Genomic DNA, 144,179 nt, shown 5'->3' on the forward strand with positions numbered 1-144,179 from the left:
TTGTGTGTGTGTGAGTTTTTGAAATTTCCTTTAAATTGACTAAGTGTTGAAAATGTGAGTAAAAGAGAATAAAAGCCATTTATCACATTCTATTTTCAGCCAACATATAAATAAAATAAACACTTAACATTTATTTTCCATATCATAAATCACATAAGACAAAAATACTAATGGGGCAAAAAGACCATTTTGCCCCTCCACCATAAAATCATGAAAATCATACTAAAGGGGTATTTTTGGGACATTCTAAATTCCCGGCCATTCCCGACATTCCCAATGTCTAAACCCGTCCCCAAAATACTAACATACTAAGTTGTGATCTCTACTGAGCCAAACGCCGCGTTCCAAAATACCGGACACCGGAAATGCGAAATATAAAAACCGCTGATGACATAAATATGCATATCTGAATTCCGTAAATAACAATGATAAATTATTTAAATAGCTATAAATAATTTCCTGATTAACATAAATAACTGCTAATTTCCAAATTAACTAAGCGGGCTTTACAACTATCCCCCCCTTAAAAAGGATTTCGTCCCCGAAATCTAACCTGAATAACTCTGGATATTGAGCTCGCATATCTGATTCTAGCTCCCAAGTGGCTTCTTCCACCTTACTGTTTCTCCAGAGAACCTTGACCAACGCTATGGTCTTATTCCGAAGGACTTTATCCTTTCTATCCAGGATCTGCACTGGCTGTTCCTCATAGGACATATCCGATCGAAGCCGAAGGCTCTCATAACCGATTATATGAGAGGGGTACGAAACGTATTTTCTCAACATTGAGACATGAAATACGTTGTGCACGCGATAAAGCTGGAGGCAATGCTAACCGATATGCCACTTGACCTATCTTCTCGAGAATCTCGAAAGGTCCTGTAAATCTAGGGCATAACTTGCCTCTTTTCCCGAAACGTTTAATCCCCTTCATCGGAGATACTCGCAAAAACACATGGTCCCCTACTCGGAACTCAACATCTCGACGTTTCGGATCTGCATAACTCTTCATGCTGCGGGAGGCAAGCATGCTAGCTTTAATCTTCTCTATTGCCTCATTGGTCCGCTGAACTGACTCCGGACCTAGATATTTCCTCTCCCCTGTCTCATCCCAGTGGATAGGGGATCTACATTTCCTACCGTACAACAGTTCATAGGGTGCCATCCCTATCGTACTCTGATAACTGTTGTTATATGAGAACTCTACTAACGGTAGGTATTTATTCCATGAACCCTCAAAGTCCATAACACAGGCTCTCAGCATGTCCTCCAATATCTGAATTGTCCTTTCGGACTGACCATCTGTCTGAGGATGGAATGCTGTACTGAATTTTAGCTTTGTACCCATTGCCCGTTGCAAACTTTGCCAAAATTTGGAGGTGAATTTCGGATCCTGTCCGAAACTATAGACTTCGGTACCCGTGAAGTCTCACTATTTCCACGACATATAACTCGCCAACCGATCCACTTTGTAAACGTCGTTCGGCCGTGAGAAAATGAGCAGATTTCGTAAATCGGTCCACCACTACCCGAGATGGAATCATACATACCCGTGGTCCTAGGTAACCCGACCACAAAATCCATAGTAATATCCTCCCATTTCCATTACGGTAGGGTTAGAGGCTGCAACAACCTGTGGTCTCGATGTTCAGCCTTGATCTGCTGACACGTGAGGCATCTCGAAACGAATTCTACCAAATTCTTCTTCATACCGCTCCACCAGAAGTACGGTTTCAAATCTTGGTACATCTTGGTGGTGCCGGGATGTAGAGAATATGGAGTAGAATGAGCCTCCTCAAAGATCTCATTCCTCAAGTCCATACTGTTCGGGACGCAAACCCTGGCTTTATACAAAAGCATCCCACTATCTGACACTGAAAAGTCCTTGGCTTGACCAGCCAATACCTCATCTCGGATCTTCACTAACTCCGGATCTGTCGTCTGAGCAACCTTTATTCTTTCTAACAGATCAGATTGCAGCGTTAAGTTGTGTAGCTGACCTACCACAAACTCAATGCTGGACCTGACCATATCCTCTGCTAGCTGAGGTGAGATCTGAACCATGCTAGCTACCTGCCCGGGCCCCTTTCTACTCAGGGCATCGGCCACAACATTGGCTTTTCCGGGATGATAGAGGATCTCGCAATCATAATCCTTCACTAACTCCAACCAACGCCTCTGTCTCATGTTCAAATCTTTCTGAGTAAAGAAATACTTGAGACTTTTATGGTCGGTATAGATCTCGCACTTCTCACCATACAAGTAATGCCGCCAAATCTTCAGTGCAAAAACCACTGCGGCCAATTCTAAATCATGAGTCGGGTATCGCTGTTCATAATCCTTTAGCTGACGGGAGGCGTAAGCGATAACCCGATCGGCTTGCATCAATACGCACCCCAAACCCTGTTTGGATGCGTCACAATAGACCACGAACTTCTCCTCGTCCGAAGGCAAAGCTAGTACCGGAGCAGTAATCAACCTCTGCTTCAGCTCCTGAAAACTAGCTTCGCATTTATCTGACCAGATAAATCGCTGATTCTTCTTTGTAAGCTCGGTTAGGGGCATTGAAATTTTGGAGAACCCCTCCACGAACCTACGATAATACCCAGCTAATCCCAAGAAGCTTCTGATTTCTGTCGCTGTCTTCGGTCTCGGCCAATCCACGACGGATTCAATCTTCCCGGGATCCACCTTGATCCCATCTTTACTCACAATGTGCCCTAGGAAGGACACACGAGACAACCGAACTCACATTTCTTGAACTTGGCGTAGAGTCTATGTTCTCGAAGTCGTTGCGGTACCATCCGAAGATGTAACTCATGCTCCTCTTCGGCGAGAGTACACGAGGATGTCGTCGATAAACACAATTACACGGATATCGAGGAAATCCTTAAATACTCTATTCATCGTGTCCATGAATGCTGCAGGAGCGTTGGTTAGTCCGAATGACATAACCAGGAACTCGTAGTGTCCATACCTAGTGCGGAAAGCCGTCTTTGGAATGTCCTCCTCTCGGATCCTCAACTGATGATAACCCGAACGGAGATCAATCTTAGAAAAGACCGTCTTCCCCTGAAGCTGATCGAACAAGTCATCGATCCTAGGTAATGGATATTTATTCTTCACCGTCAGCTTGTTCAACTCTCTGTAGTCGATGCACATCCTCATAGAGCCATCCTTCTTCTTCACGAACAAAACCGGGGCTCCCCAAGGTGACACACTGGGCCGAATGAACCCTATGTCAAGCAACCCCTGGAGCTGAATCTTTAACTCCTTAAGTTCAAATGGAGCCATCCTATACGGGGCTTTAGAAACCGGATCCACCCACAGTGCCAAGTCAATCACGAAGTCAATCTCCCGTGAGGTGGTAACCACGGAAGTTCTTCGGGAAAAACGTCCAAAATTCCCGAACCACGCCGATGTCCTCTCGGCCGAGATGGTGTACGGCCGAGTGGTGTCCACCACCACGGCCGTAAACCCTAAGCACCCACCGTGCAATAATTCTCTCGGCGACATAGCCGAGATCACGGGATCCGAGATCCACGAACCGAACCCACAAATACGAACGGTTCTTCACTTTCCGGTTGGAAGACCACCATCTTCCTCTTGCAATCAATGCTCGCCGAATATTTAGATAGGAAATCCATTCCTAAAATAATATCAAATTCGACTAAGCTCATCTCTATCAGATCAGCGCTCAACTCTCTACCATCTATCCACGATCGGCATAGACCTAATCCACCTATTGGAGATAACCAATTCTCCGCTGTGTAACGGGGTTCCAAACCACGACTCATATCTATCAAAGGGTCTACCCAACTTACTAGAGACTCTGGCCGCCACATAAGAACGTGTAGCCCCAGAATAAAACAGCACTGAATAAAACGAGTCGTTAATAAGAATCTGACCTGTAACAACTGATGGGCTGGCATCTGCATCAGCCTGCGTGATCGCGAATACCCCGGGCCGGGAGTGGGCATCGGCGGAGCTCTCGGTGCCTCCGGCGAGCTGGGGACATTCCCTCTTGAAGTGCCCGGGCATGCCACAAGGAAAGCATCCCTGCCCGCACTCTCCCCGATGATGCCTCTTGCGAGATAGGGCACTCGGGATAGGAGAAGCGAGTCTCATTACCACCCGGGACGACTCCTGCGTTGCGGTTCCCCGGAACCTCTTGTTCGGCTCGAGCCGCCGGAAGCGATGGGTGCCCTCTTCCTCGATCAATGGCCGAACCACTACTCCCCTGCTGAAACCCGATGCGGGGAGGGGTAGGAGCTCCGCCACCAACCGAGTACTAGGCGGACTGCGACATGCACCCCACCGCGCCCTCGGCTCGCGGTGCCTTCTCCACCATGCGAGCGTAGGTGGTGCTGTCGTCGGTGGTAATCATCAGGTCATGCCTGATCTTGGGATTCAACCCGTCCAGATACTTCTCCTTTCTGCTGAAGTCGGTCGGCACGATACCCGAGGCTAACCTCGCCAACCGGTCAAACTGAGTTGTATACTCAGTGACACTCATGTTCTCCCGCTGGGTCAGGTGAACGAATTCCTTTCTCTTGGCGCTTCTAACCGCCTCGTTGTAGTACTTCGCGTTGAAAAGTTCCTGGAACCTCTCCCAAGTCATGGTGGTGACATCGTGAATTTGAGACACCATGTCCCACCATACCAGGGCATCCTTCTGGAACTGAAATGTGGCGCACACCACTCTGTCGTTGCCGGTGACACCCATAAAGTTCAAGATTCTGGTGATCACCGTAAGCCACTGCTCGGCTTTCGACACATCCGGACCTCCCGGGAATACGGAGGTGCTTGCTTCCGAACCGCTCATATAAAGGTTCCAATACGTGGGCCGCCACTACCATCTCGGCACAGGCGGCGGGGGCAGGTGCCGGCGGAACTGCGGCACCGGGCTGCGGGAGCACCCTGCTGTCTCAACCTACGAATCTCGAGGTCTTGCTCTTCGATCCGGGCTTGCATCTCCGCAAACCGTAACTCCCACTTCGGGGCTCCACGATCGGGTAGGGGAGCTGGGCAGCTGTGGCGGGTTCTCATCACCCCAGACCACGAGCCACCCCGCCTCGGGGACCTCTACCTCGGCCCCTAGCAGGTGGGGGAAATCGAGCTCCCTCTCCCTGATTCGACCCCACTGAGTTGCCTCGACTCCTGGTAGTCCGCCTGGCGTCCATCTAGTTAGAACCGCCTGCGAAACCAAGAGTTGGCATATCAGGTCGTATTCAAGGCGAGCTTACTAATGCCGCTTAATTTGGAAATTAGAAACGAAACATGCGCCTATTCTACTATCAGGCTACTAACATGCTTCCTAACAGGCTTTTCTTTTTCATAACTCAATAAAATAAACTACTAAAGCAATAAAGGCTTACTGAACCGTGAACCGAGCTAACTGCTGATGATGATTGTACATGTCGTGACGATCTTCGGAAGACAACCAGCGGCTACGATACCAAATTGTAACACCCTAACTAACTTAGGCGTATTACGTGATTTTTAAACGTACTGTGCAGCTCGTTGCTAATCAACGAGGTTTATGGAAAAACGTGATTAATTAAAATTTTGCTTTTTCATTAAACTTATAAACCATTTTACCAAAAAGTCTCGGGATCCCGATTTATAAAAATATTTACAAACGTTTTCACTATTCAACTTTTACATCAAAATGAGGTCATCTAACGACCGTTACAAAATCTCGGCCTGGTCGTCCCGAGGATCGTACGCTCCGTGCCTAACCGCCCCGACATGTACAATCCCATAAGCTCGCTCACGGTCCATCAGCAACTGCCTTGCCTTTACCTACACAAGCAACGCAAACTGTGAGTCGACAGACTCAGTAAGAAAAGCATAATAATATCATACATAAAACTGACTGCCGTGTCCAACACGATACTGAGTCCCGCTACTGCCATGTCCAACATGGTGCTGAGCACTTCTTGCCATGTCCAACATGGTGCGAGTTTTGAACGTTCGGGGGACGGCACTATTGACAAGTATCCTCTGATCGGTCGAGCCGGTCATACTCCGTGCCGGTCATACTCCGGCCCGTACCGACGGGATAGGTCAATAGCACCGAACCACCAACCGGTGTCGGCTGATCGGTCGAGCCGGTCATACTCCGATTCTTGGTCATACTCCGGCTGTACCGACGTGACGGGGTTGGGTGGTTCGAAGCCTAAATACATATCTAATGTAAACTAACGGGCTTCCTACATGCACGCTAAACATGTAAACTACATATGCATCTTGTTATACTAATCTTACACGGATTCCGATTTCGGGTGTGCTTACAACTCGATCGGAACCGAAGCCGAACGGCGGATTACGGCTCCTAAACCATAAAAACCACAACACTATAAGTGACACGCTAAATCACTTCCGGGGACTAAAACTCGAAACTAAAAGTTTCCCTATCGATGAAAAGCATGGCAATACCCCTACGAACCCAAAAACGAGGAAAACTTGGGTTCTGAAAAATCCCCCATCCGGAAGTCCGGTTGCCCAACCGGAATTCCGGTTCTGAAAAATGCGAACCCCCATCCGAATTCGGATGCTCAACCGAATTCCGGTTCCTCGCGAGCGACAAGCAAAAATTCACATATCTTGACCAATTCGAACCCAATTGATCCCAAACTTTCCGGACCTCCTCAATAGGTCCCAAATAACAATTCTAGAGCATCAAACCTACCCAGAAATCCCACATGCAAAATTCACCATTAAAGCTCAAGCTTTGAGTTTCAAACTCAAGCTTGAGCAAAACCAACTAACTAAGCAATCCACTAGCTTAATTCACCTTAAACTAGCCTAGAATTACCTCAGAAAACAAACAACAACATCCAGTGATTACACAGAAACAAAACATGCAATTTCTCACAAAAATCATCAATTTTCACATATAAATTAAAAGCTTGAACAACCTAGCTACTCATGCTTCAAACAACTCATTTAACATCAAAAATCATGCTTTGAACAACTTAAATCAACAACTAAACACAGCAGAAACATCTCTCAAAAAAATCACATGCATTACCATCCAATTTCATCATTTTTCTTCAAGAATTTAAGGAGAAAGGGACAAGGAAACACATACCACACAAGAGATCAATAAAGATTGCAAACCCAAGCTTGAATCACCACAAAATCCAGCTCTTGAACCCCAAAGTTCTCAGCCGAAAAAAGAGAGAGAGTTGTGTGTGTGTGAGTTTTTGAAATTTCCTTTAAATTGACTAAGTGTTGAAAATGTGAGTAAAAGAGAATAAAAGCCATTTATCACATTCTATTTTCAGCCAACATATAAATAAAATAAACACTTAACATTTATTTTCCATATCATAAATCACATAAGACAAAAATACTAATGGGGCAAAAAGACCATTTTGCCCCTCCACCATAAAATCATGAAAATCATACTAAAGGGGTATTTTTGGGACATTCTAAATTCCCGGCCATTCCCGACATTCCCAATGTCTAAACCCGTCCCCAAAATACTAACATACTAAGTTGTGATCTCTACTGAGCCAAACGCCGCGTTCCAAAATACCGGACACCGGAAATGCGAAATATAAAAACCGCTGATGACATAAATATGCATATCTGAATTCCGTAAATAACAATGATAAATTATTTAAATAGCTATAAATAATTTCCTGATTAACATAAATAACTGCTAATTTCCAAATTAACTAAGCGGGCTTTACATGAATAAAGTTTCCTAGATTTATCAGACATAGGGTTTTATTGATATGATAATCTACAACAGAGTTTACTTGCATTTGGAGAAGTGCTATGTTCTTTCCAGAGCATTGGTTAAAGTAAAGCTCAGGTTGGATGCATGGAGTATGCATCGGAAGGGACCGATATTGAACTTTGACTTAGATTTATTAAACTTACCGTAATATCTATTCAAGTCAATATCGCCTAGTTGATCCTAGATCAAATGTTCTTAATCCTGTTATGATTAGGCTCAATCTTGAAAGGCTATTCGTGTTCTTTGATTTGTTAGTTAAGCCTACTTTTAGGTCAGGGTGATACGTACATTTTGGGAACACGGTAGTGCAATTGAGTGGGAGTGCTAGCATAAACATGGAATCTATAGCTTCTATCTAGCGAATAGTAAGCAAAGGATGATCTCCTTCGAGCTTGACCAAACGAACTTAAATGGTGGAGTACTCATTTCACATAAGCTGAAATATCATTTATACGGGGTCAAGTGTTTTAAGGATAAAATACATTGTAGGGTGTAACGGTAATTTAATCCCTTTACAGTGTAGATCATTCATATAGAGGATCAGTGATCACAATAGGATTATAACAATGGATAACTAATGATGTGTCTATATGGTGGAACATATAGAGCATTCTATATAACTGAGAGTGCAATTGTAAGTTCTATGCGTGGATTTAACGAAGAATTAATAAGTTAGTGAATTTTAGTAATAAATTCTTGATCTACTTATTGGAAGCTCGGTTATATAGACCCATGGTCCCCACACTAGTTGAGATAATATTGCTTGTAAGACTCATATAATTGGTTTTGATTAATCAATTATAATTCTCAAATTAGACTATGTCTATTTGTGAATTTTTTCACTAAGTAAGGGTGAAATTGTAAAGAAAGAGTTTTAGGGGCATATTTGTTAATTATGATACTTTGTATGGTTCAATTAATAAATATGATAAATGATAATATTATTTAATAATTATTTATAGTTATTAAATAGTTAGAATTGGCATTTAAATGGTTGAATTAGAAAATTGGCGTTTTTGAGAAAATTAGATGCAGAAAAGATAAAACTGCAAAATTGCAAAAAGTGAGGCCCAAATCCACTATGTAGGACTGGCCACTTTTATAGGAATTTACCTCTGATATTTCCATTATTTTAATGCCAAATAATTCAAACCTAACCCTAGTGGAATGCTATAAATAGATAGTGAAGGCTTCAAGAAAATTACACTTTTTTTTCTGACACTTTCTGAATCAGAAAAACCTGAGCCTTCTCTCTCCCTATCTGGCTGACCACTCCCTCTCTTCTTTTCTTCTTCAATATTTCGAAATCCTTAGTGTATGAGTAGTGCCCACACACAGCAAGTGATACCTCAATCATAGTGAGGAAGATCGTGAAGAAAGACTTTCAGCAAGAAGGAGTTTCAGCATCAAAGATTCAGAGAAAGAGATCCAGGTTCAGATATTGATAATGCTCTGCTACAGAAAGGAATCAAGGGCTAGATATCTGAACGGAAGGAGTCATTATATTCCGCTGCACCCAATGTAAGGTTTCCTGAACTTTATATGTGTTTATTTCATCGTTTTAGAAAGTTCATATTTAGGGTGTTAATCAACATACTTGTGAGTAGATCTAAGATCTTGGTAAAATAACTTCCAACAATTGGCACTTCAACAATCCGAGAAAGAGGTTAATAGTCCTCGGGGGTGCGAAACTATTGTAAGAGGTTTGGAAATACCTTGGTGAAAATTTCCCGGTTGTAAGGGTTAGTCAAGCCCGTTAACTTGGCTCTATATTGGAACTCAAAGCTAGGTCCATAGCTTTGAAGACAAAGGACGTAGGTGGCATAGCTCTACCGAACCTTGTAAAAATCGAGAGTTTTCATTTTCTAATCCTTAAACTCTTTACTTTACAAGTTTAATTATTTGTCTTAATATATTCCTTGCCATACTACTTGCTTTTACTTGATTAATTGACTAATTGCATAATTTTGTGTTAAAAGTTTTAATTTTTCGAAATTAGTTTAAATTTCCAATTCACCCCCCCTCTTGGAAACATATCTTGGGCTAACATAGCAGCCTTTTTCTTTTTAACTGTTTTCACAGCTTGAACAGGCTTCTTGCTATTTTTCCACTTCTTCTTTGTCTTAGGTTTGGAAGTAGAGGCTAGGTCATGTGCCTCAGCTTTAAACATCCCAATTACCATTTCCAGAATTATGAGGTTTATTCCTTTTCTTCTTGGGTCCTCCAATCAAATTTTTATATGTCTGAAGGTCATTGACTAACGTGTTAAAATCTTGTTCCTTCTTATTGATGACATAATTTGATGTATATGGCAAAAAAGTTGGAGTGAGACTATTCAAGATAAGACTCACTTGAGTTGTCTGATCCATTTCAGCTTCATGATTCTGGGCTTCTTAGAAATAACTTGCCATTTGGAGAAGGTGATCACGTACATTCTGATGGGGTTCCATCCGTGCATTGATAAATTTCTTTGTCGCATCAAAGCGAGACTGAATCGATGTCATTCCGAATAGCTCAGTTAACTTCGTCATGATTTCTGCAGCCGTGACAGTGTTTGCAAACCTTGTTTTTAACGTGTCAATCATGATGGAAAGCATGAAGTATCGAGCTTTGTTGTTAGCATTGTGCCAATGCTCGTACTTCTCTCTAACAGCTTTAGTTTCATTGTCACCCGGCTGTTCAGGAGACGGCTCATTTGACACAAATAGGGCACTTTCACCTATGAGAGCAATGTTAATGTTCTCTTTCCATTTTGGGAAGTTAGATCCATTCAACTTATTATCAGTCAACAGTGCTAACATGGGATTGGCCATGGTCATATAGGAAACTACAAAAAACAATAAATAGAAATCAATTATGGTTTAACACAAAATCTCATTCAGAAATTATTAGCACATAGCAAGTAGGGATGACAAGTGAAATACTAAAACATACAATCCTAAATAATTTCCAAGGTTTTCAACAAACTGATATCAGCGTCCCGTTTAGGCAAGAGTCAAAGCTACCATCCATTGAATAGAGTTGTCAGCTCATCTAAAATGATAAACATTCTAGCAACCTTTTATTTGATCGAAAAGAGAATCTGACGTTGTCCCGTTTAGGCGTGAGTCAAGGTCATTCCTATTTCATGAGCTCCCACCATTGTTTCATACTTTTGTAAGTCTTATAAAGTCGCCACCATCAGGGTGATCTATACTAATATAAAACACTTACAAATAATACTTATCTTTCGAGATTCTACGGCACTAACTTGCTAATGAACGTTCCTCCATTAGGGAGGATTACTCACTAAAACAATAGCTATGTAAAACCAACAATGGAGATCGAATATCCTAATAATAATAAAGCTCATTATTTAAAATGTATTTTCTTCTATTATTTATTTAAATATATTTATATTAAATATATATATTTATTTAATTAAAATTTCCAATTTAGAATAAAATTCTAAATAAAATTTAATTTAATATTTATAAAATTATACTTAGATGGATATGAAAATAAAATGAATTATTTCCATCTTAGTAATAATTTTTCAATAAATATTAAGAAAATTATTTAATTTAACTTGTATTAATTTAAATTAATTTGCAACTAAAATTTAATTTTCTATAAATATATATTGCATTTCGAAAAATTAAAGTATATAATTATACAATATTCGAAATGCTTTAAATTAAAAAAAAAATAAATTATACACTACTAGAAAGAATACTTCCAGCAAAAAAATAATATATATCTAGATTTTTTTTGACTAATTAATTCAATTTCTAATTATAATATATTTTAGTTCATTAATAAATAAATAAAAATTACTGATTTAAGTTGGTTCAAAATTAATTAAAAAAATTAATTTACAACTTTAATCTATTTGCAAGAAAAAATTCAAAAATATCTTGCATAATTAAATGCAATTTCGAAAATTGATTAATAAAAATAAAAAATATATTTTGAAAATTATTCAAATTTAAGTTGTTATGAAATTTTAAAGAAAATTTCCAACTTACAATAATTCTCTATTTTAATTAAATAACATGAAAATAATAATATTTAAGTATCATGATGAAAATCAACTTAGATATTGAAATTTTCAATTTACTTAAATGTATTAAATTCAAGAAATAAATAATTAAGTATAGAGGAGACTTAATTATTAATTCTAGTTTAATACTAGGAAAATATACTTAACTTAAATTGTACCAAAATTAATTATTAAACAATTAATTTTACAATCTAAAATATTTTCCTTATTTAATATTAGAAAAAAAATAACTAACTAGTTTTAGAAATAACTATCTAGAATATATTTCAATTTAACTAAGTGTTTTTCTAAAATTTGAAAAAAAAAAAACTAATTTAAGTTGTTATAGAGAAAATCTAAAATATCAAACTTAAGTATTTTTCAAATAAAATTTAATTAAATATCAAAATTATGTTGTAACCACCTAATTTAAAAATATTCCATTTTAAGTTGATCAAAAAAAATATCAACTTAAAAAATATCTCAAGAATCTTCAATAACTAATTCCTAGAATTCCTCAACTTAGTTTTAAATTCAAAAGATATTCAAATTTAAGTTGATATGAAAATTAGTTATAAATAACTAATTTGTAACTTAAATAGGAATATTTAATGAAATAATTAAAATAAGCTTCAGAAAGAATCTAGTTAGTTATAGTTCTTTATTTAATAAAATACAAGAAAAATATAGATAGTTTATCTAGAAATAATTTCATTAAACTAAGAGTGTTTTTCTTAAAATTAACTTTAAAATATTAAAATGAAAAAAATTTCATATATTTTAAAAGTTAATTATGTTGCTAATCAATTTTATTAGGTTAAACTAATCTAATTAACCTAGCACAGTTATCCAAATTAGGCGAATGGGCCTTAACAGTTGGGGTTATTCATGTGACGGGGAGCTAGGTTCAGTATGTCGTACCCACTTCTACTGGCGCCCAACTCTCACAGAAGGCCTAAAAGAGAGGAATTTAACCTTAAAATGAACAACTGTTATTAATTGAATAGGCCCAAAAACTAAATGGGCCTAAATAAAATCTATCAAGGTGTGACATTTTATTTAGCAACAACCTATATGCATCTAAACATAAAGTAAACATATAGGCTCACACAGGCACACAGATTTGGATGGATCCAATCATGTTACTAGGTCATAAACAGTTGAAAGAAGAATGTAAAATTTACCTGTTACAAATTATTTACTTGACCTATTGACAATTGAACCATGGGTTAAAATCAGATCATTGGATCTGTCAACAAGTTAACCATGGCAATTTTGATCAAGCAATAATAGGTTTTAGAAAACTTACAAACAAGCTAAAATACATATTCCTGCAACAAGTTGAATTTGGATAGTTGGTTGTAGGATTTATTTAATTTTAAATTAATTAAAAAAAATTCAAAAAAAAAATATATTTTCGGTTAAAAAAAAATTAAAAATAAACCTACAATTTTGAAAAATTAGGTTTCAACTAACCTAAAAGTCATTTCAAAAAAATTTGCTAACCACCTTTTAAATTTATTGTTATTTAATAAATTAAATATTCAATAAAATAAAATGATAAATACATAACCTTTTCTGATTTAATAATTTAATTTAAGTAAAAATAACAAAATTTAAAAGTTAGCAAAAATATCTTATTTCTATTTAAAATACCATGATTATAGTAATCTTATTTTAAATCTAAATAAGGTTAAATTACTTAAAATAGAATATTTTATAAAAGGAATTTAATATCTCACCTTAGATTTAAAAATAAGATAAAATAATCAAATTTTAAAAAAATAATAAAAGAAGTAAGCAAAAATAGATTTTTACCTATTTTCAAATTCAAATTGCACTAATATCTAAAATTAATTTTTTAAAAAAATTAATTTATTTTTGATAATTATATTTGAAATATGAAAAGTAAAAATGAAAATACAAAACTACACAAAAAATCGAAAGTTAATTCCATGAAGTAGCATGAAAAATCGAAGAAAAACGAAAAAATTTTGAGCTGTACGAACGGTATGCAAAGCACACCATCCAGGTGCACATCCTTGAGCGCAAGGGGCTGCTTGGGCGCACAAAGGGTGCTGCCAGCAGCCACCCACGCGCACAAGGGTGTGTCACCACCCTTGATTTTTTCAAAACTTCAAAAAATCATAACTAATTCAAATAAAATCGAAATTGAGCTCTATAAAATAGTGAATTGCTTAATATTTTCCAAACTATCCAATAAAAATAATTCCAGAAACGAAAATTCAATTATTTTCATAAAATTTCACAAGCATCAATCAATCATCATATAACACACAGATCAACATGAAACCATCCAAATCAACATATATCATCGATTTAATTCATATTTCATGAAAGTAAATCATTACAATGGCTCTGGTACCAGTTGTTGGAAATATTTTACCAGGATCTAGATTTACTACCATGTATGTTTCATTAATATCCTAATATGAATTTTCAAACAATGAAATAAACACATAAGGGTTCAAGAAAACCTTACGTTGGGTGCAGCGGAATATAATGACTCCTTCCATTTAAATCTCTAGCCCTTGATTCCTTTCTGTAGCAGAGCATTATCAAGATCTGAACCTGGATCTCTTTCTCTCCTTCCTTTGATGCTGATTCTCCTTCTTGATTGGATTCTACACAATCTTCCACACTATGATTGAGATACCACTTGATGTGTGTGGGCACTACTCTATCACTAGGGTTCGAAATTGAAGAGGAATAGAGAAGGGAAGTGGTTGCTAGAAAGTTTTCTCTGAAAGGAATGAGATGCTTCTCCTACTTTCCTGAAGCCATTACTTTCTATTTATGGAATACCACATAGGGTTAGGGTTGAATTACTTGACATTAAAATAATGAAAACATTAAATGATAAAAGCTACGCATGTGGCCGGCCATAGCATATGGAAATGGGCCTCAGTTTTGTAACTTTCCTGTTTTATCATTTATGTATCCCATTTTCTCAAAATTGCCAATTTTCACATTCAACCATTGAAATGTCAATTTTAACTATTTAATAACTATAAATAATTATTAAATAATATTGTCATTTATTATATTTATTAATTAGACTAACCAAAGTCTGTTAATTAACAAATATATCCTATAAACTCTTCCTTTACAGTTTCGCCCGTAATAAGTGATAAATTCATAAAGTAGACATAGTCTAACTTTAGAATTATAATTGATTAATCAAAATCAATTAACTGAGTCTTACAAGCAGTATAGTCTCAACTAGTATGGGGACCATGGGCCTATATAACCGAGCTTCCAATAAGTCGAACCGAATTTACCAAGTAAATTTCCTAACTTATTAATTCCTTATTGAATCCACACTTAGAACTTGGAATTGCACTCTCAATCATATAGAACGCTCTATATGTTCCACGATATAGATACGCTATTAGTTATCCATTGTTATAATCCTACTTTGATCAATGACCCTCTAATAGATGATCTACATTGAATAGGCTCTAAATTACCGTTACATCTTCAATGTATTTTATCCTTAAAACACTTAGCTCCGTATAAATGATATTTCAGCAAAGTGAAATGAGATCTCAACCATTTATCTCTGTTTAGCCAAGCTCGAAGGATATCATCGTTTCACTTCTAAATTCCTATAGAAGTTATAGACTCCATATTTATGTTAGCGCTCCACTCAATTATACTATCATGTTCCCAAAATGTACGTATCACCCTAACAGTTCAAATGTAGGCTTAACTAACAAATATAGAACATGTATAATACTCTTGAGATCGAACCTAACTATATCAGGATTAAGATCATTTGATCTAGGATCAACAGGTGATATTGAATTGAATAGATATTACGGTAAATTTTAATATATCTAATCAAAGTTCAATATCGGTCCCTTCCGATGTATACTCCATACATCCGATGCTGGTAAACTTTTCCAATGCCCTGGAAAGGACATAACACTTATCCAGTGAACTGACAAATCAGGGAATAAACTTTGGAACATATAATTAAGATTATATTCCACTGTGCTGACAACACTATAATTATTAACAGATTCATATGTTCTGGACTTAAATAGAATTCATACATTATATATATAATCATGAAATAAATCATGTGAACCATGCAACATAAAATGTTTTTTCTGATCTTTATTAATAAGTAAATTTGATTATATTGAAATGAGTTTTATTTAGGACACAAAACCCAACACGACAAAGGTCTCCCATGTTGAGATAGATGCCTTGGGCAATTGGCTGAACCAATCGTGGGCATTCTCCTCTATAGTCGCCTCAAGAATGCGACACTTCGCAAGTTGGGGTACCTGATCTACTTCCATAATAGTATTAAATTTTTTTAAGTAATCTATAGGATTAGTGGTACCTTTATATTTTAGAGACTCGGATAACCGGAATCCATTTGTTAGCCGAGCTTGTCGCACTTTTTTGGTGAAAGGAGAAGTCCCATGCAACTTGTAAATGGGCTTTCTCTGCTACTCGAGCATCTTTAAAGCTTGTAGGAGCATACCTTGATCGATAACTCCAGTTAAGGCAGTATTTCCCTATGTCATCGTAGGTGTCGTTATGACCGCGACGATGTTTGCTGGGATATTGACTATAGTTATCTTTAAAGCTTATAGGAGCATACCTTGATCGATAACTCCAGTTAAGGCAGTATTTCCCTATGTCATCGTAGGTGTCGTTATGACCGCGACGATGTTTGCTGGGATATTGACTACAGTTATCGCAGTTGGTGCGATATGCGGGTTGGTATGATTGTTTAGACCCTGATCGCCCACCTGGGGATCACGAGGCTCTTCGACATTCTGAGGTGTCTGGGAGCGTGCCCTAAAAACAACGTTAAGATGATCGCGGCGATCACCACTATGCACCTGGTCTCGTCCTCCTTGCGGTGTTTCCACCAAGCCTGATCTGGTGTATCTGCTAGGCATGCGACCGTTCGAGGATGAGGAGGCAGATTCAATATTGTTGTCTTCGTCTCGCGGCTGGGGTCTGTTGCGAGGATTACGTCGCTCAGGATCCTTCTCTGTTTGCGCCTCCTCATTGAGGTTCCTCGCTGACTAGTCCCTCGATGTCGGTTGGTTCAAATCGATTCCTTCATGATTGGCCCTCCATTCTCTGCGAGTACGGTTATTACGACGTCTAGAATTGGTTACTTGAGGGTTATCCGTGCGAGTAGCGGGTACTCGGGGAGGACGTCGAGCCCTATTTCGTCCATTGACCTCGGCTTGCAGAGCACGTAGCTGATCTTGAATTACAGTGTATTGATCAGTAGTTAGTTGGATGATACCTTCGGATGGCACTGCCGGTGTGATAGGTGGAAAATGTCTTGTTGTGGCTGTCGGTGTGGACATTTCCCCAACGTGAGGGGCTGCAGTCTCAGGGAATAGATTAAGAGGTGTCACATTGCCCCGTCCTACCCCGCCGTTGATCACATCTACGGGAGGCACCTTGCCTCCTGACAATGGGACATTCATCATTCTGATGTTGATGAATTCGTTGTTAAGACCCCCGTTTGCTTGGTTTCCAGCCATTGTGATTCTCCTTCTAAATCAACAAGAAGTATTGTCGTTCCCACAGATGGCACCAAATGTTGTTGAAGGAATTTTAACCTAATGAACAAGTGCGAGTATTTAACCTAGAATGGCGAGTACTCGAATCGGGAACACAAATACTTAACAAAAAGGGCTGAAAAGAAAAATAAACACAAGAGAATTATAGTGGTTTAGTCAGATCACGGTCTGCTTAGTCAACTGTTGCAAAGATTCTATCTCCCTATTTCATGGTGGATCACTCCTTTATATACAAAGCAAGTGTCCTATAATTTACACAAGGATTGTATTCATTGTCAATTTGTTTATACATTGATTTACAATAATTAAGCTAAAACGTAAACATTATTAAATGAAGAAAATTTTCCAATTTCATTCACTAAATACAGCAACGTACGCGACTTCTATAGTCCAAGTTGGTTGTTCACATTCTTGCATAAGCTCCCAGGCTTAGAATGCATTCGAGACTAGTTGGGTCTAAGATGTCTGCGTTCTTGTACAGTCGCTTTTATGGACATCGTATAACGAGATGATAGAACCAAGACATGCGAGTCTACATCGGTTTATCGAGGCTGTTGGGTCATCGGGACCAGCTCACAACATAGAGAATCGTGGGAATACTCGCATATATCATGGTATATGCGGGTTAAATCCGTCCGTTGGTCCTACATAATGCGAGTCAGACGAATGTGATTAGACTTGGTCATATCCGCATCATCTCGCTGAGTCTAGTTTAGGCGAGGTTTGAACTCGAGGAGTCTCTCATTGACATCTCATCTTTCCTCAGGAAAATTGAGTACACGTGCCCTTCAAATAGGAGTCTGGTCTCGAGTTTCTAGGTGAGAAAAATCTCACTATAACAATTACTGGTTCATTAAATGAACACAACTTTTACTATAACATATTAATTCATTATGAACAGCTAGTATTGTGTAGGACTAATTAACTCTTGTTAAGTTTGGGATTTTCTAGTGGAGGATGTGTTTCGTCTCTGGTCAACAATAATATCCAAAGGTTGTCTAGTGTCTAGAGGCTTTATATCAGACATTATTACATTGTATGTATTATTTGTAAATGGACATGTGATGGGGTGCATGTAAATCCAAGCATTTAGTAGACTGATAAGCCAGGCTACGGGAATTTGTCTAAGGCTTTATACCAGTGTTTGTTTCTTTTGCAGTATTCATTCACAAATACACCACTACTACAATTAAAGCAAGTTTTGTGATATTTCTTTGGCAGTATATATATGTATTTGGGGTTCAATTCAATATAAGTCTTCAAACATCAATTATTGGCTCCATTTGATTTACTCTGTTTTATATTTTTTTATAGGCTTTGGCACTTGCAAGTGTTTGAAAAGAATTTGAGTCAAGTGGAAATTTCAATCTCGATTCATCGGAGGTATATATATATATTTTTTATAATTTTTTTATTATATTACATATAATTTTATAGAAGAGTTTGAATATCTTACATATTCATCCATACTGAAGTAGGTTCTGGGAAATTTATGTTCTGCGGTGATATAAGGATGATAAATTGTGTTATCTGATTATCTATAGTTAAAATTGATAGGTAGTTAGGTTAATAAAATAGGGAAAATGCTGCCCAATTTTTCGTAAATATGTTTATCATATTTTTAAAGCAATTGCCTGGATTAATTGATAGATATGAGTTTATGGTGTTAATGTAGGTTAAAATAGAATGTCTGGTCAAATCGATTCTAATTTTGAGGATGATGTTGATTTTGTGCCATCAACTACAAATGAAGTACAATCTGTTAGTAATACAGTAGATGAAACTCAGAATTAGAGAAAAAGAACTTCTGTGCATGGGATCATTTCACACGGAAAAAAATTGATGGAAAAATTAAAGCAGTTTGCAAGTATTGCGAGCATAAGCTGGTGGGAGAAAGTTCTAGTGGGACTAGGCATTTAAATTCTCACGTAGATAGATGTCCAGTAAGAAAGGCCCAACTTGCCGTTAATCGTAGTGTAACTGCAAGCCCTTCAGTTTCTTTTAATTTTGATCCTGATTTAGCAAGGATCAAACTGACTCAAATGATCGTTAAGCACGAATATCCCTTGTCTATGGTTGAGCATAGCGGGTTTATAGAATATTCAAGCACTTTATGTCCCATGTTTCAAATGGTGTCAAGGAATACAGTTAGGTCGGACTTATGAAAATGTATAAAACTGAGAAAGAAACGTGTAGGCAAAATTTGGAAAAAAGTAGGAGCAGAATAGCCATAACCAGGGACATGTGGACTGCAAATTATCAAAAGAGGGGATATATGGATGTAACAGCTCATTTTATTGATGATTCATGGAACTTACACAATCAGATATTGAGTTTTAAGTATGTTCCGCGTCCTCACGATGCTCCAGCACTACTTGAGGCCCTAAGATCTTGTCTTAATTATTGGAAAATAGAAGACAAGATCAATACAATGACTCTCGATAACTGTATTGCCAATGATGCCATGATTGATCTTTTGAAAGGACAATTTGAGCCTGACAGTTTTCTTTTGAAGGGAAAGTTGCTACATGTGTGTTGTTGAGCACATATTTTAAATCTAATTGTCAAAGAAGGCTTATCTGTCATTGGTGATAGTGTTGACAAAATTCGAGACAGTGTTGCTTATTGGTCGGGCACACCAAAAAGACATGAAAAAATTGAAGACACTGCTCGTCAACTTGGAGTACTATACACCAAAAAGATATCACTTGATTGTGTAACGAGGTGGAATTCAACTTTTCTGATACTTAGCACAACTTTATCGTACAAGACAGTATTTGAACGTGCAAGGCTGCGGGAGTAGCGTTTGAGGTGTGCCCCTTCGGAAATTGATTGTCAAAATGCTCAACAATTGTGTGATAGGTTAGTGTTGTTTCATGAAGTAACAGAATTAATTTCTGGAACAAAGTACCCTACCGCCAATATTTTTTTTCCCAAAAATATGTGAAATTAAGACAAACATTGAATCATGGATGTTATCAGTGTTGGGATTTTATGCACTAAATAAAACCCACTACAATCTAATCTTATTTGTTATCAACAAGAGAATAAAATTGATTTATGTTAACATGTAGTTTTCATGTTTATGGTTTAATGTATGTACAAAATCTGTTAAGTCCAGAACATATAGTGATTCAAAATTACAGTGATGTCAACACAGTGGAATGTGATTGTGATTATATGTTTCGAAAGACAAAGTCCCTGTTTCATCAGTGCATTGGATTTACACTGATGTGATAATCAGCGATGAAGTGTACTTACACTTTGCATAAGTGTTATGTTCTTTCCAGAACATTGGCAAAGTATACTAGCTTCGAATGTATGGAGTATTCATTGGACTGGACCGATATTGATCTTGGTTAAGATGTTATAATACTTGTCGTTGTATCTTTCCAAGTCAATATCACCAGTTGAGCTTAGATCAGAAGATCTTAATCCTGATATCCTTAGGCTCAATCTCAAGAGTGCTATTCATGTTCTTTGATTTGTTAGTTAAACCTACTTTTGGGTTAGGGTGATACGTACATTTTGGGAACATGATAGTATGATTTAGTGGGAGCGCTAAACATAAATATGGAATCTATAGCTTCTATAGGTAGAACTTAAATGATGATTTCCTTCGAGCTTTGCTAAATAGATGTAAATGGAAGAGCTCTTGTTTCAGTGATTATATTTTAGTTCCCTAAAACATCATTTATAGCTAGCTAAGCGTTTTAAGGATCAAAATACATTGAGGGGTGAAACAGTAAATTTGTCCCTACTCTGGGTAAATCATCTATATAGAGGATCTTTGATTATTGAGATTATAACGATGGTTAAATGTGATAGTGTATCTATATGGTGGAACATATAGAGCGTTCTATATGACTCTGAGTGCAATTCTAAGTTCTAAGAGTGGATGCAACAAGGAATTAATAAGTTAGTGAATTTACTTGGTAAATTCTAGTTCAACTTATTGGAAGCTCAGTAATATAGGCCCATGGTCCCCATTCTACTTGAGACCATACTGCTTGTAAGACTCAGATAATTGATTTTAATTAATCTATTATAATTCTAAAATTAGACTATGTCTAGTTTATGAATTTTCACTAAGCAAGGGCAAAATTGTGAAGAAAAGAGATTATAGGTTTTATTTATTAATTGGAAGACTTTATTATGTGTAATTAACAATTACATTAATTGACAATATTATTTAATAATTTATTTTAGTTATTAAATAATTATTTTTGGAATTTAAGTGGTTAGAATTGGAAAATTGGCATTTTCGAGAAAATAGAAATGAAAATTGTCAAAATTGCAAAATACCAAGTGGGGCCCATTAACACTATGGCCGGCCACTTGAGAGGCTTTTTCCAATTCTTATTTTTATTATTTTAATGCCAAGTAATTCCTAACCTAAACCTAGTGGTTACCTATAAATAGATAGTAATGACTCACACCTAATAAGAGATTGAAAATCAGGAAAAGTGAGCCTCCTATCCTATTGTCTATAGCTGAACCTCTCTCTCCCTCTTTTCTTCTTCAACTTTCAAACCTTGAGTGATAGAGTAGTGCCCACACACATGAAGTGGTATCTCAATCATAGTCTGGAAGATTGTGAAGAATCCAAACTAAAGAGAAAGAGATTCAGGCTTAGATCTTGGTGATAATCAGCGACAGAAAGGATACAAGGGTTAGAGATCTGAGTGGAAGGAGACATCATATTCCGCTGCAACCACTGTAAGGTTTCTCATACTTTATATGTGTTTATTTATTATCGTTTTAGAAGTTCATATTTAGGATGTTAAACAACATACTGTTGGAAATATTTTATCAGGATCTAGATTTACTACCAAGTATGTTTCATTAATATCCTAATATGAATTCTAAAACAATGAAATAAACATATATAAAGTTTAGTAAACCTTACATTGGGTGCAGCAAAATATTATGACTCTTTCCATTCAGATCTCTAGCCCTTGATTCCATTGTGTAGCAGAGCATTATCAAGATCTGAATCTGGATCTCTTTTTCTCCTTCCTTTGATGCTGATTTTCCTTCTTGTTGTTTGGATTGTCCTACAGTCTTACACACTATGCTTGAGATACCACTTGATGTGTGTGGGCACTACTCTATCACTCAAGGATTTCGAAATTCAAAGAGAAGAAAAGAGAGAGGAAAGTGGCGCATGGCTTTTTCTGAAAGGAACAATATGCAAAGTCATTAGTTTCCTGAAGCCAATACTTTCTATTTAGAGAATGCCTTCTAGGTTTAAGTTAGAATTGTATGGCATTAAAATAATGGAAAAATAAAATGGTAAAAGGCTTTGCATAGTGGGCGGCCATATAAGGAAATTGGGCCTCACTTTGCAACTTTCCCATTTTGTTATTTTTCATTCCCATTTTATCAAAAATGCCAATTTTCCAATTTAACCATTTAAATGTCAATTCTAATTATTTAATAAATAAAAAATAATTATCAAATAATATTGTCATTTAATATATTTATTAATTTAGACATATAAAGTTTCTTAATTAATAAATAAACCTAGAATCTCTTTTCTTTACAATTTCTCCCTTGCTTAGTGAAATTCATAAAGTCGTCATAGTCTAACTTTAGAATTATAATTGATTAATCAAAATCAATTAACTGAGTCTTACAAGCAGTATGGTCTTAACTAGTATGGGGATCATGGGCCTATATTTCCGAGCTTCCAATAAGTCGAACCGAATTTACCAAGTAAATTCCCTAACTTATTAATTTCTTATTGAATCCACACTTAGAACTTGGAATTGCACTCTCAGTCATATACAACGCTCTATATGTTCCACGATATAGATACGTCATTAATTATCCATTGTTATAATCCTAATGTGATTAATGACCCTCTAATAGATGATCTAGGCACTAAGTTACCGTAACACCTTCAATGTATTTTATCCTTAAAACACTTAGCTCCGTATAAATTATATTTCAGCGAAGTGAAATGAGATCTCCACCATTTATCTCTGTTTAGCCAAGCTCGAAGGATATCATCGTTTCACTTCTAAATTCCTATAGAAGTTATAGACTCCATATTTATGTTAGCGCGCCCACTAAATTATACTATCATGTTCCCAAAATGTACGTATCACCCTGACCCAAAAGTAGACTTAACTAACAAATCAAAGAACATGTTTAGTACTCTTGAGATCGAACCTAAACATATCAAGATTAAGATCATTTGAACAAGGATCAACGGGTGATATTGAATTGAATCGATATTACGGTAAATTTTAATATATCTAATCAAAGTTCAATATCGGTCTCTTCCGAGGTATACTCCATACATCCGATACTCGTAAACTTTGCCAATGCCCTAGAAAGGACATAACACTTTTCCAAGGTGTAAGAATACCTATCGCTGATTATCATGTCAGTCTAAATCCAGTGAACTGACAAATCAGGGAATAAACTGTGCTGACAACACTATAATCATTAACAAATTCATATGTTATGGACTTAAATAGAATTCATACATTATATATATATTATCATGAAATAAATCATGTGAACCATGTAAAATAAAATGTTATTTCTGATCTTTATAAATAAGTAAATCTGATTATATTGAAATGGGTGTTATTTAGGGCACAAAACCCAACAAACTCTCACTTGCACTAATATAAAACAAAATGTCCATTTCAAATAATCTCAACACCTTGATATACAAATCAGGTGTAGTAGTAGTAAACTCCTCGTAATAGGATCTGACAAGTTGAATTAAACACAACCTCTTCTCCACCATTACTCTTCCATAATCACAAAATCCTTGATATTGTGAAATTCCTCTCTATATGTCTACTCTTTTGGGATACTTGATTCTATACTTTTGGCAACTACTTTTTGGTTATTCAGGAAGTAACACTAGTAGTTAAGGTAATTCGGAATGGTGCCACGAATGTATAGAACTTTCCTTAGACTGAATAAGTACCTTTCCTGCTTCTTTAACATTCAGTCTCTCTCTGGTAGACTAAGAGACTTCAGATAGGTTTTTACACTTCTCTAAAATCACTACTCCACCCCCAGAGTAATCACCATCTTTTCAGCAAACTTTCTAGCACAAAGGCAAGTCTAGAAATCTTACGTGGTGTAGTCTAAGAGTTTTAAACACACCTTTATCGACTAACATATAGTTCCTCTTCTTAATCTTAAGATTTACTTGAATATCTTCCAATGTTCCTCTCCTGGATTAATCTGATACCTACTCATTACTCCCACTCAACAGCAGGTGTCTGGTCTAAGGCATACTAAAGAATATCTGAGACCTCTCACTGTTGATTTAAGAAATTCTTTCATGGCTTTATCTTTTCTGGAATAGTTGAGACTTTCCTTAGATAAATAAAATCTATGTCTAGAAGTCAAGAAGCTTATATAGATTGCCATTAAAAAGAAAATGCTTCTGCATCTTACTAAAGTAAGTTGCTTGCATTAGAGTAAGTAATTACCAGGTATACCGTAAGCCATAGGTTTAGATAAACTCAAACCTATTATACTAGGAACAAGAAGTTTTGTTAAGTCCATTGAATAGACTTATAAACTAAAATTTCCTTTTATGTCCTTGTAATAGAAAACTTTAGGTTACTCCATGTGAATGGATTAAACCATAGTTCTCTTGGATTTCTTCTTAGTTTCTTATCTTGACAATCCATTACTTGTTTAAACTCACAATGGATATTAAACACTAGTGTCTTCCAAGTCATAAGAAGAGTGAGTTCCTTGAAACTCTCCCACTAGGACAAGGTACCGTGAATTATGTTTTAGAAAACAAAATGGTATTGACCTCTTCGGTTGTGTTAAGACAACAGAGGCAGTGGGATCATCTTGTAACGAATAAGATGATAGAACACTTATGGAATCAAGAAAAAATATCTCCTTTATTTGCTACTTTATTTTCAGACTTAGTCATTTTCTTAGAAAAGTAGTATTTGTTTAAACAAACACTTTCTTATCTAATGACTATGGGATGGTCCACCCCTAATCAATTAAAATAGCTAACAAACATGCAAACCATAGTTCTTAAGATTTCGATTAGGACATCTATGAATCTAGTAATGATTTACATTAAGTAGACAACCATTGCATCATTCTAAAATTATATTAACATAAAAGGATTTAGGCAACGACTAGTAACTAATTATCAATATGCAAATCGAATTTCTGGGGAGGTAAGTTTGGATATAATTCAAAAATCAATTTAATGATCTTTGAACTGCATATCTACTAACTATTTCTCCACCCCTATCAGTTCGCAAGATCTTTAACCACTTACCATAATGGTTTTTCACCATTGCTAGAAATTCATGAAATTTGTCAAACATTTCAAATTTCTTTTGCATAAGGTAAAATCTAGAGTGATCGTTTTAAGAATATAACGATAAGCTCATATCCACCCCTGAAGGTACATCCATCTGCGAATGAGATGAACTTACTTTCAGTGGATATAGGCATATTAACTCTTTGCAGAGATTGATCTTGTCAAAACCACTATGAACAAGATACAAATGCCATAGATTTCAAAAATATGTGGTTGTATCTTTTGATGACTTAGGTTTAGTTACATCAAAGATTTCTTAGAATAGTGCAAGTAGATTCTGGTCACAGAATACTAAACTCATACAGTTTGAATCCATTGAAAGAAAATGGTTATTAAACACTTGGAAAAGTGTAACTATATAATGAGTAATTCTTTCTTAGACCACCACTACTAATTTAACTCTAAGTTTAATTGTCCATACAAGTAGGAGATTTTTAAGATTGAGGATTTATATCATTTTGGGATAGAATTTCGGGAATGTAATCATATGTGTCATTTAATTTTTTAAGAGAAAATATAGAATGACATGACATGATTTATAGACCATTCATCCAATGATATGGTATTGAGCTAATTCGAAATGAATAAGCTAAGAGGAATTAGGATAATTTCGTTTTAAATAAGAATCCAACGATGCTTCGAGAGTCAAGTAATCTTATTTATACAATCTTCTTGTTTCATATTGTAAATACTAGTCTAAGGTGTCATCAATTGATGAACAGCTAGATGTTGCATTTACAATATTTATCTTTCGAGATCTAACACTATTATGTTTGTCTAATGGTGACAATCCATTAGGGATTTATCCCATTAGAACAACAAACCAAGTTAGACCAACAATGAAGATTCAAAATTAAACTACAAATTAATAACAGAAAATAACATGGTTCAATATAAATTCATACACATTTCAGAAATTAATAATCACATAGTAAGTAGGAATGAGAAGTGAAAATACTAAAACATACAATCCTAAATAATTTCCAAGGTCTTCAACAAACTGATATCAGTGTCCCGTTTAGGCGAGAGTTAGTGATACCATCCACTGAATAAAGTTGTTAGCCCATCTAAAATGATAAACATTCTAGCAACCTTTTATTCGATCAAGATTGGAATCCAGCGTTGTCCCGTTTAGGCGAGAGTCAAGGCTATTCTATCGTATGAGCTTCCACCATTGTTTCATACTTTTGTAAGTCAAATACAGTTGCCACCATTAGGGTGACCAATACTATATAAAACACTTACAAATAATATTATCTTTCGAGATTCTACGACGTTAAATTGCTAATGAACGTTCCTCCATTAGGGAGGATTACTCACTAAAACAAGAACTATGTAAAACCAACAATGGAGATCGAATGTCCTAATAATAATTTTAATTCGATATTTATAAATTATACTAAGATGGATATGAAAATAAGATGAATTATTTCCATCTTAGTAATAATTTCCAATAAATATTTAGAAAATTATTCAATTTAAGTTGTTTCAAATTTAATTTAAATTAATTTACAACTCAAATTTAATTTTCTATAAATATATATATTGCATTTCAAAAAATTGAAGTGTATATAAGAATGCAATTTTTGAAAATGTCTGTTAAAATAAAATAAAAATAAATCCTGGAAAAATTATCTTAATTTTGTGTTGGCCCAAAATTAATAAAAATTAATTTACAACAAAAATATAATTTTCCTATTTAATTAAATATTCAAATATTTAAGTATCATGATTAAGAATCAACTTAAATATTAATTTTCTATTTAATTAAATATCACTAGAAAAATACTTTAAGCAAAACAGATAATATCTATCAAGATTTTCATTGACTAATTAATTCAATTTCTAATTATAATATATTTTAGTTCATTTATTTTAATTAATCATTAAATGAAAAAATCATTGATTTAAGTTGATCCAAAATTAAAATAAATAATTTTCAACTTTAATATATTTTTCAAATAAAATTCGAAATTTCTGCATTAAAGAAATGCAATTTTGAAATTGTGGGAAAAAGATTAATAAAATAAAATAAAATATATTAATTCTAGTTTAATACTAGGAAAATATACTAAACTTAGATTGTACCAAATTAATTATTAAACAATTAATTTCACAATCATTGATATTTTCCTATTTAATATTAGAAATAATAACTAGTATAGAAATAACTATCTAGAAAATATCTCAATTTAACTAAGTATCTTTTTAAGATTTTGAAAATATCTAATTTAAGTTGTTATAGAAAGAATCTATAATAACCAACTTAAAAAGATTCACAATGAAATTTAATTAAATATCAAAATTAAGTGGTAACTACTGAATTTAAGAATATTCCATTTTAAGTTTAAAATCAACTTAAAAAATATCTTAAGAATCTTCAATAACCAATTCCTAGAATTCCTCAACTTAATATTAAATTCAAAAGATATTCAAATTAAGTTAATAACGAAAATTAGTTAGAAATAACTAATTTATAACTTAAATATGAATATTTAATGAAATAATTAAAGTCAGTTTCAGAAAGAGTCTAGTTAGTTAAAATTCTTTATTTAATTAAATACAAGAAAAATACAAATAGTTTATCTAGAAATTAATTCATTAAACTAAGTGTGTTTTTCTTAAATTAATTTAAAAAAAACTTTGCAATTAATTATGTTGCTAATCAATTTTATTAGGTTAAACTTTGAAATACTAACTTATTTCATTTGCTCTAATACCAGTTGTTGGAAATATTTTACCAGGATTTAGATTTACTACCAAGTATGTTTCATTAACATCCTGATATGAATTCTAAAACAATGAAATAAACATATATAAAGTTTATTAAACCTTACATTGGGTGGAGCGAAATATTATGACTCCTTCCATTCAGATCTCTAGCCCTTGATTCCTTTGTGTAGCAGAGCATTATCAAGATCTGAATCTGGATCTCTTTTTCTCCTTCCTTTGATGTTGATTCTCCTTCTTGTTGTTTGGATTCTCCTACAGTCTTACACACTATGATTGAGATACGACTTGATGTGTGTGGGCACTACACTATCACTCAAGGGTTTCGAAATTCAAAGAGAAGAAAAGAGAGAGGAAAGTGGCGCATGGCTTTTTCAGAAAGGAACAACATGTGAAGTCATTAGTTTCCTGAAGCCAATACTTTCTATTTATAGAATGCATTCTAGGTTTAGGTTAGAATTGTATGGCATTAAAATAATGGAAAAATAAAATGGTAAAAGGCTTTGCATAGTGGGCGCCATATAAGGAAATTGGGCCTCACATTGTAACTTTCCCATTTTGTTATTTTTCATTCCCATTTTCTCAAAAATGCCAATTTTCCAATTTAACCATTTATATGCCAATTCTAATTATTTAATAACTAAAAAATAATTATCAAATAATATTGTCATTTAATATATTTATGAATTTAGACATATAAAGTCTCTTAATTAATAAATAAACGTAGAATCTATTTTCTTTACAATTTCGCCCTTGCTTAGTGAAAATTCATAAAGTAGTCACAGTCTAACTTTAGAATTATAATTGATTAATCAAAATCAATTAAGTGACTCTTACAAGCAGTATGGTCTACTCTAGTATGGGGAGCATGGGCCTATATTTTCGAGCTTCCAATAAGTCGAACCGAATTTACCAAGTAAATTCCCTAACTTATTAGTTCCTTATTGAATCCACACTTAGAACTTGGAATTGCAATCTCAGTCATATAGAACGCTCTATATGTTCCACGATATAGATACGTCATTAGTTATCCATTGTTATAATCCTAATGTGATCAATGGCCCTCTAAAAGATGATCTACATTGAATAGGCACTAAGTTACCGTAACACCTTCAATGTATTTTATCCTTAAAACACTTAGCTCCGTATAAATGATATTTCAGCGAAGTGAAATGAGATCTCCACCATTTATCTCTGTTTAGCCAAGCTCGATGGATATCATTATTTCACTTCTAAATTCCTATAGAAGTTATAGACTCCATATTTATGTTAGCGCTCCCACTCAATTATACTATCATGTTCCCAAAATATACGTATCACCCTGACCCAAAAGTAGGCTTAACTAACAAATCAAAGAACATGTATAGTATTCTTGAGATCGAACCTAAACATATCAGGATTAAGATCATTTGATCTAGGATCAACAGGTGATATTGAATTGAATAGATATTACGGTAAATTTTAATATATCTAATCAAAGTTTAATATCGGTCCCTTCCGATGTATACTCCATACATCCGATACTGGTAAACTTTGCCAATGCCCCGGAAAGGACATAACACTTTTCCAAGGTGTAAGAATACCTATCGCTGATTATACCATGTTAGTCTAAATCCAGTGTTCTGACAAATCAAGGAATAAACTTTCGAACATATAATTAAGATTAGATTCCACTATGCTGACAACACTATAATCATTAACAAATTCATATGTTCTGGACTTAAATAGAATTCATACATTATATATATAATCATGAAATAAATCATGTGAACCATGCAACATAAAAGGTTGCTAGAATGTTTATCATTTTAGTATGGATCACCCTAATGATGGCGACTTTAATAGAGCTTACAAAAGTATAAAACTATGGTGGAAGCTCATAAGATAGAATAGCCTTGACTCTCGCCTAAACAGGACAACGCTGGATTCTCATCCTTATTGAATAAAAGGTTGCTAGAATGTTTATCACTTTAGATGAGCTGACAACTCTATTCAATGGATGGTAGCTTTGACTCTCGCCTAAACGGGACGCTGATATTAGTTTGTTGAAAACCTTAGAAATTATTTAGGATTATATGTTTTAGTATTTTCACTTGTCATTCTATTTGCTATGTGCTAATAATTTCTGAATGAGATTTTGTGTTAAACCTTACTTGTTTCTATTTATTGTTATTTGTAGTATCCAATATTACAATGACCAATCCCATGTTGTCACTGTTGACTGATAATAAGCTGAGTGGATCTAACTTTCCTAAATGGAGAGAGAACATTAACATTTCTCTCATAGGTGAAAGTGCCCTGTTTGTGTTAACTAAACCGTCTCCTGAACAGCTGGGTGACAATGCAACCAAAGTTGTAAAAGAGAAGTACGAGCATTGGCAGAATGCTAACAACAAAGCTCGATACTTCATGCTTTCTAGCATGGTTGACACCTTGAAAACAAGGTTTGCAAACACTGTCACGGCTGCAGAAACCATGACACAGTTAACTGAACTATTTGGAATGGCATCAATTCAATCTCGCTTTGATGCGACAAAGAAATTTATCAATGCACGGATGGAACCTCATTAGAACGTGCATGATCACCTTCTCCAGATGGCAAGTTATTTCCAGGAAGCTCAGAATCATGGAGCTGAAATGGATCAGACAACTCAAGTAAGTCTTATCTTGAATAGTCTGACTCCAGTCTTTCTGCCCTACACTTCAAATTATGTCATGAATAAAAAGGAACAAGACTTTCACACGTTAGTCAATGACCTTCAGACATATGAAAATTTGATTGGAAGACCGAAGAAGAAAGGGAGTAAACCTCATAATTCTAGAAATTGTAATGGGACGACTAAAGTTGAGGCAAACTTTATCTCCACTTCAAAACCCAAGAACAAGAAGAAGTGGAAGAATAGCAAGAAGCATGTTCAAGCTGTGAAAACAATTAAAAAGAAAAAGGCTGCTACTCCTTGTGATACACCAAAAGGAAAATGTTTCTATTGCAATGAAAAAGGACACTAAAAACCCCAATGCCCTAAATTTCTAGCAAAGAAACCAGGTATTCTTTTCCTATAAACTGATGTGTTTTAGTGAATTATTATCCACTTGGATTATTAATTTTGGACCTACTAACCATGTTTAATTGTTTTTCTTCTTATTACAACTCCAGCTGCTTGAACTCGGATGCGATCTTAGCGAGATGAATCGGATGGTTGGACAAAAGGGGTGGAGTTCGTCCAAGATGAAGATGAATCTCGGAATTTTTAATTATTATTTTTGAATTAATTTTTTTAGTTTTAGAACAATTTGGATTTCAATTATTAGTTTGGGATTTTATTCCCTATTTTTCATATTGTTGCAGACAATTCCTTTCATTTTGGAGATTTTTATAATAAAGTTTTCTATTTTGGAAATAATTTGCATTTATGAATCGATTTTCATTTACTTTATCTTGTGTATGCCAGTACAAATTATATTTATATGTTTTAATGATTGTATGTGTATGTGTTTTTATTATTGATACAAATTCTATAGCATCTTAAACTCTTCAAAGAGTTAATACTACATAAACACTTAAAATATCTTTTATATGTTTATGAATAATTGTTAATTCTAAAACAATTATTAAGAATTTATTTAATAGAAAGATCTTTTGATCTGATAGGGGTGGAAAAAGTTAAGAATAATATGCAGTTCAACGATCTTTTATATCTTTTGAACTCTGGATTTTATTCATAACTCCACATGATCTCTATAACACTAAGAGATGGACCATGATCTCTATATCCCTTAGGGGTGGATCATAATCTCTATATATACTTAGGGGTGGACTATATTATTGAAATATGTAGTTCATTTTGAACTCTGGACTAAATTCAATACACCACAGTACTTTTTGTCACACATATTTTAAACATGCAAGTAATATAATGAATTAGCAATTATCAGAATAAATTCTTGATGTTGATTATATGTTCCATTTAATATATTACTATTGTAATAAAATTGATACCAATAAAGTTCTTTGACAATGTATCACACTACCTTAATTGAGTAAGAGAATTTTAAAATTCTTTACCCATCTTCATTTGGTTGACACTGGTGATAGGAACTTAAGAACACTACTGAGAAAGTAAATCTAACCATTCATATGGATAGAAATAACTTATAAAAATTATGAGAATAAGATACTAGAATTCTTGCATAGTCTATCCGAATGACTTGGGCAAAAATTCCTAATCCTCATAAAATTTTTATGGTATCTCTATTGATTACTTAATCTCTAGCAAGTATTTTACACTCAAGTGCTAATACTAGATTGCTATGTTGATGACTTAGTCTAGAACGAACTTACTGTTGGGTTTTGTGCCCTAAATAAAACCCATTACAATCTGATAGTTATCAATTTAAGAGATTAGAAGTGGTTTATGTTAACATGTATTTTTCATGTTTATTGTTTAATATATATGCACAAAATCAGTTAAGCTTAGAACATATATTCATTCACAATTACAGTATTGTCAACATAGTGGAATGTGATTGTGATTATATGATTCAAAAGACTAAGTCCCTGTTCATCAGTGTTTTGGATTTACACTGATGTGATAATCAGCAATGAAGTATACTTACACTTGGAGTAAGTGTTATGTTCTTTCGAGGACATTGGTAAAGTATACTAGTTTCGAATGTATGGAGTATACATTGGACTGGACCGATATTGAACTTGGTCAAGATATTATAAACTTACCGTTCTAACTTTCCAAGTCAATATCAGTAGTTGATCTTAGATTAAAAGAATCTAAATCCTGATATGCTTAGGCTCAATCTCAGGAGTGCTATTCATGTGCTTTGATTTATTAGTTAAGCCTACTTTTGGGTCAGGGTGATACGTATATTTTGAGAACATGATAGCATGACTGAGTGGGAGTGCTGAACATATATATGGAATCTATAGCTTCTACTGGTGTATGAAGTCAAGTGATGATTTCCTTCGAGCTTAATTAAATAGAAGTAAATGGATGAGGTTTTGTTTCAGTGACTATATCTTAGATCACTAAAACATCATTTACAGGTAGCTAAGTGTTTTAAGGGGCCAAATACATTGAGGGGTGAAAACGGTAAATTTATCCCATCTCCATGTAAATAATCTATATAGAGGATCTTTGATCACATTAAGATTATAACAATGGTTCAATGAGATAGCATATCTATATTGTGGAACATATAGAATGCTCTATATAAGTCTGAGACTGCGATTCCAAGTTCTAAGAGTTGATTCAACAAGGAATTAATAAGTTAGGGATTTACTTGGTAAATTCGGTTCAACTTATTGGAAGCTCAGCAATATAGATCCATGGTCCCCATTTTAGTTGAGACCATACTGTTTGTAAGACTCAATAATTGATTTATGATTAATCAATTATAATTCTAAAAGTTAGACTATGTCTAATTTGTGAATTCTTGCTAAGTAAGGATGAAATTGTAAAAGAAATGGGATTCTAGGTTTATTTATTAATTAAGAGACTCTTTATGTCTAATTAATAATTATATTAAATGACAATATTAGTTAATAATCTATTTTAGTTATTAAAATAATTAGTTTTGGCATTTAAATGGTTAGAATTCGAAAAATGGCATTTTTGGAGAAATAGAAATAAAATTGTGGAAACTGCAAAATTCATGTGAGGCCCAGTCACACCATGGCTGGCCACATGGTTGTGTGTTTCCCAATTATTATTTTCAATTTTTAAATGCAAAAATAATTACTAACCTAAACCTAGTAGTTATCTATAATTGGAAAGTGGTGGATCACACCAAATAAGGCAGTTAATCAATTACTCAGTAAATGAGGAAACTATTTATTTTGGAAAAGCTTTTCTTTTCCCTATATATATCAGCCCTCCTCTCTTCCTCTTGCATGCTACCATACATGATCAACACAATACATAAGAGAGAGAGAATTTCGAATTCCCTAGTGAGAGAGTAGTGCCCACAAATAGCAAACAGTACCTCAATCATAGATTGGAAGACTGTGAAGGATCACATCTAGCTGAAGGACATTCAGGCTCAGGTCTTGATTATACTCTGCAACAGAAAGGAATCAAGGGTTAGAGATCTGAGTGGAAGGAGACATATTATTCTGCGGCACCCACTGTAAGGTTTCTTAACTTTATATGTGTTTTATTTATTATCGTTTTAGAAGTTCATATTTAGGTTGTTAAATCAACATACATGTGAGTAGATCTAAGATCCTGGTAAAATAATTTCCAACACTTACAGTTTTAGACTAAGATAATATGTCACAACTAGATATCCCTCAAAACAATAGTAAGAGGTTAAATGTACTTTTATGTATAATTTAACCAGACACCTACTATTGAGTAGGAGCTATCTGAGATGTAATTTAACAAGGAACATTATGGGACAGTCAAGAAAGATTTGTGAATGTGACCTATGTGTTAGATAATAAGCATGTATATATGTATTATCTCTTTATCATTCTTTAAAAGAATGAGAGATAATCTTCTGATTATTCAGATGTACTTTATAAGTCATAAGAATTTCAGTATCCCTTGATGAGTAATGCCTATAGTAAAGGATGTTGCTTAATGTTTTATGAACATGGTTCTAGAAATTTGGGTTGAGTCAAATATACTACACTTGATCTAAAGATCAAGACAACAGATTGATTGGAATGCACAACTTGTTTTATGTTAGTGCAAGTGGGAGTTTGTTGGGATTTTGTGCCCTAAATAAAGCCCATTACAATCTAATATTGATCAATAAAAAATTAGAAGTCATTTAAGTTTACATGTTGTTTTCATGTTTATGGTTTAATATTGTTGGAAATATTTTACCAAGATCTAAATTTACTAACAAGTATGTTTCATTAACATCCTAATATGAATTCTAAAACAACGAAATAAACACATATAAAGTTTAGGAAACCTTACATTGGGTGTAGCGGAATATAATGACTCCTTCCGTTCAGATCTGTAGCCCTTGATTCCTTTCTGTAGCAGAGCATCACCAAGATCTGAACTTGGATCTCTTTCTCTCCTCCTTTAGTCTGGATCTCCTTCTTGTTGATTGGATTCTTCACAATCTTCCACACTATGATTGAGATACAACTTGATGTGTGTGGGCTGTTGGGTTTTATGCCCTAAATAAAACTCATTTCAATATAATCAGATTTACTTATTAATATAGATCATAAATAACATTTAATGTTGCATGGTTCACATGATTTATTTCATAATTATATGTACATAATGTATAAATTCATCTGAAACCCTTTTCACATACTTGATCCTGTTTATTGTGCCGTCAACACATTGGAAAGTAAACATGACTATGTGAATAAAGTTTCCTAGATTTATCAGACATGGGGTTTTACTGATATGATAATCTACAACAGAGTTTACTTGCATTTGGAGAAATGCTATGTTCTTTCCAGAGCATTGGTTAGAGTAAAGCTCAGGTTGGATGCATGGAGTATGCATCGGAAGGGACCGATATTGAACTTTGACTTAGATTTATTAAACTTACCGTAATATATATTCAAGTCAATATCGCCTAGTTGATCCTAGATCAAATGATCTTAATCCTGATATGATTATGCTCAATCTCGAGAGGCTATTCGTGTTCTTTGATTTGTTAGTTAAGCCTACTTTTAGGTCAGGGTGATACGTACATTTTGGGAACACGGTAGTACAATTGAGTGGGAGCGCTATCATAAACATGGAATCTATAGCTTCTATCTGGCGAATAGTAAGCAAATGATGATCTCCTTCGAGCTTGACCAAACGAACATAAATGGTGGAATACTCTTTTCACATAAGCTGAAATATCATTTATACGGGGTCAAGTGTTTTAAGGATAAAATACATAGTAGGGTGTAACGGTAATTTAATCCCTTTACAGTGTAGATCATTCATATAGAGGATCATTGATCACATTAGGATTATAACAATGGATAACTAATGATGTGTCTATATGGTGGAACATATAGAGCATTCTATATACTGAGAGTGCAATTCTAAGTTCTACGCGTGGATTCAACGAAGAATTAATAAGTTAGTGAATTTTAGTGCTGAATTCTTGATCTACTTATTGGAAGCTCGGTTATATAGACCCATGGTCCCCGCACTAGTTGAGATAATATTGCTTGTAAGACTCATATAATTGGTTTTGATTAATCAATTATAATTCTCAAATTAGACTATGTCTTTTTATGAATTTTTCACTAAGTAAGGGCGAAATTGTAAAGAAAGAGTTTTAGGGGCATATTTGTTAATTATGACACTTTGTATGGTTCAATTAATAAATATGATAAATGAAAATATTATTTAATAATTATTTATAGTTATTAAATAGTTAGAATTGGCATTTAAATGGTTGAATTAGAAAATTGGCGTTTTTGAGAAAATTAGATGCAGAAAAGATAAAACTGCAAAATTGCAAAAAGTGAGGCCCAAATCCACTAGTATAGGGCCAGCCACTTTTGTAGGAAATTTAAACTGATATTTTCATTATTTTAATGCCAAATAATTCAAACCTAACCCTAGTGGAATGCTATAAATAGATAGTGAAGGCTTCAGGAAATTTACACTTAAATTTCTACACTTCTGATTCAGAAAAAACTGAGCCTTCTCTCTCCCTATCTTTGGCTGACCCTTCTCTTTCTCCTTCCCTCTTCAATTTCAAAAATCTTAGTGTGAGAGTAGTGCCCACACACAGCAAGTGATACCTCAATCATAGTGAGGAAGATCGTGAAGAAAGACTTTCAACAAGAAGGAGTTTCGGCATCAAAGATTCAGAGAAAGAGATCCAGGTTTAGATATTGATAATTCTCTGCTACAGAAAGGAATCAAGGGCTAGATATCTGAACGGAAGCAGTCATTATATTCCGCTGCACCCAATGTAAGGTTTCTTAACTTTATATGTGTTTAATTTCATCGTTTTAAAAAGTTCATATTTAGGGTGTTAATAAACATACTTGTGAGTAGATCTAAGATCCTGGCAAAATAATTTCCAACAACTGGCCTCAGGGCCATGGTAATTGATTTACTTGCAAGAAATTTGGACTTTAAAACGATTGTTTGTTTGTTTTTGGATGGTATCATGTTGTATTGAGTGTTATTTGATGATTGATTGGTGTTTGTGAATTTTCGTTAAAAATAATTGAATATCTGTTTCTAGAACTATTTTTATTTGATAGTATGGAAAAAATTAAGCAAGTTACTTTTTTACAGAACTCAATTTCGATTTAATTTGAATTAGTTATGATTTTTTGAAGATTCGAAAAAATCGGAGTTGTGCTGAAATTTTCCTGCGATCGCGAAAACTGTCCGTACAGCTCAGAATTTTTTCGTTTTTCTTCGATTTTTCATGTTTTTTCATGGAATTAACTTCCGATTTTTTGTGTAGTTCTATATTTATACTATTACTATTCCTAATTCAATTCTAATTATCATTTTCAATTAATTTAATATTTTTTAAATTTAATCAAGATATTAGTGTAATTTGAATTTAAAAATAGTTAGTATCTATCTTATTTGCTTAATAATCTATCTTATTTTTAAATATTATTATATCTTATCTTATTTATAAATTTAAGGTCATATTTTAAATATTTTAAATTAAATCTTTTTTAAATAATTTGACCTTATTTAAATTTAAAATAAGATAATTATAATCATGTAATTTTAAATAGATGTAAGATATTTTGCTAACTTTTAAATTTTGTTATTTTATTTATTTAAATTACATTTAAAATCTGAAAAAGATATTCATTTATCTTTTTTAATTTTTTATTTAATTTTTATTTATAAAATAACATTTAAATTTTAAAAGTAGTTAGCAAATTTTGAAATGATATTTAGGTTGGTTGAAACCTAACTTTTCGAAATTGCAGGTTTAATTTTAATTTTTTTTAAAAAAAATTTCGAATATTTCAAATTTTATTTTAAATTTTTGAAAATAAATATTTTATTTATTTAATTAAAAATTTCAAAATTATTTATTTATTTAAAATTAAATAAATCCTACATCCAACTATCCAGCTAACCTTGTTGCAGGAGTATGTGTTTTAGCTTATTTGTAAGTTTTCAAAACCTATTATTACTTGATTGCAAATAGCCATGGTCACTTTTTGCCAGATCTAATGATCTGATGGCTCCCTTGGTCAAGTTAATAATTTGTAACAGGTATATTTAGAATCTTCTTTCATCTGTGTATGACCTAGCAACATGATAGGACCCATCCAAAGTGTGCCTGTGTGAGCCTATGTGTTTAATTTCATTACAGATGCACATAGGTTAATGTTGCTAAAATAAATTATCATAGTTCTTGATAGATTTTATTTAGGCCCATTTAGTTTTTTGGGCTTAGTCAATTAATAACAGTTGTTCTTATTAAAGTTAAATTCCTCTCTTTTGGGCTTTGTGTGAGAGTTGGGAGCCATAGAAGTGGGTACGACATACTGAACCCAGCACCCCCTCACATGAACCACCCCAATTGTGAAGGCTCATTTGCCTGATTTGAATAACTGTACTAGGTTAATTAAACTAGTTTAACCTAATAAAATTGATTAGCAACATAATTAATTTTATTTATTTTGAAATTAATTTAAGAAAATTATAGTTTAAAGAATTCTTTATTTTAAGCTAAACTATATGTATTTTCTTGTATTTAATTAAATATAGAATTATAACCATCTAGATTCTTTCTGGAGTTTAATTTAAATTTTTCATTAAATATTCCTATTTAAGTTGATATTTAGTTATCTACAACTAACCAACTTAAATCTGAATATCTTTTGAATTTCAAATTTCAAAATTAAGTTAAGGAATTTTAGGCATTGGTTATTAAGATTCTTTAGATATTTTATAAGTTAATATCTTTTCGAATATTAACTTAAAATAGAATATTTTCAAATTAAGTGATTACAACTTAATTTTTGATATTTAATTAAATTTAAATTTGAAAAATATTTAGGTTCTAGATTTTTTCTAATACAACCTAAATTAGATATTTTCTAGATAGTTATTTCTAGACCACTTATTATTTCTAATATTTAAAAGGAAAATATTATACATTGTGAAATTAATTATTTATATAATTAATTTTGGTACAATTTATTTTAAGTATATTTTTCCTAGTATTAAACTAGAGATTAATAATTAAGCCTTCTCTACACTTAATTATTTATTTCTTGAATTTAATTAACTTGAAAATTAAATATCTAAGTTGATTCTCATCATCATACTTAAATATTTCTTTTTCATGACATTTAATTAAATAGAAAATTATTTTTAGTTGAAATTTATTTTTTCAACTAAATTTAAATAACTTTCAAAATATATTTTTTCTTTATTTTATTAATCAAATTTCGAAATTGTATTTCTTAAACGCTGGAATTTCGAATTTTATTTGAAAAATAGATTAAGTTGTAAATTAATTATTTATTTTAATTAATTCTTGGATCAACTTAAATCAATGATTTTTTCATTTATTGATTAATTTAAAATAAATTGAATTAAAGTATATTATTAGAAATTGAATTAATTAGTCAAAGGAAAATCTAGATAGGTGATATTTTTTGCTTGAAGTATTTTTCTAGTGTATTTAATTTTAAATAGAAAATTAATATTTAAGTTGATTTTCATCATCATACTTAAATATTTGAAATTTTTCTTATATATTTAATTAAATAGGAAAATTATATTTTTTGTTGTAAATTAATTTTATTAATTAATTTTGAGCCAACATCAAATTAGAATAATTTTTCCAGGATTAATTTTTTATTTTAACATGCATTTTCGAAAATTGTATTCTTAAATACTTTAATTTTTCGAAATGCAATATATATTTATAGAAAATTAAATTGGAGTTGTAAATTAATTTAAATTAATTTTGTAACAACTTAAATTGAATATTTTTCTAAATATTTATTGGAAATTATTACTAAGATGTAAATAATTCATGTTATTTTCATATCCATCTAAGTAAAATTTATAAATATTAAATTAAAATTTATATTTAGAATTTTTCATTCTAAATTGGAAATTTAAAATAAATAAATTAAATAAAGAGAATCAAAGAAAATACAACTCACTTTAAATAATGAGCTTGATTATTATTAAGATATTCGATCTCCATTGTTGGTCTTACAAAAGTTAAATGTTTTCAATATAACCTCGAGACGCTAGACTTCGTCCCCCTATGGATGGTTATTCGTTGAACGCATTTAACACCGTAAGATTTCATTTGATAAGTGTTTTGTGAGTTTTCGTCTCTATTTAGACTCTCCCCTACGATGACTACTTAGAGATAAACTCATAAGACATGAAACAATGGTGGAAGCTCATAAAATAAGAATAACCTTGACTCTCGCCTACCGGGACAATGTTGGATTCTTATTTTGATCGAATCAAAGGTTGCTAGAATGGTTACTATTTTAGATGAGCTGACAACTCTATTCAATAAATGATACTTTAACTCTCGCCTACCGGGACACTGTATCAGTTTGTTGAAAACCTTGGAAATTATTTAGGATTGTATGTTTTAGTATTTTCACTAGTCATTCCTACTTGCTGTATGTTCATAATTTTTGAATTGTGTATGAATTTATATTGAACCATGTTATTTTCTGTTATTAAGTTGTAGTTTAATTTCGAATCTTCATTGTTGGTCTAACATGTTTGTTTTTCTAATGAGATAAATTCCTAATGGATTTTCACCATTAGACATACATATTAGTGTAAGATCTCTAAAGATAAATATTGTATACGCAACATCTAGCTGTTCATCAATTGATGACACCTTAGACTAGTATTTTTTACAATATGAAACAAGAAGATCACATAAATAAGATTACTTTGTCTTTCGCTAATCGAAGCATTGGATTCTTATTTATAAACGAAATTATCCTAATTCCTCTTAGCTTATTCATTTCGAATTAGCTCAATAATATATCATTGGATGAATGGTCTATAAATCATTTCATGTCATTATATTTTCTCTTAAGAAATTAAATGACGCATATGATTATAATCCCGAAATTCTATTCCCAATTGATATAAATCCTCAATCTTAGAAATCTCCTACTTGTATGGGCAAATCTGACTTAGAGTTTGTATTAGTAGTGGTGGTCCAAGATAGAATTACTCATTATATTTGGTATAAATTTAAGTCTTTGACTTTAATTTTAGATTCCAAATAGAAATTTTCTTATATTTCTAATTCCAGAATACAATACAGTTCCACTTTCTCAAGTGTTTAATATCCATCTTCTATTAATGGATTAAAACTGTATGGAATATGAGTTCGGTATTCTGTGACCAGGATCCACTTACAGTATTCTAAGAACTCTTTGATGTAACTAAACCTATGTCATCAAAAGACTAAACCACATTTTTCATTAATCTATGGCATTTGTATCTTGTTCATAGTAGATTTGACAAGATCAATCTCTGCAAAGAGTTAATATGCCTATATCCACTGAAAGTAGTTCATCTCATTCGCAGATGGATGTACATTCAGGGGTGGATATGAGTTTTTCGTTGTATTCTTAAAACGATAACTCTAGATTATACCTTTTAGCAAGAAATTTGAAATGTTTGTAAAATTTCATTAATTTCTAGCAATGGTTAAAACCATTAAGGTAAGTGGTTAAAGATCTTGCGAGCTGATAGGGGTGGAGAAATAGTTAGTAGATATGCAGTTCAAAGATCATTAAATTAATTTTTGAATTATATCCAAACTTACCTCCCCAGAAATTTCGAGTTGCATGTTGATGATTAGTTACTAGTCGTTGCCTAATTCCTTCTATGGTAATACAATTTCAGAATGATGTAATGGTTGTATACTTAATGTAAATCATTACTAGATTCATGGATGACCTAATCAAAATCTTAAGAAAAGCTAGAACTATTAACCATGGTTTGTTAGCTATTCTAAGTGATTAGGGGTGGACCATCCCATTGTCAATAGATAAGAAAGTGTTTGTTCAAACAAGTACTACTTTTCTAAGATAATGACTAAGTCTGAAAACAAGTAGCAAATAAAGGAGACATTTTTCTTGATTCCAAAAGTGTTCTATCATCTTATATAACATATGATGATCCCACTGCCTCTGTTGTCTTGTCACAACCAAAGAGATCAATACCATTTAGTTTTCTTCGACATAATTCACGGTACCTTGTTGTAGTGGGAGAGTTTCTAGGAATTCACCTTCTTATGACTTGGGAGACACTAGTGATTAAAATCCATTGTGAGTTTAAACAAGTAATGGATTGTCAAGATAAGAAACTAAGAAGAAAGCCAAAAGAACTATGGTTTAATCCAGTCACAAGGAATAACCTAAAGTTTTCTATTACAAGGACATAAAAGGAAATTTTCGTTTATAACTCCATTCAATGGACTTAACAAACTTCCTGTTCCTAGTATTATAGGTTTGAGTTTATCTAAACCTATGGCTTGTGGTATACCTGGTAATTACTTACTCTAATGCAAGCAACTTATATTATTGAGATGCTGAAGCATTTTCTTTCTAATGGCAATCTATAGAAGCTTCACAACTTCTTAGACATAGACTTTATTTATCTAAGGAAAAGTCTCAACTATTCCAGTAAAGATAAAGCCATGAAAGAATTTCTTATATCAACAGTGAGAGGTCTTAGATATGCTTTTGTATGCCTTAGACCAGACACCTGCTGTTGAGTGGGAGTAATGAGTAGGTATCAGATTAATCCAGGAGAAGAACATTGGAAGACAATCAAGCAAATCCTAAGATTAAGAAGAGGAACTATATGTTAGTGTATAAAGGTGTGTTTAAAACTCTTAGACTACACCATATCAGATTTCGAAATTTGCCTTTGTGCTAGTAAATCTTACTGATAAGATGGTGGTTACTCTGGGGGTGGAATAGTGATTTTGGAGAAGTGTAAAAACCTATATGAAGTCTCTAGGTCTACCAGAGAGGGACTGAATATTAAGGTTACAGGAAAGGTACTTATTCAGTCTAAGGAAAGTTCTATACATTTTTGGCATCATTCCAAATTGCCTTAAACTACTAGTGTTAATTTCCTGATTAACCAAAAGTAGTTGCCAAAGGTATAGAATCCAGTTGTTGGGTTTTATGCCCTAAATAAAACTCTGTTTCATTGTAATCCAGATTATTCTATATCAATAAAGTAACAGAAGTAATTTTTCATTCACTTGGGTATGTTTTGGTTCACTTAATCAATTGCTTGTCTATTCGATTTATAAATTCATCCAAACTCCTTTCACATACTTGAACATGTTTATTGTGTTGTCAACACAGTGGAAAATAAACATGACTATGTGAATAAAGTATTCCTAGATTTATCAGAACACTAGGTTTCACTGATATGACAATCTACAACAGAGTTTACTTACATTTGGAGAAATGTTATGTTCTTTCCAGAACATAGGTTAAAGTAAAGCTCAGGTTGGATGCATGGAGTATGCATTGGAATGGACCGATATTGAACTTTGAATTAGATTTTGAAACTTACCGTAAACATCTATTCAATTCAATATCAGAAGTTGATCCTAGATCACATGATCTAAATCCTGATATGGTTAGGCTTAATTTCAAGAGTGTTATTCGTGTTCTTTGATTTGTTAGTTAAGCCTAAAACTTTAGTCTGGGCAATACATACATTTTGGGAACACGGTAGTGCGATTGAGTGGGAGCGCTAACATAAATATGGAATCTATAGCTTCTATCTGGCGAATAGTAAGCAAAGGGTGATTTCCTTCGAGCTTAACCAAACGAGATAAATGATTGAGTACTCATTTCACTTAGTTGAAATATCATTTATACAGGGTTAAGTGTTTTAAGGATAAAATACATTGTAGGGTGTTACGGTAATTTAAGTCCCTTTACAGTGTAGATCATCCATATAGAGGATCATTGATCACATTAGGATTATAACAATGGATAACTAATAATGTGTCTATATGGTGGAACATATAGAGCATTCTATATACTGAGAGTGCAATTCTGAGTTCTATGTGTGGATTCAACGAAGAATTAATAAGTCAGTGAATTTAAGTGGTAAATTCTAGATCTGCTTATTGGAAGCTCGGATATATAGACCCATGGTCCCCTCACTAGTTGAGATGATATTACTTGTAAGACTCATTTAATTAATTTTAATTAATCAATTAAAAATTCTCAAGATGGACTTGTCAGTTTGAGAATTTAGCACTTATTAAGGGCAAAACAGTAAATAGAGATTTTGAAGGGCATATTTATTAATTAGGAAACTTTAATTAGTTTCATTATTAATAAAATAAATGATAATATATTATTTGATAATTATTTTTAATTATTAAATAATTAGATTTATCATTAATATGGTTGAACAATGGAATTGGCAATTTTTCACAAAAAGGGAAACTATCAAGTGTAGGAAAAGGAAAGTTGGAAAAGTGGCAAGCCTTGTTTCCACATTGCCTAGGCCGGCCACTTAGCTCCCTTTTCCCTTTGATTTTCTCAATTCAAAATGTCAATCATAGCCCTTGGTGGTCTTCTATAAATAGAAGGCAAAGGCTTCAGAGTTTCACACATCTGAACAACCTTTTCACAGCATCATTCTGAAAGAATTTTCTCTCAGAAAATTCTCTCTGAGCCGCCACCCTCTCTCTCTCTATTCCTTCACTGTTTCGAAATGTATGAGTGCTAGAGTAGTGCCCACACACATCAAGTAATTCCTCAATCATAGTGAGGAAGGCTGTGTAGATTTCAGAGACAACAAAGAAGGACTTTCGGGCTCAGATCTTCATTATACTCTGCTACAGAAAGGAATCAAGGGTTAGAGATCTGAGTGGGAGGAGACATATATATTCCGCTGCAATCACTGTAAGATTTCTGATACTCTTATGTGTTTAATTTCATATCGTTTTAGAAGTTCATATTTAGGTTGTTAAATCAACATACTTGTGAGTAGATCTAAGTTCCTGGTAAAATAACTTCCAACAACTGGCACCAGAGCCATGGTAATTGATTTGCTTGCAAGAAATTTGGACTTAAAACGATTTGCTTGTTTTTTGGATTGTATCATGTTGCTTTGAGTGTCATATTGATGTTTGAATGTTGTTTTTGAATTCTGGAAAAAATGGTTACTTTTTTTATTCTGTAATTATTTTTGTTGGATAGTTTGGAAAATTCTAAGCAATTTACTTTTTTACAGAACTCGATTTCGATTTAATTTGAATTAGTTATGATTTTTTGAAAATTGGAAAAATCGGGGCGACGAGCAACTCATCACGCGCACGGAATGGCTGCTTGCAGCCTCCCTGCGCCGTGATCTCTCGGTCATGCACCTTGGATCCGCGCGCGGATGGCCATGCACAGCATGCCATCCGTACAGTTCATCCAATTTTCCAATTTTTTCGATTTTTCATGCTATTTCATGGAATTAAATTCCGATTTTTTGTTGAGTTTTGTATGTTGATTTTTGTTTTCAAATTTCAAATCTAATTATCAAAAATAAATTAATTTTAATTTTTAAAATTAATTTTAGATATTAGTGTAATTTGAATTTGAAAATAGGAAAAAATCAAGTTTTGCTTACCTTTTTTAAAATAAGATCACAATAATCATGATAATTTTAAAAGAGGAAATAAGGTATTTTTCTTAACTTTTAAATTTTGTTATTTTTTAATTAAATTAAATTGTAAAACAAGAAAAGGGTATGTATTTACCATTTTCTATTTTATTATTTAATTTATTAAATAACATGAAATTTAAAAGGAAAGTTAGCAATTTATTTTGAAATGACATTTAGGTTACCCAAAACCTAATTTTTCAAAATGGTAGGTTTAATTTTATTTTATTTTTCGAAATAAATGATTAAAATTAAATAAATCCTACATCCAACTATCCAAATCTAACCTTGTTGCAGGAGTATGTGTTTTAGATTGTTTGTAAGTTTTCTAAAACCTATTATTGCTTGATCTAAATTGCCTTGATTAACTTGATGATAGATCCGATGATCTAATTTTAACCAAAGGTTCAATTGATGATAGATCAAGTAAATAATTTGTAACAGGTACTTTTTACAAACTTCTTTCATCTGTGTATGACCTAGCAGCATGATAGGATCCATCCAAATGTGTATGCCTGTGTGAGCCTATATGTTTAATTTCTATTATAGATACATATAGGTGGTTGTTGCTAAATAAAATATCATAACTGATAGATTTTATTTAGGCTCATTTAGTTGTGAGCCTATTCAATTAATAACAGTTATTCATTGTAAGGTTAAATTCCTCTCGTTTGGGCCTTGTGTGAGAGTTGGGAGCCTTAGAAGTGGGTGCGACATACTGGACCTAGCCCCCCCTCACATGAACAACCCCAATTGTGAAGGCCCATTTGCCTGATTTGGATAACTGTGCTAGGTTAATTATATTAGTTTGACCTAATAAAAGATTGATTAGCAACATAATTAATTTCATTCTTCCTTGAAATTAATTTAAGAAAAACATAGTTTGAATAGTCATATTCTGGAAAACTATATGTATTTTTCTTGTTTTAATTAAATATGGAATTATAACCATATAAATTCTTTCTGAATCTTAATTTTATAATTTCATTAAATATTCCTATTTAAGTTGAGATTTAGTTAATTCTATCAAATCAACTTGGATTTGAATATTTTTGAATTTCCTATTATAAATTAAGTTGAGGAATTTTGGCAATTGGTTATTAAGATTCCTTAGATATTTTTTAAGTTGATATTTTCTAAATATGGGAACTTAAAATGGAATATCTTCTAAATTAAGTGGTTACTACTTAATTGGTAATATTTAATTAAGTCATTGTTTGAAGAATATTTTAAGTTGGGTATTTAGATTTTCTAAACAACTTAAATAAGATATTTTTCAAAATTATTCCATTTTTGAAATTTAATTAAAGTTTTTACTTTAATTTGTAATATTTCATTATTGAGATATGGAATATGAATGATTAAACAAAATACATGTTTAAATAATGAGCTTTAATCAAGAGAAATTCGATCTCCATTGTTGGTTTTGCATAGCTATTGTTTTAGTGAGTAATCCTCCCTAATGGAGGAACGTTCATTAGCAAGTTAGCACCGTTTAGTCTCGAAAGATAAGTATTCTTATAGGTTTATTTATATGGTTCATGACCACCCTAATGGTGGCGACTATGTAAGACTTATAAGAATACGAAACAATGGTAGAAGCTCATAAGATAGAATTGCCTTGACTCTCGCCTAAACGGGACAACGCTGAATTCCAATCTTGATCGAATAAAAGGTTGCTAGAATGTTTGACATTTTAGATGAATTGACAACTCTATTCAATGGATGATGCTTTGACTCTCGCCTAAACGGGACACTGTATCAGTTCGTTGGAAACCTTGGAAAATAAACTATGTTAGATTTAGTATTTTTATAACATAAGTGATTATTTATTTTCTGAACCTGTGTATGAATTTGTAGAACTAAAACCTTACTTCTGTTTATTGATATGTTGTAGTGCCAATATGAATAACCCTCATCCCGATCCACTCCTAGTTAGTATCTTTGCGAAAGAACTCAATAGTGTGAAAATGCATCCTGGTAGTTGCATTAACTCGCACCTATTGTTGATGAATCTGAAATTCCAAAAGGCAAATCTACTAGGAATTGATTTATCAAAGGAACAATGGGTAAAACTCATACTTTATAGTCTTGCTCAGGAGTATAACAGCTTTGTTCTATATTATTTATTGAACAATCCTAACTCCTCCGACATGGACAAACTCGAGTCTGAGTTGAGGGCCCATGAGCAGGATCTGATTGCAATGAGACCTCCTAGCATTGCAAGCTTTAATCAGAGGAAGAAGATTAAGCATGAGGGCTCTAACAAAGCTGCTTCTTCAAGTACAAATATCAGACATCATGTTCTATGTGCGAATTGTAATGGAAAGGGACATAAAGAAGAACAATGTCCCAGGCTTCTAGACAATTCAAACGAAGGTGATGCTTTTGTATTTGAATCGTGTGTTTTAGAGAACGACAAATCCTCCTGGATTGTTGATTCTGGATCTACTAACCATGTATGTTCTTCATTGCAGCTGCTTGAAACTTGGGAGAATCTTCACCCAGATGAGTTAAAGCTTAAAGTTGGAAAGGGCGAGTTGGTATCAGTTAAAGCAAGAGGAACAGCCCGAATCAAGTTTAATTCTAAGAAGTTTTTACTTTTAGAGAATGTTTTATATATTCCTAATTTTAGTAGAAACTTGATTAGTGTTTCATGTTTACAGACACAATTTTATATATTGAATTTTTCAAGTTCAAATTGTTCAATTTCTCGTAATGGATTTCATATATGTGTTGCAAACATGGAACGAGGGCTTTATGTTTTAAGACCTGATACTCAAATCTCACTAAATACTGAACTTTTCAATGTAGCTAAACCTAGAAGCCTTAAGAGAAAAGAGATTGATAATGATGATAAAACTTATCTATGGCATTTACGTTTAGGTCATATAGGTTTTGATAGACTCAATAGGCTAACCAAAGACGGTCCATTGAAAAATGTCGTCTTAGGAGAACTGCCAGTCTGGGAGTCTTGCCTAGAAGGAAAAATGACCAAACGTTCTTTCTCTGCAAAGGGAGAGCGTGCCAAAGAACCCCTAGGGTTAGTACATTCAGATGTTTGCGGACCGCTGAATGTAAAAGCCAGAGGAGGTTATGAGTATTTCGTCACTTTCATTGACGATTTCTCTAGATATAGTTTTCTTTACCGAATGCAAAAGAAATTTGAAACGTTTGAAAAGTTTCAGGAATTTCATGCTTTGGCTCAAAACCAATTAGGTAAAACATTAAAGATCTTGCGAACTGATAGGGGTGGAGAATATATGGAGATGCTGTTCAAAGATCATTTAATTGAACTTGGAATTGAATCCTAATATACTGCCCCTAGCACTCCACAGCAGAATGGAGTTGCAGAAAGAAGAAATCGCACTCTCTTAGAAATGGTTAGGTCTATGCTCTGTCTACGTCCTTCTGGGGATATGCTATTCAAATGGCAAACGACATTTTAAATGTTGTTCCATCTAAAGCAGTCCCTAAGACACCCGTTGAACTATGGAATGGTCGCACACCTAGTTTGCGCCATTATAGGATTTGGGGGTGCCCTGCTCACGTCTTAAGAAAGAAAGAAGGCAAACTGGAATCGCGAACTGAAGTTTGCATGTTTGTCGGAAATTCTAAAGAGACTAGGGGTGGACTATTCTATAGTCACAAGGATAACAAAGTGTTTGTCTCTACAAATGCTACTTTCCTTGAAGAGAACTATATGAAAGACAACAAACCGAAAAGTGAAATTGTATTAGAGGAAATGCTCACAGATACTGTTCCTTCAAATGTACCATCTTCTTCTACTCAAGAAGAGGAACATCCCACTCCCTTAGTTGTAGCAACTGAGAAAACTACTACTAAAGCTCCTGTTCAGAAAGTCACCGCTCCTCGTCGTAGTGGGAGGGTTTCAACGAAACCATCTCGTTATGGCTTGGATGGTGAAATCAATATGGTCATTGGTGACGGTATTGATGACGACCCATTGACCTATAAACAGGCAATGGCAAGTCCGCAACCGAAGCGATGGTCAGCCGGTATAGATTCAGAAATGGATTCCATGAAAAAGAACAAAGTCTGGGAATATGTAGAACCACCTGAAGATTTTCGTCCAATTGGATGTAAATGGGTCTACAAGAAGAAAAGAGGTGCTGGAGGCGAAGTCGAAACATTGAAAGCTAGACTGGTCGCCAAGGGTTATACCCAAAGAGAAGGTGTGGACTATGAGGAAACTTTTAGTCCTGTTGCCATGCTCAAATCCATCCGAATTCTTCTCTCCATAGCTGCCGCTTTAGATTATGAAATCTAGCAAATGGATGTCAAGACAGCCTTTCTTAATGGGCTTCTTGAAGAAACCATCTATATGGAGCAACCAGAAGGTTATGTTCTTCCTGGGCAGGAGAATAAAGTTTGTAAATTAAATAGGTCAATATATGGGCTTAAGCAAGCTTCTCGCTCATGGAACAAAAGGTTTGATGAGATCATCAAGACCTACGGCTTTCATCAGAATGAAGATGAACCTTGTGTTTACCAACTAAAGGAAAACCAAGTAGTAGTATTCCTGGTCCTTTATGTTGATGACATTTTGATCATTGGAAACAATATCAAGAAAATGACTCACATCAAGGAATGGCTTGACACTCAATTCGACATGAAAGACTTGGGTGAGGCAGCCTATGTTCTTGGTATTCAGATTGTCAGAAACCGGAAGAACAGATCCCTTGCTGTAACGCCCTGTCCAATAGGGACGCCACGTGTGTGCACTTTATTTAAAATACCAATAATTATATAAGATGTAATTATACTAAAAGTGTGGGTAATTAAATTTTTGATAGTTAAAACTCAACCTTTAAATTGTTTAACAAAAGATAAGTAACATGATTTATGGGGTCCCCCTGTTTTCAAAATATTTATAAACTGGTTTCAAAGTATTGTACAACATAAGCTTTATATTTTCCAAAATACAATCAAAATAGAGCATCCTCAGAATCGGGTGCCTACGGCTGGTATGTACATTGCTGCTGCGACCATAAACTCATGGTTGCTCGACTTTAGCCTTTCCTTTACCTGCACCATAAAACACCAGTGAGTCACAGAGACTCAGCAAGAAAGTGATCAAAACAATAATTGAAAGAAAATGATTAACAACTTAATCTCATGCCATTATGCTTACTCACTATTTGATAATAAAAAGCATTCCCTTAAACATCTCACATTCCTGGTACTTAATAAAGTACCACATTTTACCACTCGTTACATACGAGCTGAATATGTCACTATCGTTGCCCGATAAAGCAAACGATAAGTAAGAAACCTAACCGCGGTTTCATGAGTAATTACTCATAACGGTAATAACCGTTTCCAACCCTAGGTAATAACCCAGGCTTAATAAGCTTTAATCAACATCATAATAATAATTAAGGTCACCTCCATTCATTCATCGATTTTTAACCACATACGGTGCTTACCACTTTTCTTACCTTAATTCAGGAGTCAAGAATATGGCCGACCTGGGTGGAAAAACAAGCTAGGCAATCCCGGTCCTATGTCACGACAATTGAAACACAATAAATACCTTAACATAATATTCCGGATTAAAACCCTAATTTAAAACCGACTAGACTTAGCCTTCACCATCTATATAATAATTCAAATAACTCAAAATTATTCAAAGGCAGGTACTAGGTTCAACCCCGAGCTAAACACGGTTCAGAGAAAAACCCGAGAATTTTTCCCCTGCTGTAACCGGTCGACCGGTTCTGATACAGCAGAACCAACCGGTCGACCGGTTGCTGTCAGACCAGAAAAATTCTAGTTTTTCTCCCTCAGCTCGAACCAAAACCAAATCAGACCTAAATTGAATTTCCAGAACAGTTCAATATACCAAATACAACATATTCAACACATCATTCAATCTCAATTCACCACTTAACTCAAAATCACCATCTCACATGAAAATCAAGCTCAAATTGCTTAATCAAATGCATTCAAACTAGACAGCCATTAATCTCACTTAATCTTCATTCAAACAAGTTTCAAATCAACCCTAAGAACCTACCCTAACCTCAGTTTATACCCCAGCTCTGGATTAAATGAAAACCTTCACCAAAACCTAAACTAAACTCATAAAAACCAATCAAGAGGAGAGTAGAAAATCATACCTCCACTTAGCTAGCTTCTAGGGTTAGGATTAGCTCAAGAAATTGAAGAAAAAGAAATGAGTTTTCCCCTGGTTCCAGCTGCTTCAAGGATCGGCAAGAGGAAGAAGAGAAGAAAGCTTGAAGTTGTGTGGTTTTTTCTTTGAAAAAGAATGGTTTCTTGCCTTGGAAGGAAGCTATTTAAATAAAGGTTTTCTTTTTTATTTTTTTTTTAACATTCAGCCCACTAGGATCAAAGGTCAAAAGTCAAGCATAAAAAAAAAATGACTAACTTACCCTTTAAAAAAAACTAAAATTATAACCTAGGGGCATTTTGGTAATTTTACTAATTCCCCAATCCGACATTCTAATAAAATTCTAACTTAATCCGGGATATTCTTAAAATAATTCTTTCATTTAATGTCGTGACATTGCTAACCACATAGCTAAATTTCCACAATTACCGGGCCCAAAATAACGTATTTCATTAAATAATTTCTCAACAATTCATCTAAGTAAGATCATAATCCTACTTCATTTTCCAAGTAATTACATATTTAATAAAATATGTCCATTTAAATATTATTTATTTTCTGGGATATTACAACTACCCCCCACTTATAGGAATTTCGTCCTCGAAATTTACCTGAAAAGCTCGGGATGCAACTCCCGCATCTGCGACTCTAATTCCCAAGTCGCTTCTTCAACTTTGCTATTCCGCCACAACACTTTGACTAGTGGAATAGTCTTGTTTTGCAACACCTTTTCTTTCCTGTCTAAGATCTGTACTGGTTGTTCTTCATACGACAGGTCGGTTTGAAGCTCAATGTCTTCATAACTTAAAATATGAGTTGTATCAGATACATATTTCCGAAGCATCGAGACATGAAACACGTTATGAACCCCAGATAAAGCAGGAGGTAGAGCCAACCGATAAGCTACCTGACCTACTTTCTCAAGAATCTCAAATGGACCAATAAATCTGGGACTCAACTTTCCTTTCTTCCCGAACCTTCGAATTCCCTTCATTGGGGACACCCGAAGAAAAACAAAATCCCCAACTTGGAATTCAACATCTCTATGCTTTGGATCTGCGTAGCTTTTCTGTCTACTTTGGGAAGCAAGCATACGAGCTCGAATCTTTTCAATAGCCTCGCTCGTTTTTTGGACAGCTTCAGGTCCAAGATACATACGTTCACCAGCCTCATCCCAGTGAATAGGTGATCGACATTTCCTTCCATAAAGCATCTCATACGGAGCCATGCCAATGGTACTCTGATAACTATTGTTATAAGAAAACTCAATCAGAGGTAGGTACTTGTTCCAAGAACCTTCAAAGTCCATTACACATGCTCTCAACATATCCTCAAGTATCTGGATAGTCCTTTCAGATTGACCATCGGTTTGAGGATGAAAAGCTGTACTGAATTTCAACTTAGTACCCATTGCTTGCTGTAAACTTTCCCAGAATTTGGATGTAAATTTTGGATCTCGATCTGAAACTATCGACTTTGGGGCACCATGAAGTCGAACTATCTCCTTAATATACAAATCAGCATATTGATCCACTGTATACGTTGTCCTCACCGGGAGAAAGTGAGCAGACTTCGTATATCGATCCACTATCACCCAAATAGAATCATAATACCCTACTGTTCTGGGCAATCCTACCACAAAATCCATGGTGATGTCTTCCCATTTCCATTCAGGAATCTTTAGAGGTTGAAGCAAACCTGCCGGCCTTTGATGTTCTGCTTTAATTTGTTGACAGGTTAAGCATTTTGATAGATATTCAACAATATCCCTCTTCATACCCGGCCACCAGTATAAAGCTTTCACATCATGATACATCTTGGTTGTTCCCGGGTGTAAGGAGTACGGTGTAGTATGAGATTCATCAAGAATCTCTTGTCTGATTTCTTTATCAACCTACATACGTATTCTGTTTTTGTATCGCAACAACCCATCAGATAAGCACGAAAAGTCTCTTGCGAATCCAGCCTCTAACTTCTCCTTATGTCCCTGTAGCTCAAGGTCACCTTGTTGGGCTACTCTAATTCTTTCCAATAAATTAGATTGTATGGTGATATTAGCAAGTTTTCCAATTACAAATTCAATTCCTGCTCTCGTCATATCCTCAGCCAACTTTGCTGAGATTTCTTTTAGTTCACAAACTTGCCCTGGTCCTTTCCGACTTAGAGCATCCGCTACAACATTTGCTTTACCAGGGTGGTAGAGAATCTCGCAGTCATAATCTTTGACCAGTTCTAACCATCGTCGTTGCCTCATATTTAAATCCTTCTGAGTGAAAAAGTACTTGAGGCTTTTGTGATCTGTATAAATTTCACACTTCTCACCGTATAGATAGTGACGCCAAACTTTTAGTGCAAAGACAACCGCTGCTAATTCAATATCATGGGTAGGATATCGTTGTTCATACTCCTTCAATTGCCTGGATGCATAAGCAATCACTTTCCCTGACTGCATAAGAACACAACCTAACCCTTGTTTGGATGCATCACAATAAATCACAAACTTTTCATCACTTTTTGGTAAAGTCAGCACAGGAGCGGTAATCAATCTTTGCTTCAATTCCTGGAAACTTCCTTCACACTTGTCAGTCCAAACAAACTTACAATTCTTTCGGGTCAATTCAGTTAAAGGCGTAGAAATCTTTGCAAAGCCCTCAACAAATCTTCGGTAATACCCTGATAACCCCGAAACTTCTAACTTCAGCTTGCCGACTTAGGTCGAGGCCGATCACGAATCGCTTCAATCTTTACTGGATCCACTAAAATACCATCTTTACTCACCACATGCCCCAAGAAACTCACCTGAGGTAACCAAAATTCACATTTCTTAAACTTGGCATACAACTTATGCTCCCTGAGACGTTGTAATACCATTCGAAGATGTCTTTCGTGAGTCTCTTCCGAGTCTGAATAAATTAGAATATCATCGATAAAGACAATAACAAAATCATCCAGAAAATCTTTGAACACTCGGTTCATCAAGTCCATAAATGCTGCGGGGCATTTGTTAATCCGAAGGACATTACCAGGAATTCATAATGACCATACCGGGTCCGAAAAGCTGTCTTGGGAATATCCTCCTCTCGAATCCTCAGTTGATGATAACCAGATCGAAGATCAATTTTAGAAAAGACAAGTTTTACCCTGCAACTGATCAAATAAATCATCTATTCTTGGCAGAGGGTACTTGTTCTTCACTGTTAATTTGTTTAACTCCCGATAATCTATACACATTCGTAAAGTTCCATCTTTCTTTTTCACAAACAAAACCGGTGCACCCCAAGGTGAAGTACTAGGTCTAGTAAATTTTAAATCCATCATCCCCTGTAATTGAACTTTTAACTCTTTCAGCTCCGCAGTGCCATCCCGTAGGGAGCTTTCGATACGTGCTCGGCTCACGGTATTAAATCAATCTCAAAATCAATTTCACGTTTTGGTGGCAACCCCGGTAACTCTTCCGGGAACACATCCGTAAATTCTCGAACCACTGGGACATGCTCCGGTCCGCTAGTGGTTCCCTGGAAATATCCACAACACTTGCCAAGAAACCAATGCACCCCTCACACAACAAATCCCTTGCCTTAAGGGCTGAAATTAAGGGAATCCGAGATCCTTGCATCTTACCCACAAATACAAAAGGGTCCTCGCCCTCAGGCTGAAAAGTTACCATCTTTCTTTTACAATCAATGGTGGCGTTGTATTTAGCAAGCCAATCCATCCCCAAAATAACATCAAAATCCTCCAGATTTAATTCTATCAGATCAACTGATAACTCTCTTCCTTCCACAAACACTGGAAGGGATCGAACCCACCTGCTGGAGATAACCAACTCCCCAGTAGGCAACAAGGTTCCAAAACCTCTAGAAACCACATCACTAGGTTTATTCAGCTGCTCAATTATTCTACTTGAAATATAAGAATGCGTCGCACCAGAATCAATTAACACGATCAATAAAGTACCAGCAATGTAAAGCGACTGTCACAGTAGAAGGACCAGCATCAGCCTCAGCTTGAGTCAGGGCAAACACTCGGGCAGGAGCGGGTGTATCATCCTTCTTTTGCTCTAACCGTAGCAATTGTGGACAATTTCTCTTCATATGACCCACCATTCCACAGTGGAAACATGCCCTAGCCTGACACTCGCCCAGGTGATGCCTTTTACACCTCGGACATTCAGGAAAAGTCCGCCAGTTTTCGTTTCCACTACGACGGAAACCTTGGTTACCCTGGAATCTTTTGTTTGGGCCTACCGCTGATAATTCACTAGGTCTTTTCTTGCGGTCACCAAGATCAGTACCCCTACCCGAACCAGCACCTGCTGTTTGCTTCCATGAATCTCTTCTGGCAATATTTTTCTTTCGTATCTGAGCCTCTGCACCCTCAGAAACTAAAGCCAACTCAACTATCTGGGCATAAGTTCGGGCAACCCCGGTTGTTTAGAAGCAACAATCACATCCCGGGCGATGTGTTCATCCAGCCCCCGTATAAACTTTGCTTTTCTAGCAGCTTCAGTAGCCACCTCATCTGAGGCAAACTTTGCCAGTCGATCAAACTTAGTAGCATACTCTGTCACAGTCATACTACCCTGAGTTAACCGTATAAACTCTTCTGCCTTTGCTGCCTTAATAGACTCATTATAATACTTCTCAAAAAATAAGGCCCGAAAAGTTTCCCAGGTCATATTATTCAGATCATGGCCCTGAGATACAATCTCCCACCAAATACGGGCATCATCTCGTAGCATATAGGTAGCACACCTGACCCGGTCATTATCTTCAAGTCGCATAAAATCGAAAATGGATGTTATCATACTCATCCATTGCTCCGCCTTGAGTGGATCAGCACCACCCTCAAACACTGGCGGATTCTGCTTCCTGAACCGCTCATATAATGATTCCAAACGATTCCCTGCATCCGGTGGCACTACTAGAGGTGCTGGAGGATCAGGATTAAGATTTAGAGCAGGCTGAGCTCGCTGCTCTCTTAATTCTCTGATTTGCTCACCCTGCTGCCGAATAGTTTCTTGCATAGCAGCATATAACTCTTCCCAATTAGGTGGTGGTAAAGGGTTCTCACCCTCACCGGCAGCCCCGAGCCCAGCTAGCTCGCGGGCACCCCTACCAGTCCGCCTTGGGTGCATAACTATACACCTGCGATCACATTCCAAGTATTAACAATACTGATAAGTATTAATCCTTCCCACAACATTCTGATATCAACATAATTCAAATAATCAGGTAATCAGAAAATTAACAAGCTATCTTTTAACTTAAAGCTTACTAAACCATGAGTCGATCAGGTCCTTGCAGCCAATGTACATATCAAACCAGTCTTCAGGATCTAAAAACCTTGGCGCTCTGATACCATGTTGTAACGCCCTGTCCAATAGGGACGCCACGTGTGTGCACTTTATTTAAAATACCAATAATTATATAAGATGTAATTATACTAAAAGTGTGGGTAATTAAATTTTTGATAGTTAAAACTCAACCTTTAAATTGTTTAACAAAAGATAAGTAACATGATTTATTGGGTCCCCCTGTTTTCAAAATATTTATAAACTGGTTTCAAAGTATTGTACAACATAAGCTTTATATTTTCCAAAATACAATCAAAATAGAGCATCCTGTAAACTAGGCTGCCTACGGCTGGTATGTACATTGCTGCTGCGACCATAAACTCATGGTTGCTCGACTTTAGCCTTTCCTTTACCTGCACCATAAAACACCAGTGAGTCACAGAGACTCAGCAAGAAAGTGATCAAAACAATAATTGAAAGAAAATGATTAACAACTTAATCTCATGCCATTATGCTTACTCACTATTTGATAATAAAAAGCATTCCCTTAAACATCTCACATTCCTGGTACTTAATAAAGTACCACATTTTAGCACTCGTTACATACGAGCTGGATATGTCACTATCGTTGCCCGATAAAGCAAACGATAAGTAAGAAACCTAACCGCGGTTTCATGAGTAATTACTCATAACGGTAATAACCGTTTCCAACCCTAGGTAATAACCCAGGCTTAATAAGCTTTAATCAACATCATAATAATAATTAAGGTCACCTCCATTCATTCATCGATTTTTAACCACATACGGTGCTTACCACTTTTCTTACCTTAATTCAGGAGTCAAGAATATGGCCGAACTGGGTGGAAAAACAAGCTAGGCAATCCCGGTCCTATGTCACGACAATTGAAACACAATAAATACCTTAACATAATATTCCGGATTAAAACCCTAAGTTAAAACCGACTAGACTTAGCCTTCACCATCTATATAATAATTCAAATAACTCAAAATTATTCAAAGGCAGGTACTAGGTTCAACCCCGAGCTAAACACGGTTCAGAGAAAAACCCGAGAATTTTTCCCCTCCTGTAGGTCGGCCGGTTTCCGATACGGCGAGAACCAACCGGCCGACCGCTGTCGTCGAACCGAGAAAAATTCTAGTTTTTCTCCCTCAGCTCGAACCAAAACCAAATCAGACCTAAATTGAATTTCCAGAACAGTTCAATATACCAAATACAACATATTCAACACATCATTCAATCTCAATTCACCACTTAACTCAAAATCACCATCTCACATGAAAATCAAGCTCAAATTGCTTAATCAAATGCATTCAAACTAGACAGCCATTAATCTCACTTAATCTTCATTCAAACAAGTTTCAAATCAACCCTAAGAACCTACCCTAACCTCAGTTTATACCCCAGCTCTGGATTAAATGAAAACCTTCACCAAAACCTAAACTAAACTCATAAAAACCAATCAAGAGGAGAGTAGAAAATCATACCTCCACTTAGCTAGCTTCTAGGGTTAGGATTAGCTCAAGAAATTGAAGAAAAAGAAATGAGTTTTCCCCTGGTTCCAGCTGCTTCAAGGATCGGCAAGAGGAAGAAGAGAAGAAAGCTTGAAGTTGTGTGGTTTTTTCTTTGAAAAAGAATGGTTTCTTGCCTTGGAAGGAAGCTATTTAAATAAAGGTTTTCTTTCTTTCTTTTTTTTTTTTAACATTCAGCCCACTAGGATCAAAGGTCAAAAGTCAAGCATAAAAAAAAATGACTAACTTACCCTTTAAAAAAAACTAAAATTATAACCTAGGGGCATTTTGGTAATTTTACTAATTCCCCAATCCGACATTCTAATAAAATTCTAACTTAATCCGGGATATTCTTAAAATAATTCTTTCATTTAATGTCGTGACATTGCTAACCACATAGCTAAATTTCCACAATTACCGGGCCCAAAATAACGTATTTCATTAAATAATTTCTCAACAATTCATCTAAGTAAGATCATAATCCTACTTCATTTTCCAAGTAATTACATATTTAATAAAATATGTCCATTTAAATATTATTTATTTTCTGGGATATTACACTTGCTCTCTCTCAAACAACTTACATTGACAAAGTTCTTGAGAGATTTTCCATGACCAATACCAAAGGGGCAAACATGCCCTCTAGACATGGTATCCGTCTATCTAATGAACAGTGTCCTACTGATCCTCAAGAGATAGAAGACATGGCAAAAATTCCTTATGATTCTGCAGTTGGAAGTCTAATGTATGTTATGATATGCACTAGACCTGACATCTGCTATGCAGTTGGAATCGTGAGCAGGTATCAGTCAAATCCAGGAAGGGTACATTGGAATGCTGTTAAGTATATTTTGAAATACTTAAAGAGTACGAGAGATTATGTATTAGTCGACAAGGGTGGTGCTTTGAATCCCTTAGGCTATACAGACTCAGATTTCCAGGGATGTCTTGAAGACAGGTAATCTACATCCGGGATGGTGTTTACTCTTGGGGGTGGAGAAGTGGTTTGGAGAAGTGCTAAACAAACTGCGATTTCGAATTCTACCATGGAGGCAGAATACATAGCTGCGGCTGAAGCAGCTAAAGAGGTTGTCTGGCTAAGGAAGTTCTTCACCAGTCTTAGTGTAGTTCCTGGAATGGAAAAGCGTCTAGTCCTGCTGTGTGACAGCACTGGAGCTATAGCCAACAGTAAGGAACCTCGGAGCAACAAGAGAAGTAAGCACATAGCAAGAAAGTATCATATTATCAGAGAATATGTGGCAAGAGGGGCTGTACTGGTGGAGAAAGTGGATACGCAGGATAACTTGGCTGATCCATTCACCAAAGTCTTGGCAGTAACTTCATTCGAAAAGCACCGTCAGAATTTAGGATTAATTGAAATGTACTGATTTGTTTTATATTAGTGCAAGTGGGAGTTTGTGGGGTTTTATGCCCTAAATAAAACTCTGTTTCAATGTAATCCAGATTATTCTATATCCATAAAGTAACAGAAGTAATTTTTCATTCACTTGTGTATGTTTTGGTTCACTTAATCAATTGCTTGTCTATTTGATTTATAAATTCATCCAAACCCCTTTCACATACTTGAACATGTTTATTGTGTTGTCAACACAGTGGAAAATAAACATGACTATGTGAATAAAGTATTCCTAGATTTATCAGAACACTAGGTTTCACTGATATGACAATCTACAACAGAGTTTACTTACATTTGGAGAAATGTTATGTTCTTTCCAGAACATAGGTTAAAGTAAAGCTCAGGTTGGATGCATGGAGTATGCATTGGAATGGACCGATATTGAACTTTGAATTAGATTTTGAAACTTACCGTAAACTTGTATTCAATTCAATATCATAAGTTGATCCTAGATCACATGATCTAAATCCTGATATGGTTAGGCTTAATTTCAAGAGTGTTATTCGTGTTCTTTGATTTGTTAGTTAAGCCTAAAACTTTAGTCCGGGCAATACATACATTTTGGGAACACGGTAGTGCGATTGAGTGGGAGCGCTAACATAAATATGGAATCTGTAGCTTCTATCTGGCGAATAGTAAGCAAAGGGTGATTTCCTTCGAGCTTAACCAAACGAGATAAATGATTGAGTACTCATTTCACTTAGTTGAAATATCATTTATACAGGGTTAAGTGTTTTAAGGATAAAATACATTGTAGGGTGTTACGGTAATTTAAGTCCCTTTACAGTGTAGATCATCCATATAGAGGATCATTGATCACATTAGGATTATAACAATGGATAACTAATAATGTGTCTATATGGTGGAACATATAGAGCATTCTATATACTGAGAGTGCAATTCTGAGTTCTATGTGTGGATTCAACGAAGAATTAATAAGTCAGTGAATTTAAGTGGTAAATTCTAGATCTGCTTATTGGAAGCTCGGATATATAGACCCATGGTCCCCTCACTAGTTGAGATGATATTACTTGTAAGACTCATTTAATTGATTTTAATTAATCAATTAAAAATTCTCAAGATGGACTTGTCAGTTTGAGAATTTAGCACTTATTAAGGGCAAAACAAGAATAGAGATTTTGAAGGGCATATTTATTAATTAGGAAACTTTAATTAGTTTCATTATTAATAAAATAAATGATAATATATTATTTGATAATTATTTTTAATTATTAAATAATTAGATTTATCATTAATATGGTTGAACAATGGAATTGGCAATTTTTCACAAAAAGGGAAACTATCAAGTGTAGGAAAAGGAAAGTTGGAAAAGTGGCAAGGCTTGTTTCCACATTGCCTAGGCCGGCCACTTAGCTCCCTTTTCCCTTTGATTTTCTCAGTTCAAAATGTCAATCATAGCCCTTGGTGGTCTTCTATAAATAGAAGGCAAAGGCTTCAGAGTTTCACACATCTGTAAAACCTTTTCACAGCATCATTTTGAAAGAATTTTCTCTCAGAAAATTCTCTCTGAGCCGCCACCCTCTCTCTCTTTATTCCTTCACTGTTTCGAAATGTATGAGTGCTAGAGTAGTGCCCACACACATCAAGTAATACCTCAATCATAGTGAGGAAAGCTGTGTAGATTTCAGAGACAACAAAGAAGGACTTTCGGGCTCAGATCTTGATTATACTCTGCTACAGAAAGGAATCAAGGGTTAGAGATCACTGTAAGATTTCTGATACTCTTATGTGTTTAATTTCATATCGTTTTAGAAGTTCATATTTAGGTTGTTAAATCAACATACTTGTGAGTAGATCTAAGTTCCTGGTAAAATAACTTCCAACACCAGTATCCCAAGAGAGTAGACATATAGAGAGGAATTTCACATTATCAATGATTTTGTGATTAAGGAAGAGTAATGGTGGAGAAAAGGTTGTGTTTAATTCAACCTTTTAGATCCTATTACGAGGAGTTTACTACTACTACACTTGATTTGTATATCAAGATGTTGAGATTATTTTAAATGCACATTTTGTTTTATATTAGTGCAAGTGGGAGTTTGTTGGGTTTTATGCCCTAAATAACAATCATTTCAATATAATCAGATTTACTTATTAATATAGATCAGAAATAACATTTAATGTTGCATGGTTCGCATGATTTATTTCATAATTATATGTACATAATGTATAAATTCATCTGAAACCCTTTTCACATACTTGATCCCGTTTATTGTGTCGTCAACACATAGGAAAGTAAACATGACTATGTGAATAAAGTTTCCTAGATTTATCAGACATAGGGTTTTACTGATATGATAATCTACAACAGAGTTTACTTGCATCTGGAGAAATGCTATGTTCTTTCCAGAGCATTGGTTAAAGTAAAGCTCAGGTTGGATGCATGGAGTATGCATCGGAAGGGACCGATATTGAACTTTGACTTAGATTTATTAAACTTACCGTAATATCTATTCAAGTCAATATCGCCTAGTTGATCCTAGATCAAATGATCTTAATCCTGATATGATTAGGCTCAATCTCGAGAGGCTATTCGTGTTCTTTGATTTGTTAGTTAAGCCTACTTTTAGGTCAGGGTGATACGTACATTTTGGGAACACGGTAGTGCAATTGAGTGGGAGCGCTATCATAAACATGGAATCTATAGCTTCTATCTGGCGAATAGTAAGCAAAGGATGATCTCCTTCGTGCTTGACCAAACGAACATAAATGGTGGAGTACTCATTTCACATAAGCTGAAATATCATTTATACGGGGTCAAGTGTTTTAAGGATAAAATACATAGTAGGGTGTAACGGTAATTTAATCCCTTTACAGTGTAGATCATTCATATAGAGGATCATTGATCACATTAGGATTAGAACAATGGATAAATAATGATGTGTCTATATGGTGGAACATATAGAGCATTCTATATACTGAGAGTGCAATTCTAAGTTCTATGCGTGGATTCAACGAAGAATTAATAAGTTAGTGAATTTTAGTGCTAAATTCTTGATCTACTTATTGGAAGCTCGGTTATATAGACCCATGGTCCCTGCACTAGTTGAGATAATATTGCTTGTAAGACTCATATAATTCGTTTTGATTAATCAATTATAATTCTCAATTTAGACTATGTCTTTTTGTGAATTTTTCACTAAGTAAGGGCGAAATTGTAAAGAAAGAGTTTTAGGGGCATATTTGTTAATTATGATACTTTGTATGGTTCAATTAATAAATATGATAAATGAAAATATTATTTATAATTATTTATAGTTATTTAATAGTTAGAATTGGAATTTAAATGGTTGAATTAGAAAATTGGCGTTTTTGAGAAAATCAGATACAGAAAAGATAAAACTGCAAAATTGCAAAAAGTGAGGCCCAAATCCACTAGTATAGGGCCAGCCACTTTTGTAGGAAATTTAAACTGATATTTTCATTATTTTAATGCCAAATAATTCAAACCTAACCCTAGTGTAATGCTACAAATAGATAGTGAAGGCTTCAGGAAATTTACACTTAAATTTCTACACTTCTAATTCAGAAAAAACTGAGCCTTCTCTCTCCCTATCTTTGGCTGACCCTTCTCTTTCTCCTTCCCTCTTCAATTTCGAAAATCTTAGTGTGAGAGTAGTGCCCACACACAGCAAGTGATACCTCAATCATAGTGAGGAAGATCGTGAAGAAAGACTTTCAGCAAGAAGGAGTTTCAACATCAAAGATTCACAGAAAGAGATCCAGGTTCAGATATTGATAATGCTCTGCTACAGAAAGGAATCAAGGGCTAGATATCTGAACGGAAGGAGTCATTATATTCCGCTGCACCCAATGTAAGGTTTCTTAACTTTTGAGTAGATCTAAGATCCTGGCAAAATAATTTCCAACATGCGCACTCACTCAATCACTCAAGGTTTGAAAATTGAAGAAGAAAAGAGAGGAAGAGGGTGGCGGCTAGGGTATAAGTAGAAGGCTTAGAATTTTTCTCTGAAGGAATGAGATGCATCATCTTTTTCCTGAAGCCATCACTTCCTATTTATAGGTAACCACTTAGGTTTAGGTTAGAATTATTTGGCATTAAAATAATAGAAAAATAAATGGTAAATTGCATTAGTGTGGCTGGCCATGGATAGTGGATTGGGCCCACTTTGCAAATTTTGCCATTTTGTCATTTTTCCATCCCATTTTCTCAAAAACGCCAATTTTCTAATTTAACCACTTAAATGTCAGTTCTAATTATTTAATAACTAAAAATTAATTATTAAATAATATTGTCGTTTCATATATTTATTAATTAGACATATAAAGTCTCTTAATTAACAAATAAAACCTAAAATCTCTTTTCTTCACAATTTTGCCCTTGCTTAGTGAAAATTCATAAACTAGACATAGTCTAATTTTAGAATTATAATTGATTAATTAAAATCAATTAATTGAGTCTTACAAGCTGTATGGTCTCAACTAGTATGGGGACCATGGGCCTTTATAACCGAGCTTCCAATAAGCAGATCAAGAATTTACCAAGTAAATCCACTAACTTATTAATTCCTTGTTGAATCCACGCATAGAACTTAGAATTGCACTCTAAGTCATATAGAATGCTCTATATGTTCCACGATATAGATACGCTATTAATTATCCCTTGTTATAATCCTAATTTGATCAATGATCCTCTAGTAGGTGATCTACATTGTATAGGGACTAAATTAAAGTTACACCCTTCAATGTATGTTATCCTTAAAACACTTAGCTCCGTAAAAATGATATTTCAGCGAAGTGAAATGAGTACTCAACTATTTATCTCTGTTTAGCCAAGCTCAAAGGAAATCATCGTTTCACTTTTAAATACCTATAGAAGTTATAGATTCCATATCTATGTTTAGCGCTCCCACTCAATTGTACTATCATGATCCCAAAATGTACGTATCACCCTGACCCAAAAGTATGCTTAACTAACAAATCAAAGAACATGTATAATACTCTTGAGATCAAACCTAATCATCTCAGGATTAAGATCATTTGTGTTAGGATCAACTAGGTGTTATTGAATTGAATAGATATTACGGTAAATTTAACATATCTAATCAAAGTTCAATATCGGTCCCTTCCAATGTATACTCCATACATCCGATACTGGTAAAGCCAATGCCCTGGAAAGGACATAACACTTATCCCAGGTGTCAGCATACCTATCGCTGATTATCATGCAAGTCTAAATCCAGTGAGCTGACAAATCAGGGAATTAAACTTTCGAACATATACTCAAGATTATATTCCAATATGCTGACAACACTATAATCATTAACAAATACATATGTTCTGGACTTAATAGAATTTATACATTAAACAATAATCATGAAGTAAATCATGTGAACCATGCAACATAAAATTTTATTTCTAATCTTTATTAATAAGTAAATCTGATTATATTGAAATGGGATTTAATTAGGGCACAAAACCCAACAAACTTGTAATACCCGGTAAAAATATACATATATTTTAAATTTGATTTCCTATACAATTTGTGCGAGAATGAGTATTTTATCTATTTCTACTAATAGTGAATAGAGATAATTGCTTAGAATAGTATTGATAGATTTCTAAACATAGTTGAAATTATAGTAAGTGTCAAGGTAAAAGTATGGTATTTTTACGAATTAGGATAATTACTCAATTAAAGCCCAATATGAAAGTCTATTAGAGTTTTATAGATTATTTAGTGGTTTTAATTTATGGTACGAGTGCATTAAATAACATTATACTGGAATTATTGTTAAAAAAATTGTTGGTTTGGATAAATTCGCAAGATTAAAAACTATTTTAGTAAAATGATCATATGTAGAGTTTTAGAGCTCCGATTGAGGTGATTCAAGTGGCTTTGAAAAGATAATTCGAAAATCTATAAATTTTATTGAAATAGCTATATCATAATTCGGAAGTTTTCAAGGTGGAAAATGAGCCTAAAGTTACGAGATAGAGGGCTTATATTTAAAATTTAAAAATTAGATATTTGTTGATTTAATAATGTTTTAGCATTTTATTATATATTATTATTTTTAGTTAATCTAAACCTATTAGAATACGGTATCTCATAATCTTCGAGACATATTTTTTATCAAACCCTAAACTATCATAGTTTTAGTTTTTCTTTCCAAACCAATTAGTCAAAGCGTCATTCTTCTTCATGGTTGCTCCTCTCAAACATTCCACACTTCTTCTTATTTTTCTACCTTCATTCTTAATGTTTTGGATTTATAATCAAGGCTTGCAGGCTTGAGACATCCAATAGAAAGTTGTGAAGAGGTATGAAATATTTTCTTGCTCAATAATGCTAAATGTTATCTAAGGTTCGGACCTATTATATTTTTCGTTTTCAGAAAAAAAACAAGTTTCAGTAAAGTGATGATATCTCTCTCGATATTCATCAGTTTTTAGAGATTTTTATATTGTTGGAAATCTTATTCGATGATCTAAAATATGTATCAAGAAACTAATAACCAATTCGGTGTTCTTCTATGTCTAAAATTATCATCTTTTTGCTATTGTTGTAATTCGTTTTCTTCATATTTCCAGAAAAAGTACTTTCACTTAAAATACAATAACCCTCTCAATTATCTTCCATTTTTAATGATCTATATGTTGTTTTAAAGCTATTCAATTCCCATAAGTTTTATGAAGAAACTTTTTGTTAATTCAAAGTCATACTATGTCAAAAAGTTAGTTTTTTTCAATATGGTGTGATTGGTTTCTAGAATCTTGTTCTTGCAAAACTATTTTGGTAAAATTGTAATATCTCTTTGAATATAATTCCAATTTCAAAGATTTTGGTATCATTGGAAAGGGAACTTAATTTCTTAGAACTTTGATGAAGATGTTATCTTCTAGTTCTGAACCATTCAATGTCAAAAGTTTGTAATTTTACTAAGTCGTGTAATTCGTTGCTCCATATTCCTTCTCAGAAATAGTTTCAGTAAAATAATCATAACTCCCTCAATTTTAATCCATTTTTAATGATCTTTATATCATTGGAAAGATAATGAAATTTCCTATACTTTTTATGAAGACAACTTTCACTGAATTAGTACAGTTGTTGGTCAAAAATAGTGATCTTTCTGCTGTACTGTAAGAGTACGAATTTTAATATTATGGCCTTGAACCATGTGTTGTTATAGGTAGTAATGACGAGATAACAAGTCTTAAGCAGCAGAATTTGAGGATCTTGTCCTCAACAAGAAAATTCATTGAGGTGCTTAGAGTAGCAAGAAGGTGTTCTTAACAACTGAGGTAAGAAGAGTGGACATCTGTGCACAGGGTGTATGTTAAAACATACAACTGTATTATGGCTTTGTATTTACATGTTTTATTCTATAGTGGATTGTTGTTTTATGCTAATGTTATTAGTGTGTGATAGTGATAAAGCTTCTGACTGTTTGTGTGAGAATAACACTTATAGGATATGTTTTATGTTGTTGGTGTGAGCATAGCACTGAAGGATATGTTTTTGGCTGCTTGTATGGGTTTACTTGCAGGTTATTCTATCATGGGTGAGTACAACTTGTGATAAGGGATTGCCCTATTGGATGCCGAGTGTGAGAATAGCACAAGGCAGGGCAAGTTACACTTCATGTCTGATCAACATGAGTGGGAGTAGATTATCGTATGTGAGGACAATGTGCGATAAGATACTATGTGTTATGTGTGTGAGTGTAGCATGCATTAAGATTACACTGTGATATGATGTTGTATTATATGTGAGAATAATATGTGATATGACATGTTGTTATATGTATGCAAGTATGGTATGAATTGATTTAATGTTGTGATATTGTTATACTTATGACTATGTTATATAGTTGGGGGGGTTATGTCCTACATAGCTCTTCTCACTGGGCGTTAGCTCACAGGTACTCTATGTGCAGGTAAAGACAAAACTAAACAGTGTGGATGGCGAGCTCGAGGCGTGGATTACATGTTAAGGGATTATCACGATGTTTTGGTTTAAAAATATTTCATTGAAGATTATGATTCAAATAGTTTTTGTAAAGCTTTATATTTTAAGATTATGAATAAATAAATGTTTTGTTTTAAAAATAATAAGATCTCAGGCTTAGTTATTATTCATTAAAGAAGCCTTTTATTGTCTTTATCTTAAATGGTTTTAAACGGAGTAGCAAGTGTGACGTCATGGGAAATCGGGGCGTTACAATATGGTATCTGTGCAATACGGTCCTAAAGGATGTGGTTGACCCTAACATGTAAAGTTCATTGCCACGAGACGATCGACTCACTGTACCGTAAGTTTTAGTTAATCTGTTCATGTTACTTTTACATATTTTATGTTGCGTTACATCTTCAGTGTAACTAGAAGTTTTCTTTCTGTTTAGAAGAATATGTCTTAAAATTTTATGGGTAGGATTCGATCTATAAGATATTTTTGGAAAAAAAGAAAATTCAAGGTATTGCTATATTACGTAATTTAAGTTTGATTTTTGATAAGTTGTACATATTTTCATAAATAAGGAGCATAAGAAGAGTGTTTTTCAAAAGGAATTGTGTTATAAGCAGATTGGAAGGGAGTATGTTAGGAAAAAAAAAGAATTTAGTTGTTATATTAGTATTTCTAAAGAGAGTGTATGTTTCAGGTTTAATAAATTAGACATATATAACTATTGGTACGTTCTTAAGTTTGATTTTTTTAATTGTTAATGGATAGATAATTTTAAGCTCTACTCTACTTATTAGAAATAATTAAGTTGAATTTTGGTTATGGGTGAAATCTAATCATTAAGGTTATAATAGAAGAACAGATTTTGACAGTCAGTAGTCTCGTGATCCGTAAGGGGATATACCGGGTAAGCTGTGCAATCCCACACCGCTTGGGGAAGGTCAAGTGTGATGATTCTGAGGCTGTGTAGGTATGGGACTACATAGTTGAAGAGGGCTTAAATGGATTGATTGGTACTATCAGTAGCCAGAGTAGTGTACTCGTGTATAAGAGTCATTCATTCTGTGGGTGTAAGGGCCCAATGGAGACTTGAAGCGGGGGCGTTACAAATGGTATATGATTAAGCGAGTAAAAGAAAAATATATATGAGAATTGGATTAAGCGATTTTTGTTCTCGAGTTATTCTTAGAAAGAGTGATTTTGATAGTAAATTTTATTCCTATTTCATTAGTTGGATGGATTAGTAAATGTTTCTTTTATAGTGATATGCATGTAGCTCATTCGTGAGAGTATGTTAACTTGTGTGCTTCTAAGCCTATATATTGGCTAGCTCGCATGTGTAAGAAGACCTTACACAATCTTTAGCTTTTACATGTAGTTTATGTAATTTATAGAAGACATATGGTCTGTTTGAATGACATCGGTTTGTTGATGATATATTGGGTCGTTATGTGTAGGGAAACATTCTTAATAATTATGCTACAAAACTATAATAACTGAATTGTAGCTTTATGGAGGAAATTAAGTAAAAAAACAAATATTTAACATTCAATGAAAGAATGGGAACAATTAAAGAGAAGTTTGCATAAGTTCTTCTACCCTACTATTTGTTGTTTGTTATTTTTGTATTGTATAATGTGTTCTCAAGTGACATATAAGGATGTTCATAAGAGAAGAACTTTTTATAAAATTACGAGCATGTTATTGCAAAACTTATGTATTTAAAGCACGTATATATAAGTTATTGTGATGGAGTATGTTTTGTTATTTAAGTAATCTATGGAAGAATAACAATACTAAAATTAAGTCGTATATGTTATATGCGCTGTAGTTTGACCAATAAGATAAAAGTTAAGTACATATTTGTAGGGTCCATATGGTAGATAAGGAGGTCATGTAGTAAGTGGTGACAAACATGAAGTCTCTCGTGTATTTGGTAGTTAAATTTCGAGGACGAAATTTCTTTAAGAAGGGTAGAATGTAATACCCGGTAAAAATATACATATATTTTAAATTTTATTTGTTATACAATTTTTGCGAGAATAAGTATTTTATCTATCTCTACTAATAGTGAAATGAGATAATTGCTTAGAATAGTATTGATAGATTTCTAAACATAGTTGAAATTATAGTAAGTGTCAAGGTAAAATTATGGTATTTTTACGAATTAGGATAATTACTCAATTAAAGCCCAATTTGAAAGTCTATTAGAGTTTTATAGATTATTTAGTAGGTTTAATTTATTGTATGAGTGCATTAAATAACATTATAATAGAATTAATGTTAAAAAAATTCGTAGGTTTGGATAAATTCAAAGGATTAAAAATTGTTTTAGTAAAATGATCATATCTAGAGTTTTAGAGCTCCGATTGAGGTGATTCTAGTGGCGTTGAAAAGATAATTCAAAAATCTATAAATGTTATAGAAATAGCTATATCATAATTCGGAATTTTTCAAGGTGGAAAATGAGCCTAAAGTTACGAGATGGATGGCTTATTTTTAAAATTTAAAAATTAGATATTTGTTGATTTAATAATGTTTTAGCATTTTATTATATATTATTATTTTTAGTTAACCTAAACCTATTAGAATAGGGTATCTCATAATCTTCAGTACATATTTTTTATCAAACCCTAAACTATCATAGTTTTAGTTTTCCTTTCCAAACCAATTAGTCAAAGCCTCATTCTTCTTCATGGTTGCTCCTCTCAAACCTTCCGCCCTTCTTCTTATTTTTCTACCTCCATTCTTAAAGTTTTAGATTTATAATCAAGGCTTGCGGGCTTGAGACATCAAATAGAAAGTTGTGAAGAGGTAGGAAATATTTTCTTGCTCAATAATACTAAATGTTATCTAAGGCTCGGACCTATTATATTTTTCGTTTTAAAAAAAAAAACAAGTTTCTGTAAAGTGATGATATCTCTCTTGATATTCATCGGTTTTTAGAGATTTTTATATCGTTGGAAAGCTTATTTTATGATTTAAAATTTGTATCAAGAAACTAATAGCCAATTCGGTGTTCTTCTATGTCTAAAATTATCATCTTTTTGCTATTGTTGTAATTCGTTTTCTTCATATTTCCAGAAAAAGTACTTTCACTTAAAATACAATAACCCTCTCAATTCTCATCCATTTTTAATGATCTATATGTGGTTTAGCATAACTGAATGGGAGTGCTAAACATAAATATGGAAATCTATAGCTTCTACTGGTGCATAGAAGTAAAGTGATGATTCCTTATGAGCTTAGTTAAATAGAAGTAAATGGATGAGCTCTTGTTTCAGTGACTATATGTTAGATCACTAAAACATCATTTACAGGTAACTAAGTGTTCAAATGGGCAAAATACATTGAGGGGTGTAAACGGTAAATTGGTCCCGTCTCGATGTAAATCATCTATATAGAGGATCTCTAAATCACATTAAGATTATAACAATGGTTAAATGAGATAGCATATTGATATCGTGAAACATATGATATGCTCAATATAAGTCTGAGAGTGCAATTCCAAGTTCTAAGAGTGGATTCAACGAGAAATTAATAAGTTAGGGATTTACTTGGTAAATCGGTTCAACTTATTGGAAGCTCAGAATATAGATCCATGGTCCCCATTCTAGTTGAGACTATACTGTTTGTAAGACTCTATAATTGATTTATGATTAATCAATTATAATTCTAAAAGTTAGACTATGTCTAATTTGTGAATTCTCACAGTTTAGGAATGAAATTGTAAATAAGAGGGTTTCTAGGTTTAATTATTAATTATGAGACTTTGCATGTCTGAATTAATAATTAATTTTAAATGGCAATATTATTTAATAATCTATTTTAGTTATTAAATGATTAGTTTTGGCATTTAAATGATTAGAATTGGAAAAATGGCATTTTTGGAGAAATAGAAATAAAATTGAGGAAACTGCAAAATCCATGTGAGGCCCATTCACACCATGGCCGGCCACATCATTGCATTTTTCCCAATTATTATTTTCAATTTAATTTGTCATTTAATTGCTAATCAAAGCCTAGCCTAAATAGGAAAGTGGTGAATCACACTAAATAAGGCAGTTATTCAATTACACAGTAAAAGAGGAAACTGTTTATTTGGAAAGTTGTGATCTTCCCTTTTCCTATTTATAGCAGCCCCTCTCCTCTCTTTTTATGCATGTGTTTGCTTGAGAAAACTTTGCTTTGCAAAGTGTGTCACACGAAATCAAGAGAGAAAAACAAGAGAGAAATTTCGAAATCAGAGAAGTGCCCACACACATCATTCAGTATCTCATCATAGTTTGGAAGACTGTGAAGGATCACATCCAACTGAAGAACTTTCGGGCTCAGATCTTGATTATACTCTGCTACAGACAGGAATCAAGGGTTAGAGATCTGAGTGGAAGGAGACATTAATTCCGCTGCAATCACTGTAAGTTATTCTTAACTTTTATGTGTTTAGTTCATCGTTTTAGAAGTTCAATATTAGGTTGTTAAATCAACATACTTGCAAATAGATCTAAGATCCTGGGTAAATATAATACCAACAAGTATTATAACTAAAAAAAAAAACGGGCCGGGCCTAACCCGGCCCGATTATCTCGAGTCGGGCTTGACCCGCTAGGCCAAAAGAAGGAGTAGGGCCGGGTTAGGCCGGGTTTGTGGCGGGCCGGGCCTGGCCCAGCCCGACTGACATTCCTAACGGCACTCATTCACTCAATGTTCGAATATGGTGAAGAACAATGAAGGAGGTGAGAAATGACTAAGGAAGGAACTCTCTCATCTAGGTTGAAGAATAGTCAACATGACATTAATTTGACAAAGTGTCAAGTGGATGAGATAAGAGTATCATGTTTCTTTCATAGTGTTTCAACTAGGGCTAAGGGTTGAATTATATGAATTAAAAAAGAATAAAATATTGGGCAAAAATCCACATCACGGCCGTACACTATAAAGGACCAATTTCTAGTTAGATTTTTGCCACTTTATTTCAACCACTTATTCTTCTTTTCAATAATTTTATATTTTTCAATTCAATCCTATGAATGCCAAAACTATTTATTTAATAACTATAATTAATTACTAAATAAAATTGTCGTTTATGTAATTTATTAATTAGACCATACAAAGTCTCTTAATTAACAAATTGACCTCAAAACTTCTTTTATTCAAAATTAAGCCATTGCTTAGTGAAAATTCATAAATAAGGCATAGTCTAATTTTAGAATTATAATTAATTAATTAAAATCAATTTACTGATTCTGCAAGCAGTATTATCTCAATTAGTGAGTGAACCATGGGCCTATATAACCAAGCTTTCAATAAGTAGATCTAGAATTCACCAAGTAAATTCTCAACTTATTAATTCCACCTTGCGCCACTATAGATTTGGAATTGAATAGCACTCTCACTTATATAGAACGTTCTATATGTACCATGACATAGATACGTTATGATTATCCATTGTTACAATCCTAATAGTCAAGGATTCTCTATAGATGATTTACACTAAATAGGGACAAATTTACTATTCTACCCTTCAAAGTATTTTATCCTTATAACACTTAGCTACCTATAAATGATATTTCAATAAATTAATATAATTACTGAAATGAGATCTGAATCATTTATCTCTATTCAGCCAAGCTCAAAGGAAATCATTGTTTCACTTCTAAATACCTATAGAAGCTATAGATTCCATATCTATGATCAGCACTACCACTCAATTGAACTACCATGTTCTCAAGATGTAAGTATCCACCACAACCAAAAGTTAGCCTCTACGAACAACTCAAAGAACATAAATAATACAACTAAGCTGAACCTAACCATATCAGGATTAAGATGCATAGACCTAAGATCAACCATTAATATTGACTTAGAAAGATATAACGGTAAGTTTATGATATCTTATTCATGATCAATATCGGTCTCTTCCAATGTATACTCCATACATCCGATACTGGTAAACTTTGCCAATGCCCTGGAAAGGACATAACACTTATCCAAGGTGTAAGTATACCTTATCGCTGATTATCATGCCAGTCTAAATCAGTGAACTGATAAATCATGGGAATTAAACTTTTGAACATATATTCATGATTATACTCTACTGTGCTGACGACACTATAATCATGAACAAATATATACATATTTATATATATTCTAGACTTAATTGAATTTATACATTAAACATAATCATGAAATAAATCATGTGAACCATGCAACATAAAACGATTTCTGAATTTTATTAACTAATAATCTGATTATATTGAAATGAGTTTTATTTAGGACACAAAACCCAACACGCTAATCATAGATACTGAATCTATAGCTTCTATCTAGACATAGAAGTGAAATGATGATTTCCTTCGAGCTTCACTTAAGAGAGATAAATGGAAGAGCTCTTATTTTAGTAACTATATTAGTTTATTGAAATATCATTTATAGGAAGCTCAGTGTTTTAAGGATAAAATACATTGAGGAGTAGAACAATAAATTTATCCCTACTCGATGTAAATCATCTATAGAGGATATTTGATTATTTAGATTAGAACGATGGATAATTCATAGTGTATCTACATCTTGGAACATATAGAGCGTTTTATATAATTAAGAGTGCAATTCCTAATCTATAGTAGCATAAGAAGGAATTAATAAGTTAGATAATTTAATTGGTAAAATCTAGATCTAAGTATTGGAAGCTTGATAATATAAGCTCATGGTCCTCGTACTAGTTGAGAAAATTCTGCTTGTAGACTCGGTTAATTGGTTTTAATTAATAAAGTAAAATTCTAAAATTATACTATTTCTTATTTATGAATTTTCACTAAGCAAGGGCTTAATTGTGAAGAAAATACGTTTTAGGGTTTATTTGTTAATTAAGAGACTCTCTTAAGTCTAATTAATAAATAAGTTGAATAGAAATTATATTTAATAATTAACTTTGATTATTAAATAAATATTTTTGAAATTTAAAGGGTTGAAATTAAAAAATATGACATTAGTAAAAAAAAAAAAATTGTTGAATAGAATGAAAAAATTCTAACTAATGGGGCCCATTGTATGGCTGACCACTTAAGGAGTTTTTTTAGCCAATTTTTATCTTTCTTTAATTCCATATAATTTAAATCTTACCTTAGGTGAAATCCTATATAAGGAATAAGATGGCTCTCATTCCCATCCAACCTAATATTCTATTTTTCTAACTTTGTTAGACAATTAGAAACTTGAGAACCTCCTTCTATAGAATTCAAACCTCCCTCTATCTTTTTCTCCATAAATTTTGAGCCCTATAGTGAAAGAGTACATTCCCACCCATAGCAAGTGAAGTACTCAATCATAGTGTGAAACACTGTGAAGAATCCAACACCTGAAGCAGAACCAAACTCATATCTTAATAATACTCTGTGATTGAAAGGAACAAGTGTTAGAGATCTGAGTGGAAGGAGACATATTATTCAGCTGCAACCAATGTAAGGTTTCTTAAAATTTATATGTGTTTATTTCCACTATTTTGGAGAATTATATTTAGGGTGTTAAACAACATACGTGTTAGTAAATATAGATCCCAGTAAAATAATCCCTAACAATTGGTATCACAGTCAGATTATGATTTACTTTCATGAAATATGGATTTGAAACAATGAATTTGATAATTTGGATGTGTTCATGTTGGTTTATGTGCGTATTTGATGAACACTTATGAATTACGAATTTTCGATGAAATATATTTTTAGTTTCGTACTGGAAGTATTTTAAAAAATAAATGAATTTAGGCTTTTACAGAACTCAAATTTTTTATTGAATTTGTTATGATTTTTTGAAGTTTGAAAAAAAATATCGGGCTAGGGTTTCCCCATACACGCGGGGATCACCATTTCAGACATATTGTTTGAACACTCTGTGCACCCCATTTAGACCCTGCGTGAAGCCTCATTGCCAGCCTTTGCCCCCCATTCGCGCCCATGGGAGTATGCAATGCATACTCCCCTATATTGCCCTTTTTTGCATTTGTCAACTTTTAAAAATTGTTTTTTTAATGAAACAAAATTTAAATTATGGTAGAATTTTGTGTAGAATCTATTTTTTCAAATAAAAATCTAATCATAAGAATAAAATCAATTTTATTAGTTTTTTAATTAATTTAAATTAGTTTTAGATAATAGTGGGCTTTGAATTTGAAAAATAGATTTTTCCACAAACTTCCTTTTATGGTTATTTTTGAAATTAGATTATTTTTGGATTGTCTCGAGGGTCACAAGGGCATCTAGGCTTAAAAGCACTAGTGGCCTTCTGCATCCTCGAGGGTTGTCTGACCGGAGGTGCGTCTTTTTGGTGAGGTCTAGGAGCAGTTGTTGTTGGAGTATATTTTACCAAGATCTAGATTTACTACTATGTATGTTATCTACATCCTAAATATGAATTTCTAAAACAATGTAATTTAAACACATATAAAGTTTGAGAAACCTTACAGTGGTTGCAGCGGAATTAAATTGTTGGGTTTTGTGCCCTAAATAAAACCCATTTGAATATAATCAGATTTACTTATTAATAAAGATCAGAAATAACATTATATGTTGCATGGTTCACATGATTTATTTCATGATTATATGCAAATAATGTATGAATTTTATTTAAGTCCAGAACATATGAATTTGTTAATGATTATAGTATTGTCAGCACAGTGGAATATAATCTTAATTATATGTTCAAAAGATTATTCCCTGATTTGTCAGTTCACTGGATTTAGACTGGCATGATATAATCAGCGATAGGTATTCTTACTCCTTGGATAAGTGTTATGTCCTTTCCAGGGCATTGGCAAAGTTTACCAGTATCGGATGTATGGAGTATACATCGGAAGGGACCGATATTGAACTTTGATTAGATATATTAAAATTTATCGTAATATCTATTCAATTCAATATCACTTGTTGATCCTAGATCAAATGATCTTAATCCTAATATGGTTAGGTTCCATCTCAAGAGTTTTATACTTGTTCTTTGATTTGTTAGTTAAGCCTACTTTTGAACCGTCAGGGTGATACGTACATTTTCGGAACATGATAGTATAATTGAGTGGGAGCGCTAACATAAATATGGAGTCTATAACTTCTATAGGAATTTAGAAGTGAAACGATGATATCCTTCGAGCTTGGCTAAACAGAGATAAATGGTGGAGATCTCATTTCACTTCGCTGAAATATCATTTATACGGAGCTAAGTGTTTTAAGGATAAAATACATTGAAGGTGTAACAATAATTTAGTTCCTATTCAATGTAGATCATCTATTACAGGGTCATTGATCAATTAGGATTATAACAATGGATAACTAATAGCGTATCTATATCGTGGAACATATAGAGCGTTCTATATGACTGAGAGTGCAATTCCAAGTTCTAAGTGTGGATTCAATAATGAATTAATAAGTTAGGGAATTTACTTGGTAAATCCGGTTCGACTTATTGGAAGCTCGGTCATATAGGCCCATGGTCCCCATACTAGTTGAGACCATACTGCTTGTAAGACTCAGTTAATTGACTTTAATTAATCAATTATAATTCTAAAGTTAGACTATGTCTACCTTATGAATTTTCACTAAGTAAGTGCAAAATTTCAAAGAAAAGAGATTCTAGGTTTATTTATTAATTAAGAGACTTTATATGTCTAAATTAATAAATATATTAAATGACAATATTATTTAATAATTAATTTTTATTTATTAAATAATTAGAATTGCGATTTAAATGGTTAAATTTGAAAATTGGCATTTTTGAGAAAATGTTATTGAAAAATGACAAAATGGCAAAATTGCAAAGTGAGGCCCATTATCCTTGTCATGGCCGGCCACTATACAAGTAATTACCATTTATATTTTTATTATTTTAATGCCATACAATTCTAACCTAAACCTAGATGGCTTTCTATAAATAGAAAGTGATGGCTTCAGGAAACTATGACATGCATATTATTCCTTCAGAGAAAATAGCCTAGCCACAACTTTCCCTTCTCTTTTCTTCTTCATATGTTCAGCCTTGAGTGAATGAGTGAGTGCCCACACACATCAAGTGGTATCTCAATCATAGTGTGGAATATTGTGAAGAATCTAACCAACAAGAAGGATAATCAGCATCAAAGGAAGGAGAGAAAGAGATCCAGGTTCAGATCTTGATTATGTTCTGCTACAGAAAGGAGTCAAAGGCTAGAGATCTGAATGGAAGGAGTCATTATATTCCGCTGCACCCGATGTAAGGTTTACTAAACTTTATATGTGTTTATTGTTTTAGAATTCATATTAGGATGTTAATGAAACATACATGGTAGTAAATCTAGATCCTTGTAAAATATTTCCAACATAAATGACTCCTTCCGCTTAGATCTCTAACCCTTGTATCCTTTCTATAGCAGAGTAACACCAAGATCTGAGCCCGATTCTCCTTCTCTTGAATTTCGATTCTTCACAGTCTTACACACTATGATTGAGTATCACTTGACGTGTGTGGGAACTTACTCTATCAGTATAGGGTTCGAAATTGAAGAGAGAAAGAGAGATAGAAGGATTCAAAATTGGTAGAGAAGATGGCTCAAGTTTTTGACTAAAGGAAAGTGTTTGCATCATCTTTTCCTTTGAGGCCATCACTACCTATTTATAAGAATACACCTAGGGTTAGGTTAGAAATATTTGGCATTAAAATAATGAAAAAATAAATGGTAAATTGTCCATTAAGTGGTCGGCCATGGATATGGGCCTTACTTTGAAATTTTGCCATTTTTTTCAACTATTTATCTTATTTTCTCAAAAATGCCATTTTTCTAATTCAACAAGTTAAATGCCAAAACTAATTATTTAATAATTATAATTAATTATTAAATAAAATTACCATTTAATATATTTATAAATTAGACTTAATAAAGTCTCTTAATTAACAAATAAATCCTAGAATCTCTTTTCTTCCCAATTAAGCCCTGGCTTAGTGAAAATTCATAAACTAGACATAGTCTAATTTTAGAATTATAATTAATTAACTAAAATCAATTAACTCAGTCTTACAAGCAGTATTGTCTCAACTAGTAAGGGGACCATGGTCCTATACAACCGACCTTCCAATAAGCAGATTTAGAATTTACCAAGTAAATTCACTAACTTATTAATTATCCATTGTTATAATCCCAATAATCAATGATCCTCTATAGATGATCTACATTGCATAGGGACAAAATTACCGTTACACCCTTTCAATGTTTTTTATCCTTAAAACACTTGGCCACCTACAAATGATATTTTAGTGAACTAATACAACCTCTAAAATGAGCGCTCTATCATTTATTTCTATTCAGTCTAGCTGGAAAGAAATCATCGTTTCACCTCTATGTCTTGATAGAAGTTATAGATTCCATATCTAAAAATAGCACTCCCACTCAATTGTACTACCATGTTCCCAAAATTTACGTATCACCCAGACAAAAAGTAGGCTTAACTAACAAATGAAAGAACACAAATAAAACTCATGAGATCGAACCTAATCATGTACGGATTAAGATCATTTGATCTAGGATCAACTAGGTGATATTGAATTCAATAGATATTACAGTAAATTTATCATATCTAATCCAAGTTCAATATGGGTTCCTTCCAATGTATACTCCATACATCATATACTGGTAAACTTTGCCAATGCCCTGGAAAGGACATAACACTTATCCAAGGTGTAAGTATACCTATCGCTTATTATCATGCCTCTCTAAATCTAGTGAATTGAAAAATTAGGGAATTAAACTTTTGAACATATAATCATGATTATATTCCACTATGCTGACAATACTATAATCACGAACAAATACATATGCTTTGGACTTAATAGAATTTATATATTAAATATAATCATGAAATAAATCATGTGAACCATGCAACATAAAATGATTTCTGATTATATTAATTAATAAATCTGATTATATTGATATGGGTTTTATTTAGAGCACAAAACCCAACAAACTCCCACTTGCACTACTTTAAAACAAAAAGTGCATTTCAAATAATCTCAACACCTTGATATCCAAATCAAGTGTAGTATGAGTATTCTCTCCGTAATAGGATCTGACAGGTTGTATTCAATACAATCTTTCCTCCATCTTTACATTTCCTTAATCACAAAATCCTTGATATTGTGAAATTCCTCTCTATATGTCTACTCCTCTAGGGATACTGAATTCTTTACTTTTTGGCAACTACTTTTGTGACAGTCAGTAGTCCCGTGATCCGTAAGGGGAAATACTGGGTAAGTTGTGCAATCCCACACCGCCTGGCGAAGGTCAAGTGGGATGATTCGGAGACTGTGTAGGTATGGGACTACACAGAGGGCTTAAATGGATTGATTGGTACTACCTATATCAACAAGGTGCATCTTGTTTTTCGGTAGCCCATCACGAAAGAACTCCACAGTTAAGTGTGCTTGACCTGGGGCAATTTCAGGATGGGTGACCTCCTGGGAAGTTTTCCCAGGAAGCGTGTGAGTGAGGACAAAGCACGCTGGAAACACTCGTGTTGGTTTGTAGGGTCAGTCGTCATTCCAGGAAGCAGCCAGAGTGGCGTACCCGTGTATAAGAGCCATTAGTCTGTGGGTGCAAGGGCCCAATGGAGGCTTGAAGCGGGAACGTTACAAATGGTATCACAGCCTTGACCCAGCTGGAAGTGTGGTCGACGAGGACGTCGGACCCCGTAAGGGGGGGTGATTGTGACAGTCAGTAGTCCCGTGATCCGTAATGGGAAATACCGGGTAAGCTGTGCAATCCCACACCGCCTGGGGAAGGTCAAGTGGGATGATCGGAGACTGTGTAGGTATGGGACTACACAGTTAAAGACGGCTTAAATAGATTGATTGGTACTACCTATATCAACAAGGTGCATCTTGTTTTTCGGTAGCCCATCACGAAAGAACTCCACAGTTAAGCGTGCTTCACCTGGGGCAATTTCAGGATGGGTGACCTCCTGGGAAGTTTTCCCAGGAAGCGTGCGAGTGAGGACAAAGCACGCTGGAAACACTCGTGTTGGTTTGTAGGGTCAGTCGTCATTCCAAGAAGCAGCCAGAGTGGCGTACCCGTGTATAGGAGCCATTAGTCCGTGGGTGCAAGGGCCCAATGGAGGCTTGAAGCGGGGACGTTACAACTTCTGTGTTAGTCAAGAAGTGACACTAGTAGTTAATAAATGTTGGAACGATGCCAAAAATGTATAGAACTTTCCTTAGACTAAATAAGTATCTTTCCTACAACTTTAGCATTCAGAATTATGGTAGACTTAGAGACTTCAGATAGCTGTTTACACTTTTCCAAAATCACTACTCTACCCCTAGAGTAATCACCATCTTATCAGCAGACTTTGTAGCACTAAGGCAAGTCTAGAAATCTAATTTTGTGTAGTCTAAGAGTATTAAATACACCCTTATCTACTAACATATAGTTCCTCTTCTTGATCTTAAGATTCACTTGATTGTCTTCCAATGTTCCTTTCCTGGATTAATCTAATACCTAGTCATTAATCCAACTCAACAGCAGGTGTCTGGTCTAATGCATACTAAAGCATATCTGAGACCTCTTACTATTGACCCTAAGGAATTCTTTCATTGGCCTTTATCTTTTCTAGAATAGTTGAAACTTTTCCTTAGATAAATGAAATCTATATCTAGAATTCGAAAAGCTTCTACAGATTTAGCCACTAGAAAATGCTTCAGCATCTTACTAAAGTAAGTTGCTTGCACTAGAGTAAGTAAATATCCAGGCATACCACAAGCCATAGGTTTAGATAATCTCAAACCTATAGTACCAGGAACAAAAAGTTTTGTTAAGTCCATTGAATAGACTTACTAACAAAATTTCCTTTCTTGTCCTTGTAATAGAAAACTTTTGGTTCTTCCATATGAATGATTTTAACCATAGTTCTCTTCGCTATACTTCTTAGTTTCTTATTCTGACAATCCATTCCATGTTTAAACTAACAATGGATTTTCATCACAAGTGTCTTCCAACTCATAATAGGGTGAGTTCCTTTAAATCCTCCCACTACGACAAGGTACCATGACTTTATGTATAAGAACATAAGTGGAATTATCCTCTTTTTTGTGTCAAGACAACAGAGGTAGTGGGTGTTGGAATTATCCTCTAGTTGAGAACATTCTTCTTGTAAGACTCATTAATTGATTCGTGATTGATCAATTATAATTCTAAAGTTAGACTATGTCTAATTTATGAATTTTCCCTAAGTAGGGGTGAAATTGTAAAGAAAAGAGATTCTAGGTTTATTTATTTATTAATGGACTCTATATGTCTAGTTAATAATTAAATTAAAAGACAATATTATTTAATAATCTATTTTAGTTATTAAATAATTAGTTTTGGCATTTAAATGGTTAGAATTGGAAAATTGGCATTTTTGAGAAAATAGAAATAAAATTTGTTAAAACTGCAAAGTCAAGTGGGGCCCATTATCACACCATGGCCGGCCACTAATTGTGGAAATTCAAATTGATATTTTCATTATTTTAATGACAAATTATTCCTAACCTAAACCTAGTAGTTGCCTATAAATAGAAAGTGATGGCTCAGTCAAAACAACACATTCATTAGTTATCTGACAGAAATTTCTCTCTTCAGAAAAACTGAGCCTTCCCTTTTTCTATACCTTGGCCGAACCCCTCTCTGCTCTTTTCTTCTTCTATATTTCGACCCTAGTGAAAGAGTGAGTGCCCACACACAGCAAGCAATAACTTAATCATAGATTGGAAGACTGTGAAGGATCAAACTCAAAGAGAAGGACATTCGGGCTCAGATCTTGATTATACTCTGCGACAGAAAGGATACAAGGGTTAGAGATTTGAGTGGAAGGAGACATTAATTCCGCTGCATCAATGTAAGGTTTTCTTAACTTTATATGTGTTTATTTTATCGTTTTAGAAAGTTCATATTTAGGGTGTTAAACAACATACTTGTGAGTAGATCTAAGATCCTGGTAAAATAAGTTCCAACAGACACATCATTAGTTATCCATTGTTATAATCCTAATTTGATCAATGATCCTCTATATGAATGATCTACACTGTAAAGGGATTAGATTACCGTTACACCCTACAATGTATTTTATCCTTAAAACACTTAACCCCGTATAAATGATATTTCAGCTTATGTGAAATGAGTACTCAACCATTTATTTTCGTTTGGTCAAGCTCGAAGGAGATTATCCTTTACTTACTATTCGCCAGATAGAAGCTATAGATTCCATGTTTATGTTAGCGCTCCCACTCAATTGCACTACCGTGTTCCCAAAATGTAAACGTATCACCCTGACCTAAAAGTAGACTTAACTAACAAATCAAAGAACACGAATAGCCTCTTGAGATTGAGCCTAATAATAACAGATTTAAAATCATTTGATATAGGATCAACTAGGCGATATTGACTTGAATAGATATTACGGTAAGTTTAGTAAATCTAAGTCAAAGTTCAATATCGGTCCCTTCTGATGCATACTCCATGCATCCAACCTGAGCTTTACTTTAACCAATGCTCTGGAAAGAACATAGCATTTCTCCAAATGCAAGTAAACTATGTTGTAGATTATCATATCAGTAAAACCCTTTGTCTAATAAATCTAGGAAACTTTATTCACATAGTCATGTTTACTTTCCAGTGTGTTGACAACACAATAAACAGGATCAAGTATGTGAAAAGGGTTTCAGATGAATTTATAAATCAAATAGACAAGCAATTCATAAGGTGAACCAAAACATACACAAATGAATGAAAAATACTTCTGTTTCTTTATTGATGTTGAATAAAATGGATTACATTGAAATTGAGTTTTATTAAGGGCATAAAACCCAACAAACTCCCACTTGCACTAATATAAAACTAATCAACATATCAATTAATCCTAAATTCTGACGGTGCTTTTCAAATGCAGTCACGGCCAAGACTTTGGTGAATGGATCAGCTAGGTTGTCTTCTGTGTCCACTTTCTCAACTAGTACATCCCCTCTTGCCACATATTCTCTGATAATGTGATACTTCCTTTCTATGTGTTTGCTTCTCTTGTGGCTTCGAGGTTCCTTACTGTTGGCTATTGCTCCATTATTATCACAAAGTAGGACCAGAGGCTTTTCCATTCCAGGCACGACACCGATACTGGTGAAGAACTTTCTTAGCCAGACAAGCTCTTTAGCAGCTTCTGCTGCAACTATGTATTCAGCTTCCATCGTCGAGTCTGATATCGCGGTTTGTTTTGCACTTCTCCAAAGCACTGCTCCACCCCCAAGAGTAAACACCATCCCAGATGTAGATTTCCTGTCTTCAAGACTTGCCTGGAAATCTGAATCAGTATAGCCTATGGGATTTAAAGCACCACCCTTGTAGAATAATACTAGATCTCTTGTACTCTTTAAGTATTTCAGAATATACTTAACTGCATTCCAATGTTGTTGTCCTGGATTTGACTGATACCTGCTCACGATTCCAACTGCATAGCAGATGTCATGTCTAGTGCATAACATTGCATACATTAGACTTCCAACTGCAGAAGCATAAGGAATTTTTTCCATGTCCTCTATCTCTTGAGGATCAGTCAGAGACTATTCCTTAGATAGACGGATACCATATCTAGAAGGCATGTTTGCCCCGTTGGTGTTGTTCAGGGAGAATCTCTCTAAAACTTTGTCAATGTAGGTTGTTTGAGAGAGAGCAAGAGATCTGTTCTTCCAGTTTCTGATAATCTGAATACCAAGAACATAGGCTGCTTCACCCAAATCTTTCATATCGAATTGAGTGTTAAGTCATTCCTTGATGTGAGTCATTTTCTTGATATTGTTTCCAATAATCAACACATCATCAACATAAAGGACCAGGAATACTACTACTTTGTCTTCCTTGAGTTGGTAAACACAAGGTTCATCTTCATTCTGAAGAAAGCCGTAGGTCTTGATGATTTCATCAAACCTTTTATTCCATGAGCGAGAAGCTTGCTTAAGTTTATAGATAGACCTATTTAATTTGCAAACTTTCTTTTCCTGCCCTGGAAGAACATAGCCTTCTGGTTGCTCCATATAGATGGTTTCTTCAAGTACCCCATTAAGGAAAGCAGTCTTGACATCCATTTACCAAATTTCATAATCGAAAGCAGCAGCTATGGAGAGAAGAATTCGGATGGATTTGAGCGTGGCAACAGGACTAAAAGTTTCCTCATAGTCCACGCCTTCTCTTTGGGTATAACCCTTGGCTACAAGTCTAGCTTTAAAAGTCTCGACTTCGCCTCCAGCTCCTCTTTTCTTCTTGTAAACCCACTTGCATCCTATCGGATGATAGTCATCAGGTGGGTCTACATATTCCTAGACTTTGTTCGTTCTTTTTTTTTTTCATGGAATCCATTTCTGAATCCATGCCGGCTTACCATCGTTTCCGTTGCGGACTAGCCATTGCCTGTTTATAGGTTAATGGATCGTCTTCAATACCATCACCAACGACCATATTGATTTCACCATCCAAGCCATAACGAGCTGGTTTTGTTGAAACCCTCCCACTACGACGAGGAGCGGTGATCTTCTGATCAGGAACTTTTGTAGTAGTTTTCTCAGTTGGTTGGACTGAGGGAGTGGGATTGTCCTCTTCTCGAGTGGAAGAAGACGGAACATTGGAAGGACTTATATCTGAAAGCATTTCCTCCAACACTACTTTACTTTGTGGTTTGAAATTCTTAATATAGTCATCTTCAAGGAAAGTGGCGTTTGTGGAAACAAACACTTTATCATCCTTGCAACTATAAAATATTCCACCCCTAGTCTCTTTATAATTTCCGACAAACATGCAAACTTCAGTTCGTGACTCAAGTTTGCCGTCTTTCTTTCTTAAGACATGAGTAGGGCACCCCTAGATTCTGTAATGGCATAAACTAGGTGTACGACCATTCCATAGTTCTAAAGGTATCTTAGGGATTGATTTAGATGGAACAACATTTAAAATGTCGGTTGCCATCTGAATTGCAGTTCCCCAGAAGGACGTAGGTAGAGGTGAGTAACTAAGCATGGACCTAACCATTTCCAAAAGCGTGCGATTCCGTCTTTCTGCAACTCCATTTTGCTGGGGAGTGCTAGGGGCGGTTAATTGGGATTCAATTCCAAGTTCTATTAAATGATCTTTGAACTGCAAATCCATATATTCTCCACCCCTGTCAGTTCGCAAGATCTTTAATGTTTTACCCAATTGGTTTTGAGCCAATGCGTGAAATTCCTGAAACTTTGCAAATGTTTCAGATTTCTTATGCGTAAGGTAAATATGTCCATACCTAAAGTAATCGTCAATGAACGTGACAAAGTACTCATAACCACCTCGGGCTTTTATATTCAAAGGTCCGCAAACATCTGAATGCACTAACCCTAGGGGTTGCTTGGCACGCTCTCCCTTTGCAGAGAAAGAACGTTTGGTCATCTTTCCTTCTAGGAAAGACTCGCAAACAGGTAACTCACCTAAGACGACATTTTTCAATGGACCGTCTTTGGTTAGCCTATTTAGTCTGTCATAGCCTATGTGACCTAAACGTAAATGCCATAGATATGTTACATTATCATCATCGATCTTTTGCTTTTTGTGGTTTCTAGGTTTAGCTACTTTAAAAAGTTCGTTATGTAAGGCAAATGGTGTTTCTGGTCTAAGAACATAAAGCCCCTATTCCATCGATGCAACACAAATATGAATATCATTTCGTGAAATGGTAGAACCAGAACTCGAAAAATCTAATTTGTATTGTTGCAATTGTAAGCATTCTATTTTGAAACTTCAGTTTGGCTTTTCCTCTAGCTCTAACCAAAACCATTTCGCCATTACCAACCTTAAGTTTCAACTCTCCGGATTTCAAATAATTCCAATTCTTAAGAAATTGAAATGAACAACTTACATGGTTTTTAGACCCAGAATCAAGAATCCAAATGGATTTATCATTCTCTAAAACAGATGATTCGAAGACTAAAGCATCACTGCTTATTCGTTTGTGATTTGTTGTTCTTGCTGGTACAATTTGCTGTGAAGTATAACTTGAGGAAGTGGAATCACTTTCTCTTATCTTCTCAACTAAGCTTGAAATAGTAGGATTTATGGAGTTATGAACTATTTGATCTTCAGAGTGAACGAATCCCAGCTTACCTGCTTTCTGGAATTTTATGTTCATCATGAGCATATGGGAAGTATTACTCTGACAAGGAGTTTATAACTTCAAGTTCATTTGCTAAGATATTAACTAGGAGTGGATTGGGATGAGGGTTATTAGAACTACAACACATCAATAAAACAGAAGTAAGATTTTGGTTCAAATTCATACACAAGTTCAGAAAATAACAAATAATCACATATGTTATAAAAATACTAAATCTAACATAGTTTATTTTCCAAGGGTTCCAACATAATGAAATATAGTGTCCCGGTAGGCGAGAGTCAAAGATAACATTAGTTAAATAGAGTAGTCAGCTTATCTAAAATAAAACCATTTTAGCAACCTTTTATTCGATCAAAATGAGAATCCAACGTTGTCCCGGTAGGCGAGAGTCAAGGTTATTCGCATTTTATGAGCTTCCACCATTGTTTCATGTTTTATGAGTTTATCTCTAAGTAGTCACCGTAGGGGAGAGTCTAATAGAGACGAAAACTCACAAAACACTTATCAAATGAGATCTTACGGTGTTAAAAGTTTTCAACGAATAACCATCCATAGGGGGACAAAGTCTAGCGTCTCGAGGTTATATTGAAAAAAATTTAACTTTTGTAAAACAAACAATGGAGATCGAATATCTTTTTATTAAAGCTCAATATTTAAAAAAAAAAATATATGTATTTTATTTAATCATCAGTTCCATAATTTAATAATGAAAAATTACAAATTAAAGTTGGTTTAAATAAAAAATCAACTTTAATTAAATTTTAATTATTATTTAAATTCGAAAATAATGGAACAAATTTGAAAATATCTTATTTAGGTTGTTTAGAAGAATCTAAAAAATCAACTTAAATATCTTTCAAATTAGATTTAATTAAAAAAAACAAAATTAAGTTGTAACCACTTAATTTTGAAAAATATTCTATTTTAAGTCAATATTTGAAAAAATATCAACTTAAAAAATATCTAAAGAATCTTAATAACCAATTCCTAAAATTCCTCAAATTAATTTTGAAATTTGAAATTCAAAAGATATTCAGATTTAAGTTGATTAGTTAGAGATAACAAGATTTCAACTTAAATAGGAATATTTAATGAAAAATTTAAATTAAGCTTCAGAAAGAATCTAGTTGGTTATAATTCAATATTTAATTAAATACAAGAAAATACACATAGTTTAGCTTAGAATAAAATTCTTTAAACTATGGTTTTCTTAAATTAATTTCAAAATAAATGAAATTAATTATGTTGCTAATCAATTTTATTAGGTTAAACTAATTTAATTAACCTAGTACAGTTATTCAAATCAGGCAAATGGGCCTTCACAATTGGGGTAGTTCATGTGAGGGGGTGCTGGGTTCAGTATGTCATACCCACTTCTATGGCTCCCAACTCTCACACAAGGCCCAAAAGAGAGGAATTTAACCTTAAAATGAACAATTGTTATTAATTGAATAGGCCCAAAACTAAATGGGCCTAAATAAAATCTATCAAAAACTATGATATTTTATTTAGCAACAACAACCTATATGCATCTATAACAAAATTAAACATATAGGCTCACACAGGAACACAATTTGGATGGATCCTATCATGTTGGTAGGTCATACACAGATGAAAGAAGATTGCGAAAATTACCTGTTACAAATTATTTACTTGACCAAGGGAGCCATGATTTAAAATCAGATCATTGGATTTGTCAACAAGTTAACCATGGCTATTTGCAATCCAGCAATAATAGGTTTTAAAAACTTACAAACAAGCTAAAAAGACATACTCCTGCAACAAGGTTAGCTCGATAGTTGGATGTAGGATTTATTTAATTTTAAATAATTAAATTTCGAAAAAAAAATAATTAAATAAAATAAACAAAAAAATTTATTTTCGAAAAAAATAATAATAAAATAAAATATATATATATATTCGAAATTCATAAAATAATATTTAAAATTAAACCTACAATTTTGAAAAATTAGGTTTCAACTAACCTAAATATCATTTCAAAATTTGCTAACTACTTTTAAAAATTTAATGTTATTTTATAAATTAAATATTCAATAATAATAAAAAAAGATAAATAAATATCTTTTTTAGATTTATGATTTAATTTAAATAAATAAAATAACAAATTTAAAAAGTTAGCAAAATATCTTAGTTCTATTTAAAATTACATGATTATAGTTATCTTATTTTAAATTAAAATAAGGTCAAATTATTAGAAAAAATATTTAATTTAAAAATTTAAAATCTGACCTTAAATTTAACAATTAGATAAGATATAATCAAATTTAAAAATAAGGTAGATAATTAAGCAAAAAAGATAGATATTTACTATTTTTAAATTCAAATTACACTAATATCATGAATTAATTTTAAAAAAAATTAATTAATTTAATTATGATATTTAGAATTGAATTAGGAATAGTAAATGTCTAAATACAAAACTACACAAAAAATTGGAAGTTCAATCCATGAAATAGCATGAAAAATCGAAGAAAAACGAAAAAAAATGTGAGCTGTACGGACAGTATGCATTGCTTACTGTCCGCGCGCGCAACAGGGAGTGCATGGGCGAGGAAACTCGGCGCAGAAGGCTGCAAGCAGCCTCTCCACACGCGGAAGCTCAGTTTCAAACAAGAAACCGTGTCTGAACGCGTGTTGTCCGAAAGTTGCCCTTCGTCCGCGCGCGCGTGTGTTCATGCACGATTCTTGATATTTTTCGAAAATTCAAAAAATCATAACTAATACAAATTAAATCGAAATTGAGTTCTGTAAAAAAGTAAATTGCTTAATTTTTTCCATACTATCCAATAAAAATAATTCCAGAAATATATATTCAATTATTTTTCACGAAAATTCACAAACATCAATCAATCATCAAACAACACTCAAAACAACATGATACCATCCAAAACATCAAACAAATCATTTTAAGTCCAAATTTCTTTCAAGAAAATCAATTACCATGGCTCTGAGGCCAGTTGTTAGAAATTATTTTACCAAGATCTTAGATCTACTCACAAGTATGTTGATTAACACCCTAAATATGAACTTCTAAAACGATTATGAAATAAACACATACAAAGTATGAGAAACCTTACATTGGGTGCAGCGGAATAATATGAATCCTTCCGTTCAGATCTCTAACCCTTGTATCCTTTCTGTCGCAGAGTATTATCAAGATCTGAACCTGGATCTCTTTCTCTCCTTCTTTAGTACTGAAACTCCTTCTTGTTGAAAGTCTTTCTTCACGATCTTTCTCACTATGATTGAGGTATCACTTGCTGTGTGTGGGCACTACTCTAATCACTAAGTGGTTCGAAATCTCAAGGAAGAAGAGAGAGAGAGAAGTGGCGGCTAGGGTTTAGAAAGAGAAGGCTCAGGTTTTTCTCTGAATGAAAAGTGTGAAAGTTAAGTGTAAATTTCCTGAAGCCTTCACTATCTATTTATAGCATTCCACTAGGGTTAGGTTTGAATTATTTGGCATTAAAATAATGAAAATATCAGATGATAAAGCCAATTAAAGTGGCCGGCCATGGCTGTATGGATTTGGGCCTCACTTTTTGCAATTTTGCAGTTTTATCATTTCTGCATCTCATTTTCTCAAAAACGCCAATTTTCAAATTCAACCATTTAAATGCAATTCTAACTATTTAATAATTATAAATAATTATTAAATAATATTGTCATGTATCATATTTATTAATTGAACCATACAAAGTATCATAATTAACAAGTAGGCCCCTAAAACTCTTTCTTTACAATTTCGCCCTTACTTAGTGAAAAATTCACAAATAGACATAGTCTAATTTGAGAATTATAATTGATTAATCAAAACCAATTATATGAGTGTTACAAGAAATATTATCTCAACTAGTGGGGGGACCATGGATCTATATAACCGAGCTTCCAATAAGCAGATCAAGAATTTATAACCTAAATTCACTGACTTATTAATTCTTCGTTGAATCCACGCATAGAACTTAGAATTGCACTCTCAGTATATAGAATGCTCTATATGTTCCACCGTATAGACACATCATTAGGTATCCATTGTTATAATCATAATTTGATCAATGATCCTCTATATGAATTATTTACACTGTAAAGGGATTAGATCACCGTTACACCCTACAATGTATTTTATCTTTAAAACACTTAACCCCGTATAAATGATATTTCAGCTTATGTGAAATGAGTACTCCACCATTTATTTTTGTTTGGTCATGCTCGAAGGAGATCATCCTTTACTTACTATTCGCCAGATAGAAGCTATAGATTCCATGTTTATGTTAGCGCTCCCACTCAATTGCAGTACCGTGTTCCCAAAATGTACGTATCACCCTGACCAAAAAGTAGGCTTAACTAACAAATCAAAGAACATGAATAGCCTCTTGAGATTGAGCCTAATTATAACAGGATTAAGATCATTTGATCTAGGATCAACTAGGCGATATTGACTTGAATAGATATTACGGTAAGTTTAATAAATCTAAGTCAAAGTTCAATATCGGTCCCTTCCGATGCATACTCCATGCATCCAACCTGAGCTTTACTTTAACCAATGCTTTGGAAAGAACATAGCATTTCTCCAAATGCAAGTAAACTCTGTTGTAGATTATCATATCAGTAAAACCCTGTGTGTGATAAATCTAGGAAACTTTATTCACATAGTCATGTTTACTTTCCAGTGTGTTGACAACACAATAAACAGGATCAAGTATGTGAAAAGGGTTTCAGATGAATTTATAAATCAAATAGACAAGCAATGGATAAGGTGAACCAAAACATACACAAATGAATGAAAAATACTTCTGTTTCTTTATTGATGTTGAATAAAATGGATTACATTGAAATGGAGTTTTATATAGGGCATAAAACCCAACAGTGGTACCATCTTATACAGAATAAGATGATAGAACAATTTTGGAATCAAGAAAAAAAATATCTCCTCTATTTTGCTACTTTTTTGTCAGACTTAGTCATTTTCTTAGAAAAGTAGTATTTGTTAAAACAAACACTTTCTTATCTAATGACTATGGGATTGTCCACCCGTAATCACTTAGAATAGTTATCAAACATGCAAACCTTGGTTAATAGTTCTAGCTTTTCTTAAATCATGATTGGGTAATCCATGAATCTAGTAATGGTTTATACCAACAACCATTCCATCATTCTGAAATTTTCCTATCACTAGGATATTTCCTTAGAAGGACTTAGGCAACGACTAGTAGCTAATCATAGACCTTATACTATCATCAAAATGCAAATCAAATTTCTAAGGAGGTAAGTTTGGATATAATTCAAAAAATCAACTTAATGATCTTTGAACTGCATATCTACCAAATATTTCTCCACCCCTATTGCTAGAAATTCATGAAATTTTTCAAACATTTCAACTTTCTTTTGCATAAGGTGAAATCTAGAGTGATCGTCTTAAGAATATAACAAAAACTCATATCCACCTCTGAATGTACATCCATCATCGAATATAGATGATCTTACTTTCAGTGGATATAGGCATATTGACTCTTTGCAGAGACTGATCTTGTCAAAACCACTATGAACAAGATGCCAATTCAATAGATATACAAGAAAGTGGTTGTTGTCTTTTGATGACTTAGGTCTAGTTACAAGATAAAGTTCTTAGAATAGTCCAAGTGGATCCTTGTCTAAGAATATTAAACTCAGATCCACATAAAAACATACAGTTTGAATCCATTGATAGAAAAATGGATATTAAAAAAAACTTGTGAAAATCATACTTTAATGTGTAATGTGTTCTAGGAAATAGATATATAAAAATTCTATTTGGAATCTAATATTTAAAGTCAAAGATTTAAATTTAACCAAATATATATGAGTAATTATTCTCTCTTGGACCACCGCTACTAATCTAACTCTAAGTTTAAATTATCTATAGTAAACATATATACAATAGGAGATTCAAGATTGAGGGTTTAGATCATTTCAGGATACAATGTTGGGAATATAATCATATGCGCCATTCAATTTCTTAAGAGAAAATAGAATGACATCATAAGCAAATGATTTATAAATCACTCATCCAATCATATATTATTTAAGCTAATTGGAAATGAATAAGCTAAGAGGAAAAATTAAAGGATAATTTTGAATTTAAAATAAGAATCCAACGATGTCCCGATTGGCGAGAGTCGAAGTCATTCTTATTTTTATAAACTTCTTCGTTGTTTCATATTGTAAATACTTGTTTAAGGTGTCATCAATTGATGAACAGCTAGAGGTTACATTTACAAATATTTATCTATCGAGATCTAACACTATTATGTTTGCCTAATGGATGACAATTCATTAGGATTTGTCCCTTTCAAAACAACAAGCCAAGTTAGACCAACAATGAAGATGCGAAATTATACTACAATTAATAACAGAAAATAACATGCTTCAATATAAATTCACACACAATTCAGAAATTATTAAGCATTTAACAAATAGGAATGACTAGTGAAAATACTAAAACTTACAATCCTAAATAATTTCTAAGGTTTCCAACAAACTGATACCAGTGTCTTGTTTAGCTGAGAGTCAAAGATATCATCCATTGAATAGAGTAGTCAGCTCATCTAAAATGACAAACATTCTATCAACCTTTTATTCGATCAAGATTAGAATCAAGCGTTGTCCCGTTTAGGCAAGAGTCAAGGCCATTCTATCTTATGAGCTTCCACCATTGTTTCATACTTTTATAAGATTTACTAATAGTTGCCACCATTACGTGATCCATACTAAGAATAAAACACTTACAAATAATACTTATCTTTTGAGATTCTACGTTGTTAAATTGCTAATGAACGTTCATCCATAAGGGATGATTACTCATTAAAACAAGAACTATGTAGAACCAACAATGGAGATCGAATATCTTAATAATAAAGCTTTTTATTTAAAGTGTATTTTCATATAATATTTATTTTAAACATATATTTATTTAATTAAAATTACCAATTTAGAGGACTCTAAATATAAATTTTAATTTAGGCTAATTAGAATTTTTGCCGTCTAAACTTTGACATGTGCCAAATTATGCCCCCTGAACTTTTAAAGTCGTTAAAAATGCCCCCTGAAGTATTGATATTGTTGGATTTAAGGACTTTTTTCCAATTTTAGTAAAAAAGTCTAACATGGATGAATGTTCAGGGGCCATAAATTTAGTACATGTCAAAGTTTGAGAGGTATGATTTGGTTAATATCAAAGTTTTGGGAGCATGGTTTAGTACATAAACAATCATTGAATAGTAAAATTGAATGAAATTAGACTGTTGACTTCGCTTTTAGCCAACGACAATGAGTCTTTTTGATAAGCGATAAACGATATGTCGTAATGAGAATATATATAAGAAAGCAATAATAAGACACATGAATTTTAAAGAGGTTCAGCCCCGAGCAGTTCGGTAATAGCCTAATTCTAATTATTTGAATTGACTTAATAAGAAGGAAGAAGTTTCCTTTTCTTATAGCTCTTAAAACAGTATCTCTGAATATATAATTCTTAGATAATAGTATAGCCTTAGCTTAGCTGCGTATAAGCTTATAATTTCTCGGTCCCTTGCCGAGTGAACATTCCTCACTATTTATATGGCTGGGAAACTTGAGGAGGAAGAGTTTTTTCTCTCGTTACAATGCGCATAAATAGAAAGATCGTGTGATCAATGCTGAATGCAAGGATCGTGGGATTGAGGCTTAGTACACTGATAGTGGGATCGTGTATATCCCATATCCACGTAAGTTGATCCCTGAGTTGTAGGGATTGAGCTGATGACTCATGATGCGAAAGTTAAATTCACTAAGTGTTGATCGTCCTACACAGCTTGTTGAATATTTCATTTTGGATGTGCCAGCGAGGCGTCCTGCTCGGTCTATCATTCCGAGCAGATGCTCCAAGTGGACTCCACGTGTCACCATTCTTGTGATGCCACGTCAGAGTGCCAAATTTGGGATAACATTTACCCCCCAAGTTTGTACGGGAACTCTGAGGTTGCGTGTAGACTTATTCCGAGCTGGCTCTGCCTTTGGATGGGGACACATGTCGAGCATGACCATTCGAGACTCGATGTGAAGCAAACTGGGCATCGCTTCTGTTTTCGACTAATTAATGCTCTGACAATTAATATTTTGAAATTCGATTTTCTCTCTCCACGGCTGACGGTTGCACTTGATTACTTTTGATTTCCCATACTCGCTTTTGAGGTGGGAAGTCGAGGCGTCTAAGGTTCTTTTTGATACAGTTACCCCTTTGCCTATAAATACTCATCGTACTGGCACATAACCCATTTTATCACCCTTCGTTGTTAAGTAAACTCTAGAGCGAAAAGAGAGTTTTCTGGCTTCAAAGTTGCCGAAGTGCCTTCAGACGATTGCTGGTTTGCTTGAACTCAAACATTCGAATCTTTGAGTAAGTTTCTGATTTCCTTTATGCTTTTCCTTGCATGTTTACGCTTTGAATGCAACTATGCTGTAGAAAGAATGCTTAGGAAACCCTAGGGTTAGAAACTTCTGCGACTCTTCTTTACCATGTCTTCATATGGGCTTTCAGTCGTAGAGCTTATTTTTGAACCGCATTGTGTCTGTCTTCCATCTTGCTTATTCTAAGCTTCATGAACTTTTTTGCCCTAAGTCAAGAAAACTTTCTGACTTCTTGAGTTTTGACTTTTCTTTAAACATAGTCGTTCTTTAATCTGTTGAGTGCTCCTGGTGGGCATATTTCCTTGTTTCTCGTTTGACACTCCGTCCAAAACTCATCTTGTGTGTTGTCTTTTGCAGATGAACCCAAGTGAGTCTCCGGAACTCGGGCATCAGATTGACCAGGATTTGCTTTAGCTTCTGCACGAGGTTCATCCTCGACTTCGTGCTAGCCCTCCTTTTAGCGAAGAAAACTCTTCTGACCTTGTACCCAACCATAGGATGATGGCTCCTACAAAGTAAACCACGCGTTTGGCCGACGCTTCTGATCCTTAAGTGGCTCGGCTTGCCACTCTGCCCGACACCGAACAGGATTCGGCCGTCTCGATGGAAGAGGACCGTGAGGGGGACGCTGAGGTCTAGGAGGTTGAGGAGCTAGATGAGGTGCGTCCGGGCAGTCCTTCCGAGGCGGAGGGAGAGGAAGAGGTTGAACACCCTAACATCGGGGAGTATAATTAGGCTAGGCAGCCAGTTGATGCTGACGGAGACGTCCTAGTTGAGGGCGTGGACTACGTTAGTGAGGAGCTTGCTGAGGCAGTTCCTCATAGGAGACAGGGTGCCTTGGGCGCCAGGTGGGTAAGTCCTTCGTCCAAGATTTCGGAGGCACGCCTCTGAACTCTCGACCAGGACGGGTACTTGGGCGAGCCGGACTGCTACATTCCCACCCACGATAATCGCACCACAAATCTTGATAAGGGAATGTGCGCCTGGTCGGGGGCTCACGGCTAGCAAGGGACGTTGATGCCCTTGCACAAGTACTTCAAGGATGTGGCAGACTTTTTTGGCCTCTGCCCGGCCCAAATTACTCCAAAGGGCATTAAGTATTTGTCCGCTCTCTTCGTCGTCTATGCTTCCCAAGGATGGGATGCTCCTTCCCCCCACGAGGTCGCCTGGTTCTTTAACCTGAAGTATACCCCCAAGCAAGGCAGGTCGGGGTACTTCTACTTCTCTCAGCCAGGCTTCAAGTGGTTGAGCGGCACGGATGACAAGGCCATCAGCAAAATAGGGGTTTTTGTTGATAAGTACTTCATGGTGAAGGACTTGAGCATCACCTGGACTCAGTTTCAACAGATTTTGACATATCACCGTCCTCCCCTCACCCTTGCTCTTAGGGATAGAGCTCAAAAACTTGCCCTGTTGTCGGAGGAAGAGAGGAATATCATCAAGTTGACCTCCGATGATAATCTGGTAAAGTATGGGCTTTACCCTGTGGACTTTTCTCCTAAGTCCGTGGCGGGGAAGAAGAGGAAGTCCGGTGCTGGCCGGCCTAAACAAGCTCATCAGGAGGATGAGCTCATTCAACTTAAGCGTGAGGCTAAGTTGAAAGGAGGTGTCAGGGCCAAGCAATATGCTCAGGAGCCTTTTGATCCTGAGGATGAGGTTGAGGCTGAGCAGGTGACCCCATTGAAGAGGAAGAAGAAACTCTCGGCCACGCCCCGGCCTGTTGAACATGCTATTCGCATAAGGGAGCCCACTTCACCTCTTCAGCCATCTCCCCCCTTTGTCAGAAAAGGGAAGGCTGTCATGTCTGAAATAAAATCGATGTCAGGTGATGATGGACTTCTCAATCTCTGTGCGGGCGGTCACCTTGCATTTTACTTCTTTTTTTGAGCTTCTTAATTTTCATGCCTTCTGTTTTCTGATGGCTGTTTTCTAACCACACTGTTTTTGTTCTGTGCAAACATGTCTCGGTAGATGCTCGATACTCTAAGGAAGAGAATGGGCGGAAGCTCTAGCGCCTATCCTTTGGCCAAGAAGTCGAAGGGCGGTGAGGGGTCTTCGGAGAAGAGACCTTCTGGAGGGGTCATTGACCTTTACGAGGAGCTGACTGCTGCAAACCCTTCTACCCCCAAATATGCCAAGTCCACGGAGTCTGGACCACCAACGGCTGGGTCTGAATTGGTCAGGAGTACTCCTGAGCGGGTGCGGGCACCAACTCCTCCTTTGCCTGTGCTCCCTGAGGCCAAAAAGGACAAGGAGATGCTGGCCCACTACATGAACCGGCTGGTTCCCGAGGTCAGTGAGCAATTGCCTGGTGCTGATAGTGACTCATCTCTGGATGCGTTGGTGGGGGGAGTCCTGAAGGAGCTCACCAGGGTAAGTCTTTTTTGATACTTCCCTTTAACTTTCCATACTTAGCTCCATTTGCTGAATTTTTTCCTTTGTGCAGGCTGGTTTGAAGTTGGCTTACACTTACTCCCGGGCTAAGTCTATTGCTTCCAAGAGTGTGGCTCTGTCTGACAACTTGAGGGCGGAGGCGGACTTGGCCAAAAAGGAAGCGGAGGAAGCCAGGGCGGAAGCTAGAGCTGTTCGACTTGAGTTCGGCGAAGCCAACAAGAAGTTGTTCGCTGCCGAGAAGAAGATCTTCGTGCTGACAAAGGATCTCGAAGCTGCTGATCACTTTGAGGAGACCATCGAGATCTTATCTGCTGAAGTTAATAGTCTTCAAGATGAGAGGACCTCCCTACGGAAAATTCTGCTTCAGATGAAGGAGGAGAAGGACGCCAAGGTGACCGAGGCGGACAGGTTGAAGGAGAAGGTTAATGCCTTAGAGACAGCTGGCCTCGAGCTCTTCTTCAAAATCTGGAAAGCCATCCCCGGGCCAATTTTAACTACTTGAGCGAGGCTAAGGACATGTACCTTGAGTACTGCGTGGCCCAAGTTACTTATGGTGGGAACGAGGCGGCTGCTTCAACCTCCAGCCAAGCTGCTTCAACCTCCACCCAGGCTGCCGATGCTTCTCCTGTTCGAAAAACAGATCCTCTTGCTCCAGTTGGCCCAGAAGAACCGAACCAAGAGCCTGGAACTCCAACTGTTTAAACACTTCTCTTTTTATCTCCCCCTTTTTTGTATATATCATATTCTGCCTCAAGGCCTTTTTTAAGACATCATGACCGACCAAGCGGTCTTTAAACTTGGAATTATTTTTCATTTTTTGGACAACGGGGTGACCGGGCATCTTTTAATCCCAGTATTATGTGCTTTTGTCATCCTTAATGAATTTCATTCTCTATTTATAATTGTCGTGCAATTGTGATTGTTTTCTTTTTACCAAATGCTTTGTACAAGTATAGGTGCCCCCGAAGTGACCGAGCAGACGTATGACTCTTGGTCCCTTGTCTTTCGCAAATATATTGCTTATCTATTCGGTGTTTTGGGTTCGACTAAACCTTTTGTACGCACTTTAGGTAAATTATAATCATGCTGATTTTTTCGACTCAATATAATAGGAAATACTATCTTTATTCATTTATTGATCGAAAATGTATTTGTTACCGTAGTAACTTACATCAGAGCTAGTGATCTAATCTCATATTTTATCGTAACATGACATAAAACAAATTGCAGACATAAGAAACTGCACCTTAAAGTTTTCTTGCCGACCTGAGTACTTTGTTTCTGAAACCTTTGCGCGTTGTCCGCCTAGAAGGCCATTCACTTAGAAGCGAATGTTCATTTAGTAGTTTGAAATGGTCTAGCCGACCTGAGTACTTTGAAGTGGTCAACCCGACCTGAGTACTTTGAAGTGGTCAATCCGACCTGAGTACTTTGAAGTGGTCAATCCGACCTGAGTACTTTGAAGTGGTGAATCCGACCTGAGTACTTTGAAGTGGTTAGTCCGACCTGAGTACTTTCAAGTGGTCAATCTGACCTGAGTACTTTCAAGTGGTCAATCCGACCTAAGTACTTTATTTGTAGTATTTCCTTAAATGTTCTCCATTCCAATATCGTGGTACTAGAATGAGTTGCATTTTTTCGTCATACTTACCTTATTTGTATGCTCCGGAGTCGAGAACTTCAACCACCTGGTATGGTCCTTCCCAGTTAGGTCCTAGTACACCTGACATGCTGTCTTTGGTGTTTAGGAATACCCTTCTTAGGACCATATCTCCCACGAAGAATTTCCGAGCTTTCACTTGCTTGTTGAAATACTGAGCTACTTTTTGTTGATGTGTAAGTAGATGATTGAGCCATCAGCGGGCAGTCATCGAGTTGTGTAGTCATAAGTCAAGTGATTCTGGAAGGAGTATGTGATTGGTACCTTGATCATATGTCAATCTTCTGTGGGAAGGTGGCTTGAGTTCAACGGGCAGCATAGCTTCATAACCGTACGCCATTGCAAATGGTGTTTGACCGGTTGCTGTTTTTTCCGTTGTACGGTATGACCATAGAACTTCGGGGAGTTCTTCTGGCCAATTTCCTTCGGCATCTTCGAGTTTCTTTTTTAGTGTATCCTTCAAGGTTTTGTTGACTGCTTCAACTTGACCATTTGCTTGAGGATGTGCCACTGCGGAGAAACTTTTGATTATACCATGGTTCACACTGAAATCAGTGAAAGATTGGCTGTCGAACTGCTTGCCGTTGTCCGAGACTATTTTGTACGGTAGTCTGAACCGACATATGATGTTCTTCACTATAAAGTCTTGAACCTTCTTTGATGTGATGGATGCAAGTTGTTTGACTTCAGTCCACTTAGTAAAGTAGTCGACTGCTACCACTGCGTACTACACCCCGCCTTTACCTTTAGGTAACTGTCCGATTAGGTCAACTTCACAGATGGCAAAGGGCCACGGACTTTACATCTGTGTCAGCTCGTTGGGCGGAGCTCTTGGTATCTTTCAAAATCTCTGGCATTTGTCGAACTTCTTGACATAGGCTCTCAAATCTTCAATCATCGTAGGCCAGAAGTAGCCTTGCCTTAGAATTTTCTTCGATAAGCTCTGTCCGGCTGCATGATTTCCACAGAATCCGTCGGGAACTTCAAATAGAAGTCGTGCAGCTTCATATGGTGTGACACATCTGAGTAATGGCATCGAGAATCCTCTTCTGTTCATGACCCCTTCTACTATGATGTACCGTGCTACCTTTTTTCTCATTTTTTGAGCTTCATTTCGGTTATCTGGAAGTTCCCCAGAGTAGAGATAGGCTGCTATTGGCATCATCCAGTTTGGAGATGTGTCGATCATTTCGATTTCTTCCATGCCAGTGAGGTTAGGCTCTTCAAGGAACTGGATAGGGACCAGGTTTGCCTTGTCACTTATATTGCTGCTCGCCAATCAAGCTAACACATATGCTATCATTTTTTCTCCCCGAGCCTCGTATTCGCCGGATACATGATTTACCACCAGCTGTAAATCACTGCATATCTCAATGTGTTCGACCTTCATTTCCTTCGCTAGTTTAAGTCCAGCGATTAGGGCTTCATATTCAACTTCGTTGTTAGAGGCTTTGAATCCGAATTTGACTGCAGCGTGCAGGTGTTGCTCCCCAGGTGTGACAAGGGCAATTCCTGCACCAGATAGTTGATCTGTTGTCGACCCATCCATATGTAGCTTTCAGGTCGGTTTGTCTTCAATGTTACTTGCATGTGCATTGACTCGAGATTGCTTTCTAGTATGCTTTCTGTATTGCCTGTGCATTCCACCACAAAGTCGACCAAGGCTTGGCCTTTGATAGCTGTTCGGGGTTGGAAATTGATTTCGTACTGACCCAATTCTACCGCCCACTTGAGTAACCGTCCAGAGGCCTCTGGCTTCTGTAGTATTTGTCGTAGTGGTTAGTTGGTATACACCCAAACAGGATGAGCTTGAAAGTAAGGCCTCAGCTTCCTTGTTGCTAGAATGAGGCAGTAGGCGAGCTTTTCTATCAACAGATATCGGCGTTCGGCCTCGACGAGTCTTTTATTGATGTAATAGACTAGATGCTACACGCTTTCCTCTTCTCTGATCAGTACGACACTCACGGCATGCTCCTATTGGAAATTATTTTACCAGGATCTTAGATCTACTCACAAGTATGTTGATTAACACCCTAAATATGAACTTTCTAAAACGATGAAATAAACACATATAAAGTTTAGGAAACCTTACATTGGGTGCAGCGGAATAATATGACTCCTTCCGTTCAGATATCTAGCCCTTCATTCCTTTCTGCAGCAGAGCATTATCAATATCTGAACCTAGATCTCTTTCTCTGAATCTTTGATGCTGAAACTCCATCTTGCTGAAAGTCTTTCTTCACGATCTTCCTCAATATGGTTGAGGTATCACTTGCTGTGTGTGGGCCCTACTCATACACTAAGAATTTCAAAATTTGAGAGGGAAGAAAGAGAGAGGGAGTGGTCGGCAAGATAGGGAGAGAGAAGGCTCAGGTTTTTCTGAATCAGAAGTGTCAGAAGAAAAGTGTAACTTTCCTGAAGCCTTCACTATCTATTTATAGCATTCCACTAGGGTTACGTTTTAATTATTTGGCATTAAAATAACGAAAATATCAGTTTAAATTGCCTACAAAAGTGGCCAGCCATGCTTAGTGGATTTGGGCCTCACTTTTTGCAATTTTGCAGTTTTACCTTTTCTGCATCTGATTTTCTCAAAAATGCCAATTTTCTAATTCAACCATTTAAATGCCAATTCTAACTATTTAATAATTATAAATAATTATTAAATAATATTGTCATTTATCATATTTATTAATTGAACCATACAAAGTATCATAATTAAGAAATATGCCCCTAAAACTCTTTCTTTACAATTTCGCCCTTACTTAGTGAAAAATTCACAAATAGACATAGTCTAATTTGAGAATTATAATTGATTAATCAAAACCAATTATATGAGTCTTACAAGCAATATTATCTCAACTAGTGCGGGGACCATGGGTCTATATAACCGAGCTTCCAATAAGTAGATCAAGAATTTAGCACTAAAATTCACTAACTTATTTATTTTTCGTTGAATCCACGAATAGAACATAGAATTGCACTTTCAGTATATAGAGTGCTCTATATGTTCCACCATATAGATGCATCATTAGTTATCCATTGTTATAATCCTAATGTGATTAATGATCCTCTATATGAATGATCTACACTTTAAAGGGATTAGATTACCGTTACACCCTACAATGTATTTTATCCTTAAAACACTTCACCCCGTATAAATGATATTTCAGCTTATGTGAAATGAGTACTCCACCATTTATGTTCGTTTGGTCAAGCTTGAAGGAGATCATCCTTTGCTTACTATTCGCCAGATAGAAGCTATAGATTCCATGTTTATGCTAGCGCTCCCACTCAATTGCACTACCGTGTTCCCAAAATGTACGTATCACCCTGACCTAAAAGTAGGCTTAACTAACAAATCAAAGAACACGAATAGCCTCTTGAGATTGAGCCTAATCATAACAGGATTAAGATCATTTGATCTAGGATCAACTAGGCGATATTGACTTGAATAGATATTACGGTAAGTTTAATAAATCTAAGTCAAAGTTCAATATCGGTCCCTTCCGATGCATACTCCATGCATCCAACCTGAGCTTTACTTTAACCAATGCTCTGGAAAGAACATAGCACTTCTCCAAATGCAAGTAAACTCTGTTGTAGATTATCACATCAGTAAAACCTTATGTCTGATATATCTAGGAAACTTTATTCACATAGTCATGTTTACTTTTCAATGTGTTGACGGCACAATAAACAGGATCAAGTATGTGAAAAGGGTTTCAGATGAATTTATACATTGTGTACATATAATCATGAAATAAATCATGTGAACCATGCAACATTAAATGTTATTTCTGATCTATATTAATAAGTAAATCTGATTATATTGAAATGAGTTTTATTTAGGGCATAAAACCCAACAAACTCCCACTTACACTAATATAAAACAAAAAGTGCATTTCAAATAATCTCAACACCTCAATATACAAATCAAGTGTAGTAGTAGTAAACTCCTCGTAATAGGATCTGAAAGGTTGAATTAACCACAAACTTTTCTCCACCGTTACTCTTCCTTAATCACAAAATTATTGATAATGTGAAATTCCTCTCTATATGTCTACTCTCTTGGGATACTGGATTCTATGCTTTTGGCAACTACTTTTGGTGAATCAGAAAATTAACACTAGTAGTTAAGGCAATTTGGAATGGTGCCAAAAATGTATAGAACTTTCCTTAGACTGAATAAGTACCTTTCCTGCAACTTTAACATTCAGTCCCTTTCTGGTAGACCTAGAGACTTCAGATAGGTTTTTACACTTCTCCAAAATCACTATTCCACCCCCAGAGTAATCACCATCTTATCAGAAAGATTTTCTAGCACAAAGGCAAATTTCAAAATCTGATGTGGTGTAGTCTAAGAATTTTAAACACACTCTTATAGACTAACATATAGTTCCTCTTCTTAATCTTAAGATTTACTTGATTGTCTTCCAATGTTCTTCTCCTGGATTAATCTGATGCCTACTCATTACTCCCACTCAACAGCAGGTGTCTGGTCTATGGCATACAAAAGCATATCTAAGACCTCTCACTATTGATTTAAGAAATTCTTTCATGGCTTTATCTTTTCTGGAATAGTTGAGACTTTTCCTTAGATAAATAAAATCTATGCCTAAGAAGTTGTGAAGCTTCTATAGATTGCCATTAGAAAGAAAATGCTTCAGCATCTTACTAAAGTAAGTTGCTTGCATTAGGGTAAGTAATTACCAGGTATACCATAAGCCATAGGTTTAGATAAACTCAAACCTATAATACTAGGAACAGGAAGTTTTGTTAAGTCCATTGAATAGACTTATAAATGAAAATTTCCTTTTATGTCCTTGTATTAGAAAACTTTAGGTTATTCCATGTGAATGGATTAAACCATAGTTCTATTGGCTTTTCTTCTTAGTTTCTTATCTTGACAATCCATTACTTGTTTAAACTCACAATGGAATTTAATCACTAGTGTCTTCCAAGTCATAAGAAGTGAAGTTCCTAGGAACTCTCCCACTACGACAAGGTACCGTGAATTATGTCTAAGAAAACTAAATGGTATTAACCTCTTTGGTTGTAACAAGACAACAGAGGCAGTGGGATCATCATATGTCAAATAAGATGATAGAACACTTTTGGAATCAAGAAATAAATATCCCCTTTATTTGCTACTTTATTTTCAGACTTACTCGTTATCTCAGAAAAGTAGTATTTGTTTGAACAAACACTTTCTTATCTGTTGACTATGGGATGGTCCACCCCTAATCACTTAGAATAGCTAACAAACCATGGTTAACAGTTCTAGCTTTTCTTATGATTTTGATTAGGTCATCCATGAATCTAGTAATGATTTACATTAAGTATACAACCATTACATCATTCTGAAATTGTATTACCATAGAAGGATTTAGGCAACGACTAGTAACTAATCATCAACATGCAACTCGAAATTTCTGGGGAGGTAAGTTTGGATATAATTCAAAAATCAATTTAATGATCTTTGAACTGCATATCTACTAACGATTTCTCCGTCCCTATCAGTTCGCAAGATCTTTAACCACTTACCATAATGGTTTTAACCATTGCTAGAAATTAATGAAATTTTTCAAACATTTGAAATTTCTTGCCAAAAGGTATAATCTAGAGTTATCGTTTGAAGAATACAACGAAAAATTCATATCCACCCCTGAATTTACATCCATCTGCGACTGAGATGAACTACTTTCAGTTGATATAGGCATATTAACTCTTTGCGGAGATTGATCTTGTCAAATCCACTATGAACAAGATACAAATGCCATAGATTAAAAAAAATGTGGTAGTGTCTTTTGATGACATAGGTTTAGTTACATCAAAGAGTTCTTAAAATACTGCAAGTGGTTCGTGGTCACAGAATACCTAACTCATATTCCATACAGTTTTAATACATTAATAGAAGATGGATATTAAACACTTGAGAAAGTGTAACTGTATTGTATTCTGGAATTAGAAATATAAGAAAATTTCTATTTGGAATCTAAAATTAAAGTCAAAGACTTAAATTTATACCAAATATAATGAGTAATTCTATCTTGGACCACCACTACTAATACAAACTCTAAGTTAGATTTGCCCATACAAGTAGGAGATTTCTAAGATTGAGGATTTATATCAATTGGGAATAGAATTTCGGGATTATAATCATATGCGTCATTTAATTTCTTAAGAGAATATATAATGACATGAAATGATTTATAGACCATTCATCCAATGATATTTTATTAAGCTAATTCGAAATGAATAAGCTAAGAGGAATTAGGATAATTTCGTTTATAAATAAGAATCCAACGATGCTTCAATTAGCAAAAGTCAAAGTAATCTTATTTATACAATCTTCTTGTTTCATATCATAAAAATACTAGTCTAAGGTGTCATTTATTGATGAACAGCTAGATGTCGCATATACAATATTTATCTTTCGAGATCTAACACTATTATGTATGTCTAATAGTGAAAATCCATTAGGGATTTATCTCATTAGAAAAACAAACATGTTAGACCAACAATGAAGATTCGAAATTAAACTACAATTTAATAACAGAAAATAACATGGTTCAATATAAATTCATACACAATTCAAAAATTATTAAGCATATAGCAAGTAGGAATGACAAGTGAAAATACTAAAACTTACAATCCTAAATAATTTCCAAGGTTTTCAACAAACTGATATCAGTGTCCCGTTTAGGCGAGAGTCAAAGCTACCATCCATTGAATAGAGTTGTCAGCTCATCTAAAATGTTAAACATTCTAGCAACCTTTTATTCGATCAATATTGGAATTCAGTGTTGTCCCGTTTAGGCGAGAGTCAAGGCAATTCTATCCTATGAGCTTCCACCATTGTTTCGCAATTTGCAAGTCAAATATGGTCGCCACCATTAGGGTGATCCATACCATATAAAATACTTACAAACTACTTATCTTTCGAGATTAAACGGTGCGAAATTACTAATGAACGTTCCTCCATTAGGGAGGATTACTCACTAAAACAAACGCGATGTAAAACCAACAATGGAGATCGAATATCTTAATAATAAAGCTCATTATTTAAAGAGAGTTGTATTTTCTTTGATTCTCTTTATTTAATACATTTTATTTTAAATATATATTTATTTAATTAAAATTTCCAATTTAGAATGAAAAATTCTAAATATAAATTTTAATTTAATATTTATAAATTTTACTTAGATGGATATGAAAATAACATGAATTATTTCCATCTTAGTAATAATTTCCAATAAATATTTAGAAAAATATTCAATTTAAGTTGTTACAAAATTAATTTAAATTAATTTACAACTCAAATTTAATTTTCTATAAATATATATTGCATTTCGAAAAATTAAAGTATTCAAGGATACAATTTTCGAAAATGCATGTTAAAATAAATCCTCGAAAAATTATTCTAATTTAATGTTGGCAAAAAATTAATTAATAAAATTAATTTACAACAAAAAATACAATTTTACGATTTAATTAAATATATTTAAGAAAAATTTCAAATATTTAAGTATGAACTTAAATATTAATTTTCTATTTAATTAAATACACTAGAAAAATACTTCAAGCAAAAATATCACCTATCTAGATTTTCCTTTGACTAATTAATTCAATTTCTAATAATACATTTTAATTTATTTATTTTAAATTAATCCATTAATGAAAAAATCATTGATTTAATTTGGTCCAAAATTAAAATAAATAATTTACAACTTTAATCTATTTTTCCAATAAAATTCGAAATTCCAGCATTTAAGAAATGCAATTTCGAAATTTGATTAATATAATAAAGAAAACATATATTTTGAAAATTATTTAAATTTAATTGAAAAAATAAATTTCAACTAAAAATTATTTTCTTATTAATTAAGTGTCATGAAAAAGAAATATTTAAGTATCATGATGAAAATCAACTTAGATATTTAATTTTCAAATTAATTAAATGTATTAAAAACAAGAAATAAATAATTAAGTGTAGATAAGGCTTAATTATTAATCTCTAGTTTAATACTAGGAAAAATATACTTAAAATTAATTGTACCAAATTAATTATTTAAATAATTAATTTCACAATGTATAATATTTTCCTATTTAATATTAGAAATAATAAGTAGTCTCGAAATAACTATCTAGAAAATATCTTATTTGACTAAGTATCTTTCTACAAAATTTGAGGAGGTGCTGGGTTCAGTATGTCATACCCACTACTATGGCTCCCAACTCTCACACAAGGCCCAAAAGAGAGGAATTTAACCTTAAAATGAACAACTGTTATTAATTGAATAGGCCCAAAAAACTAAATAGGCCTAAATAAAATCTATGAAGAACTATGACATTTTATTTAGCAACAACAACCTATATGCATCTATAATGAAATTAAACACATACGCTCACACAGGCACACTTTGGATGGGTCCTATCATGTTGCTAGGTCATACACAGATGAAAGAAGATTGTAAATATACCTGTTACAAATAATTTACTTGACCAAGGGAGCCATCAGATCATTAGATCTGGCAAAAAGTAACCATGGCTATTTGCAATCAAGTAATAATAGGTTTTGAAAATTTACAAACAAGCTAAAACACATACTCTTGCAACAAGGTTAGCTGGATAGTTGGATGTAGGATTTATTTAATTTTAAATTAAATAATTAATTTCGAAATAATTAATTAAATAAATAAAACATTTATTTTCGAAAAAATTAAAATAAAATAAAAAAAATTTGAAAATTAAAATTTAAAATTAAACCTACAATTTTGAAAAAATTAGGTTTCAACCAACCTAAATATCATTTCAAAATTTGCTAACTACTTTTAAAAATTCAATGTTATTTTATAATAAAAATTAAAAAAGATAAATGAATATTTTTTTTCAGATTTTAAACGTAATTTAAATAAATAAAATAACAAAATTTAAAAGTTAGCAAAATATCTTACATCTTTTTAAAATTACATGATTAGTTATCTTATTTTAAATTTAAATAAGGTCAAATTATTTAAAAAAAAAATTTAATTTAAAAATATTTAAAATCTGACCTTAAATTTAAAAATAAGATAAGATATAATCAAATTTTAAAAAATAAGATAGATTATTAAGCAAATAAAATAGATACTAACTATTTTTAAATTCAAATTACACTAATATCTTGAATTAAATTAAAAAAATATTAAATTAATTTATAATGATAATTAGAATTGAATTAGGAATAGTAATAGTATAAATACAGAACTACACAAAAAATCGGAAGTTAATTCCATGAAAAAGCATGAAAAAACGAAGAAAAACAAAAAAATTGCGAACTCTACGGACGGGATGCTGTGCATACCCGTCCGCGCGCGCATGGGGAGTGCATGGGCCTGAAATCTCGGCGCTGGTGGGTTCTGGCAGGATTTCCACGCGCGCACGAGAATTTCAGCTCAACCCCAATTTTTTCGAAACTTCAAAAAATCATAACTAATTAAAATTAAATCGAAATTGAGTTCTGTAAAAAAGTTACTTGCTTAATTTTTTCCATACTATTTAATAAAAATAATTCCAGAAACAGATATTCAATTATTTTTCACGAAAATTCACAAACATCAATCAATCATCAAATAACACTCAATACAACATGATACCATCCAAAACATCAAACAATCGTTTTAAAGTCCAAATTTCTTGCAAGTAAATCAATTACCATGGCTCTGAGGCGAGTTGTTGGAAATTATTTTACCAGGATCTTAGATCTACTCACAAGTATGTTGATAAACACCCTAAATATGAACTTTCTAAAACGATGAAATAAACACATATAAAGTTTAGGAAACCTTACATTGGGTGCAGCGGAATAATATGAATCCTTCCGTTCAGATATCTAGCCCTTGATTCCTTTCTGTAGCAGAGAATTATCAATATCTGAACCTGGATCTCTTTCTCTGAAACTTTGATGCTGAAACTCCTTCTTGCTGAAAGTCTTTCTTCACGATCTTCCTCGGTATGGTTGAGGTATCACTTGCTGTGTGTGGGCACTACTCATACACTAAGAATTTCGAAATTTGAGAGGGAAGAAAGAGAGAGGGAGTGGTCGGCCAGATAGGGAGAGAGAAGGCTCAGGTTTTTCTGAATCAGAAGTGTTAGAAGAAAAGTGTAATTTTCCTGAAGCCTTCACTATCTATTTATAACATTCCATTAGGGTTAGGTTTGAATTATTTGGCATTAAAATAATGAAAATATCAGTTTCAATTGCCTACAAAAGTGGCCGGCCATGCTTAGTGGATTTGGGCCTCACTTTTTGCAATTTTGCAGTTTTACCTTTTCTGCATCTGATTTTCTCAAAAATGCCAATTTTCTAATTCAACCATTCAAATGCCAATTCTAACTATTTAATAACTATAAATAATTATTAAATAATATTGTCATTTATCATATTTATTAATTGAACCATACAAAGTATCATAATTAACAAATATTCCCCTAAAACTCTTTCTTTACAATTTCGCCCTTACTTAGTGAAAAATTCACAAATAGACATAGTCTAAATTGAGAATATAATTGATTAATCAAAACCAATTATATGAGTCTTACAAGCAATATTATCTCAACTAGTGCGGGGACCATGGGTCTATATAACTGAGCTTCCAATAAATAGATCAAGAATTTAGCACTAAAATTCACTAACTTATTAATTCATCGTTGAATCCACGCATAGAACTTAGAATTGCACTCTGAGTATATAGACTGTTGGGTTTTATGCCCTAAATAAAACTCATTTCAATATAATCAGATTTACTTATTAATATAGATCAGAAATAACATTTAATGTTGCATGGTTCACATGATTTATTTCATGATTATATGTACATAATGTATAAATTCATCTGAAACCCTTTTCACATACTTGATCCTGTTTATTGTGCCGTCAACACATTGGAAAGTAAACATGACTATGTGAATAAAGTTTTCCTAGATTTATCAGACATAGGGTTTTACTGATATGATAATCTACAATAGAGTTTACTTGCATTTGGAGAAGTGCTATGTTCTTTCCAGAGCATTGGTTAAAGTAAAGCTCAGGTTGGATGCATGGAGTATGCATCGGAAGGGACCGATATTGAACTTTGACTTAGATTTATTAAACTTACCCTAATATCTATTCAAGTCAATATCGCCTAGTTGATCCTAGATCAAATGATCTTAATCCTGTTATGATTAGGCTCAATCTTGAAAGGCTATTCGTGTTCTTTGATTTGTTAGTTAAGCCTACTTTTAGGTCAGGGTGATACGTACATTTTGGGAACACGGTAGTGCAATTGAGTGGGAGCGCTAGCATAAACATGGAATCTATAGCTTCTATCTGGCGAATAGTAAGCAAAGGATGATCTCCTTCGAGCTTGACCAAACAAAAATAAATGGTGGAGATCTCATTTCACATAAGCTGAAATATCATTTATACGGGGTCAAGTGTTTTAAGGATAAAATACATAGTAGGGTGTTACGGTAATTTAATCCCTTTACTGTGTAGATCATTCATATAGACGATCATTGATCACATTAGGATTATAACAATGGATAACTAATGATGTGTCTTTATGGTGGAACATATAGAGCATTCTATATACTGAGAGTGCAATTCTAGGTTCTATGCGTGGATTCAACGAAGAATTAATAAGTTAGTGAATTTTAGTGCTAAATTCTTGATCTACTTATTGGAAGCTCGGTTATATAGACCCATGGTCCCCCCACTAGTTGAGATAATATTTCTTCTAAGACTCATGTAATTGGTTTTGATTAATCAATTATAATTCTCAAATTAGACTATGTCTATTTGTGAATTTTTCACTAAGTAAGTGCGAAATTGTAAAGAAAGAGTTAATAGGGGCATATTTGTTAATTATGATACTTTGTATGGTTCAATTAATAAATATGATAAATGACAATATTATTTAATAGTTATTTATAGTTATTAAATAGTTAGAATTGGCATTTAAATGGTTGAATTAGGAAATTGGTATTTTTGAGAAAATCAGATACAAAAGGTGTTAAAATTGCAAAATTGCAAAACCCAAGGCCCAATCCACTAATGCTTGGCCGGCCACCTATTGTAGGTTTTTAAGTTGATTTTTTCATTATTTTAATGGCATATAATTCAAATCTAACCCTAGTGGAATGCTATAAATAGATAGTGAAGGCTTCAGGAAAATTACACTTTTCTTCAGACTTTCTGATTCAGAAAACCTGAGCCTTCTCTCTCCCTATCTTTAGCTGACCACTCTCTCTCTTCTTCTTGATAATTTCGAAATCCTTAGTGTATGAGTAGTGCCCACACACATCAAGTGATACCTCAATCATAGTGAGGAAGATCGTGAAGAAAGATCATCAGCAAAGGAGTTTCAGCATCAAAGATTCAGAGAAAGAGATCCAGGTTCAGATATTGATAATACTCTGCTACAGAAAGGAATCAAGGGCTAGATATCTGAACGGAAGGAGTCATATTATTCCGCTGCACCCAATGTAAAGTTTCCTAAACTTTATATGTGTTTAATTTATCGTTTTAGAAAGTTCTTATTTAGTATGTTAATAAACATACTTGTGAGTAGATCTAAGATCCTGGTAAAATAATTTCCAACAACTGGCCTCAGAGCCATGGTAATTGATTTACTTGCAAGAAATTTGGACTTTAAAACGATTGTTTGTATGTTCTTTGGATGGTATCATGTTGTATTGAGTGTTATTTGATATTTGATTGATGATTGTAAAATTTTCGTGAAAAATAATTGCGATTTTATCTTTGGAATTATTTTTATTGGATAGTATGGAAAAAAGTAAGAAAGTTAGCCTTTTACATAACTTAATTTGGATTTTATTTGAATTAGTTATTATTTTTTGAAGATTTGAAAAAATCGGGGCTATGCTGATATTTTCCTGCGATCGCAAATCTGTCCGTACAGTTCACAATTTTTTTGTTTTTCTTCAATTTTTCATGCTTTTTCATGGAATTAACTTCTAATTTTTTGTATAGTTTTGTATTTATACTATTACTATTCCTAATTCAATTCTAATTATCTTTTTGAATTAATTTAATATTTTTTAAATTTAATTCAAGATATTAGTGTAATTTGAATTTGAATAGAATTAATATCTATCTTCTTGCTTAAATATCTATCTTATTTTAAAATTTGATTATATCTTATCTTATTTTAAATTTAAAAATAAGATATTTATAATCATGTAATTTTTAAATGATATAAGATATTTTGCTAATTTTTTAAATTTTGTTATTTTATTTATTTAAATTACATTTAAAATTTGAAAAAGATATTTATTTATCTTTTCTAATTTTTTATTTAATTTTTATTTATAAAATAACATTTGAAATTTAAAAGTAGTTAGCAAATTTTTGAAATGATATTTAGGTTGGTTGAAACCTAATTTTTCAAAATTGTAGGTTTAATTTTAAATTTAAATTTTTTTTAAATTTTCGAATTTTTTTTTATTTTTTTTAAATTTTCAAAAAATAAATATTTTATTTATTTAATTAATTATTTCGAAATTAATAATTTAATTTAAAATTAAATAAATCCTACATCCAACTATCCAGCTAACCTTGTTGCAGGAGTATGTGTTTTAGCTTGTTTGTAAGTTTTCAAAACCTATTATTACTTGATTGCAAATAGCCATGGTTATTTTTTGTCAGATCTAATGATCTGATGGCTCCCTTGGTCAAGATAATAATTTGTAACAGGTATATTTACAATCTTCTTTCATCTGTGTATGACCTAGCAACATGATATGACCCATTCAAAGTGTGCCTGTGTGAGCCTGTGTGTTTAATTTTATTATAGATGCATATAGGTTGTTGTTGCTAAAATAAATTATCATAGTTCTTGATAAAATTTATTCAGGCCCATTTAGTTATTGGGCCTGTTCAATTAATAACAGTTGTTCTTATTAAGGATATATTCCTCTCTTTTGGGCCTTGTGTGAGAGTTGGGAGCCATAGAAGTGGGTACGACATACTTAACCCAGCACCCCCTCACATGAACCACGCCAATTGTGAAGGCCCATTTGCCTGATTTGAACAACTGTACTAGGTTAATTACACTAGTTTAACCTAATAAAATTGATTAGCAACATAATTAATTTCATTTATTTTGAAATTAATCTAAGAAAATTATAGTTTGAAGAATTCTTTATTCTAAGCTAAACTATATGTATTTTCATGTATTTAATTAAATATAGAATTATAACCATCTAGATTCTTTCTGGAACTTAATTTAAATTTTTCATTAAATATTCTTATTTAAGTTGATATTTAGTTATCTACAACTAACCAACTTAAATCTGAATATCTTTTGAATTTCAAATTTCAAAATTAAGTTGAGGAATTTTAGGCATTGGCTATTAAGATTCTTTAGATATTTTTTAAGTTAATATCTTTTCGAATATTAACTTAAAATGGAATATTTTCAAATTAAGTGGTTACAACTTAATTTTGGATATTTAATTAAATTTAAATTTGAAAAATATTTAAGTTCTAGATTTTTTCTAATACAACTTAAATTAGATATTTTTCTTTTTTTCAAATTTTGTGGAAAAGATACTTAGTCAAATAAGATATTTTCTAGATAGTTATTTCTAGAGTACTTATTATTTCTAATATTAAATAGGAAAATATTATACATTGTGAAATTAATTATTTATTAATTAATTTTGGTACAATTTATTGTAAGTATATTTTTCCTAGTATTAAACTAGAGATTAATAATTAAGCATTCTCTACACTTAATTATTTATTTCTTGAATTTAATACATTTAATTAATTTTAAAATTAAATATCTAAGTTGATTTTCATTATCATACTTAAATATTTCTTTTTCATGACATTTAATTAAATAGAAAATTATTTTTAGTTGAAATTTATTTTTTCAACTAAATTTGAATAATTTTCAAAATATATTTTTTCTTTATTTTATTAATCAATTTTCGAAATTGCATTTCTTAAATGCGAGAATTTCGAATTTTATCTTGAAAAATAGATTAAGCTGTAAATTAGTTATTTATTTTAATTAATTCTTGGATCAACTTAAATCAATGATTTTTTCATTTATTGATTAATTTAAAATAAATTGAATTAAAGTATATTATTAGAAATTGAATTAATTAGTCAAAGGAAAATCTAGATAGCTGATATTTTTGCTTAAAGTATTTTTCTAGTGTATTTAATTAAATAGAAAATTAATATTTAAGTTGATTTTCATCATCATACTTAAATATTTGAAATTTTTCTTATATATTTAATTAAATAGGAAAATTATATTTTTTGTTGTAAATTAATTTTGGGCCAACATTAAATTAGAATAATTTTTCCAGGATTAATTTTTTATTTTAACATGCATTTTCGAAAATTGTATTCTTAAATACTTTAATTTTTCGAAATGCAATATATATTTATAGAAAATTAAATTTGAGTTGTAAATTAATTTATATTAATTTTGTAACAACTTAAATTGAATATTTTTCTAAATATTTATTGGAAATTATTACTAAGATGAAAATAATTCATGTTATTTTTATATCCATCTAAGTAAAATTTATAAATATTAAATTAAAATTTATATTTAGAATTTTTCATTCTAAATTGGAAATTTTAAATAAATATATATTTAAAATAAATAAATTAAATAAAGAGAATCAAAGAAAATACAACTCACTTTAAATAATGAGCTTGATTATTATTAAGATATTCGATCTCCATTGTTGGTCTTACAAAAGTTAAATATTTTCAATATAACCTCGAGACGCTAGACTTCGTCCCCCTATGGATGGTTATTCGTTGAACGCATTTAACACCGTAAGATTTCATTTGATAAGTGTTTTGTAAGTTTTCGTCTCTATTAGACTCTCCCCTACGGTGACTACTTAGAGATAAACTTATGAAACATGAAACAATGGTGGAAGCTCATAAAATGAGAACAACCTTGACTCTCGCCTAACGGGACAACGTTGGATTCTTATTTTGATCGAATAAAAGGTTGCTAGAATGGTTTCTATTTTAGATGAGCTGACAACTCTATTCAATAAATGATGCTTTGACTCTCGCCTACTTAGGGACAACTTTGTATCGAGTTTGTTGAAAACCTTGGAAATTATTTAGGATTGTATGTTTTAGTATTTTCACTAGTCATTCCTACTTGCTATATGTTTATAATTTCTGAATTGTGTATGAATTTATATTGAACCATGTTATTTTCTGTTATTAAGTTGTAGTTTAATTTCGAATCTTCATTGTTGGTCTAACATGTTTGTTTTTCTAATGAGATAAATCCCTAATGGATTTTCACCATTAGACATACATAATAGTGTAAGATCTCGAAAGATAAGTATTGTATATGCGACATCTAACTGTTCATCAATTGATGACACCTTAGACTAGTATTTTTACGATATGAAACAAGAAGATTACATAAATAAGATTACTTTGTCTTTCGCTAATCGAAGCATCGTTGGATTCTTATTTATAAACGAAATTATCCTAATTCCTCTTAGCTTATTCATTTCGAATTAGCTCCATAATATATCATTGGATGAATGGTCTATAAATCATTTCATGTCATTATATTTTCTCTTAAGAAATTAAATGACGCATATGATTATAATCCTGAAATTCTATTCCCAATTGATATAAATCCTCAATCTTAGAAATCTCCTACTTGTATGGGCAAATCTGACTTAGAGTTTGTATTAGTAGTGCTGGTCCAAGATACAATACTCATAATATTTTGTATAAATTTAAGTCTTTGACTTTAATTTTAGATTCCAAATAGAAATTTTCTTCTATTTCTTATTCCAGAATACAATACAGTTACACTTTCTCAAGTGTTTAATATCCATCTTCTATTAATGGATTAAAACTGTATGGAATATGAGTTAGGTATTCTGTGACCAGGATCCATATGAGTATTCTAAGAACTCTTTGATGTAACTAAACCTATGTCATCATAGACACTACCACATTTTTTTTAATCTATGGCATTTGTATCTTGTTCATAGTGGATTTGACAAGATCAATCTCTGCAAAGAGTTAATATGCCTATATCCACAGAAAGTAGTTCATCTCATTCGTAGATGGATGTACATTCAGGGGTGGATATGAGTTTTTCGTTGTATTCTTAAAACGATAACTCAAGATAATACCTTTTAGCAAAGAAATTTGAAATGTTTGAAAAATTTCATTAATTTCTAGCAATGGTTAAAACCATTAAGGTAAGTGGTTAAAGATCTTGCGAACTGATAGGGGTGGAGAAATAGTTAGTAGATATGCAGTTCAAAGATCATTAAATTGATTTTTGAATTATATCCAAACTTACCTCCCCAGAAATTTCGAGTTGCATGTTAATGATTAGTTACTAGTCGTTGCCTAATTCCTTCTATGGTAATACAATTTCAGAATGATGTAATGGTTGTATACTTAATGTAAATCATTACTAGATTCATGGATGACCTAATAAAAATCTTAAGAAAAGCTAGAACTGTTAACCATGGTTTGTTAGCTATTCTAAGTGATTAGGGGTGGACCATCCCATTGTCAATAGATAAGAAAGTGTTTGTTCAAACAAATACTACTTTTCTAAGAAAATGACTAAGTCTGAAAACAAGTAGCAAATAAGGGAGATATTTAATTCTTGATTCCAAAAAGTGTTCTATCATCTTATATAACATATGATGATCCCACTGCCTCTGTTGTCTTGTCACAACCGAAGAGATCAATACCATTTAGTTTTCTTAGACATAATTCACTGTGCCTTGTCGTAGTGGGAGAGTTTCTAGGAACTCACCTTCTTATGACTTGGGAGACAATAGTGATTAAAATCCATTGTGAGTTTAAACAAGTAATGGATTGTCAAGATAAGAAACTAAGAAGAAAGCCAATAGAACTATGGTTTAATCCATTCACATGGAATAACCTAAAGTTTTCTATTACAAGGACATAAAAGGATATTTTAGTTAATAAGTCTATTCTATGGACCTAACAAACTTCCTATTCCTAGTATTATAGGTTTGAGTTTATCTAAACCTATGGCTTGTGGTATACCTGGTAATTACTTACTCTAATGCAAGCAACTTACTTTAGTAAGATGCTGAAGCATTTTCTTTCTAATGGAAATCTATAGAAGCTTCACAACTTCTTAGGTATAGATTTTATTTATCTAAGGAAAAGTCTTAACTATTCCAGAAAAGATAAAGCCATGAAAGAATTTCTTATATCAACAGTGAGAGGTCTTAGATATGCTTTTGTATGCCTTAGACCAGACACCTGCTGTTGAGTGGGAGTAATGAGTAGGTATCAGATTAATCCAGGAGAAGAACATTGGAAGACAATCAAGTAAATCCTAAGATTAAGAAGAGGAACTATATGTTAGTCTATAAGGGTGTGTTTAAAACTCTTAGACTACACCATATCAGATTTCGAAATTTGCCTTTGTGCTAGTGAATCTTTCTGATAAGATGGTGATTACTCTGGGGGTGGAATAGTGATTTTGGAGAAGTGTAAAAACCTATCTGAAGTCTCTAGGTCTACCAGAGAGACTGAATGTTAAAGGCTACGGGGAAAGGTACTTATTCAGTCTAAGGAAAGTTCTATACATTTTTGGCATCATTCCAAGTTGCCTTAAACTACTAGTGTTAATTTCCTGATTAACCAAAAGTAGTTGCCAAAGATATAGAATCCAATATCCCAAGAGAGAAGACATATAGAGAGGAATTTCACATTATCAATGATTTTGTGATTAAAGGAAGAGTAATAGTGGAGAAAAGGTTGTGGTTAATTCAACCTTTCAGATCCTATTACGAGGAGTTTTCTACTACTACACTTGATTTGTATATCAAGGTGTTGAGATTATTTGAAACGCACATTTTGTTTTATATTAGTGCAAGTGGGAGTTTGTTGGGTTTTATGCCCTAAATAAAACTCATTTCAATATAATCAGATTTACTTATTAATATAGATCAGAAATAACATTTAATGTTGCATGGTTCACATGATTTATTTCATGATTATATGTACATAATGTATAAATTCATCTGAAACCCTTTTCACATACTTGATCCTGTTTATTGTGCCGTCAACACATTGGAAAGTAAACATGACTATGTGAATAAAGTTTTCCTAGATTTATCAGACATAGGGTTTTACTGATATGATAATCTACAACAGAGTTTACTTGCATTTGGAGAAGTGCTATGCTCTTTCCAGAGCATTGGTTAAAGTAAAGCTCAGGTTGGATGCATGGAGTATGCATCGGAAGGGACCGATATTGAACTTTGACTTAAATTTATTGAACTTACCGTAATATCTATTCAAGTCAATATCGCCTAGTTGATCCTAGATCAAATTTTCTTAATCCTGTTATGATTAGGCTCAATCTTGAAAGGCTATTCGTGTTCTTTGATTTGTTAGTTAAGCCTACTTTTAGGTCAGGGTGATACGTACATTTTGGGAACACGGTAGTGCAATTGAGTGGGAGCGCTAGCATTAACATGGAATCTATAGCTTCTATCTAGCGAATAGTAAGCAAAGGATGATCTCCTTCGAGCTTGACCAAACGAAAATAAATGGTGGAGATCTCATTTCACATAAGCTGAAATATCATTTATACGGAGTCAAGTGTTTTAAGGATAAAATACATAGTAGGGTGTTACGGTAATTTAATCCCTTTACTGTGTAGATCATTCATATAGAGGATCATTGATCACATTAGGATTATAACAATGGATAACTAATGATGTGTCTATATGGTGGAACATATAGAGCATTCTATATACTGAGAGTGCAATTCTAAGTTCTATGCGTGGATTCAACGAAGAATTAATAAGTTAGTGAATTTTAGTGCTAAATTCTTGATCTACTTATTGGAAGCTCGGTTATATAGACCCATGGTCCCCCCACTAGTTGAGATAATATTGCTTGTAAGACTCATGTAATTGGTTTTGATTAATCAATTATAATTCTCAAATTAGACTATGTCTATTTCTGAATTTTTCACTAAGTAAGGGCGAAATTGTAAAGAAAGAGTTAATAAGGGCATATTTGTTAATTATGATACTTTGTATGGTTCAATTAATAAATATGATAAATGACAATATTATTTAATAATTATTTATAGTTATTAAATAGTTAGAATTGGCATTTAAATGGTTGAATTAGGAAATTGGTATTTTTGAGAAATCAGATACAAAAGGTGTTAAAATTACAAAATTGCAAAACCCAAGGCCCAATCCACTAATGCTTGGCCGGCCACATATTGTAGGATTTTAAGTTGATTTTTTCATTATTTTAATGCCATATAATTCAAATCTAACCCTAGTGGAATGCTATAAATAGATAGTGTAGGCTTCAGGAAAATTACACTTTTCTTCAGACTTTCTGATTCAGAAAACCTGAGCCTTCTCTCTCCCTATCTTTAGCTGACCACTCTCTCTCTTCTTCTTGATAATTTCGAAATCCTTAGTGTATGAGTAGTGCCCACACACATCAAGTGATACCTCAATCATAGTGAGGAAGATCGTGAAGAAAGATCATCAGCAAAGGAGTTTTAGCATCAAAGATTCAGAGAAAGAGATCCAGGTTCAGATATTGATAATGCTCTGCTACAGAAAGGAATCAAGGGCTAGACATCTCAACGGAAGGAGTCATATTATTCCGCTGCACCCAATGTAAGGTTTCCTAAACTTTATATGTGTTTAATTTATCGTTTTAGAAAGTTCTTATTTAGGATGTTAATAAACATACTTGTGAGTAGATCTAAGATCCTGGTAAAATATTTTCCAACATAGAATGCTCTATATGTTCCACTATATAGATGCATCATTAGTTATCCATTGTTATAATCCTAATTTGATCAATGATCCTTTATATGAATGATCTAGACTGTAAAGGGATTAGACTACCATTACACCCTACAATGTATTTTATCCTTAAAACACTTGACCCCGTATAAATGATATTTCAGCTTATGTGAAATGAGTACTCCACCATTTATGTTCGTTTGGTCAAGCTCAAAGGAGATCATCCTTTGCTTACTATTCGCCAGATAGAAGCTATAAATTCCATGTTTATGCTAGCGCTCCTACTCAATTGCACTACCTTGTTCCGAAAATGTACGTATCACCCTGACCTAAAAGTAGGCTTAACTAACAAATCAAAGAACACGAATAGCCTCCTGAGATTGAGCCTAATCATAACAGGATTAAGATCATTTGATCTAGGATCAACTAGGCGATATTGACTTGAATAGATATTACGGTAAGTTTAATAAATCTAAGTCAAAGTTCAATATCGCTCCCTTCCGATGCATACTCCATGCATCCAACCTGAGCTTTACTTTAACCAATGCTCTGGAAAGAACATAGCACTTCTCCAAATGCAAGTAAACTCTGTTGTAGATTATCATATCGGTAAAACCCTATGTCTGATAAATCTAGGAAACTTTATTCACATAGTCATGTTTACTTTCCAATGTGTTGACGGCACAATAAACAAGATCAAGTATGTGAAAAGGGTTTCAGATGAATTTATACATTATGTACATATAATCATGAAATAAATCATGTGAACCATGCAACATTAAATGTTATTTCTGATCTATATTAATAAGTAAATTTGATTATATGGAAATGAGTTTTATTTAGGGCATAAAACCCAACAGCTCCGTTACTGCTAGGTATATCCCCAGTTCCTCACCGTCCAGTGGTTTAGAAAGGACGGGAGGTTTTGCGAGCTTGCCTTTAGATCTTGAAAATCTTTTTCACATTCTTCTGTCCACTCGAACTTTTTGTTTCCTCGCAGGATGTTGAAGAATGGAACGCATTTATTCGTTGATTTCGACACAAATCTGCTAAGTGTGGCGATTCGACCAGTTAGGATTTACACCTCTTTTGTTTTTGTTGGCGAGTTCATATCCAGGAGGGCTTGGATTTTTTCTGGATTGGCTTCAATTCCTCGAGCATTGACGATGAAGCCTAGAAACTTTCCCGAGCTGACTCCAAAGGAGCATTTTAAGGGATTTAGTTTCATGTTGTATTTCCTGAGGACTTTCAAACATTCGTCCAGGTCGTGTATGTGCCCCCCATCCTTTCTAGATTTGACGAGCATGTCATCCACGTACACTTCCATATTTCTGCCGATCTGGTCTTTAAACATCTTGTTGACCAATCTTTGGTATGTAGCTCCGGTGTTTTTAAGACCGAACGACATGACTTTGTAGCAGTAGAGACCCATGTCTGTTCAGAAACTTGTATGTTCTTGGTTTGGCGGATGCATTTTGATCTGATTGTAGCCCGAATAAGCATCCATGAAGCTTAATATTTCGTGCCCAGCTGTTGCATCGAAGAGCTGATCAATTCTTGGAAGTGGAAAACACTCCTTAGGGCATGCTTTGTTGAGGTCTATGAAATCAATACAGACTCGCCACTTCTTGTTCGGCTTAGGTACGAGTACGGGGTTCGCGACCCAAGCCGGGTAAAAAGCTTCAATGATGAAGTTGTTGTTGCGCAGCTTTTCAACTTCATCTTTCAAGGCTACTGCTCGTTCTTTATCCAGCAATCTTCCTTTTTGCAAAACTGGCCGGATGTTAGGATCTATATTCAGGACGTGTGAAATAATACAAGGATCGATTCTGACCACATCCGCATGTGACTAGGAAAAAACATCTAGGTTTGCTCCCAGAAATTTTATCAACTCTAATTTTACTTCGAGCAACAAACCCTTTCCAATTTTTAGCTTTCTGGCCGGGATAGCTGGATCGATCTCAATCTCTTCTAACTCTTCCACAGGTCCAACATTGCTGCTTGGGTCCCCAAGTCGAGGATCCACATCTTCATCCTCGCCTTGGGAAGTTTCCTACTTGGTTATGTTTTTTCCCTTGTCTGGGCTCTGGCTGGAGGATATTTCCTTCTTAGCCTTAGCCACTGAGGTTATAACATTCCCGAGCAGATTGTTGATTCCCTCTATGACACACTACCCCATTTTTGGTTGGGAACTTCAGGCACGAGTGAAATATTGATGTGACAGCTTTTAAGTCATACAAGGCTGGTCGGCCAAGCATTACGTTAAAGGCTGAAGCAACATCCAATATTAGGAACTATGCCATGATAGTTATGCTCGTCGGAGCTTGTCCAACTGTGAGGGGTAACCGAATTTGCCCTAGAGGTGCAACTCCTTGATCGGAGAAACAATAGACAGGCTGGAGGCATGGAGTCAGATCCTTGAGCTGGAGTCCCATCTTTTTGTAAGCAGTCTTGAACAAAATGTTTGAAGAAGCTCCATTATCGATAATGGTTCTAGCAACCATTTTGTTTGCTATCTGGACTTCCACGACCAGAGGGTCGTTGTGCGGGAATCTGATCTGGACAGCATCTTCATCGTTGGAAGTTATGGTTGGCTCTCCTGCTCGTGGAACTTTGGGCTTCCTCTCTTCCACGACCAGGATGATTTCTTCTAGCTCGTACTGAGCTGTTCGAGCATATCTCTCTCAAGCTTTGCCCGTATCTCCAGCGATGTGTGGGCCTCCAATAATGACTTGCAAGTGTCCATCTATCGGTGGAGGTAACAGATCCTTGGTTGGCCTTGACATATTTCTGTAAGTGCCGGTTGTTTCTCTTGATCAGATATTCTATTTCCCGGTTCAGGTTGTAACATTCGTTGGTGTCATGGCCGTAGTCTCTGTGGAACCGAAAAAATTTCGTCATGTCCCTTTTGTTGGTATCTTTCTTCATGGGCCCGGGCTTCTTGTACAAAATTAACGACTGAGTTTCCATATACACAATCTCTATATCTTTAGTTAGAATAGTGAATGCAGTGTGTTTGGCATGATCACGGGGAGTCTGTCCGGATTTCTCAGTGAATTTTCCTTTCTTCCCGTTTCCTTGGTTGTGGTTGTTGCTTGAACGCTTGCCACTTGAATTAATTGTTGGAATAATTGGGAAGTTGGGAAGATGTTCCAGTGGAAGGAGCCTTCGTTTTTCCTGGCTTTTTCTCACCTTCTGCTCGTTGAATGGCTTATTCGAGCTTGATGAAACCTTTAGCTCAGTCCAAGAAATCACTCATTGAGTCGACCGGTCCATTCTTCCTTATATCCTTCCATAGTTCACCAAGGACTTCAATGCCCCCCAGTATCGCGGATAACTTTCCATCCTCGCTTACCCGTGACACCTTGGTCGCTTCCGTCATGAATCTGCTGATGTATGCCCGGAGTGGCTCGCCTGGTTGTTGTTTTACTTTGACCAAATCTCCCAGACGCAATGGGAGCTGACGGGAGGAAGAGAATTGTGCATGGAATTCCGAAGAGAAGGTTTTCCATGGACTAAACTTTCCAGGAGCCAACTTGACATACCATTGCTGTGCGGCTTCCGATGGAGTGGCGGGGAAGATTCCGCAACATACGTCCCCTCGCACTGCGTGTAAATCCATTTGCATCTCAAAATACTTGAGATGGGAGAGAGGATCTTCTCTCCCAGTATACATCTTCCATGTTGGCATTTTGAACTTGTTGGGCAGTGGCAGGAGATTGATCTCTGGTGAGAAGGGAGTTCCGTGTGTTGGGTTTTGTGCCCTAAGTAAAACTCATTTCAATATAATCAGATTTACTTAATAATAAAGATCAGAAATAATATTTTTATGTTGCATGGTTCACATGATTTATTTCATGATTATATGCATATAATGTATGAATTCTATTTAAGTCCAGAACATATGAATTTGTCAATGATTATAGTGTTGTCAGCACAGTGGAATATAATCTTAATTATATGTTCGAAAGTTTATTCCCTGATTTGTCAGTTTAGTGGATTTAGACTGGCATGATATAATCAGCGATGGTTATTCATACACCTTGGATAAGTGTTATGTCCTTTCCAGGGCATTGGCAAAGTTTACTAGTATCGGATGTATGGAGTATACATCGGAAGGGACCGATATTGAACTTTGATTAGATATATTAAAATTTACCGTAATATCTATTCAATTCAATATCACCTATTGATCCTAGATCAAATGATCTTAATCCTGATATGATTAGGTTCGATCTCAACAGTATTATACATGTTCTTTGATTTGTTAGTTAAGCCTACTTTTGGGTTAGGGTGATACGTACATTTTGGGAACATGATAGTATAATTGAGTGGGAGCACTAACATAAATATGGAGTCTATAACTTCTATAGGAATTTAGAAGTGAAACGATGATATCCTTCGAGCTTGGCTAAACAGAGATAAATGGTTGAGATCTCATTTCACTTCGCTGAAATATCATTTATAAGGAGCTAAGTGTTTTAAGGATAAAATACATTGAAGGTGTAACGGTAATTTAGTTCATATTTAATGTAGATCATCTATTAGATGGTCATTGATCAAATTAGAATTATAACAATGAATAATTAATAGCGTATCTATATCGTTGAACATATAGAGCGTTCTATATGACTGAGAGTGCAATTCCAAGTTCTAAGTGTGGATTCAATAAGGAATTAATAAGTTAGGGAATTTACTTGGTAAATTCGGTTCGAGTAATTGGAAGCTCAGTTATATAGGCCCATGGTCCCCATACTAGTTGAGACCATACTGCTTGTAAGACTCAGTTAATTGATTTTAATTAATCAATTATAATTCTAAAGTTACACTATGTCTAGTTTATGAATTTTCACTAAGCAAGGGCGAAATTGTAAAGAAAAGAGATTCTAGGTTTTATTTATTATTTAAGGGACTTTATATGTCCAATTAATAAATATTTATTAAATGAAAATATTATTTAATAATTAATTTTAGTTATTAAATAATTAGAATTGGCATTTTTGAGAAAATGAGATGCAGAAATGACAAAATGGCAAAATTGTAAAGTGAGGCCCATTATCCATGTCATGGCCGGTCACTATGCAAGCATTTTACCATTTATATTTTCATTATTTTAATGCCATACAATTCTAACCTAAACCTAGATGGCTTTCTATAAATAGAAAGTGATGGCTTCAGGAAACCAAAGCAATGCATCTTATTCTTTTTCAGAGAAAAACCTGAGCCGTAGCCGCCACCCTCTTCTTCTCTTTTCTTCTCTTCAATTTTGAAATACCCTAGTGATAGAGTAGTGCCTAAACACATCAAGTGGTATCTCAATCATAGTGTGGAAGATTGTGTAGAATCCAATCAAGAAGGAGAATCAACATCAAAGGAAGGAGAGAAAGAGATTCAGGTTCAGATCTTGATTATGTTCCGCTACAGAAAGGAATCAAGGGCTAGAGATCTTAACGGAAGGAGTCATTATATTCCGCTGCACCCAATGTAAGGTTTCCTAAACTTTATATGTGTTTATTTCATTATTTTAGAATTCATATTAGGATGTTAATGAAACATACATGGTAGTAAATATAGATCCTGGTAAAATATTTCTAGCACCGCGAGCACGGTCTAACTCAAGATCATTGTTACGCTGTCCGGCCATGCCATGAAACATATTCTTCAGCTCGTCAAGCTGGGCCTGTACGGCTGGGCTGACTTGATTGGCATTTTGGTCAGTTTGGATTACATCAGCGTCTTTCTGAGCGGGGATTTGAGTATGGGCTCCAGGCTGCACGATCGTTGTAGTATTCTGCTCGTCTATTCCCCTTCTTCTGTTTAGATCGTCCCTTACCTTAGGTCATGGGTCGTTCCCAGCCTATCGAAGACAGAAGAGCCCGGTTGCCTTAGCAATTGATTTGCTTAGTTGACAGGCGGAATGACTCCATTATTCTGATTTGATCCGTCAGGTATGGCTCCTCCTGATGAATTCTCGGACAATGTCTACCCGCCTACCTCTTCGCCCACGAGTGGAACTCGTGACCGGGGATTGGACGGCTGACCATTTGTTGTGAAGGAGGCATTTATCGTCGGGTCATCCTCCGTTTCTACAAGAAAAATGATGTTCAGCGTTTGCTGGCCTACAGTCTGGTAGGCTCTTCGTATCAGCACGGTAGCTTGCCGACTACGATCTTCGATCTTTGCATGGTTAGCCCTTAATGCCTCCATCTCTTTGTCTCTCCATTAAGCGAACATACGCCTCTGTTCATCAAACGCGAGATTTACTACAGCACGCAGTTCTTCCTGATCATGATGCAGAGTGTTGCTATGACCCTGCATGAGTCCGAGCGCAGCACGGAGGTTTGGCAATTGAGTTGCGTCTCTGATGGTTGATTGGGCGTTGATTCCTGGTGGAATAGTCTTGTTATGAACGCCCGGGCTGTGTGCAGAACTGTTATTCCCTGTCTCTTGCACACCAAGTGCAGTTTCAGTAACAGGAACTGTCCCACCATTCACCGCGCTTCCCGTCTGTCCATGATTGACAGCGGGGGGAACCCTTGAACTCCCTGAGTCCTGCAATGTCGGATCCAGCGTCTGTGAATTTGCTGGGTCAGACAGGCCTCTACAAGTTTGCACCATCGTGTTGAATGTCGAAAAGAGCGATCTGCGATTCTCCTCTCAATGAAACCACCAAAATGTTGACTTCGCTTTTAGCAAACGACAATGAGTCTTTTTGATAAGCGATAAACGATATGTCGTAATGAGAATATATATAAGAAAGCAATAATAAGACATAGGAATTTTATAGAGGTTCAGCCCCGAGCATTTCGATAATAGCCTAATCCTCGTTATTTGTATTGACTTAAGAACAAGGAAGAAGTTTCCTTTTCTTATAGCTCTTAAAACAGTATCTCTAAATATATAATTCTTAGATAATAGTATAGCCTTAGCTTAGCTGCATATCGGCTTATAATTTCTCGGTCCCTTGCCCAGTGAACGTTCCTCATTATTTATAGGGCTGGGATACTTGAGGAGGAAGAGTTTCCTCTCTCGTTACAATGCGCATAAACCGAAAGATCGTGTGATGAATGCTGAATGCAAGGATTGTGGGATTGAGGTTGAGTACACTAATAGTTGGATCGTGTATATGCCATATCCACGTAAGTTGATCCCTGAGTTGTAGGGATTCAGCTGATGACTCATGATGTGAAAGCTAAATTCGCTAAGTGTTGATCGTCCTGCACGACTGGTTGAATATTTCATTCTAGATGTGCCAGCAAGGCGTCCTGCTCGGTCTATCATTCCGAGCAGATGCTCCAAGTGGACTCCACGTGTCATCATTCTCGTGATGCCACGTCAGAGTGCCAAATTTGGGATAACATAGACAAAAGTCCTTAAATCCAATAATCTCAATAGTTCAGAGGGCATTTTTAACGACCTTAAAAGTTCAGGGACATGATTTGGTACATGTCAAAATTCAGGTGTTAAAAATCCTAATTAGCCTTTAATTTAATATTTATAAAATCATACTTAGATGGATCTGAAAATAAATAAAATTATTTTCCATCTTAGTAACAATTCTCAATAAATATTTCGAAAATTAATCAATTTAAGTTGATCCAAAATTAATTAAAATTAATTTTCAACTCAAATTTAATTTTCAATAAATATATATAGCAAAATTCGAAAATCCAATGTATTTAAAATTAAATACATCTTTCAAAATTTCTTAAAATAAAATATAATAAATCCTTAAAAATTATTCTAATTTATGTTGGTCCAAAATTAATTAATAAATTAATTTTCCTATTTAATTAAATATTAAGAAAATTATCAAATAATTAAGTATCATGAATAAAATAAACTTAAAATATTAATTTTCTATTTAATTAGATATAACTAGAAAAATACTTCAAGCAAACATAAAATAACTATCTAGATTTTCACTATCTAATTACTTTATTTTTTAATTAAAATGTGATTTATTTTAGTCTATTTATTTTAATTAATCATTAATAAAAAATTTATTTCATTTAAGTTGATCTAAAATTAATTATAAATTAATTTTCCACTTTAATCTATTTTTTAAAAAAAAAAATCAAAATTATCTACATTTAAATAACGCAATTTCGAAATTTTAGAAAAAATGATTAATAAAATAAGCTACATTATATTTTGAAAATTATTCATATTTAAGTTATTCTGAAATTAAAATTTCTAACTTAAAAATAATTTACTATTTAATTAAATATTCTGAAAATATCTAATATTTAAGTATTAAGAATAAAATCAACTTAAATATTTAATTTTGAATTTAATTAAATGTATTAAATATAAGAATTTAATAATTAAGAATAAAATCAACTTAATTATTAATTCTAATTTAATACTAGGAAAAATATTCTAATTTAAGTTGGTCCAAAATTAATTAATAAATAATTAATTTTCAACTTAAGAAATATTTTCCTAATTAATTAAATATTGGATTATATAATAAGTTACTAGAAATAACTATCTACAATATATCTCATTAACTAATTATTTTTCTAAAATTAACTTTAAAATATTCAATGAAAAATAAATTTCATATATTTTAAAGTTAATTATGTTGCTAATTCAATTTTAATTCTGTTAAACTAATATAATTAACCTTATACAATTATTTAAATAAGGCAAATGGCCTTCACAATTATGGCGGTTCATGTGAGGGAGGGCTAGGTTCTGTATGTCGTACCCACTACTATTGGCCCCCTAACTCTCACACAAGGCCCAAAGGAGATGAATTTTAACCTTTAAATAAATAATTGTTATTCATGGAATAGTATTGGGTCTAAATAAAATTACTTATGTTGATTTTGGATTCTTCACAGTCTTACACATTATGATTGAGATACCACTTGATGTGTGTGGGCACTCACTCTATCACTCAAGGTATGAAAATAATATGAAAAAGGAAGAGAGGGGCTGGTTTGAAAATAGAAGGAAGGATGGCTTAGGAAAATTTTACTGAAGGCAAGAAATTTCATCATCATTTAAGTGTGAGCCATCACTATCTATTTATAGGCAACCACCAAGGTTTAGGTTAAGATTTATTAGGCATTAAAATAATGGAAAAATTAAGTGGAAATTCCCATATAAGTGCCCGGCCATGGTAATGGGCCCCACTTTGGAATTTTTCCACTTTTGAAAAATTTTCCCTTATTTTCTCAAAAATACCATTTTTCCAATTCTAACCACTTAAATGCCACAACTATTTATTTAATAATTAAAATTAATCATCAAATGAATTTCCATTTAATATATTTATTAATTAGACATAATAAAATCTCTAAATTAATAAATAAGACCTAGAATCTCTTTTCTTCACAATTAAGCCCTTGCTTAGTAAAAAATTCACAAACTAGACATAGTCTAATTTTAGAATTATAATTGATTAATTAAAATCAATTATCTGAGTCTTACAAGAAGTATGGTCTCAACTAGTATGTTTGGAATTTTTTTATCAGGATCTAGATTTACTACCATGTATGTTATTTAACATCCTAATATGAATTTCTAAAACAATGAAATAAACACATATAAAGTTTAAGAAACCTTACAGTGGGTGCAGTGGAATTAAATGACTCCTTCCGCTCAGATCTCTAATCCTTGTATCCTTTCTGTAGCAGAGTATACCAAGATCTTAGCCCGATTCTCCTTCTTGTTGATTGGATTTTTCACAATCTTACATACTATGATTGAGGACCAACTTGATGTGTGTGGGCACTCACTCCATCACTAAAGGCTGAATAATATGAAGAGACAAAGAGACAGAGATAGGTTTCGGCTATGCTATAGGAAAGGAGGCTCAAAATTTTACTGTAGGAATGAGATGCATCATCATCTTTTCCCTTAAGCCATCACTACCTATTTATAGGAAAGCACTTAGGTTTAGGTTAGGATTTATTAGGCATTAAAATAATGAAGAAATTAAATGGAAAATACTTTCCCTAGTGGCCGGCCATAGGATGTATTGGGCCTCACTTGGAATTTTCCATTTTATCACAATCTTTCTTTATTTTCTCAAAAATGGCATTTTTCCAATTCTAACCATTTCAATGCCAAAACTAATAATTTAATAATTAAAATTAATTATCAAATAAAATTGTCATTTAATATATTTATTAATTAGACTTAATAAAATCTCTTAATTAATAAATAAGACCTAGAATCTCTTTTCTTCACATTTAAGCCCTTGCTTAGTGAAAATTCATAAACTAGACATAGTCTGATTTTAGAATTATAATTGATTAATTAAAATCAATTAACTGAGTCTTACAAGAAGTTTGTCTCAACTAGTATGGGGGACCATGGGCCTATATAATCGAGCTTCCAATAAGCAGACCTAGAATTTACAAAGTAAATCCACTAACTTATTAATTCCTCATTGCATCCACCGTAGAACTTGGAATTGCACTCTCAGTTACATTGAACGCTCTATATGTTCCACGATATAGATACGCTATTAATTATCCATTGTTATAATCCCAAAAATCAATGATCCTCTATAGATGATCTACATTGTATAGGGATAAAATTACCGTTACACCCTTTCAATGTATTTTATCCTTAAAACACTTGGCCACCTATAAATGATATTATAGTGAACTAACATGATTACTAAAATGAGCGCTCTATCATTTATCTCTATTTACCAAGCTCGAAGGAAATCATCGTTTCACTTCTAAATACCTATAGAAGTTATAGATTCCATATCTATGATTATTGGTCCCACTCAATTGCACTATCATGTTCCCAAAATGTACGTATCACCCTGACAAAAAAGTAGGCTTAACTAACAAATCAAAGAACACGAATAACAATCTTGAGATCGAACCTAACCATGTCAGGATTAAGATCATTTGATCTAGGATCGGCGATATTGAATTGAATAGATATTACGCTAAATTTATCATATCTATGTTGGAAATATTTTACCAGGATCTAGATTTACTAACATGTATGTTTCGTTACCAGGGTTTAAGAATTTACCAAGTAAATTCACTGACTTATTAATTCCTTGTTGCATCCACGCATAGAACTTGGAATTGCACTCTCAGTCATATAGATCGCTCTATATGTTCCACGATATAGATACGCTATTAATTATCCATTGTTATAATCCAAATAATCAATGATCCTCTATAGATGATCTACATTGCCCATGGATAAAACTACCGTTACACCCTTTCAACGTATTTTATCCTTAAAACACTTGCAACCTATAAATGATATTTTAGTGAATTAATATAGTCACTAAAATGAGCGTTCTATCATTTATCTCTATTTAGCAAGCTTGAAATAAATCATCGCTTCACTTCTAAATACCTATAGAAGCTATAGATTCCATATCTATGATTAGCATTCCCACTCAATTGCACTACCATGTTCCCAAAATGTACGTATCACCCTGACCGAAAAGTAGGCTTAACTAACAAATCAAAGAACATGTATAATACTCTTGAGATCGAACATAACCATATCAGGATTAAGATCATTTGATCTAAGATCAACTAGGTGATATTAAATTGAATAGATATTACGGTAAATTTATCATATCTAATCAAAGTTTAATATCGGTCCCTTCAAATGTATACTCCATACATCCGATACGGGTAAACTTTGCCAATGCCTTGGAAAGGACATAACACGTATCCAAGGTGTAAGCATACCTATCGCTGATTATCATGCCAGTCTAAATCGAGTGAACTGACAAATTAGGAAATTAAACTTTCGAACATATAATCATGATTATATTCCACTGTGCAGACAACACTATAACCATTAACAAATATATATGTTCTGGAGTTAATAAAATTTATACATTAAATATAATCATGAAATAAATCATGTGAACCACGCAACATAAAATGTTATATCTGTTCTTTATTAACTAGTAAATCTGATTATTTGAAATGGGTTTTATTTAGATAAAAAAATCCAACAATCTAATCCAAGTTCAATATCGGTCCCTTCCAATGTATACTCCATACATCCGATACTGGTAAACATTGCTAATGCCCTGGAAAGGACATAACACTTATCCAAGGTGTAAGTATACCTATCACTGATTATCATGCCAGTCTAAATCCAATGAACTGACAAATCAGGGAATTAAACTTTTTGAACATATAATCTTGATTATATTCCACTGTGCTTATAACACTATAATCATGAACAAATACATATGTTCTGGACTTAATAGAATTTATACATTAAATATAATCATGAAGCAAATCATGTGAACCATGCAACATAAAATGTGATTTTTGAACTTTATTAATTAGTAAATCTGATTATGTTAAAATGGGTTTTATTTATGGCACAAAACCCAACAGTATGGGGACCTTGGGCCTATACAACCGAGCTTCCAATAAGTAGAACTAGAATTTACCAAGTAAATTTCCTAACATATTAATTCCTTATTGCATCCCCCATAGAACTTGGAATTGCACTCTCAGTCATATAAAACGTTGTATATATTCCACGATATAGATACGCTATAAACATTTAATCATCGTTCTCATCTCAATAATCAAAGATCCTCTATAGACGATTTACACCGAGTAGGGATAAATTTATCGTTTCACCCCTCAATATATTTTATCCTTAAAACACTTAGCTTCCTATAAATGATATTTCAGTGAACTAATATATAATCATTGAAACAAGAGCTCTTCTATTTACCTCTATTAAGCCAAGCTCGAAGGAAATCATCGTTTCACTTATATGTCCTGATAGAAGCTATAGATTTCCGTATCTATGTTTAGCGCTCCAACTCAATTACACTATCATGTTCCCAAAATGTACGTATCACCCTGACCAAAAAGTTGGCTTAACTAAGAAATCAAAGAACATGAATAACACTCCTGAGATTGAACCTAAGCATGTCAGGATTAAGATCATTTGATCTAAAATAAACTAGTGATATTGACTTAGAAAGATACAACGGTAGGATTATAATATCTTTACCAAGATCAATATCGGTCCTAGTCCAATGTCTAGTGCACTGATGAATCAAGGACTTTGTCTTTTGAAGCATATAATCACAATCACATTCCATTGTGTTGACATCACTGTAATTGTGAATGACTATATGTTCTGGACTTACTAGATTTTGTATATATTAAATTATAAACATGAAAACTATATGTAAACATAAATGATTTCTAATCTTTCATTGATAACAAATCAGATTAGATTGAAATGGGTTTTATTTAGGACATAAAATCCCAACAAACTCCCACTTGCACTAACATAAAACAAGTAGTGCATTTCAATCAATCTATTGTCTTGATCTTCAGATCAAGTGTAGTATATTTGACTCAATCCAAATTTCTAGAACTGTAAGTCTGTGGTAAGCTACTGCTTTCTCCACCATTACTTCCCTTGTGTTCATAAAACATTATGCAGCATCATTTACTATATGCATTACTCATTTAGGAATACTGAATTCTTTACTACTTATAAAGTGCATCTGAGTAAACAGAAGACGTATCTCTAATTCTATCCTGAGTGGAATAGAGATAACACAGTGTAGAATTTTCTTTAGTTGATTGACTTTCCAGTAATTTCAAAATTACAAAGTTATGTATCTTCACTAATGGAGCTTAAATTATTATAGATGGGTTTTTACACTCTTCTAGAATAACTCCTCCACCCCCAGAGTAACCACCATCTCGGATCCTTTATGAGTTTGTGTAGATATAAGGACTTTTAATACATACATCCCTATCATCTAACATATAGGTCACTTTCAGAAATCTTTCTTGATTGTCTTTTAATGTTCCTTGTTTGATTACATCTTAGATGGCTCCCACTCAACAGTAGGAGTCTGGTTAAAATCATACATAGAAGTGTTGGGAATTATTTTACCAGGATCTTAGATCTACTCACAAGTATGTTTATTAACATCCTAAATATGAACTTTCTAAAACGATAAAATAAACACATATAAAGTTAAGAAAACCTTACATTGATGCAGCGGAATAAATGTCTCCTTCCACTCAGATCTCTAACCCTTGATTCCTTTACGTAGCGAGTATAATCAAGATCTGAGCCCGAATCTCCTTCTTCTTCAAGCTTTGATCCTTCACAGTCTTCCAATCTATGATTGAGTTACTGCTTACTGTGTGTGGGCACTTACTCTTTCACTAGGGTCACGAAAAAGATGAAGGAAAAGAGGGAGAGAGGTTTCGGCCAAGGTAGAGAGTGAGGGAAGGCTCAGTTTTTCTGAAGAGAGAAGTTTCTGTCAGAAAGCTTATTGAAAACTTGTTTTGTGAATGAGCCATCACTTTCTATTTATAGGCAACTTACTAGGTTTAGGTTAGGATTTATTTGGCATTAAAATAATGAAAATATTAATTTGAAAAATCATATTAAGTGGCCGGCCATAGGTGTTGTAATGGGCCCCACTTAATTTTGCAATTTTATCAAATTTTATCTCTATTTTCTCAAAAATGCCAATTTTCCAATTCTAACCTTTTAAATGCCAAAACTAATTATTTAATAATTAAAATACATTATTAAATAATATTGTCATTTAATTTAATTATTAATTAGACATATAAAGTCCATTAATAAATAAATAAACCTAGAAAACTCTTTTCCTTACAATTTCACCCCTGAATAGTGAAAATTCATAAAATCAGACATAGTCTAACTTTAGAATTATAATTGATCAATCACGAATCAATTAATGAGTCTTATAAGCAGAATGTTCTCAACTAGAATGGGGACCATGGATCTATATGCTGAGCTTCCAATAAGTGAACCAAATTTACCAAGTAAATTCCTACTTATTAATTCTTCGTTGAATCCACTCTTAGAACTTAGAATTGCACTCTCAGACTTATATAGAGCATATTGTATGTTTCACGATACCAATATACTATCTCATTTAACCATTGTTATAATCTTATTGTGATTTAAAGATCCTCTATATAGATGATTTACATCGAGATGGGATTTCTTTACCGTTCTCACCCCTCAATGTATTTTGCCCCTTAAAACACTTAGCTACTCGTAAATGGTGTTTAATGATCTAATAATTAGTCAGTTAAACAAGAGCTCATCCATTTACTTCTATTTGCTAAGCTCGAAGGGAATCATCACTTAACTTCTATACACCAGTAGAAGCTATAGATTCCATATTTATGTTCAACACTCCCACTCAATCATACTATCATGTTCCCAAAATATACGTATCACCCTGACCCAAAAGTAGGCTTAACTAATAAATCAAAGAACATGAATAGCACTCCTGAGTTGAGCCCAAGCATATCAGGATTTAGATTCTTTTCAATCTTAAGATCAACTACTGATATTGACTTGGAAAGATATGTATAACGGTAAGTTTGTAATATCTTAACTTAGTTGCAATATCGGTCCAGTCCAATGTATACTCCATACATTCGAAACTAGTATACTTTGCTAATGTCCTGGAAAGAACATAACACTTACTCCAAGTGTAAGTACACATCATCGCTGATTATCACATTAGTGTAAATCCAATAACACTGATGAAACAGGGACCAAAACTTTTGATTCATATGATCACAATCACATTCCACTGTGTTGACGATACTGCAATTGTGAATAAACATATGATCTGGATTTAACTGATTTTGTGTGTATGAATGTAATAAACATATTAAACATATTAAACCATTAGCATGTAAAATTCATGCAAACATCAATCACTTCAAATTTCTTATATTGATAACTAATCAGATTGTAAAGAGTTTTATTTAGGGCATAAAACCTAACAAACTCCCACTTGCACTAATATAAAACAAACTGCGCAAATTGGTCAATCTGATGTCTTGATCTTCAGATCAAGTGTAGTGTATTTTAATCCACCCAAACTTCTGGAAACTAGTTCATAAATACTCTTATGAAACATCCTTTACTATATGCTTTACTCATCAAGGGATACTGAAATCTTTACTGTTTTAAAAGTACATCTGAATTAACAGAGGGACATATCTCTCATATTGAAAAATATGTAATTGAGATAATACAGTGTAGACTTTTCTTCAGTGATATAACTTTCTGGTATTTTCGAATAGACCAAGTTATAGTTCTTCTCTGGTAGAGCTTGAATTATTATACAATAATTCCTCCACCCCCAAAGTAAACACCATCTTAAGAATTTCGAAATTAGATGGTGTGATACAAAGACAACTGATACACAGTTCCTTAATATCTGACATATAGATCACTTTCATAAATCTTTCTTGAATATCTTCTAATGTTCCCTATTTGATTACATCTCAGATAGCTCCCACTCAATAGCAGATGTCTGGTTAAATAATACTTTTAACCTCTGATTGTTTAGAGAGTTACCTAGTTGTGACTTTTGTATTAGTCTGAAACTTTAAGTTAAGACTAAGTCATCAACATAGCAGACTAGTATTTGAAGTGAAAAATACATGCCAGAGATAAAGTAATCAAAATTAAGATACCATCAAATTTTATGAGGATTAAGAATTCTATGTTCAAGTCATTTGAATGGACTGAACTAGAGTTCTTTATCTTATTCTCATAATTCTGATAAGCTATACCTATCCATGTGAATGGTTAGATTTGCTTTTCAGTAGTGTTCTTAAGTACCTATCACAATTATCAACCTAATGAAGATGGGTATAGAACTTTAAAATTCTCCCACTCAATTAAGGTAGTGTGAAACTTTAACAAAGAACTTTCAAAGGTATCAAACTCTTACTTACAACAGTAAAATTGAAATGGAACATACAATCAAGATCAAGAATTTATATTGACAATAGCTGACTCATTATATTACTTCTATGTTTAAACAAGATATGTGTTTCATAGGGAATTGTGGAATAGACTCCACCCCTAAGAATATACATATAGGGTACTATGGATAACCTCCACCCCTAAGTATATAGAGATTATGATCCACCCCTAAAGGTTGTAAAGATCATGATTCTCTAAGTGTGATAGAGTTTATGTGGAGTTGAATACTATCCAGAGTTCATTAGATATAAAAGATCGTTGAACTGCATAGTTTTCTTAACTTTTCTCCACCCCTATCAGATCATAAGATCCTTTTATTAAACAAATTCTTAATAATTGTATGAGAATGAACAATTATTGATAAACATAGAAATAATTTCTAGTGTTTATATAATATAACTCTATGAAGAGTTGTAAATATTATAGAATTTGTATCAATAATAAAAACACTTACACATACAAACATATAAATATAATGTGGTAATAATTGATGAAGATAGAATTAAATGAAGCTCAATCTCATAAATTGCAATAGGGAATTTCGAAAAAAAATAAAACTTTATTAAAAATAAAAAAATATTGCAACAATATGAGAGAAACAGGGATAAATATCCCTAACTAAAATTTGAAATCCAAATTGTCTTTAAACTAAAACAATTAATTCAAAAAATAAATTGAAGAGCTTCATCTTCATCTGGACGATTTCACCCTTGGTCCAGCTTGCTGATCCAACTCAATTGAGTTCAAGTAGCTTGGCCTATAAGAAGAAGAAAACAAATAAACAAAGTTAGTCCAGAATTATAAATCCAATTGGATAATAATTCACTAAAACTCTTAAAGTTTATGAAAGGAAATACCTTGTTTCTTTGCAAGAAGTTTAGGACATTGGGGTTTCCAATGGCCTTTTTCATTGCAGTGGAAACACTTTCCTTTAAGTGTAGCATCACCAGAAGGAACAGCCTTTTTCATGACTTTTGTTCGCTTCTTGGTGTTCTTCCACTTCTTCTTCGATTTGGGCTTTGAAGCAGAGGCGACATTTGCTTCAGGTTTCATCGTCCCATTACCATTACCAGGATGAGGTTTACTCCCTTTCTTCTTGGGTCCTCCAATCAAATTTTCATAAGTTTGAAGGTCATTGACTAATTCATGAAAGTCAATTTCCTTCTTATTCATGACATAATTTGATGTGTATGGTAGAAATGCTGGAGTCAGGCTGTTCAAGATAAGACTTACTTGAGTAGCACTGTCCATTTCAGCACCATGATCCTGGGCTTCTTGGAAATAACTGGACATGAGGAGAACATGATCACGCACGTTTTGATGAGGTTCCATCCGTGCGTTAATGTACTTCTTAGTCGCGTCAAAGCGTGACTGAAGTGATGCCTTACCGAATAGCTCATTTAACTTCGTCATAACTTCAGCAGCCTTCTCAGTTTTAGAAAACCGAGTTTTGAGGGTGTCAACCATGCTAGAAAGCATAAAGTATAGAGCTTTGTCATTTGCCTTCTGCCAACGCTCATACTTTTCTTTCACAGCTTTGGATGCATTATCCCTGTGCACTTCAGGTGACGGCTCAGTTAAAACAAACAAGGCACTTTCTCCTATGAGAGCAATATTAATGTTCTCATTCCATTTATTAAAGTTAGATCCATTCAGCTTATTTTCAGTTAACAGTGATAACATGGGATTCATTTTGACAAACAGGATACTACAAAATAATAGAAATCAACAAATAGAAATTAATAATGGTTTAACACACAAAATCAATTCAGAAATTATAAGCACATAGCAAGTAGGAATGATATGAGAAAATACTTAAAAATTCAATCCTAAATAATTTCCAAGGTTTTCAACAAACTGATATCAGTGTCCCGTTTAGGCGAGAGTCAAAGCTACCATCCATTGAATAGAGTTGTCAGCTCATCTAAAATGTTAAACATTCTAGCAACCTTTTATTCGATCAAGATCGAATCCCGGCGTTGTCCCGTTTAGGCGAGAGTCAAGGCTATTCTATCTCATGAGCTTCTACCATTGTTTCGCAATTTGCAAGTCAAATATGGTCGCCACCATTAGGGTGATCTATACCATATAAAACACTTGCAAACCACTTATCATGCGAGATTAAACGGTGCGAAATTGCTAATGAACGTTCCTCCATTAGGGAGGATTACTCACTAAAACAAACGCGGTGTAAAACCCACAATGGAGATCGAATATCTTAATAATAATAAAGCTCATTATTTAAAATGTATTTTCTTTATTATTCTAATAAATAAATCTCATTAAATTCAAAATTTAAGAATTAAAATTCAAAATTAAGAATTTAATATAATATTTATAAAATTATACTAGATGGTGATTGAAATAAAATTAATTATTTCCATCTTAGTAATAATCTTAAATATAAATATTAAGGAAATTAATTTAAGTTGAATTAAATAAATAATTAGCAACTTAAAAATTTCCTTTGAGAATATATTTATTGGGTTTCGAAAAATTAAAGTATATAAAAATACAATTTTTGAAAATAATAAAAATAGAAAAGAAATACTTCAAGCAAAAATATCACCTATCTAGATTTTCTTTTGACTAGTTAATTCAATTTCTAATAATATATTTATATATATATTTTAAATTCATTTATTTTTAAATTAATCAATTAAATGAAAAAATCATTGACTTGAGTTGGTCCAAGAATTAATTAAAATAAATAATTAATTTACAACTCAATCTATTTTTCAAAAAAAAATTCGAAAATATTGCATAATTAAAATGCAATTTTCGAAATTGATTAATAAAATAAAGAAATATATATATTTTGAAAATTATTTAAATTTAAGTTGAAAAATTAGATTTCAACCTAAAATTAATTTTCTATTTAATTAAGTGTCATGAAAAATCAATAAATATTTAAGTATCATGATGAAAATCAACTTAGATATTTAGATTTTCAAGTTAATTAAATATATTAAATTCAAGAAATAATAATTAAGTTTAGAGAAGCCTTAATTATTAATTTCTATTTAATACTAGGAAAAATATACTTAATAAAATTGTACCAAAATTAATTATTTAAATAATTAATTTCACAAAAGTATAATATTTTCCTATATAAGTATTAGAAATAATAAGTAGTCTAGAAATTACTATCTAGAAAATATCTTATTTGACTAAGTATCTTTTCAAAAATTTGAAAAAATATCTAATTTAAGTTATATAGAAAAAATCTAAAACTTAAATAATTTCAAATCTAGATTTAATTAAATATCACAAATTAAGTTGTAACCACTTAATTTGAAGATATCTTTTGAAGTTAATATTTTAAAAAAAAATATCAACCAAAAAATATCTAAAATATTCCATTTTAAGTTAATATTTGAAAAGATATTAACTTAAAAAATATCTTAAGAATCTTTAATAACTAATGCCTAAGATTCCTCAACTTGATTTAAAATTGAAATCAAATATTCAAATTTAAGTTAGTTAAGAAAAATCAGTTGATACAACTAATTTATAACTTAAATAGGAATATTTAATTAAATAAGCTCCAGAAAGAATCTTAGTTAGTTAAAATTCTATATTTAATTAAATACAAGAAAAATACAAATAGTTTATCTAGAAATAATATCTAAACTAAAAGTGTTTTTCTTAAAATTAACTTTAAAATATTAAAATGAAAATAAATTTTCATATATTTTAAAAGTTAATTATGTTGCTAATTCAATTTTATTAGGTCAAACTATTATAATTAACCTAGTACGATTATTCAAATCAGCAAATGGGCCTTCACAATTGGGGTAGTTCATGTGAGGGGGTGCTGGGTTCAGTATGTCGTACCCACTTCTATGGCACCCAACTCTCACACAAGGCCCAAAAGAGAGGAATTTAACCTTAAAATGAATAACTGTTATTAATTGAATAGGTCCAATAACTAAATGGACCTAAATAAAATCTATCATGGTGTGACATTTTATTTAGCAACAACCTATATGCATCTATATAATAAAATAAACATATAGGCTCACACAGGCACACTTTGGATGGATCCTATCATGTTGCTAGGTCATACACAGATGAAAGAAGATTGTAAAATTTACCTGTTACAAATTATTTACTTGACCAAGGGAGCCATCAGATCATTAGATCTGGCAAAAAGTAACCATGGCTATTTGCAATCAAGTAATAATAGGTTTTTAAAACTTATATACAAGCTAAAAACACATACTCCTGCAACAAGGTTAGTTGGATAGTTGGAAGTAGGATTTATTTAATTTTAAATAAATAATTTCGAAAAATAAATAATTAAATAAAATATTTTAATTAATTTCGAAAAAATAAAAAAAAATAATTAATTTCGAAAAAAAATAAAAAAAATATTTAAAATTTCGAAATTATTTTTCAAAAAAAATTTAAAAATAAACCTACTATTTGAAAAATTAGGTTTCAACCAACCTAAATATCATTTCAAAATTTGCTAACTACTTTTTAAAAATTAAATGTTATTTTAAAAATAAAAATTAAATAAAAAATTAGAAAAGATAAATAAAATATCTTTTCAAATTTTTAAATTTAATTTAAATAAATAAAATAACAAAATTTAAAAGTTAGCAAAATATCTTATATCTATTTAAAATTACATGATTATAAATATCTTATTTTAAATTTAAATAAGGTCAAAATATCTAAAAAGATTTAAAAAAATCTTAATAGATAAGATATTTTTAAAATATCTTAAAAGATAAGATATTTTTAAATATTTTAAAAGATATTATAAATATCTTTAAAAGATATTATAAATATCTTAAAAGATAAGATATTTTTAAATATCTTAAAAAATATTATAAATATCTTAAAAGATATTTTAAATATCAAAAAAATATCTGACCTTAAATTTAAAAAAATAATCAAATTTAAAAATAAGATAGATTTTTAAGCAAAAAGATAAATACTAGTTCTATTCAAATTCAAATTACACTAATATCTTGAATTAAATTAAAAAAAAATTAAATTAATTCAAAATGATAATTAGAATTGAATTAGGAATAGTAATAGTATATATATAAAACCATACAAAAAATTGGAAGTTAATTCCATGAAAAGGTATGAAAAATTGAAGAAAATTGAAAAAAATTCGAAACTGTACGGACAGCTCTGCGATCGCAGGAAACTATCAGCACAGCCCCGATTTTGTCAAATCTTCCAAAAATCATAACTAATTCAAATAAAATCCAAATTGAGTTCTGTAAAAGGCTAACTTGCTTAATTTTTTCCATACTATCCAATAAAAATAATTCCAGAACCGAAATAACAATTATTTTTCACGAAAATTTCATAATCATCAATCAATCATCAAATAACACTCAATACAACATAATACCATCCAAAGAACATACAAACAATCGTTTTAAAGTCCAAATTACATGTAAGTAAATCAATTACCATGGCTCTGAGGCCAGTTGTTGGGAATTATTTTACCAGGATCTTAGATCTACTCACAAGTATGTTTATTAACATCCTAAATATGAACTTTCTAAAACGATAAAATAAACACATATAAAGTTAAGAAAACCTTACATTGATGCAGCGGAATAAATGTCTCCTTCCACTCAGATCTCTAACCCTTGATTCCTTTCTGTAGCGAGTATAATCAAGATGCGAGCCCGAATCTCCTTCTTCTTCAAGCTTTGATCCTTCACAGTCTTCCAATCTATGATTGAGTTACTGCTTACTGTGTGTGGGCACTTACTCTTTCACTAGGGTCACGAAAAGATGAAGGAAAAGAGGGAGAGAGGTTTCGGCCAAGGTAGAGAGTGAGGGAAGGCTCAGTTTTTCTGAAGAGAGAAGTTTCGTCGTAAAGCTTATTGAAAACTTGTTTTCATGGAATGAGCCATCACTTTCTATTTATAGGCAACTTACTAGGTTTAGGTTAGGATTTATTTGGCATTAAAATAATGAAAATATTAATTTGAAAAATCATATTAAGTGGCCGGCCATAGGTGTTGTAATGGGCCCCACTTAATTTTGCAATTTTATCAAATTTTATCTCTATTTTCTCAAAAATGCCAATTTTCCAATTCTAACCTTTTAAATGCCAAAACTAATTATTTAATAATTAAAATACATTATTAAATAATATTGTCATTTAATTTAATTATTAATTAGACATATAAAGTCCATTAATAAATAAATAAACCTAGAAAACTCTTTTCCTTACAATTTCACCCCTGAATAGTGAAAATTCATAAAATCAGACATAGTCTAACTTTAGAATTATAATTGATCAATCACGAATCAATTAATGAGTCTTATAAGCAGAATGTTCTCAACTAGAATGGGGACCATGGATCTATATGCTGAGCTTCCAATAAGTGAACCAAATTTACCAAGTAAATTCCTACTTATTAATTCTTCGTTGAATCCACTCTTAGAACTTAGAATTGCACTCTCAGACTTATATAGAGCATATTGTATGTTTCACGATACCAA

Source organism: Cannabis sativa, chromosome 5, assembly GCF_029168945.1.
Source record: "Cannabis sativa cultivar Pink pepper isolate KNU-18-1 chromosome 5, ASM2916894v1, whole genome shotgun sequence".
NCBI lineage: Eukaryota > Viridiplantae > Streptophyta > Magnoliopsida > Rosales > Cannabaceae > Cannabis > Cannabis sativa.